This window comes from Hyla sarda, chromosome 6, assembly GCF_029499605.1.
Source record: "Hyla sarda isolate aHylSar1 chromosome 6, aHylSar1.hap1, whole genome shotgun sequence".
Lineage (NCBI taxonomy): Eukaryota > Metazoa > Chordata > Amphibia > Anura > Hylidae > Hyla > Hyla sarda.
Genome location: NC_079194.1, coordinates 159,285,532 through 159,429,710, shown reverse-complemented (window position 1 = coordinate 159,429,710; position 144,179 = coordinate 159,285,532). Strand labels below are relative to the sequence as shown.

At 41.6% G+C, this 144,179-nt stretch overlaps 1 protein-coding gene across 1 annotated transcript; it reads right to left on the bottom strand.

The window, feature by feature from the left end:
* Nucleotides 1–27,614: 27,614 nt before the first annotated feature.
* On the bottom strand, nt 27,615–111,204 carry TSHZ3 (teashirt zinc finger homeobox 3). The gene is made up of 3 exons (XM_056525656.1): nt 110,941–111,204; nt 108,226–108,403; nt 27,615–32,591 (listed from the first exon to the last, which is right to left on the bottom strand). Exons 2-3 carry the CDS (start codon nt 108,263–108,265, stop codon nt 29,410–29,412), a joined length of 3,222 nt encoding a protein of 1,073 aa, XP_056381631.1. The 5' UTR covers nt 108,266–108,403; nt 110,941–111,204; the 3' UTR covers nt 27,615–29,409.
* Between the last annotated feature and the right edge of the window lie 32,975 nt (nt 111,205–144,179).

Sequence of the window (144,179 nt, the reverse complement as noted above, 5' to 3'; positions counted from 1 at the left end):
AGCATGCCCTTCAACGATCAGTACATGCTGGGAGTTGTAGTTTTGCAACAGATGGAGGCACACTGGTTGGAAAATACTGAGTAAGGTAACACAACCTAACTGAAAGTTTTCCAATCAGTGTGCCTCCAGCTGTTGCAAAAGTACAACTCCCAGCATGCATGGTCTGTCAGTGCATGCTGGGAGTTGTAGTTTTGAAACAGCTGGAGGTTTGCCCCCCAATGTGAATGTACAGGGTGCAATCACACGGGCGGGTTTACAGTGAGTTTCCGCCGCAGCGCAAACTCCTAGCGGGAAACTCACCGTAAACCCCCGCCTGTGTGAATGTACTCTAAAAACACTACACTACACTACACTAACACAAAATAAAGGGTAAAACACTACATATACACCCCTTACACTGCCCCCCCCCCAATAAAAATGAAAAACGTTTCGTATTGCAGTGTTTCCAAAACAGAGCCTCCAGCTGTTGCAAAACAAAAACTCCCAGCATTTTCGGGCAGCCACTGACTGTCCAGGCATGCTGGAAGTTTAGCAACATCTGGAGGCACCCTGTTTGGGAATCACTGGCATAGAATACCCCTATGTCCACCCCTATGCAATCCCACATTTAGTTTTCAAATGCACATGGTGCTCTCTCACTTTGGAGCCCTGTTGCATTTAAAGGAAACAGTTTAGGGCGACATATGGGGTATTTTTGTACTCAGGAGCAATTGCACTACACATTTTGTGGGGCTTATTCTCCTTTTACCCCTTATGAAAAGGAAAAGTTGGGGTCTACAACAGCCTGTTAGTGTAAAAAAAAAGAAAATAAATTACACTAACATGCTGGTGTTGTCCCATACTTTTTATTTTTACAAGAGGTAAAAGGAAGAAAAGACCCTCAAAATTTGTAACGCAATTTCTCCTGAGTACGTAAATACCCCATATGTGGGCGTAAAATGCTCTGCGGACGCACAACAAGGCTCAGGAGTGAGAGCGCACTATGTATATTTGAGGTGTAAATTGGTGATTTGCACAGGGGTGGCTGATTTTACAGCGGTTCTGACATAAATGCAAAAAAATTAATACCCATGTGTGAACCCATTTTGGAAACTAAACCCCTCACGGAATGTAACAAGGAGTAAAGTGAGCCATAAAACCCCACAGGTGCTTGACGAAGTTGGATGAGAAAATGAAAAAAAAATTTTTTAACTAAAATACTGGTGTATCCCAACATTTTTCATTTTCACAAGGAAAAATAGGAAAAAAGCCCCCTAAAATTTGCAGCCCCATTTCTTCTGAGTAAGAACATACTCCTTTCATCATCATCAGGAGAAGAGGGTTGCATGTTCCACATGAGGTAGCAGCTGAGCCAGCAAGGTGGTAGCATGGTTGGCAGTCAGCATGGTGGCAGAAGTGGAAAGTCTGGAGCCAATTGTGCCAGGGGTAGACCACCTGCTTCGAGGCAGCCTACCTTCCTGGGAGGTAGTGGAACAGGGGTTCCTGGAGATGGTGGCAGTAGCAGTCAATCAGTGCAGACTGTTGGTGGGAGAATCAGCTACTCGGTGGTGTGGCAGTTTTTCATAAAGCATCTGGAGGATGTTAACCTGGCCACATGTAAGATGTGTCGGCAGAAGGTGAATCGTGGCCAGGGTCCCAATGTTGGCACCATGGCCCTGCGTCAACATATGCAGCGTCACCATAAAGCGGCCTGGGAGAACCGTGGCTCCGATGTGGTGGTCCAGCCTGCTGCATCACCCAGTTGCACGCCGTTCACTGTTTCAGCCAGCCAAAGCTCCACCACCTCAGCCGAAGGAAGCTGTGTGTCATACCTATCTTCTGTTGCTCCAGATGCTCCTCCTACTGCGAGTCAGTCATTCCGCCAGCAATCCATCGGCGAAGCCATTTCCAAGAGACAACAGTATGCGGACCGACTATACGAACAGAGAAAAGCCATCACCGATTTCTTGATGATCCAAGCGGATAAAAGGATTCCCCTGTGTAACTTCAATGTGAACCAGTGGCAGCTCATACGTGACACCTGCCGTTTGCTCAGGCCCTTTGAGGAAGCCACATTATTAGTCAGTCGCCAGGATTATGGGATGAACAACGTCATTCCACTGCTTCATCTACTACAACATGTGTTGGAAACAATGGCTAGTCAGGGCAATGGAGACATGGCGCCTACATCTCACGGCCACATGAGACCTGTGGGGGCTGAACTGGAGGAGGAGGGGCACAGTGGAGCACAGTTCAGGTTTCGCAAGATGGGCGGTTTTTCTAGTCATCTGATAGAAGAGGAGGAGCAGGAGCATCTAGAGGAGCAAGAGGGTTATGAAGAAGGCGAGACAGAGGACCCAGACACATTGTGGCAGTATGCAGTGGAGATGGAGGCAGGGAGTCCCTTCGAGTCACTTGCACAAATGGCACAGTGCATGCTCATTTGCTTATGTAGTGACCGCCGAATTGACACCATTCGGCAGTGGGATGACTTCTGGTTCTCCACCTTATTGGACCCTTGCTACTAGCACAAAAAGGGGGCCTATTTTAAACCAACTGAGAGGGAGGACAAACTGACCTACTACAGAGACATCCTACGTAGTCAGTTGGCCGATGCCTATCTGCACCATCGTCCATCCTCTCGCAGGTCAGACTCGGGGGGCCTGCTGCGCTCACCTTCCACTGCCATGGCTGCTGGGTAGGGGTGGGGTGGCAGGAGCAGTATCAGCTCCATCAGCAGCAGCCTGAGTCTACAGTCGCTGATGAGTAGCTTTCTTCACCTGCATAGTGAAGCAACTCATCAGCAGCAGGTAGACCTGGAGCAAGACCTGAACCAGCAGGTGGTGGCATTCTTTGACCATGCCATCACACCTTGAAGATCCGCTGGACTTTTGGGCAGCCAAACTTGATGCCGCAATTAGCAGAGTTTGCCCTGGAGAAGCTGTCCAGCCTGAGCCAGTAGTGTGCCATCAAAGCGGGGGGCCATAGTAAACCCAAGTAGAACTTGCCTTTCCATGAAAAATGTGGAGAGACTGACCTTTATGAAGATGTGAAGATGAATCAGGCATGGATCAGCCAGGATTTCCACCCACCAATGCTTGATATTTCAGAGTAGATGTACCATGTTGCCACACCAACATTTCACATAAATGGATAGTGCTAAACATATTTAATGCACTGCTCCCCAGTTACAGACATTCCTCCACATCAGACCACAAGTAACTATTGAGGAAATGCATTATGTAAGACTTAACTTTTATTAATATTCTTAGGATAAAATATATACCCAAAAGTTTTTTTTCAAAATCAAACAAAAGGAAAGGTGTGCAAAAAACAGCATGTGCCACTTACACCACCAAGTATTGATGTGATGCAAAGGTGGAAAGGAAATCATTTTTTTCATTGTAACCAGTGGGGGTACAAAACCTCACCTGTAAGGCCCTACACTCACATTAATTCCCAGGGTTTTTAGGTGGAAATAGAGAGTTTCCTGTGTGGGGCTGCCCTTTTTAGGGTCAGTAACACTTGCCAAGAAGGGAATTAATAGGGCGAGAGTGGGGCCTTACAGGGGATGTTTTTATTCCACCCGATACAATGGACCATAGGTTGTTCCCTTCCCTACCTTTTAAAGGTCTTTGCATCACATCAATACTTGGTGGTGTAGGTGGCACATGGTGTTTTTTGTACACATTTCCTTTTGTTTGCTAAAAAAAAAAAAAATTTGGGTACATATATTTTATCCTAAGAATATTATTTAAAGTTAAGTTTTATGTAATGCATAGCCTCAATACTTGTGCACACTAACACTTTTACAAAAGAGATTGTTTTCTTCTGTCTACCTGCCTTAGCTACTATTCTGATCCTGCCACCCACTTGATGCCACACATCTGATGCCAATTTCTCTTTTTTTCACCCATCTTCGTCACCGGGTACTGGTATTGCCACCCACCGCACCACTCTGTCACTGGGTCACTTTAAGGACACCTGATGCTGCTGCCACCTCCAGGCTTTCTCATTCTGCCACCATATGTTCTCCTCATACTGATGCCAGCTCCAAGCTGTCTCATACAGCCACTATATGTTCTCCTCATGCTGCTGCCAGCTCCAGGCTGTGTTATTCAGCCACTATATGTTCTTCTCATGCTGCCGCAAACTCCAGGCTGTGTCATTCAGCTACTATATGCTGCTGCCAACTCCACGCTTTGTCATTCAGCCACTATATGTTCTCCTCATGCTGCCGACAACTCCAGGCTGTGCCATTAAGCCACTATATGATCTCCTCATGCTGCCACCACCTCCACACTGGGTCATTCAGTTACTATATGGTCTCCTCATGCTGCTGCCATCTCCATGCTGTGTCATTCAGCCGCTATATGATCTCCTCATGCTGCCAACAGCTCCAGGCGGTGTCATTCAGCCACTATATGTTCACCTCATGCTGCCGCCACCTCCACGCTGTGTCATGCAGCCTCTATATGGTCTCCTCATGCTTCTGCCACCTCCAGGCTGTGTCATTCATCAGCTATATGTTCTCCTCATGTTGCCTCAAACTCCAGGCTGTGTCATTCAGCCACTATGTGGTCTCTTCATAGTGCTGCCAACTCCAGGCTGTGTCATTCAGCCACTATATGGTTTCCCCATGTTTCCGCCACCTCCACGCTGTGTCATTCAGCCATTATATGTTCTCCTCATGCTGCCGCAACTCCAGCCTGTCATTCAGCTACTATATGCTGCCGCCAACTCCAGGCTGTGTCTTTCAGCCACTATGTGGTCTCCTCATGATGTCGCTAACTCCAGGCTGTCATTCAGCCACTATATGGTCTCCTCATGCTACTGCCACCTGCATTGCCACTGGAGCCAAGGTTGGGCAAAGAAAAAAACAAAAAAAGCAAAAAGATAGGTGGCAGGATTGGAGCAGCTACACAGTGTTGGCATAATGGGGATTGTGTCATTATCCCAGGTTGTGTGATCCGTCTGTGCAGCCATTCAGTTCACTGTAAATCTGGTCACACATGCCTGTCCATAAGACATCGGTCGGTCACCGGAACCCTGCTGTGCTTCCAGTGTAGTCGCTGTTTTATTTTCGTTGAGAATAGGATTGAAACTTTTACATCAGTAATTAAGTATAATCTGTACATGACCTAAACTGTTATGGCCAGATTAAAGTGCAGCTTCAATTTTAAAGGGGTACTGTGGTGGAAAACACTTTTTTTTTAACTCAAATGGTGACAGAAAGTCAAACTAATTTGTATGTTACTTCAATTTAAAAATCTTAATGCTTCCGGTACTTATCAGCTGCTGTATACTACAGAGAAAGTTATTTTCTTTTTGAATTTCATTTCTGTCTGACCACAGTGCTCTTTGCTGACACCTCTGTTTATGTAAGGAACTGTCCAGAGCAGGAGAAGTTTGTTACAAGGATTTGCTCCTGCTCTGGTATCAAACCACACCCCTTTTGAGATCACACCACGTCCCCTTAATGAAAGTCTATAGGAAGGGGCATGGTGGCCACCACGCCCCCTCCCATAGACTTTCATTGAGGGGGCATGGCGTGACGTCACAAGGAGATAGGCAACGAGTTCACGACCCTGCCGCCTGAACCCATCATTCGGAACATAATTGTCCGAACACTGGGGGGTAGAGGTGACTTTATTCTGCGGGTCTGTATGATTACTGTGACACAGTTTACAGGGTTTTTGCTTCACAAATTGCACAATAATAACACTTAAAAATCAGAATCATTTGTCTTGCAGCATTCAGAGAACAATAGATCACATTTCTGTACCAGTGTATGTTGTAAAAAGGGGTGTTAAAAAGTTGCAAAAGATTACTCATATTTGCGTAAAAATCTGCAACTTTCTTCAGAACTTGTCAGTTCCGAAAGTGCCAAGAATAAAAGAATCATGGTGGTAACTAACCTGAGAGGGAATGTCTACAAACTATAGAAAGATTTACTGATCTAAAAGGCACAAAACTGTGGAAATCTTTTTAGCTCATGCAGACTTTAGGCCACACTTAACCCCTAAAGAACCCATGATGTAACATTACATTCCGAAACCCTGGGTCTTAAGGACCAAGGACGTACAGTTACGTCATAGGCAGTTCTGGTCCCCGCTGTGCTACGGGTGGGGATCGGACCGGGATGCCTGCTGAAATCATTCAGCAGGCATCCCGTGCAAATGCTCAGGGGGGTAATTAGACCCCCCCATGTCGGCTATCGCCGCAAATCGCATGTGAATTCACACATGCGATTTGCGGCTATTCCGGCGATGTGGGTCACACGTGACCCGCTGACCCGGAGATACAAGGTGATCGGGGCTGTATGATATACCCCCTATCACCCACTGTATCTATGGGGAGGTGGCGATTTTGCCACCCCCCCCAGGATCGCTGCTATTGGCTGGTCCAGCCAATAGCAGCCGGCAGGGGAGGAGTTAACAGCATCCTCCTGCAGCTCCCGCCGCTGGCTGAGTTCAGTCAGCGGTCAGAGCTGCTGGAGGAAACCGGGAACCCCCCCTCTGCCGAGATCGGAGCCCCCAGAGATGAAAAGAAGCCCCCCATAGATCAGGGAAAGCATACAGTCCAGGGAAAGGTAGGGTAAACAGTAAAAAATAAAGTTAAAAAAATCCCCCCCCCCTGACCCCCTAATAGGTCCCCAAGGGTCTTCTGCAGTTTTTCAGTGTGACCCGGGCCCCATTAGGGGTTCAGGGTGCTGCATTAGCCCCCCCTCCCCATTTTTTTTTTGGCTGCAGCATTTCCCCCCCCCCCCCCCCCATATAACGGTGTGTGATTTCTAATCACACACCGTTATATATAGTATACACCAAGCACACACACAGCACATAACCCCCACACAAACACACACACACACTACCCTATCCCCCCCCCCCCCCCCCGCCACCGCCCCGCCACCCTAGAAAAAAGGCGATGGCTCGCCGGGCATTTTCGGAAGCGGAGGCATACGCTTTTCTTGCCTCCGACTCCGAATCTGTCAGTGAGGACGATGAAGATCCAACATTTCTGTGTTCTTCATCATCCTCCTCATCATCTAGTAGTGATGATGAGCCCCCTGCACGGTGGTGGAGACGCCGCCAGGCGAGGCCACGCACCCCCCATGATAGTGGCCCAGTGGCCGGCACTAGTGTGAGTGGTGATGCCGCTCGTACTAGGAGTCCGAACCCCCAGACAAGATTACCGGAGCCCCCTTCCGGTGAACTTGCCTGGAAACCCCCAGAGGGTTATCATCCACGGGTTCCGGAGTTTGTTGGCGACTCCAGAATCCGGATTGACAATTCTGGATTCACTGAAATTGACTATTTCAGTTATTTTTTTCAGTGACAGTTTTGTCAATCACATGGTGGAGCAGACGAATCTGTACGCCAGGCAGTTCATCGCCCACCACCCTGATTCTTTTTTGGCCAGGTCCAATGAATGATGCGCCATTGGTCAAAAAGCCCAGTGTCAGACAGTACTGGATCCTATACCAGACCCCGCTTTACAGTATGGTCATGACACGGAAGCGGTTCGAGGCCATTTGGAAATGCCTGCATTATGCAGATAATGAGGCATGTCCACCCCGAGGTGATCCCGCCTATGACCGGCTTTACAAAGTTAGGCCGGTCATCGATCACTTAGGGGCCAAATTTTTGGAGGTCTATGTACCCCTCAGGGAGCTCTCGGTTGATGAGTTTCTTATCAGTTTTAAGGGGAGACTCTTCTTCCGCCAGTATATTCCCTCAAAGCGGGCGCGGTACGGCATGAAGCTCTATAAACTTTGTGAGAGTACCTCCGGGTACACTCTCAAGTTTAGAGTGTATGAGGGACGAGATTCCCGTATTGAACCCCCAGATTGTCCCCCCACTCTGGGTGTTAGCGGGAAAATAGTTTGGGAGCTTGTGCACCCATTGCTGGATAAAGGTTACCACGTGTACCTGGACAACTTTTATACCAGCATCCCTCTGTTCACATCCCTTGCTGCCAGATCCACGTCCGCTTGTGGGACCGTGCGGAAAAACCAGAGAGGCCTCCCTCTAAATTTTGTTAAGACACCTATTCCCAAGGGTGAGTCTCGTGCCCTTGTCCATGAAAACCTGTTGCTGGTCAAGTATAAGGATAAGAGGGATGTCCTTATGCTGACCACTATTCATGGTAACGGCAGCTCACCTGTCCCTGTGCGAGGTACCACAACACCGGTCCTCAAGCCCGATTGTATTCTGGACTACAATCGGTGCAGTAACCCCCCGTCATGCGATGGCCCCGACATATGATAAAATCGACATACGATGGCCTCTCAGAGGCCATCGCATGTCGATGTCAGCATCGACATACGATGCTTTTATATGTCGGGGCCATCGCATTAACTGCCATCCGACAGCGCAAAATGCTTAAGCTGCTGTCGGATAGCAATTTAAGCATCCCGAGCAGGTTCGCTTACCTATTCCCGCTGCTCCGGGTCCACTTCGCGATCCTCCGGCATCTTCCGCATCTTCTCCAGGGTCCGGGCTTCGCTTTCCGGCATCGTTATTACGTCACTACGCACGCCGCGTCGGAGCAGCAGCGTAATAACGTCACCAGGAAGCAAGGCCTGGACCCTGCAGAAGATGCGGAAGAAGCTGGAGGATCGCGAAGAAGACACCGGAGCAGCGGGACAGCATCGGGAGCCCCTGGGACAGCATCGGGAGCGGTGAGGACCTGGTCCGGAGCGGCGGGGACAGGTGAGTACAGCTTCCTATACTTTACATTGCACGGATCCCTCAACATACGATGGATTCGACAAACGATGGGTCGTTTGGAACGAATTACCATCGTATGTTGAGGGACCACTGTATATGGGGGGAGTTGATCTTTCTGATCAAGTCCTCAAGCCATATAACAATATAATAAGCCATGCGGAAAAACACGGGCATGGTACAAGAAAGTTGCGGTCTACATGGTACAGGTTGCCATGTACAACTCTTTTGTACTGTCCCAGTACGCTGGCAACACAGGGACATTCCTCCAGTTTCAAGAAGAAGACCTAAAGTTCCTGATCTTTGGCGACCGGGAAAGAGCAGGCCGGACTTCCCAAGGAACTGAAGTAATAGGTGCCAGGCCAACACTTTCCAGGTGAGGTCCCCCACACTGGAAAGAAGGGACGGGCCCAGAAAAGATGCAGAGTGTGTTACAAGAGGGGGATTCAGAAGGACCACCACTCGGGGACTTTTTATGTTGACTCAAATGCGCAGCGCTCTCTCTCCCCCTTAGCGGGGTGCGCATTAGAGGCAACAAGTTAGGGACGGCCACACATATCACATTCCAGAATAATGATTCAGAGCATAGGGTTTGGGGCGGGCATATTTTTTGGTTTTGGCTATGCTCTGGGTCATCATTCTGGGAACATAATCTGTTTTATAATTTTATGTCTCACTGTACCCCATTTTAGTTACTTAGTGTACCCCAGTTATTTACCCCATGTAATGCCCCTTGAGAGGGGGTCCCACTGTTCTGGCTCAATAGGAGAAAGTCAAAGCTCAAGGACCCTGACTGATCTCCGGCACCTCTGAGACCAGTGTGCACGCTGTTTACGCCCAGACTTGAGGTATGTCCTTACTCCAAAGAAATGTATTTACACATTTACAATTACATTTTCTCCTTTTACCACTTGTGAAAATGAAAAATTTGGGGTAACCCCAGCATTTTAGTGTAAAAAAAAATCTAATTTTTCATTTTCACATCCCACTTCATGAATATTTATCAAACACCTGTGGGGTGTTAAGGCTCTCTGTAACCCTGGTTATGTTCCCTGAGGCGTGCAGTTTCCAAAATAGTATGCCATGTGGTTATTTTTTTGCTGTCCTGGCACCATAGGGGCTTCCTAAATGCGAGATGTCCCCCCCCCCCCCCCCCCCCATTTCAGCAAAATTTGCAAATGTGACTCCTTCTCTTTTGAGCATTGTAGCGCTCCTGTAGTGCATTTGACGTCCACTTATGGGGTACCTCCATACTCAGAAGAGATGGGGTTTCAAATTTTGGGGGGTAATTCTGCTATTAACCCTTGCAAAAATGTGAAATTTGGGGGGAAACACACATTTTAGTGAAATTTTTTTTTTTTTTTACATATGCAAAAGTCGTGAAACCCCTGTGGGGTATTAAGGCTCACTTTATTCCTTGTTACGTTCCTCAAGGGGTCTAGTTTCCAAAATGGTATGCCATGTGTTTTTTTTTTTTTTTGCTGTTCTGGCACCATAGGGGCTTCCTAAATGCGACATGCCCCCCGAGCAAAATTTGCTCTCAAAAAGCCGAATATGACTCCTTCTCTTCTGAACATTGTAGTTCGCCCGTAGTGCACTTCAGGTCAACTTATGGGGTACATACATACTCAGAAGAGATGGGGTTACAAATTTTGGGGGGTATTTTCTGCTATTAACCCTTGCAAAAATGTGAAATTTGGGGCGAATCACACATTTTAGTGAAAAATTTTTTTTTTTACATATGCAAAAGTCGTGAAACCCCTATGGGGTATTAAGGCTCACTTTATTCCTTGTTACGTTCCTCAAGGGGTCTAGTTTCCAAAATGGTATACCAAGTGTATTTTTTTTTGCTGTTCTGGCCCCATAGGGGCTTCCTAAATGCGACATGCCTCCCAAAAACCATTTCAGAAAAACGTACTCTCCAAAATCCCCTTGTCGCTCCTTCGCTTCTGAGCCCTCTACTGCGCCCGCCGAACACTTTACATAGACATATGAGGTATGTGCTTACTCGAGAGAAATTGGGCTACAAAAACAAGTATACATTTTCTCCTTTTACCCCTTGTAAAAATTCAAAAATTGGGTCTACAAGAACATGCGAGTGTAAAAAATGAAGATTGTGAATTTTCTCCTTCACTTTACTGCTATTCCTGTGAAACACCTAAAGGGTTAAAACGCTGACTGAATGTCATTTTGAATACTTTGGGGGGTGCAGTTTTTATAATGGGGTCTTTTATGGGGTATTTTTAATATGAAGACCCTTCAAATCCACTTCAAACCTGAACTGGTCCCTGAAAAATAGTGAGTTTGAAAATGTTGTGAAAAATTGGAAAATTGCTTTGAACTTTGAAGCCCTCTGGTGTCTTCCAAAAGTAAAAACATGTCAACTTTATGATGCAAACATAAAGTAGACATATTGGAAATGTGAATAAAAAAAATTATTTGGAATATCCATTTTCCTTACAAGCAGAGAGCTTCAAAGTTAGAAAAATGCTAAATTTTCAATTTTTTCATCACATTTTGGGATTTTTCACCAAGAAAGGATGCAAGTATTGACAAAAAATTACCACCATGTTAAAGTAGAATATGTCACGAATAAACAGTCTCGGAATCAGAATCATAACTAAAAGCATTCCAGAGTTATTAATGTTTAAAGTGACAGTGGTCAGATGTTCAAAAAACGCTCTGGTCCTAAGGTGTAAAATGGCCTGGTCCTTAAGGAGTTAAAGGTAGTAAAATCTTTGCTCCTTGTGATCCACAAAGTACTGTTCATTCTAATGAACCTTTCTTTTGGACTGACATATGAAACGTATTTTATGTGAAGAATGTGAAAACAAGGGTGATTTAAATGATTATTAGGGAAGGGGCTTATTCACATTTATTAGCACGTTCTTTTTTTCCACTACATTTTGTCCATACATGAGACTATCATAGCACTGATCAGGTTTTTGGCACTTTACTTCTCTAGCCTGCAGAAGTTCGGAGGGCACGGAGGCAGGTAGGGCTGCATCATGCAGGCTGTTGAGGACCATAAAACCACATTTGTAATCAAATGGCGTCATTAACATGGCTTCATCTGAAGGGTTAATGCTGGGCATCAATGATTTTGCCTATGCCTTGCATTAGCGATAACTTACGGGTATGAAGCCTGCTTATTCACCATGACCAAGATCAGGGCATACCTATAAGTAGGGGTTAATGTTTTTTTTAATGAGGGGGGGGGTCGGGGTAATATTGAAAATAACTTCCATTGCCTTTTTTTGTTAACCATAAAACGTTCCCCATGTGTGACAAACATTATTCATAGTTCAGGTTGTTACAGTTGCATGATGCCAATTTTGTGTAACTTGTAATCCCTTAACCCTCTTTTCCTTTTTTCCACCACACCTATATGTTTTCAGCCCGAGCCATATGTTGACTTGTTTTAGTGTGATCCTTTGTATTTGGTAATGAAACCTTTCATTTAACCATAAAATATGTTTCAACCCAAAAAAAAATTATTTTGCAGCTACATTGAAAAGTAAATATAACTTTTTCGCAAATTTCTGTTCTTACGCATTGCAGGTTACAGTAAAACTGACATTTTCTCAGTTCAGTAGGCCAATACAATGAATATGATACCCATCTTTACACGTTTGTCTAATATTGTACTACTTTTAAATAGATAAAATTTTTACTTTTTTTTTTATAAAGTATGTTCAAGCATGTTTGCCCCTACCCCTATAACTTCCTAATTTTTTGAAAACGGGATGTATGAGGCTTCATTTTTTGCACTGTGATCTGTAGTTTTAATTGGTACCATGGCCAACATTTATCATTGTCTTTAGACTATTTTTTGTGTTTACCAAAGGCACAAAAAAGGTGCAAGCAGGGTTTATTTGCGCCTTTTTTGCGCCATTTGATTTACACATTTCTGCAGATTTTGAGTTACAATCCACGGATTTTGGCAATACACATGGGCCCACATTTATCATTGTCTTTAGACTGTTTTGTGTGTCTAAAAAGGGGCACAAAAAGGAGCAAGCAGGGTTTTTTGAGCCTTTTTGTTTACACATTTCTGCTGATTTTGAGTTGTAATCCACTGATTTTGGCTATACACATGATACGGAAGGGTTTTATCAACTGCGCCTTTTCGTGAAAAGGAGCAGAAAAAGTCACAAAGCCACTGAAAAGTCTCTAAAACTACACCAGCCCCGACTGAGAAGACAGAAAATGTGACTGTGCTCTGTGAATGTGCTCTGTGACCATTTAATAAATTTGGTGCTCCTACACATTATCAGCACACAAAAAAAAGTGTAAAAAAATGCTTCACTTACACTACAATGATAAATGTGGGCCATTATATGGACAGGTTTTATGGACTGCGCCTTTCTGTGAAAAGGTGCAAAAAAGGCACAAAGCCACTGAAAAGGCTCTAAAACTACACCAGCCCAGACTTAGCTTAGCTTTTTGGTGTGTGTGAAGAGAGAAATTTCAGAAAATATTTACCTGCACAAAATGTATCAAATGCTCTGTGACCATTTAATAAATCTGGTGCTCCTAAACATTACCACAACACAAAAAATAGGTGTAGAAAAATGCTTCACTTATACCTACAATGATAAATGCCGGCCACGTGCGTATATTTTGGTCACTTTTTATTTTTATTTTTTTAAAGGGATGTGTTGTGATCAAAAAGCATTAATTTTGGAATTTTTTTTTTTTACTGAGGGAGGGGCTTATTCACATTTTACAGATTCAATATTTTTTATTTCCCCAAAGGGGAGTAATTATAGCAACCACTCGATTGCTAATACTGTTCAGTGCTATACATTCAAGAAGGCAAGAGGATCAAAGTAGAGCAGCAGGAGGCAGGTGAGGATGAAACTGCGGGTGGTCCAATGAGTCTCACATAGACTCCATAATGCTTCAGATGCCATGATCAGTATTGATTACAGCATTTAAAGTGTTAATGGCAGGCATCAGCACAATTACTCATGTCCCCCTTTACCAGGATACCAGCCGGGACCCATCGTGCATAAAGCAACTGCAGCTCCTGTGCTTGCTTCAAGTATGCCATGGCACCAGGATGTTTATTGGGTCCAATGTTGTTAAGGACATGGCCAGAATTTTATATTAGCGTTTTTTTTCCTTTCCTTTATGCATACATTAACAGAACCATATGGGGATGTCTTTTTTTGTGGGAACAATTGTTATTTCTAAGCATTTTTGGTAGCCTTTATTTTATCAAAAAATTTAATACAAAGCAAAAATGACATTCACTTTACTTGGTCAGTATGTTTACAACATATCAAGTTTATATAGGCCGGCATTTATCATTGTAGGTGTAAGTGAAGCATTTATCATTGTAGGTGTAAGTGAAGCATTTATCATTGTAGGTGTAAGTGAAGCATTTATCATTGTATGTGTAAGTGAAGCATTTTTCTACACCTTTTTTTGTGTGCTGTTAATGTGTAAGAGCACCAAATTTATTAAATGGTCACAGAGCATTTGATACATTTTGTGCAGGTCACATTTTCTGAAATTTCTCTCTTCACATAAACCAAAAAGCTAAGCTAAGTCTGGGTTGGTGTATTTTTAGAGACTTTTCAGTGGCTTTGCCCCTATTTTGTGCCTTTTCACGAAAAGGCGCAGTTCATAAAACCCTTCCATATCATGTGTATTGTCAAAATCAGTGGATTGCAACTCAAAACCAGCAGAAATGTCTAGACACAAAGACACAAAAACCTGTCTAAGGCCGGGTCTCCATTGAGTAATTTTTCGCAAAAACGCTTTTAAAAACGCCCATTTTGCCGCATTGCGTTTTTTTTCGAAAAAACGTTGCGGCCAGATGTTAGCTGTAAGTCTATAGGAAACTGCAGAAACCCTTATCCACTTGGCGTTTTTGTGTTTGGCGTTTTTTTTAATCCTTTTGGCGTTTATTAGTGATTTTGGTCAAAAATGCTGGATTTCAAAAACGTCTGCTTGCTGAGGGTCTGGCGTTTTTTTTGCAAAAACGTTGCGTTTTTCCCCCATAGAAGTCTATGGGGGTGAAAAAACGCAAAGAAAAACGCTATGTGGGTTTTAACTTTGGCGTTTTTGCAGGTGGTTTTTAATCTTTTTTGGACTTTAGCGATCCAAAAAAGTGAGGGAGATACCTTTTTTATTTAAATTTCATTGGTTAACATAAAAAAAATTATAAAAAATTATAATTATAAGAAATTTTATTACATTTTGAAACAATAAGCAATTTATGTGGGGGGGGGGGGCAGTTATAAAACGGCAGTTATATCCGACAATTATAAAAAATATAGTGTATGTGAGTGTCTTAAACTTTTTATTCATTTTTAGGTAGTACTACTACTCCCAGCATGGACCACACTGTTCAATGATAGGAGTAGTAGTACTTTGATTCACTGTCAGATTGCCCCGGCTGTCACATTTGTCAGCCGCGGTGATCCTCCAGTATACTGTATAGGCTGGCCGCTCTCCTCTGGTCCCCTATACTGCCGTATATTTACAAATATTAATATTTCCCGTTGAGATGTGATTGGCCAGAGGGTTCTAGCCAATCACAAATGTCTGGGAAATATGAATATTAGGACATATACGTCTGGGACCTTAGAAGAGCGGCTGGCCGGATCTATACTTTAAACAGGATGATCGCAGCTGATGTCTAGAGTGACATCAGCTGTGATCATTTCTACTACTATCCCCAACATGGAGCACACACTGCTCCATGATGGGAGCTGTAGTACCTGCATTAATAGATCGCAACAAGTGTCACCTCTGACACCTGTTGCGATCTGTAAAAGTACTACAACTCCCATCATGGAGCACAGTGTGCAGTGTGCTCCATGTTGAGAGATGTTGCGATCATCTTGTATAAAGTAAAAGCCGGCCGCTCTTCTAAGGTCCCTGCCGTATATGTCCTAATATTCATATTTCCCAGACATTTGTGATTGGCTAGAACCCTCTGGCCAATCACATCTCAGCGGGAAATATGAATATTAGTAAATATACGGCAGTACAGGGGACCAGAAAAGAGCGGCCAGCCTATACAGTATACAGGAGGATCGCCGTGGCTGATAAATGTGACAGCCGGGCGATCTGACAGTGAGTCAAAGTACTACTACTCCTATCATGGAACAGTGTGTTCCATGATGGGAGTAGTAGTACTACCTAAAAAATGTAAAAAATAAAGGTTAAAAAGTCAAAAAAACACAAATACACTTAATTAAACTGTTACGCCTCCCCGGAGCGCTCACGGCGTCTCTCTCCCTGCAGCGCCCCGGTCAGACCCGCTGACCGGGAGCGCTGCACTGACATTGCCGGCGGGGATGCGATTCGCACAGCGGGACGCGCCCGCTCGCGAATCACATCCCAAGTCACCCGTCCCGGTCCCCGGCTGTCATGTGCTGGCGCGCGCGGCTCCGCTCTCTAGGGCGCGCGCGCGCCAGCTCTCTGAGACTTAAAGGGCCAGTGCACCAATGATTGGTGCCTGGCCCAATTAGCTTAATTGGCTTCCACCTGCTCCCTGGCTATATCACATCACTTCCCCTGCACTCCCTTGCCGGATCTTGTTGCCTTGTGCCAGTGAAAGCATTTAGTGTTGTCCAAGCCTGTGTTACCTGATCTCCTGCTATCCATATTGACTACGAACCTTGCCGCCTGCCCCGACCTTCTGCTACGTCTGACCTTGCCTCTGCCTAGTCCTTCTGTCCCACGCCTTCTCAGCAGTCAGCGAGGTTGAGCCGTTGCTAGTGGATACGACCTGGTTGCTACTGCCGCAGCAAGACCATCCCGCTTTGCGCCGGGCTCTGGTGAACACCAATAGCCTCTTAGAACCGGTCCACCAGCACGGTCCACGCCAATCCCTCGCTGACACAGTGGATCCACAACCTGTAAGCCGAATCGTGACAGTAGATCCGGCCATGGATCCCGCTGAGGTGCCGCTGCCAAGTCTCGCTGACCTTACCACGGTGGTCGCTCAGCAATCGCAGCAGATTGCCCAACAAGGACAGCAGCTGTCGCAGTTGACCGCCACGTTACAGCAACTTCTGCCTCTGCTACAGCAGCAACCATCTCCACCGTCAGCTCCTGCACCTCCTCCGCAGCGAGTGGCCGCTCCTAGCCTCCGCTTGTCCCTGCCGGACAAATTTGATGGGGACTCTAGACTCTGCCGTGGATTTTTGTCTCAATGTTCCTTGCATATGGAGATGTTGTCGGACTTGTTTCCTACAGAACGGTCTAAGGTGGCGTTCGTAGTGAGCCTTCTTTCAGGAAAGGCCTTGTCTTGGGCCACACCGCTCTGGGACCGCAATGATCCTGCCACAGCCACAGTCCAGTCCTTCTTCGCTGAAGTCCATAGTGTCTTCGAGGAACCAGCCCGAGCTTCTTCTGCCGAGACTGCCCTGCTGAACCTGGTCCAGGGTAATTCTTCTGTAGGCGAGTACGCCATCCAATTTCGTACTCTTGCTTCCGAATTATCTTGGAATAACGAGGCTCTCTGCGCGACCTTTAAAAAAGGCCTATCCAGTAACATCAAGGATGTGCTGGCCGCACGAGAGATTCCTGCCAACCTGCAAGAACTTATCCATTTGGCCACCCGCATTGACATGCGTTTTTCTGAGAGACATCAGGAGCTCCGCCAGGAAAAAGACTTAGATCTCTGGGCACCTCTCCCACAGTATCCTTTGCAATCTACGCCTGGGCCTCCCGCCGAGGAGGCCATGCAAGTGGATCGGTCTCGCCTGACCCAAGAAGAGAGGAATCGCCGTAGGGAAGAAAATCTTTGTCTGTACTGTGCCAGTACCGAGCATTTCTTGGTGGATTGCCCTATTCGTCCTCCACGTCCAAGAAACGCACGCACGCACCCAGATCACGTGGGTGTGGCGTCTCTTGGTTCAAAGTCTGCTTCTCCACGTCTCACGGTGCCCATGCGGATTTCTTCTTCTGCCAACTCCTCCCTCTCAGCCGTGGCCTGCTTGGACTCTGGTGCCTCTGGGAATTTTATTCTGGATTCTTTAGTGAATAAATTCTGCATCCCAGTCACCCGTCTCGTCAAGCCGCTCTACATTTCCGCGGTCAACGGAGTTAGATTGGATTGCACCGTGCGTTACCGCACAAAACACCTCTTAATGTGCATTGGACCCCATCACGAAATGATTGAATTTTTCGTCCTTCCCAACTGCACCTCTGAGGTCCTCCTCGGTCTGCCATGGCTCCAGCTTCATTCTCCCACCCTTGACTGGACCACCGGGGAGATCAAGAACTGGGACTCTGCTTGCCATAAGAAATGCCTCTCCCCCCTCCCAGTCCCGTCAGGCAAGCCTCAGTGCCTCCTCGTACACCTGGTCCCCCCAAGGCTTATCTGGACTGTGCCTTGCCTCCTCATGGCCCCCGTCCTGGTGACACCCTGTCCCGTGCCATGCTTCACCCCCTGCCCTCCCTCCCCATTCCCACTCCTGCTGTACGGCCTGCCTTTGAGGAAACCCTTCAATCACTCCCGGTGTCCTCATCCCATGGGAAGCAGTTGCCGGACAAAGAAAGGGGGAGACCTAAGGGGGGGGGTACTGTTACGCCGAACGCTCCGGGTCCCTGCTCCTCCCCGGAGTGCTCACGGCGTCTCTCTCCCTGCAGCGCCCCGGTCAGACCCGCTGACCGGGAGCGCTGCACTGACATTGCCGGCGGGGATGCGATTCGCACAGCGGGACGCGCCCGCTCGCGAATCACATCCCAAGTCCCTTACCCGTCCCGGTCCCCGGCTGTCATGTGCTGGCGCGCGCGGCTCCGCTCTCTAGGGCGCGCGCGCGCCAGCTCTCTGAGACTTAAAGGACCAGTGCACCAATGATTGGTGCCTGGCCCAATTAGCTTAATTGGCTTCCACCTGCTCCCTGGCTATATCACATCACTTCCCCTGCACTCCCTTGCCGGATCTTGTTGCCTTGTGCCAGTGAAAGCGTTTAGTGTTGTCCAAGCCTGTGTTACCTGATCTCCTGCTATCCATATTGACTACGAACCTTGCCGCCTGCCCCGACCTTCTGCTACATCTGACCTTGCCTCTGCCTAGTCCTTCTGTCCCACGCCTTCTCAGCAGTCAGCGAGGTTGAGCCGTTGCTAGTGGATACGACCTGGTTGCTACTGCCGCAGCAAGACCATCCCGCTTTGCGGCGGGCTCTGGTGAACACCAGTAGCCTCTTAGAACCGGTCCACCAGCATGGTCCACGCCAATCCCTCGCTGACACAGTGGATCCACAACCTGTAAGCCGAATCGTGACATAAACACATTATTAAAAACATACTTTTTTTTTTTACATCCCTACAGCATCCTTTTTTTCTTTTGGTACCCAACAAAGGCTATTACCACATAAAGCCTCAAACGCAAGAAAAACGCCAGAAAAAAGCCAAGAACGCAGGGCAGTTTTTCTGCAGTTTTTTCTGGCGTTTTTTTGGAAAAAAAAAAAAAAACACTGCAAAAAACTCAGTGGAGACCCAGCCTAAAGACAATGATCTAAATGCCAATGTCGGCCATAGTGTCTATTTAGAAAAAATACAGAGAGTGGGTGTAGACTTTTTTTGTGCAGTGATATGGTAGCATTTAGTGTAGATAGGAATTTTAGATTGCTTTTTATTCCATTTGTTTTCAGGAATATGAAGACACAAAAAAAACAGCAATTCTTGGAATTTTTTGTTTAGAGCATGTTTTTTAATAGTTTGGACATTTCTGTGATACCCATTATGTAAATTAATTTGGAGTGTATACATTTTTTTTTTAATTGGAAAAAATATATGGAAAATGGGGGGGGAGGGGGGTTTAAACTTTTAGTATAGGGATCATTTTTTTTATATATATTTAAACTCCTTAAAGGTGTGATATATTTAAACTCCACTATAATGTGATTTTAGTACTTACCTGCCAGACAGTAATGGACATACTTAGAGAGGATCCATGCTTGTCTTGGAGCTAAATGGCTATGTTATTATTACCATAAAGCTGTAGCTATCTTTCTGTTAAAGGGTACCTCTCATCAAAAAAACTTTTGATATATTATAGATTAATGTATGCAGAATAACTTCACAATTGCATGTTATTAAAAAAATATGCTTTCTATTTAATTTTCCACTTTGAAGAAATGACCACTAGGGGTCTCCCTACCAGTCCTGGCAGCAAGCATTTCAGACTCATGCTGGAGTCCTAAACACTACGAGCTGCCAGTCTGCTTTGTTCTCAAAGGAGAACACTCAGAGCTGCCAGCCTGCTTTGTTCACAGCCTGTTTGGCTGTGAACAAAGCAGGTTGGCAGCTCTGAGTGTTTAGGACTCCAGCATGAGTCAGAAATGCTTGCTGACAGGACTGATCAGGAAAAATACAATAGAAAGAAGCATATTTTTCATTAACATGCTACTGGAAAGTTATTCAACATTCATTAATCTAAAATATATCAAAAGTTTATTTGATGAGAGGTACCCTTTAACTGGTTATATCCTGTTGTAGTTCCCATCCTTAATCTACATGTCCCATACACCTATGCTCCCTTTAATGCAATACACCAGTCTTTTCAAACCAGGGTGCCTCCAGCTGTTGCAAACCTTCAATTCACTGCAAATTTTTACTATTTTATATATATATTTATTTACGTTAAAATTGTTATATTTATTCTGTGTGCCAGTACGATTATGGCAATACAAAATTTATATAGTTTTTTTATTATATATATTTTTTTCCTTTTATGTGTTTTTATATTTTGTCTGACCGCATCGTGAAAGGGCTTAGTTTTTGCAGGACAAGCCCTACTTGGTACAATTTTGGAAATACATGCTATTTTTTGATTACCATATCTCTATTCTACTTTTTGGACCAAAATTAGCAATTCTTGTATTTCTCTTTTTTTTTTTACGGTGCAGGATAAATTACATTATCCTTTGTAATTCCTTTTGTGCATAATTTTTTTTCTATTTATCTTTGTTATAATACAAGGCTTTTTTTTAGGAAAGGGGGATTTATTTATTTTTTAATCTTTATTTTTTGAAAAACATTTTATTTTTTACATGTTATACTATACTGCAGTACATCTCACAGTTCGGCTGTGAGACCCAGCCTACGGCTAGACCTCACAGGCTTCTGTATACGGCAGACAGGAGGCCACCAGCTGACTTCCTGTTGCCTTGGAAGCCATCATGACCCCTGGATGACATTGTGGGATCACTGATGGGGGACAAGGGGAGCTCCCTCCCCCTGATAATCCTATGGATAACGTGGTCAGTACTGATCATGGTATCTATAGGGTTAATACTGACAAGACCAGCACAATCTCGGTCTCGGCAGTTGCAGCAGGATCCCGGCTGTTATTGACAGCCAAGTTCCAACACTGATCTCCTGGGCAACGTCCCGGTAGAATGCAGGATGTATGCAAAGGTCCAGTTGCACGAACATGTTAGCTGCATATGGGATGTATGCATACGTCCAATAGCAGGAAGGGGTTAAAAAATTCTATTTATTTACTTGTAATCCCCTTTTTTGGACTTTTATTATTAATATAGGACTCTTTAATGGCAGCCACAGAGGCCTTCTTTGAAGGCCCCCAGCCTCCATGACAACCAAAAAAGGTTTTTGTAAACATATTTTTTAAAATGTTCATAACATTATTTTATGTTTACATTTTAGTCACACTAGACTACTTGACCATGTGACTGTTGATCACTGATATAATACACTAGGGCAGTGGTTCTTAACCTGGGTTCGATCGAACCCCAGAGGTTCGGTGAGTCAGTCCCGGGGGTTCGGCGGGGGAGGTCGCAACAGGACAGGCAAACCAAGCAATTGCTTGGGGGCCCGAGCTGGCCCGGGGATCCCGAGCAGAGCCGGTGTTTGCCCATCCTGTAGCGACAGGGCTATTCCCCCCATTCCCCCATCACTATTAACTCCCTGCGGCCCTGCGTTAAGTTTATAAACGCAGGGCCGCCGGGACATAGTGCACGCCGGGACGTCACTAACGTCAGGTGCATGCGCCTATGGAAACGAAGGCGCCAAGGACTGGAGGATAGAGAAGATGAAAGACGTGCTGGCCAGCTTGGTAATTGACCATCGGCACGTCATCTTCGGTGCTCCGACCACCGTTCCCGAGACCTATTGCTATAGCCGGAGCAGTGGTCGGAGCACTGAATTGGGCAGTAAACAGGCATACAGCCTCCAGCCATACACTGTATATGGCTGGAGGCTGTATGTCTGTGGGGGAACACTGCCGACATCAGTGGTCTTCAACCTGTGGACCTCCAAATGTTGCAAAACTACAACTCCCAGCATGCCGTTGGCTGTCCGGGCATGCTGGGAGTTGTAGTTTTGCAACTTCTAGAGGTCCACTGGCCTACATAATGTGGGGGAACACTGCCTGCCTAATGTGGGGGAACACTGACTGCCAAATGTGGGGCAACTCTGTCTACCTAATGTGGGGGAACACTACCTACCTAATGTGGGGGAACTCTGCCTAATGTGGTGGAACACTGCCTGCCTAATGTGGGGGAACTCTGCCTAATGTGGGGGTACTGTCTGCCTAATGTGGGAGAACACTGCCTGCCTAATGTGGGGGAACTCTGCCTAATGTGGGGGTACTGTCTGCCTAATGTGGGAGAACACTGCCTGCCTAATGTGGGGGAACTCTGTCTGCCTAATGTGGGGGAACTCTGTCTGCCTAATGTGGGAGAACACTGCCTGCCTAATGTGGGGGAACACTGCCATTGTTGCGAAAATGACATGAGAGTGGCACTTGCCAAGGTAAAGCCGCGCATTTCTGAACTGGTCTCTGAAAGACAACAGCAGGAGTCACACTGATTTGCAGTAAATATTCATTGTGGTTTTGTTTTTGTGTGAAAATCATGTTTTCATGGTTTTGTTCTTAATGGTTGTGTTCATTTTGTGCACCTAGGTATAAATATATACTTAAATATATACCTCCTATGTTTTGAATTTGAAAAAATCATATTTTATTTTTTCAATTAAGAGGGGTTCGGTGAATGCGCATATGAAACTGGTGGGGTTCAGTACCTCCAACAAGGTTAAGAACCACTGCACTAGGGGGTAAATCAAAAACCTGTCCAGAGGAAAGTTGCTGAGTTGCCCATAGCAACCAATCAGATCGCTTCTTTCATTTTCGAAAAGGCCTCTGAAAAATAAAAGTGGCAATTTGATTGGTTGTTATGGGCAACTCAGCAACTTTTCCTCTGGACCGGTTTTGATAAATCTCCCTCTAGAATTTTGCTTCTTTATAGTCATCCATAGGTTGGCAGACCTAGGCACCTGACTGCCATGGAAATGCACCTGTATCTTTAGGCATTGATGAGGGGACACTCCTCCCTTCAATTCTCTATATACTGTGATCACTTATGACCGCATTAACTGTAGGGTAGGGTAGATATATCTCTGACCTTTACTGTTATGGCAGCTAAAACATAATAAACCAGTTAATATAGGTGATTCTGACTGCGGATGGTATGACTCACATATGTATATACATTTAGGGGTATAGAATCAATGTATATGCGCGTGTCTGGTATTGCAGCTCAGCCCTAACTGATGTACTATAGGTAGTAGTTGATAAAAAGTACATAACCTATATAGATGAGGGGGACCATACTATATGAATTTATACAACTCGCTTTGAACTCCATCTTCTATAAACTTGTAAACATTTCATATTTGGTTATTGAAGGTAGCAGGAAACTCAGAAGTTTTTGTCTGTGTGAAAGAAAGTAGAGGATGTGGGACTTTGTATAAAGAAATGGGAGGCTGAACTCTATAAAGATATACTAAGCTGATATTATACGTAATGGGTTGAGGCACAGTACCTCGCAAGAGGCTTTGCACCCCACAACCTGTAATGTGGTTGTGCATCATAGGCCATGTGCATGAAGCCAAATAATATGGCGTCTCCTCCTAATCTTGCTGAATATGCTTGAGTGTGTGCCAGTTGCTGCTTCAGTGTGTGAATCCAGATGGGATCTCTCTTTAAACTAGGGGGTGTTTCCTGCACATCCTTATTCATCAGCCGCAAGACAAACTTCCATGTCGGAAACCATTTCATTACCCATAGACTGCTTCATTGTCTTCTAACTGGTAATCTTCATGCTGTCCTCCTCTTCCAAGCGAGATTCCACATTACAAGGTACAGCAGCTTAGTGCTGACTAGAAGAATTTTAACAGCATTACAGTAAGAAGCCACTGATATTGGCGGATGTGAGGATTAGACTTGACATTGTAGAGGGAATATTTTACTATTTTCTCAGTTTCTCCACAAAAATAAAAAATAATCCTCATGTCAGAGAGGTGAATGTTTTCATTGTCCCATGTGAGGCTAACACCATCTGATTTAGAGATTTCCCAGTGTCTGATAAAAGTTTTTCAGCCTAAGTATAACTAAATCATTTTTCCCCCCAGATTCCGTTTTTTAGGCTTTGTTTACACCTACATCATCAATTCCATTTTCTTGTTCTGTCAGAGGGCCACAAAAAATGTAAATGATAGAACAACAGACTCATCTCATTATGGACACCATTGGTGCCCAATGAACCCCAATGTCTTATAATGGGCCTCTGTCTCAATCTGCCATGCTGCCAATGATCTTGAGAAGAGTAGTGCTGCACCATAAATCCTAAAACACAGATATGAACAAAAGCTTAACAGTGTCAGGTATGCCAGCTAGGGTGGACATCACCTTTGGAGCCTATATAGAAGATATATATTGGAAGGATTTCCCAATGTAAACCAAGTAGAGGCTACAACTAATCCTACTCTTTACGTTGATAAAAGGATCCTACTGTGTAAACTGTATACCGAACTCCTAATGTGCAAACTGTATACTGAACAGGACTGCATAATCTAGTATGCCACACGTGCCATATTTTGTTGCATATTTTTCTACCTATTGGAGTAAATGGGTAGCAAAATATGCAGTTGATGTTGCTAACCAATAACTTCAACGGGTAGGAAAATACTCAGAAGCAAATATGCAACAAAACATGTCATGTGTGACCATACCCTTAAAGAATATTGATGTATACTGCTTGATAGATGTCAAGAGAACACACTTTTGGCCTCCTTTGGGTGTATGGGGTCCTAAAATTTTTACTTTTAACCCCTTCACGTTATAGGACGTAGGCATACGTTCCAGCACCCGACACATTCGCGCGCTGAGACGTATGCATACGTCCTAGTGATCTCCTGAGATCGGCCATGGGACCCGGCTGTCAATCATAGCCGGAGTCCCGCCGCAGGTGGCGGGGCCGTGATCTATCCATTCCCGGCAGCATTAACCCCATAGATGCTGTGATCAATCCTGATGACGCATCTATGGTATTGACAGGGTGCGCTCGCCAATGGCGGCGCCTCAATACGATTGCGGGTTGCCGTTGGTTGCTATGGCAGCAGGAAATCAGATCATGACCTTAATTGATTTAAAAAAAAAAAAAAAAAGTTCTTAAAGAAAAGTATGAAGTGTAAAAAATAAATAAAAAAAATGCCCCTTTCCCAATAAAAGTCCTGTATTATCACCAGAAAAGATCAAAAGCACAAATCATATACACAATAGGTATTCCCATGTCCGTAATGACGTGTACTATAAAACTATAAGGTAAATTATCCCGCACAGTGAACACCGTAAAAAAAAAAAAAACTAAAAAAAGCGCAAAATTTTACAATTTTGGTACACATAGCGGAATAAAAGGATAAAAAGGTAGCACGGATCGCAAAAATTATACCAATGAAAAGTACAACTCATCCCGCAAAAAATAATCCATTAATGGCGTCAGACGGAAAAAAAAAAAGAGTAACGGCTGTTGGAAAATGAATGGCAGAAAAAAAATTTTGCTCAGAAAAGGAAAAAGAACATAGAAAGCTATATACAATGGGTATCGCCATAATCGTACTGGCCCACAGAATAAATATAACATCACTTTTACCGCACAGTGTACACCATTAAAAAAAATAAATAAATAAACACCAGAAATGTTTCCAGTTTTTCACAATATTTTGGAGTTATTCACAAAAAATGCTGCATGGGTCAACAAAAATGCACCCCTTATATAAAGTACAATATGTCACGAAAAAATTATATCAGAATCGCTCCGCTCACAAAAAGCGTTCTAAAGTTATTACCATTTAAAGAGACACATGTCAAATAAGAAAAAAAAAAGCCTGGTCATTAAAGAGGTACTCTGCTGCTCAGTGTTTGGAAGAAACTGTTCTGAACGCTGGAGCTTTGAGCTCATGACATCATAGACCCGCCCCCTCATGGGGGTCATGCCCTCCCCCCCTCAATGCAATTCTATGGGAGGGGTTGTAACAGCCATCACGCCCCCTCCCATAGACTTGCATTGAGGGGGCGGGGCATGACATCATGAGGGGACGGGGCTATGACATCACGAGCTCCCAACGCGCCGGCTTCAGCGTTCGGAAGAGTTTGCTCCAAACCCTGAGCAGCGGAGTACACCTTTAAGGTAAAAAATGGGTCCATCCTTAAGGGGTTAATAGTGTATATGCCAAACTTCGGCTCTAAGGGGGAGATTTATTAAAACCTGTGCAGAGGAAAATGTAAGATCGCTTCTATCATTTCCAGCAAGGCCTCTGCAAAATAAAAGTGATCTTTTGGTTGCTATGGGCAACTGGGAAATTTTCCTCAGCGCAGGTTTTGATAAATCTCCCCCTTAGGCCCCATTCACATGGTGGAATATTCGCCTGGAAACATATCACAGGCAGTAGGCTAGGACCATTTAGAAATGCGACATCTCCATATGCATGCATTCCCAAGCAGATTTCGCTGAAAGAATTGCCATGTTCCTTCTTTCTGAGGAGTCCATAATTTAAACTTCTACAGAAGATGTTTCCTTTGCAAAAATTCCACAGTGTACCTGCTGCAGCAGAGTCCCATCGTAAACAATAGCCCAGATTTATCAAACTGTGTGAGAGGAAAAGTGGAGAGATTTTCCCACAGCAACCAATCACAGCTCAGCTTTCACTTTCCCTCAGCTCGTTACCTGAGCTGCGATTGGTTGCTATGGGAAAATCCCTCCACTTTTTCTCTCACACAGTTTGATAAATCTGGGCCAATGAGTCTGCTGCAACATAATTTCCAAGCAGAATTTTTCTGCTCAATTGTGCTTGGAAATTCTGTCGTGGGAATGGGGCATAAAGATAATGTGAACAGAACCTAATAAATACTGTCTATACAGTACGCTAGCAGATGTAATTCACATATTTGCCCTATACAGTTCTGTCCTCAACAGCAAAAAGTGGGAAGGAATCAAAGAGGGTACTTGTCCATAATGAAAGGTTTAGGCTAAGTTTCCACTTGGTTATTTTTCTGGCAGTTTTTGGATATCTACCACTGCAGTTTTTGAGCCAAAGCCAGACGTGTATTCAAAAGGAATAGGACATATAAAGGAAGGACTTACACTTCTCCTCCCTTATGGATCCACATCTAACTTTGGCTCAAAAACTGCAGTGGCAGATATCCAAAAACTTAGCCTTAGGAAGTTTTTACTTCTTCTCTTTGATAGAATAACATTTTCAATAGGTTTTATTTAGCTGTTAGTGTTTTCCCCTTGACTTTTTTAAATCCATGCTGTAAACATCATTACACTTTAATGGGTCATTTTGTAATTTTTCCAAAGCCCTTTTTGTTCATCGAACCCCGTGATATGTTTTTTAAAATGATTTTTTTCCATAATTAAAGCCAACTCTTATTTTTTACCTTTTAACTTCTCTTTTTTTCCTTGTGAATTCCCCCTCTTGATTTATTTTAGCCCCCAGGAAGATAAAGGGATCAACCCGTTCTGTAGCCATAAACACACAACGTGATTATTATACCCTTGTTAGCCGGAGAACATTGCAGACATAATTGTGAACGTGAGTCAAGATTATATAGCAAAGGGAAAAAAAAGACAATTTTTAATGCTGTTGTAGAAAAAAAAGGTTATATGAAGAAGATTCATATAATGATATTTCATTGTCAACAACAGAAAAAGGACACAGAGTGCATTACAGTGTCTATGCTGTTTACATGCCAATATTGTATACACATTTTCCTTGTATGGTGTCAGCTGTCAGTTATTTCTGCAAATTAACTGCCAAAAATGGAGAAGAACAGAATCACTTAGTGAGTTGGTAACCACGGGTTACCTTTCATATGCTTTAAGATAAAGCGGCAGAATGGGATCTTGGGAAGATAATTAGACAAAACAAAACAGAAAAAAAAACTTACAAAAATGAAATAAAAAGGCATTCTACAATACGGGCTAACAACCCGAGGTGCTTATAAATAAGTAAAAGAGGTTATATTACAGAATGCCTCTTCATGTTGTAAGCAAAGTTTTCTAGTACAAACAGTTTTTATTTTTTTATTTTTTTTCGTTTTCCATTTTAAAGCATTAGCAATTCTTAGGAAATACAGTACACTTTTATTTTTTTATGATCCAAATACTTTTTTGTTTAACCCTTTGAGCACTGAGAATGATTGGAATATATTTGTTTCACATTAATAAATATATAAAAAAAAAATTTAAAAAAAGTTTTGTGCAAAAAAAAAATTTAAAAATTAAATAGAATAGCAGTGCCGGTTACGTATTCCTGTGGTCCGTGACTTCAATTATTCTTGGCAGCAAATGATATTACATCACTAATAAATATGTATAATTTAAACATGAACTTTTAACAATATAGATGTATAGTAAAACAATCATAGTTTTTTTTGTTTTTAGAATAATAGTTTTTTTTTTTATATTTTATAAAGACTATGTGTCGTATGCATTGAATAATTTACACTGTTGGGGTGAATTATTTTTTATTTTATAGAAACAAACCTCTCTCATTGCCAAAAAACAGCAATCCTTTTCTGCTGGCATTTTAAAGGTTATTTTAAAAGAAATGTACACTATACATAGGCACAGCTTGTGTTAAAGGGGATACTGCATTGGCTACTTAAAAAAAAAAAAAATACTCAAAATTGTAGGGTGTTCCAGGATGGGTGAGATTAGGGCCGGTTTGGGGCTTTTGCTGACAACATTGATCACAATCTCCAAAATGCATGTCTGTACACTATATACATTTTTTTATTTAACCCTTTTCAAGCATAAGGGGTCAGTTGCGCATTGCACTGCGATGCGTTCAAGGTCCCAGGGAATTGTCATTTCAGTAAGATAAAAAATAAAAAAAGACTGCAGTTGTAGAATTAAATCATGAAGTGGATCTGAGCCAGTAGTTTTTATTTAGAAAAGAAATAAATAATGATAAAAAGAAGGCCTCCTTCCCCCAAATAACATAAAATAGTGCTCCAAAGTACTCAGAGGGCTAAAGGTCATATGCTGAAAAATACTAGCACACAGGTCAAATGAAAAATAGTGTACCAGATTTAGATATAAATGCTTCATTAAACTGTCCTGTTAATTCATGCAGTCTGGCGCACAGCTATTACGATTTACACAAGTCCCAAACACTTCCCATGGCATTATAACCTCCGTGTTACCTGTAACAACAGCTGAATATGCACCTCTATTAAACACTGTACAGTTTTACAAAAACAGTTCGCACCCCCAGAGAGATAGAGAGAGAGTGTGTCTCTCCGGAGACAAAATAGGAACGTGTGCCAAGTATTGTAGCTTTAAGGCTTTTTCCTGACAGTTTTCCTCAAAGCAAATTACAGTCATTTTAACATAAAATAAAATAAAAAAAGCAAATACTACTGCTTTTCTAGCTCTGACACATACAGAAGGTGATCTTCTGGAGACTTCCCATGTGTTTTACTCAAATGAAGTTTCACAGCGTGCTTGCTCGCAAATGTCCGGTTGCAAAGCTTACACTGATAGGAAGTTCCAGTCTCTTCTTCTGGGGAGGAGGCTACCAGCTTTTCAGATGGGGATTTTGTTTGTGCTATCTGATTGTGTATCTGTTCACTAGAAAGTTTAGACAAGTCCCTTATTCTAAAACCTAGATGTGATTCAAGGTGACTGATATACGTTGAGGGTGTCCTGATTTGCGAGGCACAGTCATTACAAAAGAACACAGGATGTCCAGTGTCCAAGTTCTTGAGGAACTTGGTCCCACCTGTCCTTCGTAGCTGGTATTTCACATTAGCTAGCCAGTGACTAATTGTGGTCATTGAAAGTCCTGTAAACCTGGAAATGTGCATTCTTTCTTGAGGGCTCAAGTCTGACATGACGTATTTGCCTTCGGACGTCTGACGTAAACTAGCTGCAAACTGGGCCTGTAGGATAAGCAAATGCTGTGGGTTCCAGTTGGACTGCCGCCCTTTCCTTTTCTGAGCTGGTGTGTTTTCTTCTGGTTCTTCTATTGTGGTACCGTCAATGTCAGATTTTTCAGATATACTGGTAGGTGTAGAAGATTTTGATGTGTGGCTTTCTGTCAGGTTCTTCAGCATATCAGATATATCTGACAAGGCATTCTCGCGTAGCGGTGAGTTTGACATGAATGACACGACTGCAGATGTCTTTGCTGTTGTCACTGTAGATGAAGAAGATGCAGAAGATGTCGATGTGGGTGACAAAAGCGCTGAAGCCAAAGAGCAGTTTTTGTCAGTCTTTCCTTTCGTCAAATCTATGGGCTGGTCATTGTTGACATGATAAAAATAACGGTCTGTTAAGTGGTCTGTTTTTTTGGATTGGATAGGTGGGGTCGCTACTGCAGCTTTTTCAGCCAAGCTGTTACTCATTTTAAATAGCATGCTCATGGGATCCAGGGCCGGGAGAGAGGGCTTAGCTGCCTTGCCAAGGTGAATGTTCATTACAGATTGCAAAGCACTTAATGGATTAACAAATGGTTGTTCTGGAGGGTGGTCCGTTATTATAGCCGTACTCCCACTTAAGCTGCCTATTATTGACTTGACGTGGTCCTTGCCATTTTCTACTGGCTCAAGACTTGAGCTTTCCTTGCCACTGTCTTTTTGTGAAACTGGACTGTTTTGCTGGCTTTTAAATACAACGTCATTCAAAACATCACCTTTTGGAGGTTCACTTATCTCACTTCCACTCGGAGATGGGGTTGCTCTTTTAACTGGAGAAAATTTCCCCTCTGGCTCCTTCATTTTCTCTTCCACTTTTGCTACTTTTTCTGTCACTTTTTTGACTAATTCTTCCATGGCATGAAAGTTAGTTTTTGGCACAGGGGAGGTCTGACTGCTTGGAGGTGACACCAGTGGCTGAGTTTTGGTAGGTGACATGACATCACTATTACCATACATTGGCTTTAATGGAGTACTTTTACCTGAGGAGCCTAGCGATAACTTCATCATGTTAGGGAGCTGGTAGGCAGCATGAATGCTTGGGTAGCCCCCCCAACTTGGAGTACCATTCTGAGCTTTATTAATGGCAGATGTTACAGTATTTTCTAAAGACTTGAGGATATCTAACCCACCTTTAGGACTTTCTTCTAAATCATTTTCTGTCAGGTAATGGTATTTTGAAGAAACGTCAAACTTTTCCTCTTCTTCAGTTGTCTTTTCCTTATCTTTAACTTTATCATCTGTGATACTTTTGTCTTTGTCCACTTCTTTTTTTACTTCAACAGTCAGTTTTGGTGAAAGGGAAGCGTTATTATTAGCAGGAGGTGTAAATGTGGTGGCAGCTAATGGTACAGACTGTATTTTTTCATCCAGTAAAGAGGTTGGTGTAGCAGGGGCTTCCATGACAGGTTTTCCTTTCTTAAGTGCTGAATTGGTCACTTTTATAAAATGTCCTGTGACCATCATGTGGGCAGTAAGTTCTTGTAATGTGTCGTGTGAGCTGCCACATTCCATGCACTTAAGTATCTGGGATTTTCTAGCTTCAAAATGCCAAGCATAACTGGCCCCGTTCTGGTGCCCATACCGGTTATTTGGTGTGATATATGGGTTTGAATTCTTTTGCAAAGCTTCATTTGCATCTGAAATAGTTGGTTTTGGTGTCCCTCCTGTTGAATCAGGAGAACTTGGAAGATCAAGTTCTAGAGAGAGCTTTTTCCTAGAAGCTGGGACAATTTTTGCTGCTACAGGGGTAACAGGTTCTTTAAGAGGCACTTTTTGGTAGTGTTTTGTTTTAATCATGTGAACACTTAGGTCCTGAAGCGATTCAAATGAATGACCACAGTACATGCACTTTAAAACTTTTTGGGCATCCTCCTTGCCTTCCATTTCAAGTAATGAACGTTTACGTGGCTTTGACCACCGTTTTGGGTTATTGTTATCGGTTTCATGGTTATCATCTCTGTAATGCCCAGTTTCATTCATGTGAACTGTCAGTTCTACAAGTGTGTCGTATGCAGCGCTACAGTCTTTGCAACGGAACTTACTGGCACCTGTGAAAATGGAACCATAGAGTTTGCTGCTCTGTCGGTACAGCTGGACAGTGCTGAAGAGGCTTGGCTCAGGTAGGACTCGGCTCTGAGATACTTGCTGTAGCGTTTTAGCCATGGCTGTCTGGTGCCAGTCAAAACTTCCACAGCTGCTACTACTGCTACTGCTGCTGCTGCTGCTACTGGCATTGTTCTTTTCTGAAGTCGACTGGTGAAGATTTAAGCTGAGGTTGGACCAGTAAGAATTTGAAAGGAAATTATTGTAGACAGCTTTCATCTGCTCTAAACTGTCTGACACATTGGAGTCCTCCAAAGGAGCCAACATCTCTTTGCTCTCCTCTTCATTTTTGATGGAGCTACTTTCAAAGTCAGCCATGCGGTCACTGGTCTCACTGACGTGAGATTCGCTGTCCATCTCATGGCTGGAGAATTCTCCGGCAGGAGAGTGCTGATAGCTTGGAGAGTTATTTTCAGGACACACATATTTTGCAGATGGCTCGCCTTCAACCACGGAATCCTCAGCTTCAGCATCATCTTCAACAAGGGCGGCTGCCTTCAACTCATCCGAGACATATGCTGCAAAATCGTAAGGAAAAAACAGATTAGAGAAGGCTTTGACCTAATAAAATATCAATAAATTCATTTCCAATTTACATTAAAAAAAAAAAGCAAGCATATTTACATCTCATAATAAATAGTTAAACTGTGGTGTTTTTTTCTAAAAGAAAAATAGCTAAAGGAAAAAAAATCTCTTCAAACATAATATTCTTCTCAAGGGGCAACAGCTTGAAATTAAAACTAAATTTGAAATTAATGAAGCACATTCTAGAGGTGGCATTCATTTCTAAAGTAATAAATTACTTGTATCAACCTTAGAGACAGCAGTTCCTGTCTGTCAATTAATATGTCTTATGCTTTTTCTACCCCTAATGCATTTCATGACAGACAGTTTCACAATTTAAATTAAGCACACATTTTTTTACCCACAACGTTTTTGATCCTCAACCTTTAATAAACATAAAGTAGAGAACTATCAATATGATTCCGACAATGAAAGAAATTTACATCAATTACAATAAATTAAAAAATAATTTAGATTTTGTATGTGTCTTCCGTGTATAAAGAAAATGGCTTAAAAGCTTATAATCACTTTTAAGTAATGTAGGTGCAGATCCTGTGCCGCTAATTCATTTTCATTAACACTTTGCTCCCCAAATAGCCCATTTCACAGGGAATTGTGGGTAAAACTTTTTTTTTTTTTATAGGGTTATTATCTTTTCTTGTGACTGTCATCATGAGGAAATATATCCTCATTTAGACTAAAGGATAGTATGAGAATTATTTCAAAACCCGCTCATTCCTGCCTACTCCACAAACCAAAAAATAATGAAAAAATATAATGTGAAAACTACTTTTTTTTTTTTTCTTTTCATCCCCCTTGTGGTTATGTTGAATATTGGATTTTGACAAGAATATTTGAATATTATTATAATCCAATCCTCTGGTTATTTGTCCTCACTCCCCCGCTTCCCCTTAACATTAAGGATCTTCCCTGTTAGTATAGTGTGAGTATTCCTGCCTGTTACATTTCTGCCTGAACAAGGTCTGATGCCCTAACCGAGGGTCATTCGATTTTTAAATTAAACAAAATAATACAATGGTAGACTAGATGGACCATGTGGTCTTTTTTCTGCTATCAATTTTCTATGTTTTTATTTTATAGCATAAGTCCAGTATGAGAGCCACAGTGTTATTCTATATGGCCTTTTGGCTGGCAGCTTTAAAACCTTTCATTTTCGTCACTTAGGCCTGGCATGTCACCGCGGGGAGTCAAGTTCATGTGCTATAGAGGATGTACTGTAATTTTATATTAATGCAGTCGACATGAGGTCAGATAGACCAATCACACATAAAAAAAAAAATGTCAGCCACTTTACATCAGAAAGCAATAGGTCAGCGATGTTCCAGGTCTCTATTCTATGAGAATGCAATCATAAAACGTTTAGTACAATGATGGGAAAAATAAAATTGTATTTTGCTGGGGAGATCTAATATCAGATTCTTATTAATAAGGAAAGGGGCAGAGTTTGTCCCAAGTCACACTATGCTCACCGTGCATTGTTCTCACCCATTACATACGTAAGACAACTGTTAACAGCACCAGGTCACATAAAGACACTAAATAGCTGGTAGGATGATTGCCGCCTTCTGAGGCCACAGATGGGTTAAGTCATCAACCTATAAATGATAAATTCCTGGGGAGTAGGAGATGGGAAGCGATAGATCAGACATGTAACCTCTCTGCAGGGCCGGCCTGGTACTTCCTGGGTGATTCTCCTTTGTGATTAAAGATGAAGCTTGTCGTTCCTCTGTGTATCGTAAGACTTTCACTACGGCCTATTACAGCACAAATTGATTCCCACCCACAAGAATCTGTCTCTCCTTTTGTCACAAAGGCTACTGACGCCTCCATGCAATCTTTTTTTTTTCCTTCGTACGAGAAACTGTATATAGTGTAAAATGCTGAATATATGGATTTTCTTTTTCTCTGAGAAAAATGGCAGATTAAATGACTTGGGTTGAGTAAAGACAAATTGCTGGATAATCTTGTATTTTTTTGAGGGGAGGGGATCAGTTATGATCAAAAAACAAAAAAACTAAATAAAAATAAAAAAAACAGGAAGGCAGTAACACTGCTTATTGGTGCACTACAAAAAAAACTCCAGATCTTTCTACCGGAAATTTGGCCTGATGTTCTGGTGAGAATCGGGAGCACTTCAAGTTATCAGAAGCTCCTCATATCAGGAAGGGTGATGTGGCAACATGTTGGTAATATCTAACTGATTACCACAAAAAAAATATGGCGGGTCATTGTGGGTCCATAGACAAGCAGATATCATCATCCTGTCTATGACCATCCTAGAGTGACCATACAACTTTGACTAAAGTCATCGGAACCCACCACCTTGAATGGTTCGGTCAATTGTCTAAGGTATATTGCAGTCCTCTCTCAACTCATAGATGATGTCAGTGGAGATAAGGATAAGGTGTGTTGGATTTGTTATGTCTCCCCCTATTGTTCTGGGAGGAATAAAATGGTGCCAGAGCTGTTTATCTGCAGCTGTTTATCCGCAACTTAAAGGGATACTCCGCTGTAAACATCTGATCTCCCATCCAAAGGATAAAGGATAAAATGTTAGATCATGGGGGTCCTGCCGCTGGGGACCCCTGCGAACTTTGCTGCGGCAGCCCAGTCAATCAGAGCACAGAGCAAACTCTGCTCTGTGCCCGATGACTGATAATGCAGGCCGCCACACCACCTCCATTCACGTCTATGGCTTTGTACTGCAAGCTTCTGTGTTCTGACCGCTGCCGTGCTCCCCTGCGATCTAACATCAGAGTACTCCTTTAATCTTCCTCTCCCCATAGAGCAAACATGAATGTTGCTGAGTTGCAGACAGTAATTGAAAACGTATGGCCACCTAAATGTAATACATTATTTCCAATATGGCTCTATACATAATAAGAAAATGAAAATGTTTGAATTTAGATTTTAAAAGTATATGGAAATTCTACAATCCCACAGAATTGTCATCTTCACATTTCTGAACTTTTAACATACAAGAAGTTAGTAACGTCTAGAAAAGTCCCCTTTAACCATGAGAGAATCTCAGCTTCACAGGAGGGGGATGGCTGTCAGGAGATTTTCCTTACAGGACCCTTACTGTGACTCTTGTTAATGAAGTTAATTGAATTCACGATCAATAATGGTTAATTATTGCAATTTGACATTCAAAGATAAATGGCTGCAGGACAGAGAAATGTCTTGGTATGTGGGTCCTCAAACACATTAGACCGTGAGAGGGATCACACGGCCGTCCATTGATCCAGGTACAAGACGATCGACCTGATAGCTCTGATGAATGCACGCATTCCTCAGCTACAAGTACATGTTCTACTAAACTGGTGTAACCCTTGTCACCGGCTGGATCTATATCAGCTATACCCTAAAAATCTATGGAGATAGATTAGAGAACTCATGCAGAAAAAAAGGAGAGGTTTCACTAAGGGTGAACTTTTATTATACAGAGCATTATTGTAACACTGCGTAATGAGACTTTATGAATCAATCTGGATTAAGGAGAATCCATCATGATCGAAAAATAAACTACCGTCCGCTGAGCTTCATTTGCTGGGACAGGGTATTAAAGGGGTACTCCACTGGAAAACATTTTTTTTTTAATCAACTGATGCCAGAATGTAATTACTTAAAAAATCTTAATCCTTCCAGTTCTTATCAGCTGCTGTTATGATCCACAGGAAGTTCTTTTGTTTTTTTAATTTCCTTTCTGCCTGACCAAAGCGCTCTCTTCTGACACCTCTGTCTATTTTAGGAACTGTCCAGAGCAGAATAGCGTTTCTATGGGGATTTGTTTCTACTTTGGACTGTTCCTAAAATAGACAGAGGTGTCAGCAGAGAGCACTGTGGTCAGGCAGAAAGGAAATTCAAAAAGAAAATAACTTCCTGTGGATCATACAAGATCTAATAAGTACTGGAAGTATTAAGCTTTTTTAATAGAAGTAACTTACAAATCTGTTTCACTTTCTGGCACCAGTTGATTAAAATTTTTTTTTTTTTCCAGTGGAGTACCCCTTTAAGATCGGGACCTTGCGATCTTTACTCATATAAGGTGTTGTCCATTTGCTTTACTGCTCCGTTGGGTGAGTTTTTGAGTACCTGACATAGTATATGAATAAAGGTCATAAGTATTAAGCCTGTAAAGGGCTGTATTTGAACGAGGGGCGTGAGTACCCATCACCCCCTCCACCTCTAGGCGGGGTTATAGAAGTTAGGGCGGGGAAGGATGGATATATAACTCCCCCTTTTCCTTAGGGCAAAGCGCATGTGATTTTTTGGGAGGAAACCCGCCCACCCCTCCCTTATTTATTCACTTATGTATCCACAGGGTATGCCCTCTATAGGCGTGCCCTCGAGCGCGGTTAATGGCACACCTCTGACCGCTTTACTAAAGATATGATATTTAATGCAGGTAGGTATGCAACGTTGCAACCCCAAGTACGAGTCTTGTAGCCCTGAGTACAAGTGCATAGCATAGGTAAAAGCCTCTGTACCATGGCCACCGTAGTATCTACATGGCCAAGAAGATGGGAGTACAGGGAGTTGGTAGAAACGTCTCCAGATTTTTTATGTCACACTATATGGGGTTATATAGATCTTTATTTCCATTGAAACTAAATGACTCAAGTGCTGCTCAGAAAGTCTTTCTGATTCATCCTTATATTTCCACCATCTGTAATCATTTTTAATAGTCAGCTGGGCCTTTAGCTCTCTTGGGGTTGTGCAATGAGTACAGTGTTATAAATAAGATGTTTGGGGGCTGACGCCTTGGGATCATTTATGAGTGACATACGCCCATCTGGAAAATCGCTTGCAACAGCTTTACAAAGGAGATCTAAAATATCCTTTATACCAGTAACCGAACACGTCATGACTGGGAGCCCACGTAATAAAAGACGAGAGCTGAATGAATGATAAAAGTATAATAATGGTAACTATAGCTGGTCTGCAAACTGTGGACCTCAAGGCACTGTTTCTCTACCAGGGTGCTTCCAGATGTTGCAAAACTGCAACTCCCAGCATGCCCGGACAGTCGCGGCTGTCCGGGCATGCTGGGAGTTGTAGTTTTGCCACATCTGGAGGTCCACAGTCTGGAGACCACTGCTTGAGTTCAATGTGTTCTCTTGGGTTCCGCATTTGTGCAGGATAAGAGAGCAAACTAAGTTTATGCAAGGTCTGTAGCCGAACTAAAACCACAGGATTTTATTAGTGTCATTCCAAATGTCCTCAGCTATCATTACTTTATAAAGTAGATCTTTCTGCAGGAAAGCAGTGAGGGTCCAAGTTTAAAGACAAAATGATGAGTAATTAAAAAGGCCACTAAATGTCATTTTTATGGGCGCGATCCGAGAACGTGATTCATTCTGCTAGGAAGGGGAGAAACTGACCACAGGCTCAGAGCGTGTTGCTTTTTTTTTTGTTTGGTTGGTCAAAAATAAACAAAAACAGAACTGTACCCTACAAACCAATAGAACAAGAAATCATCAATTAATACAGCAAACTGTGAGATTCTTAGTGACCTTGTGTTATTTCTCTGTCTGGACTGACTAGAGGGGCACTAGAGAGTCATATGGTGATAAATTAGATAAGGCTAAGTTCACACGGCCGTGGTGCTGCAGTAAAGGAAGCTCCGTAGCTCGGACAGTTGGAAGGATGGGAGTTGAGCGGAGGAAAAGACAGAAAGTTTAACAGATTTGTAAATTACTTCTATTAAAAAGTATTAATCCTTCTAGTACTTATGAGCTGCTGTATGCTCCACAGGAAGTTCTTTTCTTTTTTAATTTCTTTCCAGTATGACCACAGTGCTCTCTGCTGACACCTCTGTCCATGTCAGGAACTGTCCAGAGCAGGATAGGTTTGCTATAGGGATTTGCTCCTGCTCTGGATAGTTCCTGACAAGGACAGAGGTGTCAGCAGAGAGCACTGTGGTCAGACTGTAAAGAAATTCTAAAAGAAAAGAACTTCCTCTGGAGCATACAGCAGCTGATAAGTACTAAAAGGATTAAGATTTTTTTTTATAGAAAAATTCACAAATCTGTTTTACTTTCTGCCACCAGTTGATTAAAAAAAAAGATTGTTTACCACTAGAGTACAATTTTAATGTCCGGTGATTTTCCTCCTCTCACCTCCAGTAAAAAAATGGATATCTGACGGACCCCATTCAGGTCAATGGGATCCGTCGGGACTCAGCCGTGTCAGTTGTGCTATGTCCAATTTTGGATACCTTTGACACAAAAAATACAAGTGCCAAACAGACCCTCAAAGCCTAAATCAGCAAGACCTATCATCCAGGGTGACTTTGGCTTTCTGCCTGTCAGCTGTACAGAATGCTGGACCTTGTAGTTCTGCAACTGGAATGTGCTTCAGGTTTCCAGGTATACTGAACAGTAATATTCTGCTGCTATATAGTGAACTAGCCTTAGGCCGGGTTTACACGGCTGGAAATGTGCAGAAGGTCCGCGTTTTCACAGAAGAATGTCCGCTTTTTCAGCACGTATGAATGGTCCGGCACTGGGTCCACTCGGAAAGGCACTGTCTAATAGATGGCAATGCATTTCCAAGTGGAATCCGCAGACAAGTCTATTCTTTCTGCGGACGCCGGAATCGGGAAATTTCTGCGACAGAAATTCCGCTGTGTGCACAATGCAGCAGAATCCCATTAAAAGTAATGGGACTCTGCTGCAGTGGAATGTTCGTGCGGACTATCCCTGTGGACATTCTGCCATGTGAACATAGCCTTATACCCCCTGAGGCAACCAGGTCTTAACGGGTTAATCCTAGAGCAGTTGCAAAAAAAGCAAAGTTTACAGTAAAACGACAATGTTTTTCCAATAATCCTTTCATTCTGCTTGGTGCATACCAAACATGTTAAATGACCACTTAGGAGATTTATAATGACAAACTAAATGTTGTCAAAGAAAAAAAAAAACCTGGCTGATTGCGGCGCTCTGACAACATAAAGGCGATGTGGTGCTCTGTCAAAATGTAAGATTATGCAAAAACACCATTGAGAACGCTGCTAATCATCTGCTCGTGTCAATTACGGGAGGGGTGTCTGACAGCATATTTACATTAAACACGTTCCGGCAGCTGAAACCTTTAATGTTAGACGGCAATAAATTCCAGAACCGGGTCCGACTCCTTCCAAGCTGCAGGAGGACAAAATAGTAATCAGCCCTTGTACATGAAGATAATGTTATATAATCTACCTGTCTATTGTATTTATAGCATCAACACACGGCTATATGATGGCGCCATGTATAGAATACCCAGTGCTGTGGTGCGATCCATATTGTCTCACTTGCTTTAGAGACAGGAGAAGACAGCAGCATAAGCTAAGGAAGATAATGCTTGTTGCGGTCACTTATCAGACTGGACACTGCAGCAAGATCACACGGTCTCATCATATCACATGACGTGAGTAATGCATAGCCTTCTCTATGGCATGATGTCACTCAACTGAGTGACCTGCGTTGTGTCCTCATGATAGACAGCGCCCAGAGCACCACTGGCAGTAAGAAGCACAGGTACACATAAGCAAAAATAGAATACATTGGGAGCCTTAAAACTTCATTGTTATAATATATTTAAAAATAAATACTTGGCACCTAAAACATAGTAATGGCCGCCACCAGCTGGTGGCGGCCATTGCTATTTTTTAAGTGGCAAGAATTAAAAAAAAAAAAAATAAAATAAAAAAAAAAAAAAAATATATATATATATATATATATATATATAATAAAAGTTACGTTTTAAGGTTCTCAATGTATTCTATTTTTGGTTAATCATTTTGGGAGACCTTGTGTATATACCGTCATGGCCGTAAATGTTGGCACCCCTGAAATTTTTCTAAAAAATGAAGTATTTCTCTCAGAAAAGGATTGCAGTAACACATGTTTTGTTATACACATGTTTATTCCCTTTGTGTGAATTGGAAGTAAAGCAAAAATAAGCAAAGGAATAAAAGCAAATTGGACATAATGTCACACCAAACTCCAAAAATTGGCTGGACAAAATTATTGGCACTCTTTCAAAATTGTGGAAAAATAAGATTGTTTCAAGCGTGTGATGCTCCTTTAAACTCACCTGGGGCAAGTAACAGGTGTGGGCAATATAAAAATCACATCTGAAAGCAGATAAAAAGCAGAGAAGTTCACTTAGTCTTTGCAGTGTGTGTCTGTGTGTGCCACACTAAGCATGGACAACAGAAAGAGGAGAAGAGAACTGTCTGAGGACTTGAGAATCAAAATTGTGGAAAAATATCAACAATCTCAAGGTTACATAGTTCTTTACTGTAAGGCTATGTTACATAGTTACATAGTCTTACAGTAAAGAACGATGTAACCTTGAGATTGTTGATATTTTTCCACAATTTTCTCAAGTCTTCAGACAGTTCTCTTCTCCTCTTTCTGTTGTCCATGCTTAGTGTGGCACACACAGACACACACTGCAAAGACTAAGTGAACTTCTCTGCTTTTTATCTGCTTTCAGATGTGATTTTTATATTGCCCACACCTGTTACTTACCCCCAGGTGAGTTTAAAGGAGCATCACACGCTTGAAACAATCTTACAAGTCCATCTCCAGAGATCTAGATTTGTCTTTGTCCACAGTGGGCAACATTATCAAAAAGTTTGCAACCCATGGCACTGTAGCTAATCTCCCTGGGCGTGGACGGAAGAGAAAAATTGATGAAAGGTGTCAATGCAGGAAAGTCCGGATGGTGGATAAGCAGCCCCAAACAAGTTCCAAAGATATACAAGTTGTCCTGCAGTCTCAGGGAGCATCAGTGTCAGCGCGAACTATCCGTCGACATTTAAATGAAATGAAACGCTATGGCAGGAGACCCAGGAGGACCCCACTGCTGACACAGAGACATAAAAAAGCAAGACTACATTTTGCCAAAATGAACTTGAGTAAGCCAAAATCCTTCTGGAAAAATAGAGCTTTTGGTAAAGCACATCATTCTACTGTTTACAAAAAACAGAATGAGGTCTACAAAGAAAAGAACACAGTACCTACAGTGAAATATGGTGGAGGTTCAATTAGGTTTTGGGGTTGTTTTGCTGCCTCTAGCACTGGGTGCCTTGAATGTGTGCAAGGTATCATGAAATCTGAGGATTACCAACGGATTTTGGGTCACATTGTACAGCCCAGTGTCAGAAAGCTGGGTTTGCGGCCAAGATCTTGGGTCTTCCAGCAGGACAATGACCTGAAAAATATATCAAAAAGCACCCAGAAATGGATGACAACAAAGTGCTGGAGAGTTCTGAAGTGGCCTACAATGAGTCCAGATCTAAATCCCATTGAACACCTGTGGAGAGATCTTAAAATTGCTGTTGGGAAAAGGCGCCTTTCTAATAAGAGAGATCTGGATCAGTTTGCAAAGGAAGAGTGGTCCAACATTCCGGCTCAGAGGTGTAAGAAGCTTATTAATTGTTATAGGAAGCGACTGATTTCAGTTATTTTTTCCAAAGGGTGTGCAACCAAATATTAAGTTAAGGGTGCCAATCATTTTGTCCAGCTCATTTTTGGAGTTTGGTGTGACATTATGTCCAATTTGCTTTCTTTTTTTTGTTTAGTTCCAATACACACAAAGGGAATAAACATGTGTATAGCAAAACATGGGTTACTGCAATCCTTTTCTGTGAGAAATACTTCATTTTCTAGAAAAAATTCAGGGGTGCCAACATTTACGGCCATGACTGTAGTAGTGGAGTCACATCCTTCAGATTTCACAGGTATACATACACATCCATGGCAATGAAAACATACTGTTTTAAAAATGTAGGGTGGGAACAGAGCCTTATGTTTAGGATGCAGGGCCTGTGATGAAGGTACAGAACACAGGAATTTTCCCTTTGGTGATCATCCATGTGTCACACTCCGCAATCTGAGGCCCTGCACTAGGAATAACCCAGTATATCTATTTTGCCCTTTAAAGTGGTACTCTGGAGGAAACAAAATGTTTCAAATCAAATGGTGCCACAATGTTATACAGATTTGTAAATACTTCTATAAAAAATCTTAAGCCTTCCAGTCTTTATTGGCAGCTGTATGCTCTAGAGGAAGTTGTGTAGTTCTTTCCAGTCTGATTATAGTGCTCTCTGCTGCCACCTCTGTCCGTGTCAGAAACTGTCCAGAGTAGAAGCAAATCCCCATAGCAAACCTCTCTAGTTCCAGACAGTTCCTGACACAGACAGAGGTGTCAGCAGAGAGCACTGTGGTCAGACTGGAAAGAAATTCAAAAAGAAAATACCTTCCTGTGGAGCATACAGCAGCTGATAACTACTAGAAGGATTAATATTTTTAAATAGAAGTAATTTACAAATGTTTATAACTTTCTGGCACCAGTATATGTGAAAACATTTTGTTGTTCTTCCAGAGTACCCCTTTAAGTTCTGGTTTCAGTTTCAATAGACCAAGCCTGCTGCTAGTAATTCCATACTGTTCTACTAAAGAGATGAGTGTTCCTTATGGGATTAACTGAGTGGCTAGAAAGCTCCAGTACATGATAAAACAAGTCACCCGCAGCTCTTCTGTTCTTCTACAATAAACAGAGATTTTTGGATTTACAATCTACAGAAAAATGGGAAAAACGATTTTTTTTTTCATTTGGCTCTGATGAATTTCAGGCAATTTCTCCACCCTTTCAGCAAATAAAACACAGGAACATCCTCAGTCATATTGTAGTTTCAGCAAAACAGATTAGCATGGGGTTGACCTCTAAGCAACCGACATATGTGAGGCAGTGATATTTGTTTTAGTAAACCTTCAAAAGACCTCGGCTCAAATATTTTCTTAGTGCTTAGATAAATATCTTAGATGATCTGTTCTGATTGACAGTGGGGAGTTGGAGTAATGTTCTGTGCCCTCAGCCTGGGACTGAATTCACCTAAATCCATCTACAGCCATTCAGCAGCTGCTAACAATACCGTAATATTGTGTATGTATGTATGATCTGTATGTATAGATATACTATATAGTGTGTTAGTGTGGATAAGATGTATGGATGTGATGTATGATGTGATGTGTATGCGGACTGTGTGCGCGTATGTGTATATGCCGATATGATGAATAAGTAAATATGGGAGGAGATTACTCAAAACCTGTGCAAAGAAAGAGTGGTGCAGCTGTCCAGAACAACCAATCAGATCACTTCTTTCATTTTTAAAAGGGCTACTGAAAATTGAAAGAAGCGATCAGGTTGTTATGGGTAACTTGCCTGCACAGGTTTTGATAAATCTCCCCCATAATGATGTGTGTGTATATGTATGTGGATATGATGTGTGTGTATATATGATGTATAAGTGTAAATATGACACATGTAGTCAATATGATATAGAATGAGTATATAGATATGATGAGTATGTAGATTTGGGGGAGATTTATCAAAATCTGTGCAGAGAAAGAGTGGTGCAGTTGCCCATAGCAACCAATCAGATTGCTTCTTTCATTTTCCACAGGCCTCTTTAGAGGCCTGTGGAAAATGAAAGAAGCAATCTGATTGGATGCTATGGGCAACTGCACCACTCTTCCTCTGCACAGGTTTTGATAAATCTCCCCCATGATGTATGAGTGTAAATATGACATGTGTAGTCAATATGATATAGAATGAGTATATAGATATGATGAGTATGTAGATATGATGTATAAGTGTAAATATGACATGTGTAGTCAATATGATATAGAATGAGTATATAGATATGATGAGTATGTAGATATGATGTATAAGTGTAAATATGACATGTGTAGTCAATATGATATAGAATGAGTATATAGATATGATGAGTATGTAGATATGATGTATAAGTGTAAATATGACATGTGTAGTCAATATGATATAGAATGAGTATATAGATATGATGAGTATGTAGATATGATGTATAAGTGTAAATATGACATGTGTAGTCAATATGATATAGAATGAGTATGTAGATATGATGAGTATGTAGATATGATGTATAAGTGTAAATATGACATGTGTAGTCAATATGATATAGAATGAGTATATAGATATGATGAGTATGTAGATATGATGTATAAGTGTAAATATGACATGTGTAGTCAATATGATATAGAATGAGTATATAGATATGATGAGTATGTAGATATGATGTATAAGTGTAAATATGACATGTGTAGTCAATATGATATAAGATGAGTATATAGATATGATGTGTGTGTGTATGTATGTGGATATGATGTGCGTGCAGATATGATGATTATGTACATATGATGTATGTGTGAATATGACGTGTAGTGGATATGATATATGATGAGTATGTAGATATGATGTATGCCGGGGGTTGTAGTTTTGCAACAGCTACAGCTGGAGGCACCCTGATTGAAAAACACTGCCTTAGAAGAATACAGGCTTTTCAACAGCCACCTGCAGTTTGCAGATTCACCATCATAAAATGATAGAAGAATATGAATTGAGGAACTGCAATAATACAATTTTATAAGGGATTGCCAGTTGAGCAGTTGCTTTTAAAAAGTACTGTACTAAGAAATGGGTATCTTAGTAAGTGAAATAAAGTTATCCCCCCCCCCCACTGTAGCACTAAAGCATATTGTAATGTGCCGCAGTGACTCTACGTGGAGGGAAAAAAAAAAAAAAAAAAGCTCAGCTTCTGGAGGAAAGGGGGCAATGTTTTAGGAAATGTGCGGTTTGTGGTGAAATCATGTACATTCTGTAATTGAATGGTACTATTCGGCAGAGCTCCAACTCCTGCCGGTGAGGCATTAAACTCTTAATGGTGTTTGTTTTTACAGATGAAAATGTGTGTTTGCATTAAAAATTGTAAAATAAATGTTGTAGTAAAGGGTCTTTCTGTAAGAAAATACACACAACTTTATGCGTTCCCTGCCCGATCAGGACTCTCCCGGTGTCGCACAATTTGTAGCGATACAATGCCGGATGATCAAACAGCATCAGCAACGAAACTTTTGTGGGTAGAATTATTTTTTTTTTAGAACATATGTATAAACCATAAACTGAATGTGGAACAAGTAACAGTCAGGGATTTCTCTTCTGCTTTATTCCTCAGAACGGAATCATTGCCTTCATCTGGGCGCCGTGCGATGGAATCTTTTTACAAACTGGCCCGTCAATCATGCCTCCGGCTCACGCAATGATTGACAGCTCTGCTTCATAAGAGGTCGAGTCAGCTCTATAAAACAATACAGAGTAGGCACTTGTAGCAGATCAGGGATGTTGAGGGGGTCGGACAGATGGGAATGACAAAAAAAAAAAAACAAGGGGAAAAAAAAGAATGCTATTTATGTCTTTTCATCTTTCCGAGTTGCACACAGGTGTGGTGTGTGGTTAGAGAGGAGGTATAAAAAAAGATATATGTTACGCTGAACACAAAGATATTCAGTAAGCGTCACCGTACAGCAAATTACTGTGTTTTACCGCAAACTGATACAGTTTTGTGGTGCGCTATTTAGCCATTGACAGTAAAGACATATGGTATTGCCCTGCAGGTAGTTGGCCACAAGGCATACTACCATGGCATGTGCTCTCAGCTGTACACATGTACTCGCAACGTTATATTAGCGGACACAACATTAGCACAACTAAATGTATGTGTTGTCATGGTTGCGGATACATGCGATGCAATAAGAGTAGAAATTACCAGAATTTTTTTTTAGCTTTCTCTATAGCTACTTCATTGCCCCCACTTGTGTTTCCTGAAAAGCGTCCAATTTGGATGTGTTGAGGAACACAGTTATAGTACGTATATGCTCACATACATCGGCCATATGTTATTCCATAGAAAATAGCAGATGTGTCTATGCATACTGAATGCAATGGGACAGAATGTGTTGAATGACTGTACAGCATAACATTGTACTGAAAGCTGGCACAATGTTATTTCATGCATGGTAGCCTGAAATAAGGCGAAAAAAAGGCATCAAGTAAAAAGGGGATACAGTATTTCTTATAGACCACCAGTATCGGGGCGATTTTATGGCCAGCCTTTGTCTCAGGTCTCTGCAGGAAGCTGAAGGATATATATGTATTTATACACCTACCCTATAGCTAAAAAAACAATAACACAACCGGTTCAGTACATCGGTAAAGACAACAAAGGGGCTATAGAAAATGGCTGATACTGCTGTAAATCAGCACAGTCAGAAAACAAAAGTCAGCAGTAAGCCAAACCGTAAAAAAGTGCAATTAAATTTTTCATAATAAATTAGCTTTTAGCGCCAGGATCAGAATTTACAATACAATTTCCCAATCTCTATGTAAAGGTTTAAATATTTTATTGCATACGTGAGCTGGAAAGAAGAGACGACAAAAAGGTTTAAATATCACAGATCTGCGTGGAGACATTGACGGGGGGTTGCGCCGATGTACAACTGTATCCAAGGTAGTTTGTAAAAATTATTTATTTCCACACCAGTTAATTATGATGAGAGTCTTTGTTGAATGCACAAGCATATAAAAAGTGCTGATATTTTATGCATCTTTAACAATACCGTGCCTCCCTGCAGTGCATTGGTAGATCCTTGACATTTACCATCCACGCACAGCAACTATAATAACGGGGTTGATTGCCTCTTTTGCAGATGCAGTAATTTAATAACTGTGATCAGTTGCATAAATTTACTATACAACATCTTAAGTTAGCCACATTAAAATTAAGCAAAATTGTAATCTGTTGATAGATTGGTCGTACTGCACAGTCCTAAGTGAAAGCGATTCACTGCCTCTCGGAGAATTAAAATTACAGCAAATGATGGCGGGAAGATATTGATTTTTGGCGGCAAGCCCACCCCCTCTCTTGAAACAGGGTTAATTGGGATATCCGTAAAACTGGAGAGGCTTTCTACTCTGGTAGTGAAGGTGTTAAAGGCAGCGTTTATGCAAATACCTCCTCTCATAACGTCCAATTGAGTAAAAGATCATTCAAGCTAGAATCACAATTTCCAACCCTTTATCCAGTAATATGGTTGCCAGGAGGTGACAACTTCTCTAGGTGGCTTTTTTATGGAGTTTATAGTAGTTGATATATCATTTTAAAGGGAGATGTTTGAAAAGGACTGGATGTTGGTCCTGGCTAGGAACCAACTTGAGGGACCATAAAAAAAAACTTGTTAAAGCTACCGTTAAAGCAGTGGTTGTATGGGGTGGCGATTGTATACATGCATAAATAGGGTAGGGACCAGTCAAAGCCGCAGTAGCAGCAAAACGGTCATCGTCTCATCCTTCTCACCACCTCCTGGTGTCTGTACATAGATATGAAATAATAAAGATAAGAAGATTTGCAGCATTCTGAGTGCCGTGGTGTTTCTGCTCTTCCTTTGTATTATAAATAGTGTAGATTTGTTCTTGAGACTTGGAACTACCAGCTGTCTACTCATACGAAACCCATCTGAGCACTGGGGTTTACCATATAATGGTGAAGAACATCTGTACTACTTCTGAGCAGAAAAACAATACTTCATGGCCTAATACAAGATTCCACCCCTTCCAGGAAGTATAAGTTGTATCAGTAAAGTAAGATTCCTAAAAATCTCAGATTGATATATGACCAACTCTTAATTCTGAGAATAACAGTAAGTTACTGAGAACTTCTGAGATGACTGCAAGAGTCAAGGTCAAGTACTCTTGTATTTGTCAGGAAATTCCAAGCTGACTTGTAATACCTTATGATACTGTCCAGTGGTTTACGTTACAAACACTAATCCCACACTCTTCACTGTGCAGGTGGATACAATCTATTGCTCCTTGTTATCAGTCATTGCAGGCTAATAAGAGGCTAACTGTAGTGGTATTCATTGGAATCAAAGACAGAAAGTACAGAAACCTCCCTGCCCCCATGATCACAACTTTTTTCACGTATCACGAGTGCTGAGAACCTCCAGAAACATTATCAATATGTGTGACTGATATAGCCGCTCCTCTTCTTCACTGTTATAAGTAGGTGACTTTAAAGGAGTACTATGCGATAAGAAAACTTATCCCCTATCGTAAGGAAAGGGGATAAGTTTCAGATTGAGGGGGGTCTGACCGCTGGGGCCCCCCAAAATCCCCCTCGGCTCTTTGCCGAAATATCGCGTTTCACCTACTGCATACATTTCTATGGCGGAGGCTGCCGAGTGCAGCGGTCGGACCCCCCCGCAATCTTAAACTTATTCCCTATCCTTAGGATAGGGGATACATTTTTTATCCCGGAGTACTCCCTTAAGTCAGTGGCCCTTAAAGGGCCCCTCCAATAGACTTGCATTAAGGGGGCGTGGCTTGATGTCACAAGGGGGCGTGGCTGACCCCTGCAGCGCGCACACAGCGTTGGGAACTAAATGTTCCGAATGCTGGCCAGTGGAGTACCCCTTTAACCCCTTAAGGACCAAGGGCGTACAGGTACGCCCTTGGACCTGCTCTCCTGATATAACGCGGGGTTACACAGTAACCCCGCGTCATATCACGGCGGGCCCGGCGTCATAGTGAAGCCGGGACCCGCCTCTAATAGCGCGCAGTGCCGATCGCGGCACCGCGCGCTATTAACCCTTTAGCCGCGCGCTCAGAGCTGAGCCGCGCGGCTAAAAGTGAAACCGAAAGTGGCCGGCTAGCTCAGTCGGGCTGTTCGGGATAGCCGCGGCTAATCGCGGCATCCCGAACAGCTGACAGGACAGCGGGAGGGCCCCTACCTGCCTCCTCGCTGTCCGATCGCCGAATGACTGCTCAGTGCCTGAGATCCAGGCATGAGCAGTCATGCGGCAGAATCGTTGATCACTGGTTTCTTATGAGAAACCAGTGATCAGCATAGAAGATCAGTGTGTGCAGTGTTATAGGTCCCTATGGGACCTATAACACTGCAAAAAAAAAGTGAAAAAAAAAGTGAATAAAGATCATTTAACTCCTCCCCTATTAAAAGTTTGAATCACCCCCCTTTTCCAATAAAAAAAAAAACACTGTGTAAATAAAAAGAAAAATGAACATATATGGTATCACCGCGTGCGGAAATGTCCGAATTATAAAAATATATCATTAATTAAACCGCTCGGTCAATGGCGTGCGCGCAAAAAAATTCCAAAGTCCAAAATAGTGCATTTTTGGTCACTTTTTATATCATTTAAAAATGAATAAAAAGCGATCAATAAGTCCTATCAATGCAAAAATTGTACCGTTAAAAACTTCAGATCACGGCGCAAAAAATGAGCCCTCATACCGCCCCATACACGGAAAAATAAAAAAGTTATAGGGGTCAGAAGATGACAATTTTAAACGTATTAATTTTCCTGCATGTAGTTATGATTTTTTCCAGAAGTCCGAAAAAAATCAAATCTATATAAGTAGGGTATCATTTTAATTGTATGGACCTACAGAATAAAGATAAGGTGTCATTTTTACCGAAAAATGTACTACGTAGAAACGGAAGCCCCCAAAAGTTACAAAACTGAATTTTTTTTTCAATTTTGTCGCACAATGATTTTTTTCTCCGTTTCACCGTAGATTTTTGGGCAAAATGACTGACGTCATTACAAATTATAATTGGTGGCGCAAAAAATAAGCCATCATATGGATTTTTAGGTGCAAAATTGAAAGAGTTATGATTTTGTAAAGGCAAGGAGCAAAAAACGAAAATGCAAAAACGGAAAAAACCCCGGTCCTTAAGGGGTTAATATCAAGTTGCCCTCCCTTCAGTGGTGATGTCAGAACTAGATGCTATCACAATAACAATTTATAGGAGTAAACACATTGCTGCAGGTTATTACTAATGATATAACTTTAGCGAAAAATGTGTGCTGTGTACAGAACGTCAGTATTGACTAGACAAGCTGAGGGTGGGCTATGATACCATCAGATGGCTACAATTCTGTCATCCTACTGGACTTTTAATCCATTGACATTACCACAATGTAGACAGAGGTTCTCGGGGAAACTGAAGGCTGCCGGCTACTAATTGGTGAAGCCATTTTTGTGTGGTTAGAGAGGATGCCAGAGGGTCTCCCGTCTGACCCACCCCTAACAATCATCTGTGCTCCAGTTCACTTAAGGTGAAAATTAACCAGTAAATCTTCTCACAGTCATCAATTATTGCAATTATCCATGTGAGCCTGTCCAAAGCTGAAGCGCCCCTTAAATCTAAAAGTAATACACACAAGTGTCTGCATATCCTAAAGGAACATGAAACTATCTGCTGCATAGAAAAAAACTTTTATTTAAACTGAGTCCAGCTGCTATATCGGACACAACCCATATAGTAATAAAGCTCTGTTTCTGAAAGACAACAGCCATGTTTTAACTCTCTACAAGTTCTTTAAAGCATTTTTCCTACTTAAAACGTATCCCCTATCTGATCGCTGACACCCCTCATTATCTCAAGAACGAGGAACCATTGGGAATTAATCAGTGGGTGATGCATGTCCAAGGCCACTTTATTAATTCCCTATGGGAGTGTTGTGCTAAATACTGTGCTCAGATTTTTTGGCGCTCCTATAGATAATGGATGAAGTGGTGCAGCATATTCACACTTTCTCCATCCCTTGATGCAATTTGCATCCCCTTTCATAAGATCAAAGGTGGTCCCAGCAGTTGGACCACTTCCCTTATGATCTGAGAGTTTTCTCCTATTATGTGCATAGGTAATAAGTGTTTAAAGCTGGAATACCCCTTTAAGTCCTGCCATTCCTTAGTGATATACAGTACCTGGTGCCTACAATACATACCAGTTTCTGCCAATACCATATAAATAGGGGTCAAATAGCCCAGGGCATCTTGTTATCTAGTTCCCTGTGCACATTTGACTTCCGTGTTTGTCTCATGAGTGCAAGAAAACTTCTGAGCATATAAGTGAAGTTATTCAATGTGCAAAATATCAATTTCCTTAATGACAGTGTTATTTGAGGAACAGTGCCCAGTATTGATAATTATATGTCCAGCAGAAGGAATGAGGACGTGTAACGTGTACAGTTTGGAGCCCAGGAAAAAAAAGCACAAAACTTCTACAGCAGAGATTGATAACAAAGTGCACACAACACGGCTGTCAGTCACGTATGGTTCTATCTCCCCTCTAGTCTCATCACATCCCATTATTTCCCTGTAATTATTGTAGAAAATGACATTAACACAGGCTCATTCACACAGGACCGATTGTAAATATACCTGAAACCTTTTCTGTTTTGCAGGTTTTTGGCTAGGGTTCCGCATTGTCAAAGCAGACGCATCCTGCTAAGAATACGCTCTCTGTGTGCGTGTCCTATGCAAACAAACCCCTAACAGAAATGTTACTGGGGGAATAATAGCCATTTCCAATGATAATACACAATTTTAGCACTGTCGCTTAGCTGATTTAGGTGCTTGGCCAGTGTGTCAGGCAGACTGCCTTAGTTAGGTAAGCTTCTAATGGGTAACTGGCAGATTGCGGCAGTCCTATTTCTGCTGTAGATTTGGTTTGTCACCGAGTATCCATTACCTGCCATTCATGTTTGATCTCTTTGGACAGGTCTGATCAAAAGATGTCATTTGACCTACTCCACTTGGCAGTCACTTGCCTGACTCTCATAAAAGGGGTATCCGGGCTATAAATAAAATGACATTATTATTTTTCTGACCTATCATGTAGTAGAGACAATTATGATAATGCAGTGTCTGTCACAAGGAGCCCCAGCAAATTGCTGGATCTCACACCACTGTTTAGTTTCCTTATTTGTTTTTTTTTCGGCTGCTTTTCTCCATTTCAACTTAGAAATAAAGCAAAATTGAAGCAGCTAATGCTCTTCCTTGCACGGTGACAGATTCAGGGCTCTCTCCGTATGTTACTGACATGCAGATGTGACCATCACGCTGTGTTTGTCAGTAGTGGGAGGCTGTTAGGAGTTTCTCTTGGATTCCTGTGATGGATACAAGCTCTCCCCAACACCTCCCTTCCCTCTTTATCAAGAGAAAAAATTATTAATACCGCAAAATTCCAAACCATATACTGTATGACCGAAGTGCAGCAATGAGGACATGCAAACTTACAGGGCCATCAAGAGATTTGACAACTAAGGTTAAAAACATATATATATTAAAAGATAGAAAACTTAGATGTCATGTATTCCATAAGGAAAGTTTGTTTTGACTTAAATATAATCATTTCTGTATTAGGAAAATAAAAAATAAACAACAAAACCTTCCTTAATAATATCATAGAAGACTTACAAAGTTGGGCCCAAACTCTGCACCACCTGTTCCAACTTTACTTCTAAAAACACTATAATATGTTGCTTATAAAATTCCAATACAAACCATGCTGCGGGAAACAAAAATGACTTTCTTACATTTCTCAAGGGATGCAAATAACTTGGCTATTAATACTGTCGGCATAAAGGGGACAAAAAAACAAACAAACTAAAAATAAAATAAAAACCTTTGTACTTTAGTTTTCCAGATTTAAATAACAACTTCCCGCCACGGTGCTTGTGACCTCTGTCAACAGGGTGAACATAACTTTAGAAAGGAGAACGATTGTTAGGAATATGAAAAATAACATTTAAATGAGATAAGAAAGCATTAAAAAAAAGAAAAAAAAGGGAAAAAATATATATCTATATGGCCGTAATCAGTCTTTTTTTTAAGAATACGGCTTTCACTAATGCAGAAAACAGCAGTGCTTCGAGGCAATTTAAGACTGCAAAACACAAACCATTAAGTTTCTGCATTATCTTTTAATTTAATCTTGAATGATTTATAATCCATCACAGAGGCTTCAACCATATCCAATTATTCTCTGCTCCTTGATTGACAAGAAAGGTGATTTATTAAGCTAATAAAAAGTGATGTGAGCTGAGCTCATATAAAATATAACCAGACGGACAAAGACGTTAAAGATACACTGTCCCCCTTTTTATTTTTTATTTCCTGTTCTCCGCCAGGGATGGGGGGGCGGTGGGAGGACGGATAGGACTCTGTAATTCTCCAGTAATCAAGTGACACCCATAGCCAGTGTGGCTGGGCCATGTTAATTACTGCTCCCTGGATGGAGATGACCCTGTTTAACACGGAGGTATGCACCAATGCAAATGAGCCGAGTTTGCTTTTTGCAGCCTGATATCATGGGGAAGAAGAGATAGCGCCTCCTGTAATTTTATTCTGTTGCAGACACAAAATATTAATATCACATAGCTCCGTTTCCCAGTTACTCGGCAGATTCCCCCCTCCTTCCCCAGCACTAAAAATGCCTTCTCTCTTTCCCGTCTGTGAAAATGAGGCTGGAATCCCAGTATGTCTGTTTGCAAATCTCCATTATACATCAAGCAGTGGTAACGGCAGAATGCGTGTATGCATGAATTAAGTAGAAGGCAGAATAGTACTAAAGTCATCTTGTGTAATTGTTTACCTAATGCAGCACGAATACTCTTGGGCTGGGAGAGAGGGGGGGAAAGCAGGTTTGTAAGATGAAGTGCAGGACTATAAGTCCTTTCCTCATAAACAACAGGATACCAGTTTAATGTCCAAGATGCTCGCCTGTCTCGGTGAGCACAGCACTTCAAAACTAATGGTGCAATCAAAGTCTCTTGCAATCACACAGCCTGTGCCTTTAGAAATAGTGCGATTTGCAGCAGTCATGTAGCGCCGCTACACAGTGCCAAAACACCATCCAAATAGCACAACGCTACGGCGCAGTACAATTACAGAACCAGTCACTGCCACAGGACGTATCGTCAAAGGAGGTTCACAGTCAGGCCTAGTCGTAAAAAAAAAAAAAAAATTCTGCTGGTAATATATGGTTTTCAGGGATACATGTATTTTTTAACTTTAATTTTACCTCGGTCATGAGAATAACAGCAATTATTTAAAGGGTAAGAGGTGTTGGGGGTTTCAGAAAAGATTACTTAGAGCAGACACTTCCAGAATGCCCAGGGTCAGCAGCCGATTTGCTTCTCGTGGAATGGTTAGAGAGCACTTGAGCATTAACATACGCTACTATTACAGCCCCAGGGGTAATGAAATCAAAGAAAGGTTTTTGAAGGATGGTCTAATGATGCTAAATGCACTTATATTTTTATGTCAGAGGCATTGATTTTTTTTTCTTCCTCCTCCCTGACAATCCTCCTCCTTTAGGTTTTCTTGGGCTGCAGACATTAGGGCTGCAGGTAAAAGGGTGGCGGTGATTACAGGACAGTAAGCTACACTCTGAAATTAAAGACAAAAGGATGTAAACAGGATGCGTAATTAAGACACCACCGAGCCAGACACTATGACTGCTGTATGACATAAGACAGAGCGCCAGAGAGAGCACGACTGCAGCTCACAGGCTTGTCTGTTCAGGGCTCGCATACAGAAGCACACATATAACTGCACGTCTGAAGAACCTCATTGCATCTTGTCTATAAAGACCTGGGAACGTGCATTCTCCTTTTGATCAGAGCCTGTAAATTCGTAGAACACAACATGGTTAGTACGACACATAAGGATTATGTTTAGGAAGGTACTAGGCCTATTGGCATCTGGCCAGAATATTTATTAGCATAACCTGATCTGCACAGTAAGAAAAAACACTCAGATGAGAAGCCCATAATGGAAACCCAAATGCAACATAACCCTATTATAAATACAGTGAAACCTCTTTGAAAAGACCATCCTATATTGCATGAAAAAATGGTCTTGTATGGGGTGGTTTTCTCAATCAGGTCTGGATAAAGGGTCGTCTTCTCAAAGGGGTGGTCTTTTAGAGAGGTTTCACTATATATGACTGATACATTTATAATAGCCTTGTTAATCATGGCAATCATTCTAAACACACGAGGTATAATAGAATAATGTTGTCCACAGCAATAGGATTCTAGAGATAGTTATATAACGGGAACCTGTCAAATTGGACAGGCAGTACCGTATTTTTCGCCGCATAAGACGCACTTTTTCCTTCCCAAAACTGGGGGGGAAAAGTTGGTGCGTCTTATACGGCAAATACACATTAAAACCCTGTCCTATCGCGGCGGTCCCTGCGGCCATCAACGGCCGGGACCCGCGGCTAATACAGGACATCACCGATCGCGGTGATGCCCTGTAGTAACCCTTCAGACGCGGCGATCAAAGATGACGGTCGCGTCTGAAGCGAAAGTGACACTAACCCGGCTGCTCCGTCGGGCTGTCCGGGACCGCCGCGGTGAACCGCTTACAGGACACTGGGAGGGACCTTACCTGCCTCCTCGGTGTCTGCTCCGTGCCGGGATCCCCTGCATGGCTGGCGCTCTCCTTCGTCGTCATCACGTTGTCGCGCATACTGTCCTGTCATCCAATAGGAGCGGCGTGCGTAGCGTCGTGATGGCGGCGACGGAGAGCGAGGATACCGGGCAGCAGAGACGGTCTTTAGTGACGGGGACACCCCGGGGATGCGGCGACAGCGACTGAGGGCGACATCCAGGGCAACGGTGACAGGTCCGGAGCGGCGGGGACACGTGAGTATTACTTCCTATACCAGTGGTCTTCAACCTGCGGACCTCCAGATGTTGCAAAACTACAACTTTCTAGATTTTCATCCTTTAAAATTAGGTGCGTCTTATATGCCGGAGCGTCTTATATGGCGAAAAATACGGCATGTTATAGAGCAGGAGGAGCAGATTGATATATAGTGGGAAAAGATCCGGCATAACTTGTATTGTATTGATCTAAATCTTTGCTCATTTTGAAGTTAGGAGTCTAGTGGGCGGTCCTACTCATGATTGGCAGCGTTCCCTGTTTGAGTTTACATACAAAGATAGCTATCAATCACTGACCAGGACCATCCATTGGACTCCTAGGCCTAAAACGAACAAGAATAAAGATCAATGAATGAGAAGGTGTATTGAATCTTTACCCCCCCAAAGCTATATATATATCAATCCACTGAGCTCCTCCTTGTTTGTTACATACTGTCTGCTTTTTTTAATGCAATGGGTGCAACTTGGCATATTGGATCCTGTATTGACATGAAACACTACTTGCCACTGCTTTTATAGATATATAGACACAGGTTTTGTCTTTACACATCTTAATTCAGGACCCCAATGGTATATAGATACTACATCTTTTTAAGATTATATGAATAGTCACTACATTTAACCGCCTAAATCCCTATAATAATAATAAGGCTCGAAACTGACTTCTATTCAGGTTATAATAAAGTGCACATAGCAAAACCTCAGTATCTGGACTGGGCCATTGTTAGTGAGACACGTCTGTTGTTTCCAATCAATATTCTCAAATGAACAAAAAAAAAAAACCTTTCAGAGGGAAATCGAACTATTTTTCGAACTACAATATGAAAGTAAAAGAAATGAAGGAAGGAGGCTCTATTAGAAGCTGAAAGATGAACATACATTTAAAAGATCCATAAACACATATTTGTCTGCAAAATGTTCTTACATAAAGCAGTTATTGAAGGGGGCTCCGTTTTATCTTGGTGTTATTGTAATTTTATTGAATTGCTTATTCTGTCTTTGATATTGTGTTTTAATGGTGACATAAATCTGTTTTATGTCTGATAAAAAAAACTCCATTCTAAGCTGGTAGGACAGTTAATTTGACATTTCTCCATAAAAATAAAAAAAAAAACAGAAAAAAATAAAAAACAAAAGATAGATAAAAATCCCCAGGATAAGAGATTATCCGGACGCCACTATAAACTCGTGGTTGGAGTTTTACATTACTGTCTCTTTACATCTGCTTGTTGCCATCTGTTAAGTGTAGAATATCTGTTCTGTATAGACTTCCCTTCACGGGTCACTACGGTGTGATTTTTTTAAAGTATGTTACTCCTTGACAGACGGCACAGCCAGCCATTTTGTTGTCCCAGAACATGGCGTTAACTCACATGGAAAAAAAGTACATAGGTTTACTAAGCTGTACTGTTGCTTGTAATATAAATCTCACTGCACACAGTTGCTAGCTGTGTTGAATCTCTCAGTATCAGCAAGGAATAGCAGGAAACTGTACACAGCATATCAGCATCCAAGCTATTAGGGAGGGCAGATCACACCGGCTGAAGAAAATAGTCTACAGGTGAAGGAGGGAGGAATCCCATAAGTAAAAAGAGTGCACTGAGGACACTTTGCAAGAAGTGTGTGTGGGGGTGGGGGGATTTCACAAATCCTTGGCATCAGTATCAGTGGAGATCCTTCATCAGTTGTACAAAGAGAAATCAGTACAGGAATGAAGCTGTGCTGATACATGAGAGCAACAGCATTCTGCATCCAAAGACCTCACATCCAGAATATATAACCGAGAGGGACACCCCACTGGAGAAAAGACTGAAACTAGGAGAAGGTTGCAAACTGCAGGTTAGGGGGTCTGGTAATGATGGAAGAATGACAATTGCAGCCTGCATCTATTTCTTTGGGGGCTAAATTTTGTGTAAATATATTTTAGAAGTTAAAGATTTCAGACGACATAAACATGAAGTGTAGCAATGAAATCCAGGACACAGAGGAGCTGTTCTTGAAGTTTATAGGGACAGTAATTAGTTTGAGAGGTATAATTCCTTTAATTACCACAGTGTCTGCTGTGTCATTCTTTCATCTCTCTCTCGCACAACTCAGCCTGCTCCCTGACCCGTAATTCTAACAGTTTCACAGATATCAACATGGGAAACGTGGATCCAATCCCAGTGCCCTGACACACTGCACTGAGAGGAAGACGTTCCTGCAAACCTAATGAACCCTGTTTTATTTGGGCTCTCTGCCCACACGAGCTTCTGCCAGGAATACTTGCAGTTTCCAGAATCATCTTGTGAAGCTAGGAAGGCAAATAAAAGATTGTAGAAAGATACCCGCCACATTTCGAGGATCTCGGATGGAAGACATTGCATTGATAATAATACACTCTCCAGCAAGCACCAAGCTAAATATATGACTGATAAGTAAATAATGACCTAGGGAGCACAATTTTCATATGCAATGTGCTATAGATGCACCCCTCCCCTTTTCTTAAGCAACTGCTAGCTTTCCTAGGGCATCTTAGTGACAAATTCCCAGTTCTGCCAGTTGTCTAACAGCACTCTATGTGCTATATTCCTAAATGTGATCTTTCAGTATTGTGGTCATAGGGACAGAGATAAAGAGGCTTGGGGCTTATCACACAGTGCACACAACAGTTTGATATTTTGTCTTTGGAAAATGCTGTTTGACTGTAAGGGGAACATGTTTGTTTTGCTGGCCTCACAGTAGGACAGACTGTGTTGCAATCCTACATCTTCTGCCGTGCCAGATATTCCAAGATGAATCTCACAAGACATATGGTTTTAAAGAGCAAATAATTAGAAGCAAAAATTATTAACCATTAAGGGGGTGTTTGCCAGGCCAGTGCTGCTGGAACAAGAAACAGAGAAGGAAAATGTAGCTATCCTTCATGATGCTTCATCTATAGAAGGCTTCTCATACCATTAGGTATTGAACTTTTTTCCCTCTACAGGTGTCAAGAACACTAGGAAGGAGATCTATCGTTCTTTTCAAATGTATGGCTTTTATATGACAATTTTTTGCTTACATGCGATTATTTATCAAATAGTCTCATGACCCTGATAAATATATTGCACGTAAGTAAAACCCGGGAAACCCACGTACAAAAGCATTTTTTAAAGCAGAAAAGTTTTCCCTTATGTTAATAGCTAAAGTTCTTTAACTACCCTTTATTACCAGTAGCGTTGCTAGAGAGTGACTTGGGGTGCGTACCGCATCGGGTGACACCCTGACTGGCCTGCCTGGCACTAAATAGCTACACTCCAACTATCCCGCAACAACCCATCCACCCTCCTCAGAAATAAAAAAAATATACTATGCTGCACCATGAATATCCGTATTCTGGAGGCTTTTTTGTTTAATTTAGAGCCTGCCTTTTGTGACGTTGGTGGGCGGAGTCTTGCGTCACTGCGCTGAGGCCGGAGTTTACGTCAGGAAAGAAGACAGCGCAGCACTAACAGGCACATAAACAATAATGAAGCCACAAAAAAAAAAAAAAAAAAAAGGCTTGGTACCGTAACCACCCAAAATGTGCATGAAGCTGTATTACTATGGATGTTTCTTTTTTTTAAGGTAACATTTTAGTGCCACATATGGGTTATTTACGTAGTCTGTAAAATTTCTTACACAATTATTGTGTGCCTTATTCTATTTTAACACAACATTAATTAAACAATTTAGTGGGTACGCCAGCATGTACGTGTCCTAAAATTAACAAGGTGTGCAGTGTGTATTTTTAACCTTAAAATTTATAGAGTTATTAGTTATATAATAATTTTTTTTCCATAATTAACATTAACATTAATGTAGTAGCTTTCTTTTATGACGCAGAACAAGAACAATTGTTAAAGTGGGTGTTAAAGGGGTTGTGCGGTGCCCTGACTTTTGGAGCTCCGCTCACAGTTCATTACTCCGAACGCTGTGTGCGGGCTTCCGTGTTCGCGGCCGCCGGGTGTGACGTCACGCCCGCCCCCTCGTGACGTCACACCCGCCCCCTCTACCAAAGTCTATGGGAAGGGGGCGTGACAGCGGTCGTGCTTCCTTCCCATAGACTTACATTGAGGGGGCGGGCGAGACGTCACGAGGGGGCTGCCGAGACATCACGAGGTCGCCCGGAGGTCGCGAACACGGAAGCCCGCACACAACGTTCAGAGTAATGAACTTCTGGACACTGTGAGCGGAGCTCCAAAAGTCAGGGCAGCGCACAACCCCTTTAATGTCCTTTTCTGCAGACGTATGCACTTTCTGTAAGCCAGGTTGGACCTGGAATACATATGCGACTTTTAAATGGAGATGCAACTTTTTTCTTCATAAATAGTGACTATCGCATTTGATAAATACATGACCACTGCAAAGTAAAACAAAAATTACTATGTGAGCAGGTTTCAGAAATGTGCTTTGGAATCAGCAAAAATCTAAAAGTCACAGCATGTATAGATAAGTCACACATGCGCAAGTACGTGTGACTTTTTTACGCAAAAAAAAATCTACTACGGAGCTTGATAAATCTCCTTTTAGAGTCCATGGCTTACAAATAGTGATACTTTAAGAAAACCCCAGAGGAAAGAGGGTGACCTAAATAATGAAGATGGAAAGACATTTTTGCACTTAACACCCTACACGTTTTTTTCTGGATATAACTGAGTTCAGAAAAACCATGTCATTTTAGAGGCATTGGTCTGCTTATACTTCCCAATGTCCCATAACAATAATAACTATTAAAAACATGTCTGTAAAGTTTAGGCTGAAATGTGGGGGCCATAAGATCAGATTAAGTGACTCCTGTCCTAATGTTACAAACTACATTACCCATGAGCACCCAGTTATCCTCTGTGCAGCATCTGTCTTCCCTATCTATACACCTCCAATGAGAGTATATCAATACAATGGCAGTCTCCTACCACTCTCCTATAGGCATAATTATTGACTATATAAAAAGAATAGTGGGATATATACCTCTCATTGTTTCACTGGTTTTGGGTTAATTCAGTTAAACTGGGGTACTTTAAAAAAAATGTCATGCACTAAGGCCAATTTAAGGTCCAGACATCACCATGAGATCAAAAAGCCCGGGTCTAGGCATTCATCCCTAAACATTGGACCCATTGGGAAAGCATCCAAGTAAAGGTAACTGACCTGGGCAGGAGGAGAAGCCAGTACTAGACATGGTTAGGATGACCCTAATGTAAAGGAACAGTCCCTTATTGTCCATGTCTGAATGAATCCAGTGAGTGTGGACTCCTATGTACAGGTGAATTAGAGAGACATGTTTTTATTTTTACGAAAATGTACAGCATCTCTGACTGTAAAACAAAAATATCCCCAGCATTCTACAACTTGTGTATATGCTTAGTGAATATAATAGGAAATATAATAGGATCATTATATATATTTGAGCTCTTGTAAACCTAGATAAACAGATAGCATTGCAGCAGCGAAACTGTATCTGCACATTACAATGTAACAGAAATATTTATTTCCTGATTGTCTAAATGAACTCTGCATATCCAAAGGCAATAAAATGGCGCCACAAGGAGATACAGAGCTGCAGGGGAGCTGATGATCTTGGCAGCCATATTTAGTACTAAATTCTAGCTGTCCTCATCACATTTCTGAGAAGTGAACAGTGAATTAATTCTAAGTGTCTGACTTCACCTCCTTGCAGAGATCTACTCTAAAAAACTGTGTCTTAAAGAACACGTCTTGGGCTGAGTTCGGTTAATCTAAGGACAATTAGTTCTTGCCCTGCAGACAGCACAATCTATTCTAGTCCCCTGCACCGGGGCTATGGAGTAAATTTCATCATTCTCTCTTTTCAGTTACCGTTCTCATGCCCAAAGCACATTCACTGAGCACCAATAGACTAAGCGGATACTTCAGCAGAACAGGTCGCGTCTTACTCTTCATATCTCAGGACTTATTCTAAGCTGCTCAATGTTAACGTAAGAGCAGAAATAAGTGAATATACAAAGGCTCCTGGGCTGGCTGAAATAACTTGGGGTCTATAATCACAGAATGAAGTTGTGGTTGTTCACAAAGGTATCGATACTGCTCGCTATATACAGGTCAGGGTAGTCACTGTGACTACAAAGGATACACAAAAAGCCTTTACCTGTTGCTGCAATACATGTGATGATCCTAAACTTATTAAGCTCTGTTCACATGACTTCTGAGCCTCCAATTGAATGATCCATTGAATGCCACTGTATAACCAACCATATGTTGCCACTTATCTTCCTCCATTGAACAGAAAAAAGTATACCATGCTATTTTAGGACACCTCTTTAGAAAAATGGATTTGACTTCAGTAAAAAAAAAAAAAATATATATATATATATATATATATACACCTGAAGAGGTGTCCTCTCCCTGAGGAAAGTACTGACCCCGCTTAAAGCCTCAGGCCTCTCACCACAGCCAAGCCAGATCACCCTGCTCTGTACTGACGAGGGGCAAACACCCCGAAACAGCTGTCTGCAGATGGGTAGAAACTTCCCTTTTGGAGAGTAGCCTGGCTTGGCATAAATCCCGATCAGCTTTTTATATTCCTTAACAGGAGCTAAGCTGATACCAGGGAACACTACCTGAAAAGGTGGTGTAATGAGCTGCTTTGCATATTCCTATATATATATATATATATATATATATATATATATATATATATATTACACACTCTTTTGGCACCAGGAGGGTAAATGGTGGCATCATGGTAAGTTTAAAGTGTCCCAGTCATATAACAAAAGTTTTGATATGTCCTAGAGACATGTTAAAAGTTTTGATCCACTGGAGTCTGGGTGTTCAGACCCCCATTAGAACAAGCAGGGAGAAGTGTGTGGCTGTGTGCTTCACTCCCTGACTCGCTGCAATCTCTATCTTACTAAGACAAGCCCCATATACTCATAATAGAGTCAACACAAATTTATATTCCAGATATCGGGGTAAATAATAGTATTAATACACATGAAACCACTTGATATAGTGACAAACCCCTTACAATTATAGTGCTATGTGACTCCCAGTTACATACACTCATATAGTCAATTCAAAATATATATTAATCCAAAATACACAAATTTTATTAGTAGTTACAAAGTTACAATATAAAACAGAGGGATTCCACCCGGGGGGGGGGGGGGGGGGGGGGATTGGTTAAAAATACATAAGGTGTCACTCAGGTGCCATTGTTAGCCAAAAAATGGCTAATATCGTGCAGCAACTCCTAAATCCTGGTGGGTGGGGGTCGTGTCGTTCTAGGTCCTTTACTGTCTTGATACCCTTTGGTAATGATTTAGGAGTTGCTTAATTTTGGATTAATATACATTTTGACGTAACTCCAATTCTTTCAAACTTTATAATGGAGTCCATCTCCTTCAACTGGACGCAGAGGACACAGCAGGCCAAGAACTGAAACGCACAGCTGTGTGATTCTGCCTGCTCATTCGAGACTTTTGACATGTCTCTGTGATGTCATTTGACATGTCCATGTCAAAAGTTTTCATAAGTGACAAAGACACTTTAAAGTATATGTTAGGTGTTGTTCTAGAGTTAAGCAAAATTAGGATTCAAAACCACAGGTTTTTATAGGGGTAAAAAAATAAGATAATTGTTGGTGGGGTTCTCTAGAGAACAGACAGTTTTAAAGGGCCCCATAGACTTCACATAGCTGTCTAGGGAAGAGACTCCAGGAAGTGGCTTATACACACTTTATCTCACCAAAATATGCAGGTTTGTCCAACATTAACCAATTCTGCATGGGCACCCTTAGGCTTGGTTTAGCCTACGGAATCTCCGGGCAGAAATCTCCGAGTGTGGCCAGCGCTGACTGAATCAATCGGCGCTAGGACCGCGCGGACACTGCAGTCTCCAATAGACTGCAATGTATTCTGCGCGGATTTCCAAGGTGGAAATTTCCAAGCGGATTTTCTGTTCACAAATTCCGCTTCACAAATTCTGAAGTGTGAATTTGTGAACGGAAAACCATTCACTACACTATACATTTTAGCAAGCGGAATTTCCGCCTGCAGTTTCAAAGAGGAATTGCAGGTGGAAATTCTGTAGTCTGAACCTAGCCTTAGTCATGGTTATAATGGGTAAGAAGGCCATATATACCATCAAACCAACTAAAACAAATAGGTATTACATATTTTATCAATGCTTTATTATTTATCCTATGAACAGGTTAAAGTGCATGTGAAGTGCAACAAAGGGACCCAGATTTATTAAGTGCCACTCTTTCTTGAAGATGTTTATCCTTAAATTCATTACATGTAAAAATATATTTTAGAGGATATTGTAACAATGAGTGTGCATTATGAGTGATCATGGAGGCCACCTTTATATTACAGGACTATGAATAATATATGATGTTGCCACCACTACATTAATCCATGATACAGATATGTGTGGATGAAATTGCTTACTCTCCCAGCAATGTGTTAATGAGCCTCTCGGGCCGTCCATGATGGGAGCCCGCCGCTCGCGAAGGTAGTGTGCAAGGTAACTTAATACAAACTGAGAGCCAGTATGGCTCATCTCTTCCTAAATGAAAATATCATTTTAATCAGATGTCTCTTCCAGAAAGGTACTTCAGCGTTTCTTTGTTACATTTTTTGGCAAGGTTCCGACAAAATGATATTAGTTTACAGATGTGAATGTCTTATCATAAACACCTACCCTAAGACAGAAATAAAATAAAAGTTTTTTTTTTTTATCATTAAATTATGCGTACATTTTTAGGGTGTGTTTTTTTCTCGACGGAGAATATTCTCTGCTGGGAAAATGAATGTCTTGAGGTGAATGATAAAAGTCGGGACTGGCGGACTAGAAAATTCTGAGTGGCGTATTTTGAAGAGGACGTGGATGATTCTCAATCTCCGGCGGGGTAATTACTGCTTGGTGTCGTCATACAATCAAGGAGCCCATTATAATTTTAATAATTTGCCTTTAAGTGTATCTACAGCATAATGTATTAATGTGCTCCCAAATTCCCAGCATAGTTATTTTATCCAGAACTTTTTACTGTGGAATAAGTTGTGTTTTTTGTAGCACACAAAGGGTTTCACTAAGAGCGGAGGGTAGTTTCCGTCAGGTAGTTTTCCATGGTATTTACTATTGTATCTTGTATTTGAAGAGTTGTCCTATGTTTTTCTCTTTGTACACATGCTCTGAGTTGTTGTTTTTTTTTTTTTTTTGAGACACGCTCCTTTCCCCTGATAGCCACCCCCTTTTGTAAGGTTTTTGGACTTTTTGTCGGAAATTCTGGCGCATGACACATGCAACACAAAAAAACCTACAAAATCTACTCGGAAAAGCCATAGTAAATGAGGCCCAATGTCTGCTTAGAGCATGTTCACATGTGACAGATCTGTGTTGGATTTTCTCATTTAACATTAAGGCAAAGTTTCCACTTGTTTTTTTTTTGTTTTTTTTTTCTGGCAGTTTTTGGAATACTGCCACTGCAGTTTTTGAACCAAAGCCAGAAATGTATTCAAAAGGAATAGGGCATATAAAGTTAAAGACTTACACTTCTCCTTCCTTATGGATCCACTTCTGACTTTTGCTCAAAAATTGCAGTGGCAGTTTTCCAAAAACTGCCAGAAAAAAAAAAAAAAAAATAAGAAACTTAGCCCGATGGGGAAGTCAAAATCTGCAACAAATTTGAAGCATATCTGACACATGTGAAATTAACCTAACACTGTGGATCTGTATGTACAGTCTATAACAAGATACATGGAAATCTCTCCTGGTTACTTCACTAAGATACCTTCACTAAGATGAAGAGATTTAACCAACAATTATAAGTATAATAACATAGTATAAACTAGGGATGAGTGAAACAAATCTGACATATCCAAATTAATTACGAATTTCAGTAAAAATTTGATTCGGATTGAATGTGAATACCGCCGTGATTCGATTGCGCGAATCACTTCATTAAACTCCATTTAGTGCTGTCCAGGCTCCAGGGGAAATCTAAAATGGCGGATCCACATGTAAGGACATGGGGCAAGGAATCCTGGGAAGGCGGGAACAAGGGTCAGTGGGATGACCCTGAATCACATGCAGCATGCAGCCTATCAACAGCCAGCCATCCCCTGTGATGTCACAGCCCTATATAATGGGCAGCCATCTTGTGGCCAGTCACATCAGCGTTCTATTGCAGAGAGAGAGGGACAGAGAGCAGTATGTTGTACAGAAAAGCTTTTTTTTACAGCAGTGATTCACCTCAAGCCCAAATCCAGCCTAGAAGCACTGGCAGGAAAGGGAGAGAAATTGAGAGAAAGTTAAATTTTAGGTGTAGTACGCAGCGACTGTGTGCTGCAGCACTGGTGTGTACAACATCTGAAAAGCTAATAGTAGCCAACCAGTTAGGGTGATCAGAGCACTAAAAGCATATTGTCCTCGATTAAGTGTAACCTGTGTGTACATCTAAGTGGTGTACAATTTTGCTCCTCTTTCAAGCATAGTGGAGTGAATTGTACTCCCCTCATTAGTGTATACCACATACAAACATCTAAGTGGTGTGAAAGGCCAGCCAAAAGTATACACTTGCTGGAGTTGTAGACAAATACTGTTTTAAACCTACTGGAGCGCATTGTACTCCCCTCATAAGTGCATACCACATACGTACTTCTAAGTGGTGTACCATTTTGTTCCTGTTAAAGGGCCTAGATACTGTGAAAGGCCAGCCAAAAGAACACACCTGTTGGTGTTGTAGACAAATACTGTTTTAAGCGTACTGGAGTGCATTGTACTCCCCTCATAAGTGCATACCGTCTTATAAGTGCATACCGGTTGTCTTATTTTCCCACCATATGTTCTTCTCATGCTGCTGACAGCCCCAGGCTGTCTCATACTGCCATCATATGTTCTCCTCATGCTGATGCAACCTCCAGGCTGTCTCATTCTGCCACCATATGTTCTCCTCAAGCTCAAAGGACATATTAGCATTAGGATGTAATGGGTAACTAGAGGTCTGAGGGTTGAGCTAGTAGGTGAAATCTCATTTCTGTGATGGTGATTTTTGGTAAAGTAAATATAATAAGATGCATAATTTTTTTATGTAGTGTAACATTAATAGTTTCATGAAAAGACACAGCTCTACATTTAGCTTTAGAAATGTGATTTTTTTTTCACCTTAAAGTGTTTTAATCCACTTTTGTCCGTAATCCACTTTTAACAACCATTCTCTGTGTTTTAGATCAAATGCAATAAAACAGCACTATGCTTAAGAAGAAAACTCGCTGTCCTTTCACTGTGTGCCACTTTCATTTGCCTAAACATAAATAAATCTTAAGAAACACCAGATTAGGGATTGTCCTAGTTACAGAATTTAATCAAAAAGTTTAGTTTCTAGCATCCCTTTGATGGCGCAACAAAACTGTGAAATTCTATTTCAAAGGCCTGGCAAAGACTACAACGCACAGACTGCAAAACCAATTGTGCTTCTGACGTACTGTACATAACCAGTGAAACACAATAAGAGAGGCAAAGTGAGGAAAAAGCTTTTAAGAATATTCACAATGTAACCTCTTCTTTGGTGGTAAGATCAGAGTCTTCCTTTAATCATAAAATGCTGTCAAGCTAAAATATTAGATAGACTATTTGAGAAGATAACTTGTTCTGACCTCACACAGCCCAGTGGTCTACTGGTGACCCACTACTTGGATAAAATCAATGTCGCCCACTCTCCAACAAGGTCATTCACACCTGTAGTATATAAACTTGGACATAGGCAGAATTTATAGAAAAATGCAACATAAAGAATGATTGCTTAAAAAAATCTTCTTCTTACACTTACTAATATAACCTTCTACTAACCTGAAAAAGAAGAACTTTGTAAACCGACTAGCACATTATTTAAGTCATGTAAATTTTCCATTCCCTAGTACACCCTATGAATTCAACTGTCGAACTGCAAGCTCCTGTGCAAACGTAGCAACTCTGTACATCTGCCAAAGAACATGTGCCTATCATCTTTATGGCTTCAAGAAATTTCCACCTTTATACTCCTCTTAGTTATTCAGTAATATATACTCAACGTAAACTATTACTAAATATATGTCTTATCTTATTGCTTAAAGGGGTTGTCCAGGAACATGACATTTTTTGATATTTTTCTAGGAATTGCAATAAAAAAAATTCATACTCAGTTACCATCTGATCCAATAACTGACTGAGGCAGGTCAGCGCTGACAGTTTCTGCAAGTTGGCTCCGCTTCGGAAGCAGGCAGAAAGTGGGACAAGCAGAGGACTGGATGACATCACACCATGCGCTGTCATACTAACCAAGGTGGGTGAGTATGACCTTTTTTTATTTTTATCTTGCACCCATAAAATATAAAACATTTTATGTGGCCATACAGCCATACTGTTATATCATTACACTGGTGTTGTAATAATGGGATCTATATGTGCACACAAAACACCATTCTGGATAGAAAAATATTACTACAACTTAGTAAAGCCATGGGAAGAAATAAAGCCCTGTACATGACGATAGGTGTAAAGCAAGACCAATGAGGATAGACCAATGAGGATCAAGAACAAAAGTTTTCAAGTAATGTTAATTTGAGTACATGGCTAATGCTTATATGTAATCTATTCCAAATCTTAGAAGAAGAAAATATGAAATATAGTGGTGGAGGCAAACCATAGCAGATATACCAAGTATGTAGTACTCTGCAGACACCACACATAACATACATATAAGATAATGGGCAAATTGGAATCTGACCATTAACATCTAGTAACATCTATTGAAAATCTCACCTTCTAAAGTTTATAACAGACATCATGGAACAAAGGAACGATACAAATAAATAAATAGTGTTATGTCCTTAGTTTGCCAGTGTTGCACTACAGCATTGGGTTACTGGCATGTTGAGTAGTGGCACGGCGCTGTGATACTGTAACAGCCCCCAAATTGCACACTGTCATGTGAGCCTGTGCTGAGAATGTGTCTCGAACGGGCAAAGTCTTAAATACAGCAAATCTCTTTTATGAAGATTCCCTCAGGAGGAGACACATATTTCCTTTCAAAACGAATGCTTTTCACAGACATTACAGCCACAGAAAGAGCGGCTTTGATCCTTTTATTAGCAGAATGTTTCTCTATGATGTGCACAGAGATCCACTTCACCTCTTTTCCTGTACACAAAGTAATCCCTTGTCTTAAAAAACAGCAATTCTGACACTAAAACACAAACATGTCTCTAAAGAAAAAGAAAAAAAAATGAAAGAAAGACAGAAAGCCGGGTGGTAAGGGCATTTTCAACCCCCAGGGTCCCGCAGCTCGATATTTGTATTCTTTGGGGTTAACTTTAGTAAACACATTAGGCCTCAGTGGTAAACCTGGACATGGAGTGTGTACTCAAATATAAGCCTTTTACTCTCGTTCAGCTGAGGACAGAGGATTCCACAGGCTACCAGACAGAAAAGAACTGTGTTCAGACACAACGACTGTAGCCATGGATGCACCAACAATGAACACTCATACTGAGTGATAATCTACTTCCACCCAAGAGCAACATTTTTCCAACTTCACCTTCTATTCTGTCTTCATAGATGCAGGTTATTAATGATACAATCACTGGAAAAAAGCTTTGTTGACTACTGCAAATAATGCCTGCTAACATTAGAATGGGTTTCCAATGGAACATGATTCTGTCCACAGCATAGTATCCCATACACTGTTTAAATAGGTGATGCTTGGACTCTATTAGCTGTATGACAGAATTAGTAGCGGTCTACAGAACAGCCAAGCACAACACAAGATGTGCCGAAAGGGCAGTATTGGAAATAAATCACTAGTATCCACACATGAGCTCTTCTCACATGAGCAATGCCTTCTGAAGTAAATTTTGCCTTTAAAGGGGTACTCTGTTCCCTTGCTTTCGGAGCTCCGCTCCCCAGCATGCGGAAGTTATTGTTCCGAACGATGTGTGTGCGGGCTTCCGTGTTCAAGGCCGCCCCTCGTGACGTCACGCACACCCTCAACGAAAGTCTATGGGAAGAGGGCGCGATGGCCGTCGCGCCCCCTCCTATAGACTTTTGTTGAGGGGGCGGCATGACGTCACGAGGGGACAGGCATGACGTCACGGGGGGCGGCCCTGAACACGGAAGGCTGCACACACATTGTTCGGAACAATAACTTCTGGACGCTGGGGAGCGAAGCTCCGAAAGCAAGGGAACGGACTACCCCTTTAAGGACCTATATTCCACTTATCAGACTTTTGCCTGATCATCTACGGCCAACTTAAAATGAGTTGCCCACTTAAGATAACCCATTTTCATTCACCTGGAATTCTGAGTTTATAGAAAGAGGTCATCTGTTTAAAGTCATCACCTCTTGGCCACAGAGTTCTTTCTCTTGCTCCAGAGGTCCTGCCTATCATTACACAGACAACCCATTGATGTAATGGACATAATGTAATGTTAAACTTCTCCTGTGGCGACGCTGCACGGAAACCATAATGTTACAGCCAAATTTACCACTGATCACTGATTCCTCTGGATCCTGACATGGGGGGGTGTGAGATCAGTGTATTGTCAAAAGACCTATAAAAAAGTAGGGGTTGTTCAAAGCAGAGACTTTGAGAGTGAATATACATCGAAGTGTAAAACCTACTTAATTTGTCATCACCAAGAAACCTATACAGACAGACTGTGCAAAGTGTTCAGCTCTCCTCCTACGTCCTGCTGCGCACGGACTGGTACGGACCGTACCCAAATGAGTGCAATGAAAAAATAACTGATGTCCAGCGCTGCTCCCGTATAAAAGTAGGGCCCCTTGGTGGACTAAGGCCCCTTGGTGGGCTGAAACGCGTCACCTGTGACTACTGTGTCTACTGTACCTGTTGGAGTATATGCTTGAATAAAGAATTCTACTTTTATACGAGAGCAACGCTGGACATCAGTTCTTTTTTCATTATACAGACAGACATACAATATCAGAGCTATCTGAACTTCTTACTGTACAGAGCCATGCTTTTGACCAACAGTATGATAACGTTTTGGTCAAAATGCACGACATCCAGGGGTCAAGTCCTGGGAAAAAAAGTCAGGGAACTGACCTAAGATTTTTACTCAAACGCTGATCCTGCAGGACTCCTGCTAATGGGAACAGTGTTCCTGCTGTGGGAAAAGTGCAGGAACTCAGTTCCCACATGTTCTTCAGGACTTGAGTCCTGACTACATCCCATTCGCATAGTGTTAATAAATGTGTCATTTTCCCATAGACTACCCATGCCATCATTTTTACTCCAATCCCCCAGACTCCTTATTCTTAACCTACTTCCATATTACCAGTATACTACGCTGTAATGTACGCTTGTCACACACACCAGTCACTGACCGGTCACTCATTACCCACAAGCCCCTGTGTCTGTATCAGCCACTTTTCTCTGGATTGTACCAACACCGCTGTTTCTATTGATTTCTGTAAATGTCTCTGTATTTATTGTGCCATTTTGCTACATGATTGCATTGCTTCTGTTTTAATTCCCTTAAATGTTACTTTACAATCATAACTCTACATAGAAAATACTGCAGTTCATTCACATTACAGGCAGATAACTGCGGCGGAGTTAAATATTTTCAAAGTAATTTAATCTTGGCTGAAATATTGCTTCAAACTGTGCAATATTTACTTGGAAATGAAAATATTTTGTACCTCTCTCTTCTCAGGTGTTTCCTTTCTGTGTTTCCAGTGGGGATAAGAAGGTCATGGCATTTAGCTCTATAGATGAAGAATTTACACATGTCCTTTAAAGAGCACCTGTCATTTATGCATAGTGCCGCCATTTTGTGAGGTGATCTAATATTGATGCATCCTGTCAATTCGCGATTGCCCACTGACATTACCACAGTGGTCACATCAAATATATATGCTTCAGCTGATATCAAATATTTATGACTGGCTTTTTCCAATGGATCTGATGAGATGGCGGCCAAGACAACTGGTGCGCTCAAAACTGGGAGAAACTGTTCGAAGCGGCCAATCAGATTTCAGTTGTGGCTTTTCTAGCTGGACTAACAACTCCTTCAGTTGGTATCATGACCAATCCTCAGAGATCTGGACACACAGATTCAGTTCTAATGAATATTATAGAACAATATTCATTCTTGGTATGATTGTGCTAAAAGAATATATACATAGACATTTTACAAAAATTCTGTCATTTTACTAAATTCTGTTACAGTGAAATCAGAAAAGATTACGTGGAAATGAGATATACATGTCAGAATTACCCATCTGTCTATATAGGACGAGCCCAAGGATAGAAGACTTCTAAAACATTACCTGTAGCCTAAGCACACAATTGCCACACAGCCTATTTCCGCAGCAAAAACGCTGTGGTCAGATGTTAACAGAGTTGAAAAGGAATTATGAATGGCAAACCCACTTTGCGTTTCTTGGTTTGTTTGTTTTTTTTCTTGCTTTTGGGCATTTTTCTCCTATAAAAGTCTGTGTAAGGGAAAAAATACCAAGGAACACACCATGTTAAATGGTCGCTCTCATTAAAACAAATTTTTCCTATTGAACTCCTTATGGTAAATAAAAGAGATTTCTAATATACTTTGTTTAAAAAAATGACATTTTCTATGTTTTATTTGTGCTTAAAAAAGCTCAAGAGCACATTTTCCCCCATCTCATACACATACTTAGGACCGAAGCCCAAACACAGGAAGTGCAGCCTGGAGTGCTGAGGGGGGGGTGTCCAACCAACAGCATATGGCAGGTAAGTGTGAGAGGAGCTATGATTGGACGAGGCTGGACACCCCCCCCCCTCAGCACTCCAGGCTACACTTCCTGTGTTTGGACCTCGGTCCTAAGTCTGTGTATGAGATGGGGGAAAATGTGCTCTTGAGCTTTTTTAAGCACAAATAAAACAGAGAAAACTTCTTTTTTTTTTTTTTTAAAACAAAGTATATTAGAAATCTTTCTTATTTACCATAAGGAGTGCAATAGCAAAAATTAATTTTAATGAGAGTTACCCTTTACTTTAATGCCAAGCGGCAGCACCTACAGAGGAGTAGTGATGCTATGCTATGCATCACTGCTTGCCTCCTTACACTCAGTGGGTCGGGCACTGTGCATCTCAGCCCACAAAGTAGTACCCTGTTGGTGTTTCCACAGCTGTAAAAACATCAGGAAAAAAAAAAAGCAGTGGCAGTTTTTGTGGCAATTTTTCTGTTTTTGTGGCAATTTTTTTCTACATAAAAAAAACTAACTTAATTAAAATCATGCATATAAAATACATTGTAAAAAATAAATAAAATAAAATAACCCTCTGACCAGTTTCTGCCCCACCAGGCCTTAATCATTGTTGGGACGTGCGTAAGTCCCTTAAGTGACTCAACTTGAAAGTGATCATCACAATGTAGTTTTTTTTTTTTTTTTGCATTTATACGGGAAGAACGTTACTTCAGGCCATAGACGTTCCAGTTATAATTCTCCCAAATAAGTAACAATAACAAAAAAGAAAAAAAAAAAGGGAATATGATTTACTATGACTCTGATTGTTGCTGATTTCTGATTAAAATGCAAATGCAGGATATGAAGCTTATTCAAGTCATCGCAATATGTTTGTATGTAAAATCAATTATAATAACCTTGCTTCTTATTTTAATTAAAAATGCAACCGGCAGAGTTCATAGTGTTACTTGTGTCTTTTGTCGCTCTGATTTGGAAATGAAGAATACTAGGGTGAATTTGCAGAAAAGTATGTAACTTTTACATTACATTCACTTGCCCCTGAAACAACCCCCTTTAGATATATGGAATTGGTTTTCAGTGGCAGAAATTTCTGCAACAAATCTGTTACTTAACATTTAGGATTAGCAGGAACAGGTTGTTTATACATTGCAGTCACATTTGTACTTTGTGCTGCTATAATATCAACCCCTAAACTCTTCCATCGAGTCATAGACATAAATAATTCCCCCATTATAATAGTGGTCACTATCTAGTCCAATCTAACAGTACAGGCCAAATCAGATATCTAACCATATTTATGGACATTTATCAATGGGTTTAGTCAGGTTTTCTTTACTATAATTGTCGCAAAATTGTCGCAACTGCGACTACACGAGAGAAAAGCAAGTTTTCCAAAAATTAACTACGTAGTAATAATTTTAAAATGGACTACGGGTAGTCGGGTATTTATTAACTGCGACAGTTGCAACTGTGCAGAAAAAAGTCGCAACAGGGTTAAAAATTGACTAAATTTACTCCAGCTCAAACATGGAGCAGAAAAAGCTACAACCAAAGTAAAAAAGGAAAAATTGCTTACGTGAAAGAAAATTATCAACAGGCTGAAACCAGTTGATAAATAAGTCACACATAAGCAAAAAAAAAGTAAGGAAATAATTACTAAAAAAAGAATACATAAGCAAACATTGATAAATGTCCCTCATTGACTTGTGTATCTTATCATTATCTTGTTGTCGGATATTACAAGAATAGGAAAGTTTCGTAAAGTTCTAGATCAAGATATCAGCTTATTAACCCTTCTTTACACCTTATCCTAAAGACGTTAAATGTTACAAGATTTAGGAGGTGGAACAGAATGCGGCAAGCTCTATACTGAGGAAAGTCACCGGCTGTGATTAGAATGACAGCGGCACATCTGCATAGTCAGCAATGGTGGGTGACAGGGAGGGCTGTGTGACAACAGCAACATGCTCAGCCTGCGTACATCTGCCATTCCATGCCGAATACCTGAATACCAGCGCGTGAAGTGTATTATCCCAGATCAGGCCAGGACTGATCCAGCGGGCTGAAGCAGAACCAGGCAATGTGCTATATTTAATTTCATTATTAAAAACTCTTATTAATATTATCGGTGAAGGAACACAAAAGGTCTGGTCAGATAAACAGGACAACAGGGAAAGATCCTGAGCCACTGGGCAAAAAACCATTAAGAAGAACCATAGGTTATCGGGGTCAATGGGTTCACCAAACAATTACTGATCAATTAATTTATTATCTATAAAATTGTTTCCCAACCAGTGTGCCTCCAGCTGGTGCAAAACCGCAACTCCCAGCATGCCCGGACAGCCAAAGGCTGGGAGTTGTGGTTTTGCAACAGCTGGAGGCATACTGTTTGGAAAACACTTATCAATCCCATATAGAAGTGATTAGTCTTAAATCGTTCTTGTCATATCAGAGAAAGAAAAACAATGTTTGTATGTTACTCGCTAGGTCATGCAGATGCTTTACACATCTTTTTATGAGTCTATTTTCTGTATTGGCTCACAAATCCCTCCGTCCTGCTACTCACTAATTCTGACAACCACTGCTCATGAAGAGGCGTGTTCGAGGCAAGCACTGAGCCCGCCTTCACAAACCATGCATTCAAGGGATATTCCGGCTCTATACATCTTATTCCCTATCCAAAGCATAGGGGATAAGATTGATGATCGCAGGGGTCCCGCATCACTAGGGGGCATGAACGCCATGTCACGTCCCCGTCTCAGAGGCAGCGCCCGGCACAGAATGCCGGGGGCTGCACCAAGATTGCGGGGGTTCCCAGCAGCGGGACCCCTGCGATCATGTATCTTATGCCCTATCCTTTGTGTAGGAGACAAGATATATAAAGCTGGAATACCCCTTTCATTTCCTCACTGAGTCTGCCATGCTGTGCTGGGTCTCTTCATCCAATAACTGCAGGCTTCTCTATAACCTCCTCCTCTCTCATGCTGCAGTCTGATAGGACAGGAGTGAGCACAGAAGAGTGCTAGTTCCACCCTCACTTACTGGACTTTGTCCCAGCCTGTGCTTCCGCTTGGACAAAGATGACGTTGCAGCCAGACAGGATTATGTTCTGGATGGTATGGGGACCCCTAGTGATTTTTTTTAATAAGCCATGATTTCTATAAAAAGGAAATAACATTTTCCTATGAAGTATATTAAAAAGGTTAATAATGTATTGCCAAAATGTACAACATATAAAAAGTTTTTGTATCTGACAGTGCTCATTTAATGATTGGAATACCCTTTTTATAATAATTTTAGATGACAGATCGACCTGGTCAAAATTGTATCCACACCCCTATAGCTACTCCCCTGTTCACTAATGCATACAACATATAATAGAACAAGCTCCTGCATACAGTATACTCTTAGGGTACCATGTGCTTTTGTTTTGCTCTTAGTGTTCTTCATCCTACACCATGAGGCGTCTCTTTTCGTTAAACAGCCTGCATGAATTTTTTTTATTCCAGTGGAGAGAAAAAAAAATTGATGTCGTTTTGGTGCAAATGTCATTTAGATGCAAATGACACAATATGCCTTCGGTATAGTATTTCTGTGGTTCCTTGGGGGACAATTCTCAAAACAGCATTCAAGACTCACAGATATCGAGCTCGCATTAGTGTTATGCAGAAGTGGAAGGGAAACTTGTAGCTGCTGCTTAGAAAAGACTCTTATGTTCCAACAAGACGCTACATACTGCTCCATCTGCTATGTCACAAGGTCGCGGATTAGTTACAGCATGCACGTCTATGTAATGGCACAAATGGTGATGTTCTCATTTATTCTAAGTATAAGTGATCGACTACACCTCTACAAACGTATTATTATTACGGTAAATTGACGATTTTTACCTGCAGATTTTTAACGGTAAAAGCACAGAAGCTAACAGTACCACACATAGGTAAAAATTTACCTATTGGTATTGACCTCAATGGGGGAGTCAAATTCCACAATCCATGGATTGTTGCAGATTTTGCTGTGGATTATGTGATCTTGATTTTCTTTTTTTATTTTTTTTTTGCATAATCCACTGATTCACACTACGGAATTTCCAAGCCAAATTTCGCTTTCGAAAACCCGCTCAGAAATTCCAATAGAGCAGAGTCTCATTGCTGCACAGTACACACTTCGGAATTTCATTAATAGAGTTTCTATTGCTGAAATGTTGCCACCAAAAGAATGATCATGCTCATTCTTTCAGTGGATTTTGCATGGAGTACATTGTCATCTATAGGGACCGGCAACTTCCGCACAGTTCTAGCTCCGAATAATTTAGTGGTCGCCCTAGGATGGAGATTTCATAATGCGAACCTAGCCTTATAGCAGCTTGGTGTATAATCTATCAGTAAACTTTGTTGTAGTAACTGTGCTTTATGCTTGGTTTACATCCATCTCAGATTCTGTTGGGGGGTGGTTGGGAGTGGAGCATGACGGACACCAACGGATCCCGAGAGACCCCTTGACTTTAAAGGGGTACTCCCCTGGCCAGAGTTCCGGCTGCGTTCGGAACATTTAGTTCCGAATGCTGTGCACCTGCTGCAGGTTCGGGCACGCCCCCTTGTGACATCAGACCACGCCCCCTCGATGCAAGTCTACTGGAGGGGGCATAACAGCCGCATTCTAACAGGACAAAAAATACTGGGTGTGTTTTCTGATCCTGTTATTCATACAGAATCTGCGATGGCGGCTCCGACGCAAATGCGAACAAAGCTTTACTTTTGTTGTATCAGTTCCTGACATGTGATGTATCTGAATTACAGACTGTATTATAGTCTAGAGCAGTGGTCTTTAAACAGTGGGCGACCAGCTGTTGTAAAACTACAACCCTCAGCATGCCCGGATAGCCAACAGGCATGCTGGGGGTTGTAGTTTTACTACATTTGGAGGTCAAAAGTTTGGAGACCACTGCTCTAGAGCATGTTGACAGACATCCCCCTCAATATATCTGCTGCATTGCATTCTTGGAAAAATCCGTTTTTAATACATTACCTCTACTGTACTGGTCTGAAGACTTCTCCCAGAACAGAAGTCACATGAGAAAGCCTTGAACAGATACTGATATATGCAGTGTAGTATCTAGACGCAAGTTGTGCTGACCATATTTTACTAAATACTATAATCTTATTTAAAAGAAAACCTGAATAAAATAAGTATGGAAACTCCTGGCCAAGTATAGTTTAAGCCCCTAAAAATATAAAGCGTGAGTGATACACAGTTCTGCTCATATACATTGCACCATGTAATAAAGTTGTATTCCTGAAGCAGGGCTGTGGGGCTGCCTCCTCGGAAGGCTCCTGATACGTGATCCTGATATGTGCCCTGTTCTGACATGAAGTCTTCACTGTCAATATTGATTTATCAGTATCTGACATGTAAGAAGCCGACGCTGATGTGTGCAATGTAAAAGCCGCGTTCTGTCCCCCGTCACAGGTACTGAGAGGCCTTTGTGATCGCTATACTGTGGCTGTATCTTTCAGTCCTGGACCGCAGCTTGGAAACGGAGCAAGCCAAGCCGTTTCAGATTCACTGCCACAGACATGCAGTGACTGTACTGTGCTGGGGAGAGGCCAGGTTTGTGCAACCAGACAATTCAGGTCTTGTTCCCAATAAAAATGCATGTGTAACAGAGTCAAAAGCCTTTACAACCCATATTCACACAGTGCCTAGATTGATATGGGACTGTCTGCCTAATACACCACCATCGGCACCTATTTCAGATGGAGGGATCATTGTACTGTTCCTTATTAAATGAAACTTATACAAATTACAGTCTGCAAAATAAACTAAAAATCCCGATATGAAAGATTATAAAGCTAGAGAATAAATGCATGCTATGTTTAGTAAACAAAATCATTATGCATTGTCAACAAATATTTTAGGGAAAGGCCGAACTAGCATATTGTAACCTATTAGGGTAGGGTCACAGGTAACGGATCCACAGCATATTTTACGTTGCGGATCTGCCAATGACCAACCCCTATAGTATTCCCCCAGCTGTGCCTGTGAGCCACAGCAATCCGCCACTGCTACGAGCAGACACAAAGGGACCTGCAAGTCGCTGCATGTACGTTGCACACAGACATTGCGGTTGCTCCCCCTGCTCCCTGAGCTAGGCCAAGAGTAAGTACACTGCATATGTGCAACGACTCGCAGGTCCCTGTGTCTACTGGTAGCAGCAGTGGATTGCTGCGGCTCGCAGACACAGCAGGAGGCACACTATAGGGGTTGGTCATCAGAGGATCCGTTACGTGTGACACTACCCTTAGATGTCACAATAGATGTGATGCGTAGCTGCGGCCTATGGAATGCACGGGCAGGCCTTAAACCCGACAAGAACCCTGCAAAATGGAGGACTGGTAGAAATTTATAAGGCACTGGGAATCTTCCATATTTAATCAGTCAATTGCTTCCCCCCTCTCCAGGACACGTACTTCAATTCCTCACCGCTCCAAGGGAAAATGTTTGTGATTATCGCTCTCTTCTGTCTGTCACAGCTGCCAGCAATGTGTTTTACAGACCCAGGAACACAGCACGCATTATTGGACCCTGGTAAATCCTTGCAGCGTACGTCACACTCTGAGAGATATGTGTACAGGGAGCCGGCGAACGTTGCGCTTATTGTGAACACCTGTGATATTTTGATTCTCAATTTATTTTTATACTTTTTTTTTCTGTCCGCCTCCCGTCTCCTAAAGCCATCGTCAGACATGATGGAGGGGAGAACGTGAGTTTGATGGGGAGAAGGACTTTGGGAGCAATGAAGGAAATAGCAAATACATCACCGTAAAAGATTGACCAGCAAAGAAGGGACCTACTGAGCTTCTAGGACGTGTTTTGGCACTTCCCCCATTGTGGTCAGACAGTAAATTTGTCATTATGAAAATATAATTGGTTGGCGTGTTTTCCTGCTGTGCTCTGAGCTCTTTACCTATTTACGACCGTCAGACAGGGGAATTTCAGCCATGGCATGAAGGAAAAGTTTCCTTTAGTTGTTTACAGTCCCAGAAATTGAGAACAATTGCGGTGGAAGATGTTGACACTACGCCAGGTTTATGCAATTCTATGGAGACACTGTGATCCCTGCGTTTCCTCAATGCCTACCGATTAATCAGACCAGACTTGCTGTATGGTACTAAAATAGTGCAGTCGCGTTAACCTCTGCAATGCTGGGGATTGGAATTACAAATATTTCATGAACTGCATCTTATTTTGTGCATATTTGTCAGAACATTTTAGCTAATGACAGGTAAAATTAATAATGACATTGGTACTTGTTGAGGGGTGGGATATCGACAACAAGTGAACAGTCAGATCGTGAAGTTGAAAAATGGGCAAGCGTAGGGAAGTGAGCAACTTTGATAAAGGTCAAATGATGATGGATAGACAAATGTGTCAGAGCATTTGCAAAATGGCAGGCCTTGTGGGGCATTCCTGGTATGCAGTGGTTAGTACCTACTGCAAGTGGTCCGGAGAAGGACAAGTAATGAACTGGCAATAGTGTAGAGACAGATAAGTTACAAAAGTCTACATACAGCCCAGGCCTGATGTGCAGTCATTAAGTTTCTGAACAATAGAATAAAAAGCACAATGATTAAGTCTAAGGCGCAACATTAAAGCTATGACTCATGGGTCACCCTTACCTGATCTTAATTTCTTTCAGTTTATGGGATGTTCACCATTGGTAGTCTGAAATACTATCTTTGTAGTATCAGAGGATGCTCCGGATGCTACTCCATGCTCCATTCATGGCTAGCACACTGCACCTCTTCTTGCTAAGGCTGGCTGCTGTGTATGAGCACAAGCCCAGCAGGAAGCCCGTGCATGTTGATTGGATTTTCCCTTACACCAAGGACAAATAATTAAACTATAATCAACTCCCGGAAAGACAAGAAGATATCAAATAACTAGCACACATACTGAGCCAAGGAGGGAGCTGGAAGTTACACTTCAAATTAGGACCCAGTGATCTGGAAATCCTAGTAATCTGGCATGTATGGAGAACGGTGTTGTGCCAAATTAGCAGGACATTACCTGGCAATCCAGCCCTCAGGTCTGTGGCAGCAAAGACAAGTTTTAATGCATTGATATGGGAACCTAACAAATTGAAATTGCTATCTGAGCTGCAAGGAGTATGTTATAGAGCAATTGAAGCAAAAAGATTCAGTATGACTAATGACTAATTTATTCAATAATACCTGGGAGTCCAGTGGGCAGTTCTTCTCAGTGACTGGCAGTCTTCCTAGGCATATATATATATATATATATATATATATATATATATATATATGTATATGTTTTATGAATCTGCTCAGCTAGCTTCCTCTGCTCCATAACATGCTTCTGTCAGATTGATTGGACTGCATGTTCAACATGATAGGCTCCCTTTAATTCCTAGTGAATTCATTGGCTGAATACTGTTTGAGGTTTTACTTTTAGTTGGAAAGTCAGCTCATAGTAAGATAATGTAATAGTCAAAAAAAACAAAGTGAAAAGCAAAAGTTGGTTGTGTTGGAATATTTGGGATATAATCAGGTCGGATGAGTAACAACTGAAATAAAGTCAAATAAGACTCTGCCAATCTGCCATTACATTGTGCAAATGTCTCCACTGTTTACTCTTGTGCTTAATACATTTTCTAATATCAGACATGGCACTGAACCAGGCTGGATTAAGCAGAAAGGAACTTGGGCAGCTGCCTAAGGTCCTAAAATGTGTGGGGAGCATATAAAACAAACTCACTGAAACGAATCTTTGACCTAGGTGCAGAAACACAGGGGAGCAAGGCCAAGTGCTTTATGAGCTAGAAGCCAACGTGGTTTGTGTAGAACAGCTTGGCACGAGAACCTCTGCCCTGCACAGAGGTATGTACAAGTAGAAATAGTTTACGATTGTCCTCTTGTTACGGTCATTTCTGCTATGTTCCCGATTTACCTTCAAATGCTCTGTAATAACTTCTAGGAACTGTACATGAAATGACCTTTAGTTTATAAGAACAGTAGCAATTCCATGAATCCAGCAGTAAAAAACCAATGATAATTCAACACGTGACAGATAATTGTATGAATCAGCTAACAACAGCTACAGGTATATAATGCACATATACTACATACTTTCATAGGCCCCATGTATTGGTTGTCCCAGTAAATTCACCGAAAATCAAATTCTAACTACAGGTGACAGGCCCAATGTCTGGAAGTCCTTTACTCCTATGTACTCAGGACAACATTTCTGAGGTTACGTCTTGGCACCATAGCAGTGTCATAAAAAGTTGCTTTCCTATCAAAGTTCATATTGAATGGTGGCATTCAGAAGGTGGGCTTTATATGAATGGTGACTTGAATCCATATCATTTCCATATGACAACTATAAGCTGCCCGAGCACACTACAGTAAGTGTTGTCATGGTGAAACTGGAACTTTTTCAAATATTTCCTGGACACTCCTGGAAATTTTCCTTAAATGATGTAATGTCTCTACTACAATGAGTTACAAACCTGCCAAAAGATTGTACAATATAAGAAACAAATATGTTAAAATAATAAGTCTGCCTTTCTTCCTCTACTTCTGAAATCCTAGTCCTGGTCCAGAGTGGTCACTATAGTAATTTAACGGCTTCCAAATTCTGTATGTTGCCCAATTCTTCATCGACAACACTGGGCAATATATAAAGCAAGGTAATTGGATCATCACCAAATGTTTTCCCCATATACCAGACCACGACATCTACCCAGAACCTGCTTTTGTTACAGCCACCTGGATTATCAGATAATAGAGGACCAGATTATATTTTCTTATGTATTTATGTGTAGGTGGAGCTGATTCCAAAACAGCGAGCAAAAAATAGTGACTCCTACAGGAACTTTACACGAGAACTCCATGGGATTAAGGGAAGAAGAAAGAAAGAATGAAGGAAAGAAGGAAAGAGAGAAATAAAGCTATGTCATCAAGGTTTTCCTTGCATCCCCCTAGTTTTAGAACACACATTCAACACTGCACAATATTACAAGGAGGCTTCCCTTGCTCAGCCCTGGCTGGATATTATTTGTCACAGGGTTCAGATAACAAATGCATCCCACTGAGAAGTTTCATTTTTTTAGTGAAACGCGTTAGCAATTACTCACACAACCCACACACACAATGTGAAGATTGATGACGTGGCCCTGTGCTAACCTTGTCAATCCAAGGCTTGTGCAATGTTATCTGGAAGAGTCACTATGATTAGTCAGGTTTCTTTTTGTTTCCCTTTAACTGGCCTACTCTTGGGAGGGTACACTAAGGAATGTGTCCCGATATGTGCTACGTGGTGTAACTGTGACATCAGCCAAAGTTACAGTAAGAGACACACAGGACTTGAGTTGAAATCCAACACCACATATGTAAGTGAAACATTATACAATAGTTTTCTGTTATGTGTAAGACTATAGTCCTATTGAACCCTATAGCAGCATCTTGACATCTCCAAAATAAATTAGCGGTTCCTGATACAGCAGCTCAGTCCAATATACTTGAATAGGACAAAGTTGGACAACACTGTTATAGCAGCTCAGCTGCTCCAGAATGTACAGGGCTGTGTCTGATAAAACATTGAAGGGGTCTTCCACTGATTGAATATCAGTGGAAGACCCATCAAAAAAGAACCAAAACCCCTTTCACTGGCTTGCTATGGCACTGGTCCCAGTATATGTGAGCGATAGGGACTTTAGATTGTGATCTCCTGGGGTTGAGCTTGATGTGGGTGTACGACCTGTGTGCAGTGCTGCAGGATTTAGAGGCAGATTTATCAAAACTGAAACCAAAACTGTCCGCTTTGCCCATAGCAACCAATCACCACTCAAGTGTCATTAATCCGATTGCTCTGGTAAAGTGAAAGCTGAGCTGTGATTGGTTGCTATGGGTATATCAGGTAGTTTTAGTATGTCCCTATTTGTCTCTATATTTGATAATAAAAGGCATAAAAATATTCATAGAAAGCTAATAATGAAGTCTAACAAAGTCAGCTGTCCTGTGAGCTGAACCAAAGAGAGTCAATGACTGAACCGGTGAAGCCACCGAGGCACAGAGGGCAAAGTGCATGTATGTGAAAGAACTGCTCAAAGAATTTCTGGAAGGTTCCATATAACAAGGTTTAATATCAAATGCTGTAAGCCTCTTTTCTCCAGTACAAGAACCAGAGGTAGGAGGAATGGCAAATACCTATCTGCATTAGTTTACAATATTTTAACATCCCCTGTTATGGATGGCTCTGTGTACAATGTCTACATGTGTTGCTGGGGAGTGTAAGTAGAGCTGTATGTCAGATCAATGACCCTGAACATTTAAGTGGAAGTGTATGCATATCCTAACACATTCATGTCAGCACTAAACACACTATATGACTCTATTAACTGTTTAGCAGCTGAGATTCTTGGGAAAGTACTGACAGGCATGGGAGAAAAAAAATCAAAAAACAAAAACTGTGCATCAGTACTTGTGGTTATTCTACAGAATGTTGAGATGTTCTTAATATCCATGTACAATAAATCCAGTTCTGCTTAGGCTGAAAAGCTGTGGGTTGTGAAATATATAACCTCACAGAGACATAGGGGGAGATTTATCATTGCTTTTAGAGCATTTTTTTCATCTATGTTTTGGCGCAGTTCAGGCGCAAGCAGCATATTTAGCGACTTTTATGCATCTTTTGAGTCCATAATAAAAACGTATCAAATTTATACTAGTTTGGCAAATGTTGGTTTCCAACAGACAGTTTCACTCTTTTTGTCTACCCGTAGAACTTTTTATTTTTGACCATGCAGTGATCACGTATTTATCATTTGCGACTTTTGTCAAAAGTCGTTATTTTGTGCGCAAAGGTGCTTTTTTAGGCGTAAAGCTACACCAACTACCAGTAGGCGTGAGAATCACTTCTACCCTCCGCAATTCAACCTTTAACCTCTTCAGGACATAGGGCGTATGGATACGCCCTGAATCCCGAGTCCTTAAGGACCGAGGGCGTATCCATACGCCCGTGGGAATTCCGGCCCCCACCGCTAGCCGGTTGGGGACCGGAGCCGGATGCCTGCTGAAATCGTTCAGCAGGCATCCCGGCATATCGCCCAGGGGGGTCATTATGCCCCCCCATGTCGGCGATCGCCGCAGATCGCTGGACAATTCAGTCCAGCGATCTGCGGCGATTCCGGGTCAATCGGGTCTCCAGTGACCCGGTATTACTGGCTGTTCGGGGCCGTCTCTGACGGCCCCGAACAGCCAGAGCCTGCAGGGGTGAGGTGGCACTGGTGCCACCTCACGATCGCCCTGATTTGTCGGCCGGATTACCGGCCGACCAATCAGGGCGCCTGCTGCGGGTGTCACTCCCGCACCCGCTCCGCCCCTCTTCCGGAGGACGTGGGCGGGTGCGGGAAGACGACCCCCGGTGCTGGGGACCCCGATCCCCGGCGTCCCTGTTGGGATCGGGGCCCCAGGAGCAGCTGCGGCGGCGGAGACGACGAGGGACTGACCTGTGCGGCGAGGATCGTTGGAGGTGAGTGACAGCCTCCTGCTGTTGCTTAGCAACAGCTCCCAGCATGCAAAAAGGGCATGCTGGGAGCTGTAGTTATGCAACAGCAGGAGGCAGACCACCACAACTCCCAGCATTCCCTTATGGGCATGCTGGGACTTATGGTTTTGCAACAGCTGGAGGCACATTCTTTCTATGGAAAAGTGTACCTTCAGCTGTTGTATAACTACAACTCCCAGCTTGCACAAACAGCTAAAGTGCATGCTGGGAGTTGTAGTGGTGCATCTGCTGGTTGCATAACTACAACTCCCAGCATGCCCGTTGGCTGTCGGTGACTGCTGAGAGTTGTAGTTTTGCAACAGCTGAAGGCACACTGGTTGTGAAACTCAGAGTTTTTTTTTACCTAACTCAGTGTTTCACGACCGGTGTGCCTCCAGCTGTTGCAAACTACAACTCTCAGCAGTCACCGTACACCATGCACCGTACATGCTGGGAGTTGTAGTTTTGCAACAGCTGGAGGCACACTGGTTGTGAAACACTGAGTTAGGTCACAAACTCAGTGATACATAACCAGTGTGCCTACAGTTGTTGCAAAACTGCAACTCTCAGCAGTCACCGACAGCCAACGGGCATGTTGGGAGTTGTAGTTATGCAACAGCTGGATGTCCCCCCCCCCCCCCCCAATGTGAATGTACAGGGTACACTCACATGGGCGGAGGATTACAGTAAGTATCTGGCTGCAAATTTGAGCTGCCGCAAACTTTCTGCTGCAGCTCAAATTGCCAGCGAGAAACTACTGTGAACCCCCGCCCGTGCGACTGTACCCTAAAAACACTACACTACACTAACACAAAAAATAAAATAAAAAGTAAAAAACACTACATATACACATACCCCTATACAGCCCCCCTCCCCTCCCCAATAAAAATGAAAAACGTGTGGTACGCCACTGTTTCCAGAACGGAGCCTCCAGCTGTTGCAAAACAACTCCCAGTATTGTCGGACAGCCGTTGACTGTCCAGGCATGCTGGGAGTTTTGCAACAGCTGGAGGCACCCTGTTTGGGAATCACTGGCGTAGAATACCCCTATGTCCACCCCTATGCAATCCCTAATTTAGGCCTCAAATGCGCATGGCGCTCTCACTTTGGAGCCCTGTCGTATTTCAAGGCAACAGTTTAGGGTCACATATGGGGTATCGCCGTACTCGGGAGAAATTGTGTTACAAATTTTGGGGGGTATTTTCTGCTTTTACCCTTTTTAAAAATGTAAAATTTTTGGGAAAACAAGCATTTTAGGTAAAAAAAAAAAAATTTTTTTACATATGCAAAAGTCGTGAAACACCTGTGGGGTATAAAGGTTCACTTAACCCCTTGTTACGTTCCCCGAGGGGTCTAGTTTCCAAAATGGTATGCCATGTGTTTTTTTTTTGCTATCCTGGCACCATAGGGGCTTCCTAAATGCAGCATGCCCCCAGAGCAAAATTTGCGTTCAAAAAGCCAAATGTGACTCCTTCTCTTCTGAGACCTGTAGTGCGCCAGCAGAGCACTTTTCACCCCCATATGGGGTGTTTTCTGAATCGGGAGAAATTGGGCTTCAAATTTTTAGGGGTATTTTCTGCTATTACCCTTTTTAAAAATAAATTTTTTTGGGGAAAACAAGCATTTTAGGTAAATTTTTTTTTTTTTTTTTACATTTGCAAAAGTCGTGAAACACCTGTGGGGTATTAAGGTTCACTTTATCCCATGTTACATTCCCCGAGGGGTCTAGTTTCCAAAATGGTATGCCATGTGGTTTTTTTTTGCTGTTCTGGCACCATAAGGGCTTCCTAAAGGTAACATGCCCCCCAAAAACCATTTCAGAAAAACGTACTCTCCAAAATCCCCTTGTCGCTCCTTCCCTTCTGAGCCCTCTACTGCGCCCGCCGAACACTTTACATAGACATATGAGGTATGTGCTTACTCGAGAGAAATTGGGCTACAAATACAAGTAAAAATTTTGTCCTTTTACCCCTTGTAAAAATTCAAAAATTGGGTCTACAAGAACATGTGAGTGTAAAAAATGAAGATTGTGAATTTTCTCCTTCACTTTGCTGCTATTCGTGTGAAACACCTAAAGGGTTAAAACGCTGACTGAATGTCATTTTGAATACTTTGGGGGGTGTAGTTTTTATAATGGGGTCATTTATGGGGTATTTCTAATATGAAGACCCTTCAAATCCACTTCAAACCTGAACTGGTCCCTGAAAAATACTGAGTTTGAAAATTTTGTGAAAAATCGGAAAATTGCTGCTGACCGTTGAAGCCCTCTGGTGTCTTCCAAAAGTAAAAACTCATCAATTTTATGATGCAAACATAAAGTAGACATATTGTATATGTGAACAAAAAAAAATGTATTCGTAATATCCATTTTCCTTACAAGCAGAAAGCTTCAAAGTTAGAAAAATGCTAAATTTTCAAATTTTTCATCAAATTTACGGATTTTTCACCAAGAAAGGATGCAAGTATCGACAAAAATTTACCACTATGTTAAAGTAGAATATGTCACGAAAAAACAATCTCGGAATCAGAATGATAACTAAAAGCATTCCAGAGTTATTAATGTTTAAAGTGACAGTGGTCAGATGTGCAAAAAACGCTCCGGTCCTTAAGGCCAAAATGGGCTCCGTCCTGAAGGGGTTAAAGGGGTACTCCGGTGAAAACCTTTTTTCTTTTAAATCAACTGGTGGCAGAAAGTTAAACATATTTGTAAATTACTTCTATTAAAAAAATCTTAATCCTTCCAGTACATATTAGCTGCTGAATGCTACAGAGGAAATTCCTTTCTTTTTGGAACACTGATCACATCACGAACACAGTGCTCTCTGCTGACATCTCTGTCCATTTTAGCAACCATGCATAGCAGATGCAGAGCAGATGTATGCTAAGGGCAGCATGGTGGCTCAGTGGTTAGCACTGCTGCCTTGCAGTGCTGGGGACTTGGGTTCAAATCACACTGAGAACAACAATAAATAAAGCATTATTATTATTATTTTTATAATAACATCAGCAGAGAGAACTGTGGTCGTGAGTAGAGATGAGCGAACTTACACTAAATTTGATTCGTCACGAACTTCTCGGCTCGGCAGTTGATGACTTATCCTGCGTAAATTAGTTCAGCCTTCAAGTGCTCAGGTGGGCTGGAAAAGGTGGATACATTCCTAGGACTGTATCCACCTTTTCCAGCCCACGGGAGCACCTGAAAGCTGAACTAATTTATGCAGGAAAAGTCATCAACTGCCGAGCCGAGAAGTTTGTGACAAATCGAATTTACTGTAATTTCGCTCATCTCTAGTCGTGAGAACTGTGGTCAGAGAGCATTCCAAAAAGAAAATAATTTCCTCTGTAGTATTCAGCAGCTAATAAGTACAGGAAGGATTAAGATTTTTTAATAAAAGTAATTTACAAATTTGTTTAACTTTCTGCCACCAGTTGATTTAAAAGAAAGAAGGTTTTAACCGGAGTACCCCTTTAACCTCTTGTGGATGACAGTGTCCCACTCCCCTTCTATGACACATGCTCAGGAGCTGAGCGTGGGTCATAGCTAGGTGGTCCTGGGGGCTATCTTCCCCCAGAAACCACCTCTAATGCCAGACATCACCGTGATGCCCGGCTTTAACCCCTTAGACACCGCAATCAAATTTGATTGTAGCATCTAAAATGCAAGTAAAAATTTCCCAGCAGCTCTGTGAAATTACGTAAAAAAAAACACCTAACCTTCCAAATTCAGGACCTGGGAAATTGTCTACTTCCCTCCCTCACAAGCGTCTAGAAAAAAAGTGTATGAGGTAGAGCTTTTCCCACCCACAGCAGAGCTGCGCAAAATTCATCATCCTGCTGCACCTTCTTGATAAATAAGATGCACGCTAGTCAAACCCACCACCCAAATAAACATGGGAAAATAGCTCTACCATAGACATTCTTTGATAAATCTGGGCCATACTGTACATACTTACTGTACCACTCTGTGACATCATAAGCACATGGTTCATACACACTATTTGCATCTATGAAATGAAGAAGTATGAAGTGTTCTCCTGCAGAATTCTGCAACACAGTACCAACATGGTACCAGGCCTGTGGATTCAATGGCTTTCTCAAACTGTTCTTTCTTGTTTTAAACTAAGCAAACTGGGTCCATATAAAAAAAATGTATTCTTCTAAATATCAAAAACTATGATGGGTTTGTAGAACAGACACGAGTTCTTCCTAAGTCACCAACATTCATTAAAGGCAATGGATCTGGCAGCTGTATTTGCTGCTAGGAACTGCTGTTAGGGTATAAAAGCAAATGATACCTTTCCTGGAGCCTGTATGTCAATCAAGGAGAGGCTGGTGAGGAGGTGTGCCAGACTGTGGCACTTGAGCAGCTCAGCCTCGCCTCCTTGACATTTGGGTTAGAAATAAAAAGCCATTTTTTTTTAAGTTTGACAATCACGATCAGCACCAGGAAAGGTGAAGTTTGCTTTTATCCTTAACCTAACTCTAATACTTAATGACGCTAACATGGATTCTGTATACAAAAGTGAGAAGACATTTCTTTCAATCAGTAGGATGTTGTTACAACATCAGAATACATTTTTAGAATTTAAACTATGTGAACATCTCTTTTGTCAATGGATGCAATGAGAAAACCCAATAAGCTGGGGATTGGCTTTATTTGGCCATCTACTATATTATCCAGTGAAGGAGCCTCTGCCCTGCATATATATATATATATATATATATATATATATATACTTGGTCAATGCCCATGTCCTCGGAAAGATAATTCCGATAAAAGATTAGTTAGCGGTTGTGATATCCAACTGCCATCTAATATCAATAGCCCACATTAGAAAGCATAGACACAGGGGAATTTAACCCCAGGGACTACTTTATGAATTTCAAAAAACAAAGTGGAACAATGTTAAGAAGAAAAAAAGCAACCCACCCAGCTCAGGTTCACTCGAGGATCCTCTTCATGTTCTCCATTAAACCACAGACAACAATCTAGAACAGGAGGGTGGGGGCTCCAGAAACTCCTTTCCTCTAGATGGGAAGTCACGTACTCGGCAGACACTGCCACTTTAAGCATCTGAAAAGGAGCGCTAGCTACAAAAAAGGTTGAATCAAAGTTCTTTCAACTTTTTATTTAATGGAATTCCAGAGTGGAGATAGAAACGCTGGGGGCGACTTATTGCAAAGTATGCAGGAGATTTGTGACAGGACGTTAAAACTTCATGTCAAGCCTTTCATGCAAACAATAAATATTACTTCTGCTCATAATCAGACTTTTTCTCCAGCTTCGTCTTTGAATGTTGAACCTTTTTCAATTAATTAAAAACTATGCACTGCAGAGTGCATATTTTATCAGCTCTCAGCTGCTTAAGTGCCTAGAACAGACCAGGCAGTTTTTCTTTTTCTATTTTTTTCTAGGCAACCCAGAGTAAGTACTTGCAAGGGTCATATCTTTTTAATTATCTTTTCTCTCTTTGATTAATTATTCCGTCTGACAATAGCGGGTTTCTAATGCTATTCACCTGCCTCTGATGATTGACAACTTTTCTGTCTGATTCAAAGCAAACAGCTGCTGCCACGAGTGCCTAGCAACGGGGCTGTGATGGATGAGCCCCTAAGATGGATTGATGTAATAAATCATGTCTACGGCTATAAAACTGGGGGGATAAGAATACAAGAGGACAAAAACAAAACAAGGTTTCTTCCCATGAGTCCACCCAGCACCCTCCCAATTACACCTGAAATAGACTTTTTCTTCTCCTCTTGAATGACAAAGTTTGTTCCTTAAAGGGGAAATGGCCGAAAGCTGTTAGTACCAACTTTTCACAGGTGAAAGAGGGAACTTTATTCTATCTGCTTCTGACAGGTCACCATGAGACAGATCCTTACCAATAAATCATGAACTTCTTCTACATTTCTATATTCTAACTCATACAGCTCTTTGTTGTTTGAAGTTTACCTACCGTGCAAAAATCTTCCAAAAATATACCTTCTGAATTAAACTATGAGGAACATTGGATGCCATGCTGCTAAGGAGTATTATGTAAACCTACAAAAAGAATACCATCACCCTTATTATGGTCATGTCCATGTATCAGAAGAATGAAACAGGTTGATCTTTTCATGTCTGGTCTGTATATTGTCACCTCAACCCACCAAATCCCACCCTTCCACCATAAGGAGAAAAAGTTGGCAGCTGCCTGTTTGCATCTAGATTTAAAGGGGTATTCCAGGCCAAAACTTTTTTTTATACATCAACTGGCTCTGGAAAGTTAAACAGATTTGTAAATTACTTTGATTAAAAAATCTAAATCCTTCCAATAGTTATTAGCTCCTGAAGTTGAGTTGTTGTTTTCTGTCTAACTGCTCAATGATGACTCACGTCCCGGGAGCTGTGCAGTTCCTATGGGGATATTCTCCCACCATGCACAGCTCCTGGGACGTGACATCATCATTGAGCAGTTAGACAGAAAACTTCAGAAGCTAATAACTATTGGAAGGATTAAGATTTTTTAATAGAAGTAATTTACAAATCTGTTTAACTTTCCGGAGCCAGTTGATATATATAAAAAAAAAAGTTTTTGCCTGGAATACCCCTTTAACACACAGACATAGATTTTTTTGGGGCTGGAATGCAAAATCTGTTTCAGAAACCCAACAATTGTCATGTGCAATGACTATGTGCTATATAGATCTGAAAGTAAGCCTACGTTATGGTGTCCATTTTAGGCCATCGTCAGTCATAAGACGTAACTCCATTCTCCGTCAGGTTAAACGGCATCCCGCCTCCTCCCTCGGACCAATCGCCGTCAGTTGTCAGCCGCAACTCCGTCCTCCCTCAGGTGAAAAGACGTCCCACCACCTCCCTCGGACCAATCGCAGTCAGTCGTCAGCCGCAACTCTGTCCTCCGTCATGTGAAATGGCGTCCCGCCTCCTCCCTCACACCAATTGCCGTCCTCCTTCAGTCACAAATCCATCCTCCCTCATCCGAAACTCCGTCGTCCAAAACGCCGTCATGCCTCAGACGATTCTCCCTAAGACGCAATTTCCTGCCGCATAGCAGGCCGACGCTGCACAGCATTGTATAGCAGAGTCGAAATTGTGAAACTTGCATATGTGTACTACAGACACTACAGACTCTACACACTACTGTGCTACAGAGTCTGTATAGCAGAGCCGACATTGAATAGCGTGTACAGCAGAACCCGTATAACAGAGGGCCGACACTGACTCGGCTCTGCTACACGGCAGAAAAGTTTTTTGCCTGAAGGATGACGGAGTTTCGGATGAGAGACTTTAGGATGACAAAGGAGGGAAGAGGGAGTTGCGGCTGATGCCTGACAGAGATTGGCCCAAGGGAGGAGGCGGGACTCCATTTCAACTGACGGAGGACGGAGTCTGACGATGTCCTAAAATGGACACCGTACTACATGTACATTTTGAGAATAAGGACCTTCAAAGATCAGGACCTTATTGCACCAGTGTTCTTAGATATAGTTCTAAACATACTCAGTAGTTACTATTATAATAAAGTTTCCATTTTACAATGAGGAACATTTTTCTAAAGGATTGCCCTATGTCTACTTTATCTGTCATTTAGATAACTGTCTATTGTTCTCTGTTCTCAGACATTTGAATGCAGTCGGGGGTTCCCTTTAGTGTTCCATAACAGGGTGACTAGTAAGTCCAGAGAAATCTTTGCCATCAATGACTACTTTTTATGGCTCCAGATCTGCAAATTCCCAAAAAGAAGTATTTGTGATATGGAATCTACCACTATAAAGTTATAGAACATATTTCATGTCGTAGCCCTCCAAATATTTAGGCAATGGGAGTTAATATGTGGCTGATCACTAAGGAACCAAGAGTGAATTTTATGGCGTGACCAACAGCCCATCCTTCAGACCATTTAAAAGCATTTGCTGGAAAAAGTCAAAGACGAGTTATTTTTCTGAGATATGCAGTTGAATTTTACTAGTGTGCAAAGTGCCAGAAGATGTAATAATGTCTATTGTTATGTAATTATTTCACAGACACAGCGGAGACAGACAAGCAATGAAGTATGCGTTCTCTAGACAATATGTAAAAACAATGTTCTTTTTTATAGAAAAAAAATAATAATAATAAGACTGATAGCTTCAATTCACGTAAATTGTATTAGATCACCTCCAATTATAGAAAATGTTCTGTACTGGATGACATATGCATGATAAAAAAGACTCCTATAGATCCCTCTATAGGAATCTAAAATACACAACATAGTTCACGACCCCTAAACATAAGGATATTAAGAAGCAAAACAAAAGGGAGCTTGATGAATAAAATGAAGCTTAAAAGGCAATAGTCTTGTGGTAGCTAAACACAGGGGAATGTGATCTGGCCTTTACATGGTGAGAACCAAAAGAAATAAAATATTGAGAATCATTGAGAAAACTGACACCTAAATATATAACTCACTGTATGTCAAAAATAAAGCTAGAGTGATACACTAGCAACAAAACATAAAATGTGTGCTTCATAAAGCAGTAACACAATAGCACCACCTATGCTACAAAGACTATTAAAACAAAGAACCCATTTAAAATACAACATCAACTACAAGCATCACTGCAGAAAAGTAATACTAAGCGTATGTTCACATGTACAGGATCTGCTGCTGATTCACAGCAAAATATGCAGCAGATCCTGTACATGGGAACATACCCTTAGGATACGTTAACATGTGCATATTTTCTGCTGTAGATCTGCTGCAGATTTGCCTCAGCTGATTTTGCTGCCCATTGACTTAAATAGGTAGAAAAATCTCTACAGCAAATCTGCAGCAGAAAACACGCATGTGTGAACGTACCCTAAGGGTAGGGTCACACATGCAGTATTTTGCTGCTGCATATTTTTTACCCATTAATGTCTATGGGTATCAAAATAGCTGGTTTTGCTACCCATTGACTTCAATGGGTAGGAAAATATGCAGCAGCAAATACGCAGCAAAAAAACAGCATGTGTGACCCTACTTTAAAAGTGTATTTTGTAATTTCAGGAGCCACGGCACAACCCCCAGCAAGTGCCACAGACCTTTCTACCTGTTGATCATGTGGATCATAAGGATAAAATGCCTACGCATAGGCCATCAATGTTATCCTTCCAGGAAACCCTATAATCAGTGATTTGGCAATACCATAACAATCTCAAAATATGTAAAAACTGCACACTACAACAACAATCATCATATTCACTCTCTACTTACAACCTAAGCCACACTGCACAGTATCTATCATGTCTTCATCATCTCACTCCAGGTCAATATAAAAGTTAATTATTAACAGAAAGATACAATCTGAGTTTTAAGCCATGACAGGATGCATTGTTTCCAAGAAAAGTCGAAGTAAATAACCGACCAGGTGATGATATCCTACGGTTCCTCAAGCTTTTGGCTTACAATACACAAACTGAGAGACGATGGTTTATATAGGCTAAAGTCTCACAATTTCTCTTTGTTTTTCCTATTTGATTTAAATGTTCTGCTAAGTTCCGAAAACTGCTATGACGACACTTTATGAAGGGCTAAAGTTCTCTGCTAATGACTCCTTACAAACAATAAGGGAAGAGCAAGTCATCCATCAAAATCTACAGAGATCGAGGCCTTCATTCAACCCCTGCTCGTCCACCTCTCAAGTTACTGATGTACACAGCGAGTCTAAATAATATTCAAAATGATAAATGGCCCCGCCAGCCTGATATCCGTCATCAATCTTTCTGAAAACACATCCATCTTCCGCAATGTTTGATTCCTAAGAAGCCTGGAGTTCACAAATTCATTTATACACCCCCCACCCCCATAAGCAGATGCCAGCTGAGTGATATGTGTCAAACAGATTTGCTTTCCCACAAGTGCTTAAAACAAAGGTAAAGTAACAATAAAAGTTTGGAAAAATACAAGAAAAAGACTGAATTGTATCAAAAAGGCAGGAACAACGCAGCCTCTTCAATCACAAGGCTGAACATTGCCATCCTCCACAACTGTACACACACTCCTTCCTTCTTCCAATCTGCACTGCTGCTTCACTGTTCTAAAGGGGAACAGACAGGAGAACACGGAACGTTGCTTTCTTTTCCCTTGTTGTCTGGCAGGGCCCATTTGATAAATGACACGTGTCATTCTGTCAAGAGGAAAGGGTGGGTCAGTGATATATGGCTTAGCTGAAACGGAAATCGACTCTTTGGCATTGGTGAAGCTATTCTCCATCAGGATTCAGTTGGAAAATTAAATCTACAACATTTCAAAAGCACAGTAAGGGCAACAGGACAACATGTCCTTAATTCCCTTCTTTGCCCTTCACTTTGATACTTTAGAAGAGAAAAAAATATATACGTATGCTATTTAGGTCATATGCAGCAAGCAGGAAGTCTTAACTGTTTGGAGTCAAAGTGGTTAAAAGTAGCTGGGGGGTGGAGGTAATTATTTTTTCTAGAAAATATTAAAATTTCAGTAAACATTGCTACTTATGCTGCATACTACGCGAATGGGTTACACAAAGCTGTTATGACAAAATACAGTGGACAACAGTACAAATAATTTAGAATATTTGGATAGCACAGTGGGTAGGGATATCATTTTTGAAAGAGAACTTGTGTCTGCATGGGGATATATATATATATATATATATATATATATATATATATATATGAGCGCACCCTGAGAAATATCAAAAAATTAGCATGTTTGAAGTAATCGTCCTGCAGCTTGACATCTGCATAGTAAATTTTAAAGGAAAAAAATTGTGTAAGACAGGCTGGAGCGTCTCCCTCCCCCTCTCTTTCATTAGCTCACTGGCAGGGTGGCACTTGTGAACCTCATTACCGAAAGAGGATTTATGAAGCTGAACCCAATGGCAGAGGAAAGGCATCTGTCAATAATTGTAGAGAGCTGTAGTCACAGCTTTGAAATCTCATTAAGTATGCACTTATCAGACATAAAGATCAAAAACATTACTCAACTCCGACAGAATCTTATGGAGGAACATTAATTAGCTACAGGCCTACAGTACAAAAAAAATAAAAATGAGAGACTTCCTCTCACACCTGCCCAACCCACAAACCCAAATCAAGCAACGCTCGCCCTCCCCCTCCCTCCCCGTAGACACAAAAAATAATTCTCAGCATCTGAGACTGATCAAGTACATGAAACAAGAGAGAGAGCGAAAAAAAAAAACCCAGTTCAGACAGTCTTGGCGGTGAAAAGAGAAAAGGAAGGAGCTGTCACAATTGAGAAGGATGTCAGTACTGGCCCTGATTACAAGGGTCTATACAGTTCCCAGGCCTTTTTATCATCTCTGCCATCAAAAACAGACTCTGTGTCACAGATGGATGACTGATGGATGCCAGTCTCAGGCAGCGTCCGCCAGTCTTCCAAGGCGCCCCTGCTGTGATCCTGCCCTCCAGCAACAGCCCTGACCCAGCAGGAAAGGAACTTTCTGGGCAATGAGCCCAGACCCAAAAAAGATACTGGATATAATAACATACCTCCATCTTGTTCCTGTAGCAAAAAAAAAAAAAAAAAATGATAATAGGTTACTCTGGGATAATCTGTTCAGCTGCAGGAAGAACAGGATGTTTTTATAGACCAGACTGAAACATATGCATAAGCCTGAGCTGAATAAACCTTCTATGCATGCCCCTGACAAGTCCATTCAAGGTACCTGCCTGGAACCACACAATAGAGTGTCAGCTCTTTTGAACAGTGACCTCACGTCCGTTAGTGTTGTGCTTGGTTTAGGGGACTGTGTGTAGGGCTTATTTGTTGCATTTATCTTTCTCTCCGGCTGAATAACATGTTCTGCATAGATAATTACTGATCACATAAATATGTAGTTATTAGTATGTACAAAGCACTGTACATATGGGAGAGCAGAAGACTTCTGGAGGGACGGAGAGGCAGGGCCCTGCAGTCTACTACTGTATTAGAAAAAACATCGGAGCAATGACAATGCAGAGAAATATGTTGGGCTCTTCTAAAGACTCCGGAAGTCTGGAGATAAAACTGCACTGACCTGGGGCAAATAAAAGAATGACGCCTTAATTTGAACGGCTACTAACCAGGAGGGTCTGGAGATAAAACTGCACTGACCTGGGGCAAATAAGAGAATGACACCATCATCTGAACGGTTACTAATCAGAAGGGTCTGGAGATAAAACTGCACTGACCTGGGGCAAATAAGAGAATGACGCCATCATCTGAATGGTTACTAATCAGGAGGGTCTGGAGATAAAACTGCACTGACTTGGGGCAAATAAGAGAATGATGCTATCATCTGAACAGTTACAAATCAGGAGGGTCTGGAGATAAAACTGCACTGACCTGGGGCAAATAAGAGAATGATGCCATCAGCTGAACGGTTACTAACCAGGGGGGTCTGTAGATAAAACTGCACTGACCTGGGGCAAATAAGAGAATGACACCATCATCTGAATGGTTACTAAACAGGAGGGTCTGGAGATAAAACTGCACTGACCTGGGGCAAATAAGAGAATGACACCATCATCTGAACAGTTACAAATCAGGAGGGTCTGGAGATAAAACTGCACTGACCTGGGGCAAATAAGAGAATGATGCCATCAGCTGAACGGTTACTAACCAGGAGGGTCTGGAGATAAAACTGCACTGACTTGGGGCAAATAAGAGAATTATGCTATCATCTGAACAGTTACAAATCAGGAGGGTCTGGAGATAAAACTGCACTGACCTGGGGCAAATAAGAGAATGACGCCATCATCTGAACGGTTACAAATCAGGAGGGTCTGGAGATAAAACTGCACTTACCTGGGGCAAATAAGAGAATGACACCATCATCTGAACGGTTACTAATCAGGGGGGTCTGGAAATAAAACTGCACTGACCTGGGGCAAATAAGAGAATGATGCCATCAGCTGAACGGTTACTAACCAGGGGGGTCTGTAGATAAAACTGCACTGACCTGGGGCAAATAAGAGAATGACACCATCATCTGAATGGTTACTAAACAGGAGGGTCTGGAGATAAAACTGCACTGACCTGGGGCAAATAAGAGAATGACACCATCATCTGAACAGTTACAAATCAGGAGGGTCTGGAGATAAAACTGCACTGACCTGGGGCAAATAAGAGAATGATGCCATCAGCTGAACGGTTACTAACCAGGAGGGTCTGGAGATAAAACTGCACTGACTTGGGGCAAATAAGAGAATTATGCTATCATCTGAACAGTTACAAATCAGGAGGGTCTGGAGATAAAACTGCACTGACCTGGGGCAAATAAGAGAATGACGCCATCATCTGAACGGTTACAAATCAGGAGGGTCTGGAGATAAAACTGCACTTACCTGGGGCAAATAAGAGAATGACACCATCATCTGAACGGTTACTAATCAGGGGGGTCTGGAAATAAAACTGCACTGACCTGGGGCAAATAAGAGAATGATGCCATCAGCTGAACGGTTACTAACCAGGGGGGTCTGTAGATAAAACTGCACTGACCTGGGGCAAATAAGAGAATTATGCTATCATCTGAACAGTTACAAATCAGGAGGGTCTGGAGATAAAACTGCACTGACCTGGGGCAAATAAGAGAATTACACCATCATGTGAACGGTTACAAATCAGGGGGGTCTGGAGATAAAACTGCACTTACCTGGGGCAAATAAAAGAATGACACCATCATCTGAATGGTTACTAACCAGGGGGGTCTGGAAATAAAACTGCACTGACCTGGGGCAAATAAGAGAATGACGCCATCATCTGAACTGTTACTAACCAGGGGGGTCTGGAGATAAAACTGCACTGACCTGGGGCAAATAAGAGAATGATGCCATCATCTGAACTGTTACTAACCCCAGGAGTTGAGACGTCGCTCATCAGGTTCTAGCTTAATTCACAGAGATCAAATACATTATTAAATTCCAACCAACATTATCTTTTTATATTGTACATAATTAGAGTGCAAGCTCTTCAGTCAAGGGTTTTAGTTGATGCCACCTGATAACGATTAGATCCGCACTACCTAAAATACCCGCACTTTCTAGTCCGAACTTGTGATAATCTACAGTGAGAAAAAAAAAAATACAAAAAAAGGCGACAAAACGGAAAAAAAAAAAAAAGGCCATCAGTTTCCTAGAGTTCTGTGTGCGCTTATACAGTATACTCTCCCTTATGCAAATATGGTCTGGAACATAAGGACCGCAAATATGTTTTTTTCATGTGCCCATACGTATATCCCTAAAACAAAGCAACAACCAATGCAGAAAGTGTCAGGGACATCTGCTTCGATAGCAGGCTACCAAATAAAGCAGCAAGTTAAAAAATAAAGGCAGCTGAGCAGCATTCTGTTTCCTGAAACGGTTAACTGCGATGCCACTCTCAGCCTCAGAGGAGCCAATGGAGGGAAGAAAGCTGAACTTGTGCTTATCTGGCTGATGTATTCTGGAATGGCATAGTTTTTCTCCTTAATATGAATAAAAATGCATGGCCGATAAAGCCTGGTGTGCCTAACAGTGAAGACTATCCATAGCTCACCATTGTATAGTGTCTATGGTCTATTTACTAGGGGCACTAAATTGGCAGCCCTACAGTCTATACCTTTGCTGTACAGGAGCATCTATTGCCCCCTGTTATCAGCCCTTTCAGGCTGGGTGGCTGAAGTATCAGGTCCCTTTCGCACAGGTTGACTAGAAAGGGGGCTTGTGCCCCTGCCCTTCTGATGTTCCTCCTATAAGTGCCCTGGGCAGTCTGGCATCATTATGTGGGCATCATATAAATAATTATTAGAAAAGCCTTTTTTTTTTTTTTTTTAGTTCAGCCCCTGCCCCCTAAAATGTCTGTGCACGTTCCTGCTTTCACACATAGTATTCCATCAGTATTTTTAGGCAAAATCGGGCGTAGGTGCAAATCTCTTCATTCTAGCTTTTCTCTGTGTCAGTCCTACTCCTGCTTTTGGCTAAAACTAAAATAAAAAAATACTACATATGTAGTACATGTGAACATAGATATAGAATTATATCCTTAAACATACACAGAGGGATGTTTTTCAAACAGTGTGCCTTCAGCTGTTGCAAAACTACAATTTCCAGCATGCCTGGACAGCCAACTGGGAGTTGTAGTTTTGCAACAGCTGGAGGCACACTGTTTGGAAAACACAGACATAGAGGCTCTGTCAATCCAGAGCAATTTATTATTTATAAATATTATTATTAATACTCATTATTATTATTAATAATATCATTACTTATTATCATTATTATTATTATTTTATATATTATTGTGGCAATCAAGTAACTTTAGCTGCATTCCAAAGGTGTAAAATATAATACAAACGCAGCTCTGCTACATCACCACATGTGCTTTACTAAACAAAGAAGTCCATTCCCACTGAGGACTAACTATCTATCTGGACTGGTGAACAGTAACCTATGCCAAATGTTACAGTTCAACTCTCAGGCTTTATTCACACGCCAGAATTTCTGCATTGAATTCTGCATGAATTTATAGCCAATGTGCTTCAATGAGATTCCGCTGTCCCATTCACACAGCAGAATTTCTGCTGCAGAATTTCGGCTGCAGGAATTCCATTGAAGTGAATGGGCAATTCGTTTCGGCAGTGTTTTCATGCAGAATTCCGTGCAGAAATTCTGCCGTGTGAACATAGCCTTAGTGTATAGCCAAAAGTAATCCAAGGGGCGGTGCTAGCTGTTCAGGGTTAGAAAAATATGGCTGCCTTCTCCGCAAAACTGTGCCACATCTGTCCACAGGTTGCGTAAGGTATTGGAGCTCAACCAAATCACTTCATTGATATTGAGCTGCAATGCAACACATAACCTGTGGACAGGTGTGGCGCTGCGATCAGAAGAGAGCAGATGTGTTTTTGCAATCTTTTACAACCCCTGCAGTACAATGGAAAAAAAGGAAAAAGAAAATGATCATTGGTTCTGTAAGCGGCCGTAAAAGTTTCATTCATCCTATTCAGGGTTGACAGATTCTTCCACGGAGTCATCTTTATAAGTAACACAGGTTTCCTTGGGTGCATTCAAGATGCCAATCATCGGAGGTAGAACGCAAATGTTTCTTGCTCCAAAAAATAACTAACGGGCCATTTTGCAATTCAAACCACATAGAAAATGCTTATTTGGAGAATTACAAGTGGGTGGTTTGCAGTATATTTTTCCATATGCTTTACAGCGCTATCTGTGCCGCGTGTAACATTTATGTGATTAAAGCAATTACATCCTGGTGAATTAATTATAAAATAGCTCTTCGTTTTGTAGACTCCTCAGCCATTACCGGAGACGAAGAACAAACAAATAAAATACAACTTTATCGACTGTTTTAACAGCAGACAGCCAGGGGGAAGAGACCTCAAAAAATGTAAAAAAAAAATGTCACCTCCTCCGTCACGGACAAGAACGAGATCTATAAAGGACGTATTACCTGCCACGTCGACACCCTACAACCGCTAAGTGCTGTCAGGGCTGTATAATTAATTAGGCCTGTCTCATTAAAAGAAATGGAAAAAATGGGGGGAAAAAATGGTCTAAAAAATAAATATGTTCTTAAATAATGACCGCGCTTTATTAATGACCATAGTTAATGGAGGGAAGAGTTATACATCTTTACTTATGCAAAATAAATTCATCCCGCTTCATTAATATTCATCTATATTCAAATAACATTTAAAATGGAATCGAGCATTTTGATAAGCCAACAGCTAATTGTATTCATATTGTAATTTACAAAGGAGACTACAAGTGTTAAGAGGCTGGCGCTAGATTACGTGGGTATTACCAGCGACCTGGACGGCACAAATTCCAGGAGAGCTTTTTACCATTTGATTCCCTTCTTGCTTTTTCAGGCGTAAAAGTATTATTATATATGCTTATTGGCATGTCCTATTGACCTGGGGATCTTGTTACAAACTTACAAATGTGTCATTACCTCGTCAAAAAGAGATATTCAAATGACGCTAATGATGTGTTATTTAAAAGCTTTGTAAAATCGCGACTGTAAAAGCCAATCCACGTATCCTGTTAATGTTCTGTTTTCAATAGAATGCTGGAAATTTCCAGACGTGTTGTGATTTGCAGGGACTTTTTATTTTTATTTTATAAAATCCATCGGATACAGTTCAACCTGTTCCCTTTATTCCCAAACAGCTGCTCTAGGTGAAAAAAAAAACCTCATAATTAATAACATGTGTCCTGACAGTATGAATTAATAATTTATAATTAAAGCACAAACAAGGAAACTTACATCATTCTTCAAGGCTCACACTTTAAGCTATCCAGGCAGATAGGACTGGGGTTGTTATGGCAGGCTATTGGGCCTGTACATTGGAATATTAAATCATTTATTAATTGTTTGCTAAGCAGCACTGACTCATTTACTAAGTATCTAGTAAAAATCCTTTCAATAGGAACAGTTACATGTCGCTTAAGCAGCAAATTTACCATGTTTTCCGCGAGCTGCAAAAAATCGAAAAGAATCGCATTTACGACATGTGTTCCCAAAACAATAATAATCTTATTAAAGTGCAGTATGTTCAATTTTACAAGCTGAGTCCTGAAAATAATTCCTCTTATGTAGGAGATCATTAAAACCCTTTGAAACACATGCCAGGGAATTGTCTTATTCCTAGTGTTGAAATCAATGGGATTGGAATAAGCTATAAGTTGCGTTGCTACTGCTTAGGGAGACGTCACCGACAACAACAAAAAATGGCCATTGTTTAGAATTCGTGTCAATTCAATATATATAATAAAAGTTGGGAACTGGAGTGAATGTGTCTGTGTGAGGGATATACAGATCATTATTATATTACATAATGGGAGTTTATCACCCTACCTTACCATATGATTGTTTGGTGCATAGGTCCGGTTAGGGCTGTCTATGTGATTACAATGAAGATCACGTGACTTAATTCTGGAGTAACATTATCAGGAGAGGAATCGTACTAATAATAATCTGGTAGAAATTCTAAAAATGACAATAGGGAAGAGACAACATTCGATTTGTTGGGACGCTTCACCTGAAGTCTCCTTTCGGTATTCCAAGCCCTCATTCCGCCATGCAAGACTCCCATATTAATAACGACGATAAATTGCAACCTTTTGCAGCAGACCCTGGAAAAAGATGAAGCGCTACACTTTGGGAATTTTTAACAGCTCAAACTAGTGAAGAGGTACGGCCCAGGGTCAGGCAAAACGACGGCGTCTGTGCACGGGTTAATTGTTGCGATGTCCATGGTATTTTAGTGAAAGGTAGGCCCGTGTTCGAGGACTCTACTTCCCCTGTTTAATGCAAAAAGGTTAACAGTAAGCTAATTATAGGTGGCACTTTCCCGTGAAGCCAAAGGGGTCCTACTAACATGGCCTTCTGTAAAATAAAATAGCACTAATGTCACCGCAGAGACGGAACAATCTATTTGAAAACTAGAAGGCGCCCACATCTAGGAAGTCATCTGCCTGCAGTTACTTTTCATTCTGATCCCGAAAAAAAACACAAAAAAACAAAACCCAACTGCTCTATGGCCCAGTGCAATCATGATGCCTCCGCTACCCAACCCCTGGCTGAAGTGTATTTCTCATAATCGTATTGCAGTCACAATTCATTCTAATCACTGTACAAAACAATCTTTAGGAGAAAAAAAAGAAAATGCAGAGACTTGTGAGCCAATTTACAAAATAACTGCTGATACATCAGCTATTGACTCTTTCAGTCCTGCTCATGATAACGCTGTAGGCAAAACACAGAACAAATGACAACATCAACGACAGGCAATAAACTGAACCGGGAACGAACACTGAAGTACTAATTGACAGCTGTCAAGCTAATGGGAGAGATGGCAGCTGATTCTCAAAACGCCTCTTACTTTTTTTTCCTCCTGTCTCTGGATATCACTGGAATCTTACAGCCAAGCTCACAATTTGTCCCCAACGTCCCCCCCCCCCATCCTTTTTCGCTAAATTCCCTCTTTTTTTGTATTGTTCCTCTTTCTTTGCAATGGACAGCCATAGCTAATCATTTTGTCAGCTTGCTACTAAGGAGGAATCTCTGTCCCAATGAACAAATGTATGGCAGATAATATGCTGCAGGGGGGGGGGGGTTAACTGTAACTGAATTTATACTAGAAAATTTTGAGGGATTTCAGTGCAAGGCCTGGGAAAAAGGAGATTTTGGTGTAAGTACAAAATGGCCATCCCGTTGTGTCCTTGTGAATCGGGGAAAAATCTCCAAATGTATGGGCACAAACATTCTACGTGTAAATTGTACAACCAATACTGGTCGGCAATTGTAAGGGGCTGAAATAGGCTTAAGGTGTAACCTATAATGAGGCAAGTCTTAATCGATACAAAAGATACATTATTAGAATAATGGAATTTTGCAGATACTATACTTACATTGTGGCCTGTTGTGCCTGCTATTGAAAAATGTTGTTAGTGTTTTACAATGAAAAAGCAGATCATATATTTGCTAAAAAAAAAAAAAAGGGAACTAATGCTCAAAAGAGGCCTGGATCATCTGTAGGCATTAACAGGATTCCTGCAAAACCTATGCACACAAACACGCTGAGACCACAAGCTTATAGCTTAAGCTGCGTCTATGACACGTCCGCAAATACAGATATATAGCTACATCCATATAGCACTAAAGATCCTGTACACTATGCACAGCTGGGCAGTATTATTCCCTATAGATTATGATCCTCTGGCAAGGCTTGGGTTAAGAGGGTGAACTCTACAACTCTCAGTAAAGGTCTGCCAGGTTGGGGCTCTTCGTAGCGCCTGGTGCTGCTCTCCTCCCCGCAGACCATTAAAAAGGCCTAATCCCTATGAAATGATTAACCAGGTACCAAAATCCATTTGTCACCTGCAGCAGCAAATTGAGTTAATGCAAGTAAAGGCAAAGCAGGACTGTGTAATATCAACCTGATTACATCAAACTAGCTGCAAACCTAATTCTCCTGGATGACACTGCGTGGAGCTTGTCATTTCCAATCATTAAAGCTGTCAGGAATCCATCAGGTTTACAGCTAATTAGGTGAACACTAATGAAGCTGGCAAAACAACTTTTCTTTTTTTACGGCTGAACGGACCTTTCAGTTTGGGGAAAGAAGAAAAAAAAAATATTTCTTCCAAGTATTCTCAAGGTTGTTGGGTGAATGGGTTGAAGAGTTACCAACCAGAATTGTCCCTTCCCCACCCCAAGACCAATTTGTCATCGCTCTCTTCAAGACACAAAAGTACCCCTGGACCCTAAATCTGCAGCAGGAGAAAGAGTGATAAGGAGATAGTCTGCGTCCACATTATTACTCTTACTACTACCAGCCATCAGGTCTGTATCGACTCTTGGCAGCCATTCTCCAGAATGTCCTTGTCTTCGGTTTGGGTCTACAATATGCACATAAGTCTAAGCCTATTTCCTGTCATATTCCAATCAACAGTATAGTTGACTCGCCCCCTCCTTTTTATTTCCTGCTTAAATAAGCAACAATCTGGCCATTCCCAGCCACGTCCATTAAACAGAGACACTACCAGTCTATGAGATCCGTACAGAACTCCCTGGCAGCCTGTGATTGACCATTAGGCTATTGATGAATGTGCTTGTCAGGAGAGAGACAATTAAATCAAATATGAAACAAAGTCGTTCTGACGGGTCATTTTGATAGAGTAAAGCCATTCTCCCATCTCTTATTAATTGTGCAGCCGGGGTTTTATTCCTTAGTCCTCTTAACTAACCTGCTAAATAATTGAATAAAAAACGTAAAGCTAAATATTTACTAACAAATCTGTGTATGATATGGATTAGTAAACTCCGAGCAGGGGGACCAGAATGCATGCTTCAATACACTACAGTATTTTACCAGCAGCATGCTGAAAATGTGTGATAGACCAACGAAGCTGAGAGACAACGTCACCAATCCCATCACGCCGTACACATTTCTGTTACTTTAACGAAAATAATCAAATTATTTTTCAGAAGACGCGGTAATATTAATGCCGCATTTAAGGACGACATTACGGGCACAATATCACTGCAAAAATTATCTTTGTGTAAACTGTCATAGACTGAGTAGAATAGCCACTGAATTGGTTCCTGAAGATGACCGCAGAGGATATTATTCCTCTTATTTAAAGAGCGAAGACGCTGGCTGTAAAGTTATTTAGTCATGCCTGAAAGAGGGTTAAATGAAAACTACTATGCCATCCCATACACAGAAAAAGTACACAATTCATATAATCACGTAAAATCCTATTACCTGTGACACAGACTTGCACATCTCAATTATATGCACTATATATATATATATATATATATATATATATATATATACACACTTATATTTATATATAAACACTGCATATGGTTGCATGTATATAGTATGGATTAACGTATCATTTACAGTAACATCCTGTTTATAGGCTCAGTTGCCACCAAAAGTTTGGTGCTAGCTGTGGCTATGAGCTATATACTTTTATATTCACGTATACGTGTGTTAATGCACATGCGATATGCTGGTAAACGCACTATATATTTAGCAACATTGCAGATGCTATCAAATCATCCCAGAAATACTGATCTAACACTACAGTGCAATAGACATTTAGGATAAAATAAAAGCGAGGATTTGAGCAAGGCCCAGGCTACATGAGAGACAGTTGGTGCAGTCTGCAGCCCAGTCAGTAATACAGTGAAGTCTACACAATGCCACAGATGTGGAAGGTCACCGTCTGTAACCACATGGATCCTGTAACAAGCTCACAGTGCGGAACCTGGCAGGAAGTTGACATGGCACCGGTGACGTCACACTGCCTAGTGTTACCATGGCAAGTGATTTATTGATGTTTATTGGCATTGAATAGATCAAAGCCGAGCTGGATGACAGGCGATCTATCAGTCGTATCATGAAGGATGGCAAGAGTCCATAAAATGAAATCCTTTCCTACTACTCCACATGTCCTAACTGAGCATTATTGCAAAATAATGTTTGGCTCCGTTCCCCCCCTCGTACATTATCCACCCCTCCTTTCCCTCACCCCCTATAGCCTCAGACAGAGATTGCTAAATCCTTATAAGATTTGACATATGCAACAAGGGCTCAACATTAATAACAGACAATGTATAGAGTGCCTAGCAAAAGGCGGTTCCTAACACACACACAGGCCGGGTCAGAACCAGCCCTATTTCTATTCATGTTTGTAGTTCAGTTTCGAAAACACAAAAGCGACAATAGCCAACAGAACATGGGATTTACAAAATCCTACTATATGCAGTGTGTGGCCAGGAGAACAATGTCACACCTCTACTAGAACCTTGGGTGAACTTTCCCTGCCCCCTTGTTACCCCACTAACCTTAAAACCATCCCATCCCAGGCGCCTCCTCTAAACAAACATGCCCTGACCCCCCCCCAGGAAACAATTTCCTTTTCAGAGACTGATTCACAAAATGAATCAAATGAGTGATAAAAGTGAAAGGGGGGAAAAGACTGATACTCTAGCACAATCCCTAGAGGGGGAGGGGAGGGGGGTGCACAGTGACCCCTTGTTCCCTAAACTTTCTCAGTACATATAATGCAGAACATTCCCTCCCTTCCAGAACACCCCAGCAGTTACAAAACCTTCTGTTATGTTGTTGATGACAGGGAAAGAAAAGAAATAAATAAAGTCTAAATAAATAAACAAACAAGCAAGCAGTACAATACAATTCAAGCTGCAGTCATTCCGTGCAGGATGGGTCCAGGCTGGTGATGGCTGGGTAAAGGGGGTTAATGGGGGCAGTCAGATACAATGTAGCAATGTGGATACAATAGAGGACTTAGATGGGTACCTGCAGCTCTCCTGGGCGCTTGCTGCTTTCTCCTCGGCATGCTGCTGATCAGGGCGCCTGCCTGGGCTCTGCTGGCTCTGGGGGGGAGGCAGGAAGAGTTCTTGGGGCCCCACAAATCCTCCTGTGATGGGATCCACTTCTTGAAGGTTTCATCCACCGACACCACAGCCCCGGCTGCCTGCACAGCGCAAGTTTGCAAGAAAACAACAGAGAAAATAGATATAAAAATAGAATCTGTGCAGGGATCGTGGCCCCCAGGCTGCAGCAGAGGGAGGGTGGGGGGCACATTCAGGGCATGGGGGGCACTGGAGGCTTCCAGCCTGATCCTCAGTCCGTGGCTCCAGTCTCTGCAACAGGCACAGGCTGATAGAGGGAGAGCTGATCGCGTCACTCAAACTAGTGTGAGAGGGGAAAGCTCCTCTCTGAGAGACATCAGCACCCACAGGGGCTGTCACTTTAACTCCTTCCTGGGGGGAGCAGCGCTGCTGTCACATCCACACACTGTGCACTGACTGCCATTTAACCACGTGTGTGCACAGGCATACAGGGAGTGTGCAGCCGATCAAAGCCTGCCACTTAACTCTTCCTGAGCCTGCTGCCCCTGCAAGGAGCAGACACAATGCACATGGGCTGCCATGGAGAGTGCATGCTCTCTGAGAAGATTTACCCACTGGTATGTATATATCATGTATTCTCAGGGCACCTATGTAGTTCGAAGGGGGAGGGGTGTTACTAAAACGACTGTATACATCAGTGTTTCCCAACCAGGGGGCCTCCAGCTGTTGCAAAACTACAGCTCCCAGCATGCCCGGACAGCCAACGGCTGTCCGGGCATGCTGGGAGTTGTAGTTTTGCAACAGCTGGAGGCACCCTGGCTGGGAAACACTGGTCTACAGATATATCTATATCTATATCTACACTCCCTGGAAGATAAACGACTGTATAGATCAGTGTTTCCCAACCAGGGTGCCTCCAGCTGTTGCAAAACTACAACTCCCAGCATGTCATATCTACATCTATATCTATAGCTATATATATGAGGGCATGCAGCTATGGGGGCAGCAGCTTCTATGCCACTGTTGTTCATGTACACTATATATATATATATATATATATATATATATATATATATACACACACACACACACACATACATATATATATATATATATATATATATATATATATATATATATATATATATACACACACACACACATATATATATATATATATATATATATATATATATATATATATATATAATGCACATGGCCTGCCAATGCACTTATATACTACAGGTCAACATACCTAAATACAGATGTATACACACTGAATGGTTTTATTGTCTGTTTTCAGGACTTTGATTTAACCATGCATGCACCTAAAACCCTACCTATTTCTGACAATGAGCATGCAGTTGTGTTTGGAAGTCACTTTCACTTAGTAGCCATGACTATTGTGCATTTATGCAGTCTGCCAACTAAAGTGCACGCTACCTGGCAAGAATGGCTGTCATGCACAGTGTAGCTGTCACATTAACTCTTTCTACCCCATCCTGTAAGCAGCAGCTCCTACACAGACAGATGAACTGGTTGCTGTCACCTTAACTCTTATCTGTGCTCCTACAAAGAGGCAGTGTCTGACAAAGTATATATACACACACACACACATCCGGCTCTGTCTGTTAACTCCTTGGGTGCCAGGGCGACACAGAAGCATGTCTTTTTGTAGGCACACAAACAAGCTATAGACATAGACAAGCTATTTGGAAACACTTCTGATTTATCGACAAAACCCTGCTGACATGCATGTCCAGAGCCTGACACTTCCTAGCAGTGCTGTGCTGCCCCCTTTAATGTTGGGCCACTCTTATCATTGGAGAAGATACAGCAAAACCTCAGCAATCCACAGACACAGAATTCAAGGGTCACTGGATCCCAACTGGGAGTCACTTATTAACAGACTCTGGGGAACATGATAGATGTGCAAACCCACCTACACTGGCAAGAGACTAGGACTATGCTCATGTCTACAAGCCTCACAATATGTAGGTCGCGTAACCCTGTATAAAACAATATATGGGTATGAATAAGGTAAGCAGATCTAAACTTTGCATAGAGCAACAAGAGTAGAATGTTCCTTATATGTAGTGGTGTATCAATTGTTTCTAGGTCTTTCTATGTCACAGCTCCCAACACCCTCCCCTGTACTCTGCCTGACTCTATGCAGTGTAAAGTCACAACATCCTATGAGAGTTGCAGCAGTTTCCCATAACAGACACGCCTTACCTACTTTTCCCTTTTTTCTTTTTCCCTCTACATGGAGTTACGTTCAGGCCACTTCCAGAACACAGCATGTTGCTAGAGGCCTTATCCTAAACTATGTGTGATTGCCAAGACCCCAGACCACATGCAGACTCTTCACCCCCCTGCTATAGCTACAACACACTGACCCCTGAATACCCTCACTTTGTGGGTCTGCACATTCCAGCAAGCATAAAGCAAGCACCCACTCAGCATCAGCACACTTACAACAAAAGTTTAATAAAGAGCTACAAATTCTCTCTCTATGTAAAAGCTTCAACCTTACATGTAGAAAACTCTCTCTTTTCAAAACCTTAACAATAGTAGGAAGAATACAGTTTCTCCTGGTTCTAAAATGTTTCATGTGAGGGAAAAAAAACAATGTGGGGGGAAAAATGGATGTACTTACAAAAAATGTGCTATTGTTCTTGGGCCAGGCGTACGGTGATGTTTTTCTATGTACACAGATCAATGCATGATTGACAGCGAGCACCTTCCTGTTTCCCAGTGCAATCCCAAAATGGCTCTGTTTGGAGTTTCAAGGGAAGCCCTACAAGTTTCTTTCGGGTGTGCATCAAGATTGATCAGCAAGAAACAAAATTAATATTTTTTTTTTTGTTCTTGTTTTTTTTTTTTTTTTTCTGGTTTTGTGTCTTTTCTATTAGAATGTGTTCCTCGTATCACTCTTGGCCACAGTTATCACAGACAGCCTTGTTCAGAAGCTGGAACATCAGATCACTTTTGTCTATGAGCCGGATCTTGAAACGCCCTTTCTTTTCTCAGAGCGGATTACTTTGAAGTCCAGGATCAGATGACACTCTTGTGTGGGAGCTGTGGATTACTTGAATCCAAGTTCACAAGAAGGGAACCCCAGGCAGAAGTACAGACGATCGATGCGCAGTGAGCTCGATTACGCATTCCTGGCTGGAATCCTGTTAACATCAGAGAGGGATGGACTCTTTCCTAACACTGTCTCAATGCTTTTCTGAGCTTGGATTGCAAGCTATTGCCAAACACCTTCTTGGCTGCCAATTGCAATTTTTTCCCCCCTTTGTGTGGCTAATAGATATTTCATGACAGCAACAGCAAATCACAGGCTTCACTCCAAGTCCCATGCGCCTTGTGCACTCTCTCCAGATCTCCAGCAGATACCAGTAGCTCTGTGCCCTTTACTTTCAGTTTACAGGGAAGAGAGACGAGAGAGGAAAAAAAAAAGGAGAGAGGATGAGCTTACAAGATCAAAAAATCTCCTACTTCCCCCATCCTTCAGGACCTGGGATATTTCCAAATGCCTCCTTCTCTCTCTGCAGATGTTTCTTCTTCACATGCTGCATTCACAGGCAGAACAAGAAGACTGGTTTCCCCACCAACTTGCAGAAATGCTGCTGTTCTCAGGACTTTGAAGTTCTTGCTTTTTCTCAGATATTCTCTTGATCTTCTTAACTGGTGCAAAAAATAATGTCGCCGCTTTTTTTCTCCCGAAATGCACTGGAAAATGAGGGATTTGAAAGCAAAAACAAAAATAGCAGTCACACAAGAGGATGGTGAGTTGTTAAGATGATGCTGCTGAATGCCAAGGGTCTGGGGTGCTGGTATTAATGGGTGATCAGACGAGCCAGGGTGTGATCTGCAGAGAGGTAAATGCTTTCCACATCCAGTGTGTTGTCTGTCAGGATTAGGTGATTTTCAAGGAATCGGGATTTTTGCAGCCTAACCTCCTTCTTGCCTCCCTCCCTCTCTCTCTCCCTCTCTCTCTCTCTCTGTTGTATCTGCTGGTTTGGCATTGCATAGTCTTGGATCCGCCCTAACATCTGTCCGTCTAACCATTGGCTCATCCATCAGTGTCACACTGCTGCACTCTGAAAGCACAACACATCACACACACACAGGCTGCCATTCAATGGGGGACCCTGCACAGCCACACAGCTCAGTCAAGGGGGCTCTCTCTGCCTGCACACTGCTGCTGCTGCTGCTGCTTGCATGCTGCCAACTTAACTGGATTTATTTTCCTACTAACTTCCTATTTCCTGATACAGACAGGATACATCTAACCCCACACACCCCATAATGCTTAGAAACGCTACATTTAATGCAAAGAAATGCTATGTTGCTTCTTATAAGTATAATTGCCTTTTATTTTCTTATGCTCTGCACTTAATAAAACACAATGCAAAAACAATAGTCTATATTCTGTAAGGATTGAGTTGAAAAATGTATCTTAACTATTAGAGAAGTTGAGTATTAGAAATACCCACTTTGTTATTAGAGTCTTCACTATTTTGTCTCAGTTTTAACTATAAAGAAAAGCAGACGCTCATAGATTTCCAGAGGACCCAAAAAAGTCCTAATTATTTAGAATAAAAGTTATAGTACTAAAGAAGTGTTGGCAAGGAACAGCCAAATCCACTGGCCATCATGTTCCCAGCACTTCGCCTTATAACTTCCCAGCACTTCTTTACAAGTAACCATTGAGAGAAAACTATTTTTTAAACTTAATTGAAGCCTCAGATATATTTAGCTCCATTACATCCTTTAGAATCCACCATTACGTGTTTAGGTTTATATACTTGCAGTTTTACTTTATATATTTTGGATATGAACATAACATATTACCTGTAATTTTACCCTTTCTCCTCTATCTTATTACTCTTTGACTATTTACATTTTAGTAAATATTGAACACATATACAAGTCCTTTAAACCCCCTGCCTGCATATAGACCATGCTGACAATAGCTTAAGTAAATAAAATGCATTTTATGATGATGCTGATAATAGGGAACATATGTACATGGGGCCGAGGGGGTGGGTAGTATTGATTGGTTTCATAATCAGCCATTTTTTTGGATGATCTTTTTTATTAGTGAGGTGGGAAGGTCATCACCTGCATTAGACACACAGGGCCCTTTTCCTGTTGTAGAATGTTACATTACCCTAAGTATTGTAAAGAAAAATCAATAAACATCCACTGCTGCTTTAATCTGCTGCCTAATCTACAAGAACCTGGACACCCCCCTGATTTACTGGGATCTCACAAGCCTCTAACCTGCGTGCCCTCATTCAGGCTTTAAAGCCTAATATGTCAAGAGGTGGGTGGTAACAGCCATTAAAGAGAATTCATTTTTTATAGAAAGTAGATTCATTTTATTATATCTTTTTGTTTAAAATCTGTAAATATTTTGCAGCTGACGTTAAACATGTCCTGTGTGTTTTATTTTTATTTATTTTTGTTTATTTATTTATTTAAGTTTTTATTCAGTTACCAGAATACTACATTTCATCAGAAAATGCCAGGGTTACGGGTTTCCAATATTATACAAGAAAAGCATTAACCCTTGATTCATCTATAGGTGAACCTGTGTGTTGCGAACATTTGAAGTTGCATATACGATCCCTTTGCTACGTTAGAAAAAAAGTGCGGAAACATTTCTCTTATATTGTGTGTAATGTAATGTGTAAATTGAAGTAAAGGATAGGTTCATTTTATTTTCTAAGTGAGATAAGATGGATAGATAAATAGAGTTGAGATACGTAGATATATAAATTGATAGATAACAACGCACATTTGAGGGCTAATAATAAAAAGTTATAAATGAAATTGGTCATTTCCTACACTAATGAAAGCAATATACCTTTGAAATAGTTCAATCTGCTGACATTATGATCCAACAGCAATATCTTAGCATCTAAATGATCAGCTATGTTCCCCTTGACTTGGTAGAATTTCATTGATATACAAGTCAATGTACTAATAAAGTATACCTGATATATTAGCGGCTTATGTAAAAACAACCCAAATTTACTAGACAGATAGATATGCGATAGATAGATGTATATAGAACAAATACCAATGGCGAAGACTGCAGAAGCAAAGAGACTAATTTAAAGGTATAACATAGTGAAAAGCAGATTTGGACACAAGTCCTGGAGAGAGTGGTTCACCAAATACTCAGGAGAATGACGTGGAACAGGATGGTGGCAGCAGGTTAGATGGGGCAGGGAGGAAATAATTGTACAGAGAGGTAACTAGTAATTCCCACACTGGAGGCTTTATTATTGCAGGACCTTAAAATGCGCTTGTACTCTAGCTGTGCTTTTATATGCACCACTTGCTTTACATTAAAGGTACGGTAACCTATGGACTCTTTGCCTTTATCTGTAAGTTGTGTTTTCTTGCAGATATTAGATATAATTGTTGCAGGTGTTTTCATACTGTACAATGCTACAGAAAATGTTAACGCTATAAAGACGGTGTTATCATTATATGAGTAAAAATATATCCTTCCTGGTCTTCCCTTTTTAATAATTGGTCTTAGAAGATACCTCCCCATCTCCTGAATCTCCCAGTTTAAATAGGAGCATTGCCTGGACAATTGTCATTTTGTTTTTGCATCATTATAAGAAGAATAAAAGTCTATAACATCATGTGACCCAGAACATACACCTGATATCTTCCCTTATGATGCATTGTTCTCAGTCCAGTGAAGGTGCACAGATATCTAAAGAGCAAAACTTCTTCACTACTCAGTTCTGTAAGCTGAACCACTTTTTATAGCTAGTTAAATATCATGGCATTCTCTCGTACTATGGAATATATATATATATATATATATATATATATATATATATATATATTATTTTTTTAAAACCTCTCATATATGTAATCATAACCTAAATTGTTTCCAACAAGAAGGAGAAGTATAAATAATTTCTTTATATTCCAATATCTTTTAATTCAGCTTATAGCTTTGGCGCAATAAAATACACCAGGGACTGCAGGAGAGTTTTTCGTAAAAACGCTGTGTGTGAAACTGTTCCTAAAGCAGCAAAGTTTCCAAGAAATGATCTGAATATAATAAATTTGAGATCTGATGTTAAGCTTCACTGCAGAACCTGAGTTTTGTTTAAAATCTGTTCATATATCAATCTATAAATCATTCACCTTCCCTTATTTGCCCCTGATGTTAAAAAGATAAGACATCATCATCATTATTGGACATTTCATAAATTAGTTCTTAGGAAATGGAATCTGAAAATATAGATTATAATTTCATATTTTAGATTAATAGATTGATAGATAGATGATAGATAGATAGATAGATAGATAGATAATGGATAGAAGAGAGGAAAGATAGATAAATAGATATGAGATAGATAAAAGATGATTGATAGATATGAGATTGATAAAATATGATAGATAGATAGAAGAGAGGATAGATAGATTGATGTATAGATAATTAAAAGAGGATAGATAGATAGATAGATAAATAGATATGAGATAGATAAAAGATCATAGATAGATAGAAGAGAAGATAGATGTATAGATAATTAAAAGAGGATAGATAGATAGATAAATAGATATGAGATAGATAAAGGATCATAGATAGATAGAAGAGAAGATAGATGTATAGATAATTAAAAGAGGATAAATAGATATGAGATAGATAAAAGATGATTGATAGATAGATATGAGATAGATAAAATATGATAGATAGATAGAAGAGAGGATAGATAGATGTATAGATAATTTAAAGAGGATAGATAGATAAATAATGAGATAGATAAAAGATAATAGATAGAAAGATTGATAGATACATAGATAGAAAAGAGAATGGATACATTTATATAAGATAGAAGATGAATGATAAATATTGCATTATAATAATGCATAGATATATATTAAGTGCTATAATTCACTACAATGTAAATGACATTTTGAATTTTGCCAGGACTGTACACAGAATATATTGATCTATTTTCTTACAGGGATTGTATTAATCCTTATGGCAGGTTATACATATGTGTAAGATAACAGTACGTATGTGTATATGTATGAGGTTCTGTTACAATGTCACGTGTGTGTTTATGTGACATGTAAAATTCCAGACGGAAACGTGCCAGGAGAAGCAGCAGAAAACAACTTCCGGTTATTAGTGGCTTCTTTATTGAGCCTCCTGTAATTGTAATTTGGCTATAGACAGACAGAGCCCACATAAGTACAGTGCAAACTTCCCTCTCCCTGATTTATGGATACACTGACACTTACGAGGGGGGACGTGCTGTATAGAAGGTGGTTAGACAAAAACCGCGCGGCCTGTCATTGAAAATATTTCTGACAAAAGATCATTAAGTGACCTGGACGACCTCAGTACGATTCATTCTTATGGAAAAATGTTCCTGACTCCTATAAATAATTAAGGACATATGTCACCGGTCACATCAGTAATGTAGTCCTCAGTATTATGATGCATTTGTAAAATCCCTGGAACATGAATAGTATACAAAAGATGAAATCTCCTCCTCCCTGTCTATGGTCCTGGATCCCAGAGACGATTAGACCCAGGGGTCATCAATCTGCATGTAATGGGCAGATTAATTACTAATAGGTTGGCTCCTCCCTGTAAAGATCTATGGACTCCGATCACACGAGGAGTAGTATGCTGAATGCTGTATACACATTATCATGTGTCTTATGGAATGGGCAGCACTTTATGGCTGCTCTGAGACTAGAGTTTTGTATTTTGGCTTTTTATATGTTTACAGTCATCTACATGGGTTTAGTATTCCTTCTATTTTCTTTCAGCTAGCATTTTATCTGTGTTAGGAACAATGGTAGGTAGATGATTGATATGTTAGGTAGATGATTATATATAGATAGATAGATATTATACAAATAGAAGGTTGAAGCAGCACTGTTGGTTAAAAAAACTGAGGCTCGCAGTGCACTTTTTGAGAAGTCCTTTTTAATATTATAAATATATATATATATATATATATATATATATATATATATGTATATACATATACTCGTAATTTGGGGACCTAATTACAAAACTGATGCTCTTGTGAAATGTTCACAGTCACACACAAAAGACATTTGCAATAGAAATGTCTATATGAAAATCTGCATTATATAGATTAATTCCCGCATGCTTACTTCAAATGTATGATAATCGCATTTTTTACAAATGTGCAGCGTGTAAACATGACCCAAATTAATCTATGCAGCTGATCATTAGAACTTCTGGCAATGATCACTTAGTCCACCAGAAGAAAATAACTAAGGGCTGTTCTATGAGTGAAAACATTTAGCAGATTTTAGTCAAAGTTTTATTTTGTTATTATTATTACTATTTATGCAGTGATTTTTACATTCCTTGGCCCAGTATGTTTCATTAAGTAAGGAAAATTTACAGCCATGATGCTTTTCAGACAAATAAGTGATAGTGTCATAATATAGTAAGAGCACATATATTTACCTCTATCCTGTCTTTGTATCTGTCGTCAGATTGCATTGTGCAAAGACCCCTGCTGAATGAGATTATTATTATTTATATTATTTATTTTTATAGCACCCTTGATTCCAGGGTGCTGTACACAGTGCAAGGGGTTAAAATACATATTATTACACAAATGCAAGAAAGATAAGCGTGAAACCGTAAATGACAGACTGATATAGGGGAGAGATGGCCCTGCCCATAGGGGCTTACAATCTACAAGTAGACGTACATTAGATGTGGCCAGACAATCAATGTTTATGTCCATGTATGTGGTCCTTGTCTAGACACAGTAAGCAGGTAACATAAAACTTTATTATTTATGAATTGTTGGACCTGACACATTTCGGGCCGCAGGTCCTTAGTCTTGCAATGTCCACACATACTCAGTGCCTGTACTACGGAGCGGACAGTTTTCTCTGCTAAGTCGGTGTATAGACAAATCAGTACCATCCAGATCTTCCTACGTGTAAGTTGCTATTGTGTAAAATACATAGATCCGCTTCTGTTCTTGACATCATTGGCCTGCTATTTTAAGCAAGGTATGCCTGGCCTGTAATGTACTTTCTAAACATTTCATGTGATGTCTTAAAGGGATAAATTCTTTTTCACAACAAACATAATATTGTGATATTTTTTTTGTGTGTGTAAATAAAGATTATTTCTATGTAATTAAAACTTTGTTGTATGGTATTCACAACATGTTTACATTGGAAAGTGCCTAAACTGTCTTTATGTGTACTTGCACATTTTCTTTTGTTTGTATTACCCATAATCCAGTGTGAGTGTATATACATATATACCTATGCACACACATATGCCTGCTGCTTGTTAGAACACACAACCCTAAAATCAATTTAAAAGGAGAACAGTTTGCTCCTAAGTGTCTCCCTTCAGCCTCTTAAATTCATATTATACAAAGGGTTTAAGTCCTGGCTAAGTCTCGCTTGAATGTAAATTGTTTTGCTCAGTAAAATTTTGCACAGCAGCAAAGTTTGTTTAGTTAATTCGCTCTGGATTTTTCCCCCCTTCTTCTTTTTGTAGCAATCCAGATGCAGCCTGTAAATTCTCCAATTTTGACATATTATGAACCTTGAACAGTGTGAATGGGCGGCAGAGTCAATCCTGGCTTCAAAAACTTCTAGTAAAGTTTATCATCATTACTTCTGCTGCAAAAAAGTACCAGGGGCTGGAGACTACACCTTCTCTGAGTCTGTAGGAGTGACCGTGCCAATAGCAGGCTGCAAGCGTTTGTAGTACTACAAGTGTAAAACTAGTATATTCACACAAGCAAGAAGGTTGTACACTACTCCGCCCTGCAGCATGCCAATGTATTATGGTGTTATAGTATTACATTTAGAATTTTATTTTAAGGCCTATAGGCTCTTATAGCTAAACAGCTTCCAAAATCTGTTTCCTTATCTGGGAACATGCACTGGATTTTTTAATTTTCTCAGTTGCTGGTAGTTATAGTGACAACAAGAGCCATGGACAACAATCATCAGAGAATTTCTCACGTGGGGCGAGGCAGACAAACTATTGCATTGATCTTTCCTCTAATAAGAATGACTTTCTACGGGGGAAAATATCTCCAAATGTAGCAACATATCAGTGTTTTTATGTCAAGGCTATCGATTAAATATACTAACATATGTCCAAATGGAGGAAAATCTTCACGTATATGGCCAGCCAAGGTCATTCAAGGTCAAAGCTTTTCTAAGATGAGAAACATTTCACTATAAAAGGATTAGAGATTTTTGGGGGGCTACAAAAATGTAATAGAAAGGAATAATAAAAAATAAAAAAAACTTCAAAAAAAATAAATGCAGAATGTTGTGCATTGGAAACTATTGTTCTCCGTACGATCTCTGTTTCCTAGATGTCATTTATTATGCAGGCACCACTGCAGGCTTTGTAGGGCTTTTTAGGACTTTTGAATCTGATAAAGATAGAGGCTTATTTTATGGGGATTATACTCCATAGGAATTAATCTGTAATAACTGGTTCAGGGTATACAGAGTTTAGGACCTGGTCATAAACTGCTGCCCCAAAACTAGGATGTGATATAGCTGTTTCTTGTTTATAGCCAAATTAACACTTTTGCACGTTGATGCAAAAATGTGCAAATTTCTAGTGAATTCAGTCGTGCGTATCAGTGCGAATGGAAGGGTTAATACTTTTATCAGTCATCGCTGACTGGTTATTTTCCATTGAATAGAACTAGATCTACAGATGAAAAATCTAAATGCATTTCATACCCGGGAAGACTACGGTGACTTTATGAGTGCAGCATTCTGGGTGTTTGATGTCCATCCTCTCAAATTATCGTCCAAATGTGAGGGGGGTGGGGGAGGCAGACACCGGGCTATCTCAGTCCTGATGATGCAGAACACAGAGGCATAATTAAACGCCTTAATTGGCAGCTTTACTTTTGTGTAAACTTAGCAACTAGTCTGTAATCCGCTAATGATATCGATTGCTGATCGCTAATGGAAGCATTAGATCGCAAGAAAGCATTGCTTAATTACCTGACTGTACTGTGAATCTTCCCGATGGGTCCCTAGCACGGTGGCTGGGGAGAACGGACTACACTAAACAGAATAAGGAAAAAAAAAGATATTGTAACACTCACCTGCCTTGCGCTGAGAACATTCCTTCACACTATAGTGACTGTGGAGTGGAAATACAAGCTCCAGCATTGCTTACTAGCTCCCAGAGGTATGCTGGTGCTTGTAGTTTTATTGTGGCTAAAGAACCACAGGCTGAATAATAAAGTGGACTCTTTAAGCTAAAAATTCCCCAATTATTAGCTAATTCATTATAGGACGCAATGATAAACTGACCCACATTTTATCTGCAGTCAGCAACACAATATAGAAAAATAAAGAAGTTATAAAAGAAAAAAAAAATAGGCCGGGATATTGCCTATAATTCAAGGTTGAAGGCAAAATAATCATCCTTCAGCGTTAAAATAAAAGCAGATCCACATGGAATCCCCAGATTATTATGCAGATAAAAGATAAATGTTTTTTAAGCGTGATTTAATTGCCAGGAAGATCCACCTGACTTATGTGCTTTTTCTATTAAGAATTAATCACATTTGTTGTCTCTAATAAAATATTTAAATGATATAATTACAATCAAGCAATGCATATTGCGCCCCCCTCCCTGAAATAATAAATTGTCTATGATGCGAGATGGGTCCTCCAAGGCAGGTGTCTCCACAAACCCATAACAGCTATTTCACATATAGTCAGAAGCCAATGAGGACATGCCGTGTACATAATAAATTGCAATAAATTATTCATCCTGTGTCTTCATTTAAATAAGGTAGTGGCAGACAAGAACACATTATTCTTTATTGGTCACCTGCTACATAAGTATCTATTCCCGACACTATGGGAACGCACAGTAAAAAAAAAAAAATCATATAGAGCTGAGCTACAAAAATACAAGGTATGTTATCATGCATCGCAGCCTGTGCTTTACTGAGTTTTTTTTCTTTTTTTGTGTGTGTGTGTGTTTTTATAATTCCCAATTTCTCAGTTATTTTGCCTCCTTTTTTGGCTTCCTATTAATTCCGATCTTATTTCTAAATAGACACTGCATCACGATATTCTAGAGGCAATAATCTGGAATTACCAAGATGCACTTAACAGGAAAATAATATCTATATATTTATTTTTATTTGATTGTTTGAAGCGTATTTATCTAATTTCCTCAATTTAACCATAAAAATGTAATGACTGCTGGAAAAAAAAACTCATGTAAAAATCAGATAAAACTGAGTGATAGCCCTGCAAGTAACTGGAAGAAGGACCTCTGCAGGGTTATATATTAGCTGGGATTCATCGTTTAATGCTCCTATATTTTAGCCCTTGCTATGTATTAAAGTGTATTCAGCTTATTGATCTCTTGCATAGATGTGGAAGCATGCATGTACACTATAGCCATTCGCTTTGGAGTGGAACCCATGCCTCAATGCATATTATTACATCTAGAAAATGTTTATATTTATTATACATTCTTATTTATCTATCGCCACATTATTATCACTCCCTGTGTTCTATAGATTACTTACAACCATAGCAAATTAATAAAAATATTGAGCATTATAGCAAATATTATTCCTATAGAATAAACATAATCTATTGGGAAACCTCCTAAAATGTGAGATTTATATTAGTGAATAATAACTATTAACTAACAATTACAAAAAGGGAGAAAAAAAAAAGCTATTGATGAAGTCTACAGCTTAATTGTAATGGGCATGCAACACTGCCCGGGCCCCTTCTCTATACATGTTATGTTAATGAACATGGCCTTTAATAGGTACACAAAGGGGCCGCAATGCTCATTTAACAAGGCTTTTCAGCAGCACCCTTCTATGGCTAACCTTGTTATCCTACTTACTATTTAGGCAATAAAATTATAGAATGAGCTGAATTAGGTATCTGCTGTTTGAGGGGTTACTGTGCGTCTTCAAATTTCGGTTCATCATGATGCAAAAAAGTTTTTCTCGGCCAGGAACCAGATTTTGCATCTTCACTAGTAACATGCCGCCAGGAGGGGTATATTGCACCAGACCAGTTGCATATTTACAAAAAGTTACACATCCTTTATTTTGTGATTTTTGGGCTTCTAAGTCTAATTTACAATCACCCGGAAGTGTAGCACCATATAAAACATAAAAAGAAACACTCCGAGATATTTTTTGTATGTTTGCATCAATGATCGCTCTTTCTATCAAAAAAAATCATACAGAGAAGATGGACACGTAGCACAGATGAATGGATAGATTGTAATATAGAAATTTCTTTTCTGAACTCTGATCAGTCTGAATAAAGTTAGTTTTACACAAGCATAATGGGGGAATATTTCTGCATCAGTATTATAGCGGCGAGTCTCGGCCTGATCCAAGGTTAGATCCTTATGAGAAATGTTCACACAGCGGAATTTCCTCAATTCCACAGAAATTCTGTTCAGCACGGCTTGCTGAAGGGAATTGCGAAATTCCACCAAAATTGCAGCAGAATTTCTAGTTATCTAAACACAAAATTCCACTGAAATTCAAGTCCCATGGATTTTAATGGGATTACGCCATGGAATGGAAATTCTATCTAAATGAGACAGCAGAATCCCATTTAAATCAATTTGCAGAATTGAATGTGAACATACCCTTAGGCTAGGTTCAGACTACGGAATTTCCGCCGGAATCTTCGCTTTGAAATTTCCGGCAGAAATTCCGCTTACTATAATGCATAGTGTAGTGAATGGTTTTCCGTTCACAAATTCACACTTCGGAATTTGTGAAGTGGAAAATCCGAATGAGAAATCCGCTAGAAAATTTCCGCCTGAAGAAAGGGGTTGCTCTTTCTTCAGGCGGAAATCCTAGCGGAACACATAGCAGTCTATAGGAGACTGCAGTGTCCGCGCGGTCCTAGCGCTGACTAATTCAGTCGGCGCAGGCGGAACTCGGAATCTCCGGGCGGAAATTTTCTGCTCGAAGATTCCGTAGTCTGAACCTAGCCTTATGCTGTCAGTTCAGCTCAACAGACTTTTAGTTGAGCCGGAAAAAAGGTTGCCATCAGTTTGTAAATCTGCCAATGCAGTTTTTGAGCCAAAGCCAGAAGTGGATCAACATGATGAAAAAGTATTAGGACCCATTCACACTACAGATTTTCTGAGCGGAATTCCCGTTCAGGATTCTGCTTGGAAAATAGTGCAGTAGCCTCCCATTGTTCTCAATAGGATTTGGCTGCACTATTCACACTACGGATTTTCCGAGGCGGATGTTCTGCCGTAAAAACTCCGGACTTCAGACATCCAAAAGAATGAACATGTTCATGAGTTAAGCCCTAAGGCTAAGATTCCACTTGTTTTTTTTCTGGCAGTTTTTGGAAAGATGCCGCTGCAGTTTTTGAGCCAAAGTCAGAAGGGGATCCATAAGGGAGGAGAAGGGTAAGTCCTTCCTTTATATGTCCTATTCCTTTTGAATACACTTCTGGCTTTAGCTCAAAAACTGCAGTGGCAGTTTCCAAAAAATTAAAAAAACAAAAACAAAGGGAAACTTAGCCCAAGTCCTTCCTTTACATTTCCAATTGCTTTTGAATACACTTCTGGTTTAGGCTTAAAAACTGCAGTCCAAAAAAACAAATAAAAAACAGCTGTGTGTGTTGGCAGCCTAATACAAACATTAAAACACCGACCACTTTCAGATAGTGGAACTTCTGCATTTTGGACAATACTTTGCATCAGTATCTGCAGTCAATAATGCTAGGACTGACCACGTATCTAATGACCCAAAGTGATTACAGTGACCCCTTCGACCTACGATGGCCCCAACATACGATAATTTCAACATGTGATGGCCTCTCAGAGGCCATCGCATGTTGAAGGCAGCATCAACATACAATGCTTTTGTATGTCAGGGCCATCGCATAAACGGCTATCCGGCAGCGCAGACTGCTTCAGCTCCCGCCGGATAGCCGTTTACGGTGCCCCGTGCCCTTTGCTGACGATCACTTACCTATCCTCGGGCCTCCGGCGGGTCCTCTTCGGGATCCTCTGCATCGTCGGCGCTCTCCATCGACGTCATCACGTCGCTGCGCACGCCGTCCCGTCATCCAATAGAGCGCGGATGCCGGGGAAGAAGAGGCATTACCGGAGCGTCGGGGACACCTCGGGGACGCGGCAACAGCGATGGACAGCGACATCCAGGGCAGCGGTGACAAGCGGTGACGGTCCAGGGCGGCGGGGACAGGTGAGTACAACTTCCTCTAACAGTGGTCTACAACCTACGGACCTCCAGATGTTGCAAAACTACAACACCCAGCATGCCCGGACAGCCAATGGCTGTGGGATATCAGGGGGGGTGTTCTTGCTTCTGTCCTTCTTATCTTCTGACGACCGAGGCAAATCTTTTCTTCCTGTTTCTTCTGTGGCTCAGCGACGAATCTGCGGCCTCTTCCAGCGCATGCGCAGTTTTTTTTTTTTACCAATAAAGTTTTTTTTGTCTAATTGACAAACTGTCTGCGCATGCGCGAGTACGCAAGTGCTACGCTAACAGTGTAGCGTACGTTAGGTCTACGCTAATAGCGTAGCTTCGCGCAAGCGCAGACAGTTTGTCAATTAGACAAAAAAAAATTTATTGGTGGAAAAAAAAAAAATAACTACCTGCGCATGCGCCGGAAGAGACTGCAGATTCGTCGCTGAGCCACGGAAGAAACAGGAAGAAAAGATTTGCCTCAGACGTCAGAAACTCCCCCCCCCCTCCCCCCCCCCCCCCCCCCCCGACATTACACTTATCGAACACAACATGGCGGAGGCCGAGGTTACACAGCAAGCTGCTGGAAGAAAAAGGGGCCAGCTTCCGGATCTTCACAAAAGGTAAGAAAATACATATATACCTAATCACAACACACATAAAAAAAACACATACTTATACACACATAACACACAAACATAATAACAAAAAACAGTATAAACAAGGGAGAATCCATTTAAATCCATATAGGGTGAAAATACACTGGTGTTGTAGATGTAGAATGAACAATAAAAAGGAGTTTTAGGAATCTGCATATAACATTAGGCTGTGTTCATACGTAGATTTAGGGCACATATTTTGGCACATATTTCCTTCTGGAAAAATACACTGTGTGAACATAGACTAACACAGAAGGTTTCCCAGCACTTTATCTGTCACTGTGTCAGAGCTACATGTATACATGTGCAGATAGGACTACATGATCAGGGCTTGTCTGAGGCTAAGTCTCCAATTGTTTTTTTTTTTTTTTTTTTGTGCGTTTTTCTCAAAAAAAGCCAAAACTTCCCCATGGCGTATTTTCATTGAAAAAAACGCTGTGGCCCGATGTTAGCTGTAAATCAATGATAATTTGCAAAAATAATTTTTCAACTTTGCGTTTTTCAGTTTGGCATTTTTTTTTTATCCTTTTGGTGTTTTTTCACTCTTTTTTTGTGTTTTTCAGCTCCTTGGCAGTTTTCGCAGCATGTTGAGCCTGGCGTTTTTTTTCCCCCTGAAATCGTGGAGTTTTTCTCCCATAGAAGTCTATGGGAGTTAAAAAAAAAAAACGCCAAGAAAAACAACATGTGGGTTTTAACTTTGGCGTTTTTGCAGGCGGTTTTTATTCTTTTTTGGAAAAAGTGATGGAGATACCTTTTTTAATAAAATTTCGTAGGGTACCATTAAAAAAATAATAATTAAAAAGATACAGTAGTGATGGAAAAAAATGTATTTAACAAAATGTATCTTTTTTATAACAAAATTTTTATTAATTTTTAAACGGATCAATTTATGTGGGCGGGTAAGGCACTAAAAATGTTGCTGAAAATAATAAAAATGTGTGTGTGTTTTTCATTTTTTTTTCTTTATTTTTTACATTTTTTAGGTAGTACTACTACTCCCAGCATGGAACACATTGTTCCATGTTGGAAGTAGTAGAACCTGTACTAATGACAGATCATCCCAGGTGTCAGATCCTGCAATCCTTCTGTATAATTTATAGATGCCGTCGGCCACTTTTCTATGGTCCCCTGCACTGCCGTATATATACACCTATTCATATTTCCCACAGAGAGCTGTGATTGGCCAGATGGTTCCAGCCAATCACAACTCTCTGTGGGAAGTATGAATAGGTGTATATATGTCAGTCCAGGGGACCATAAAAGAGCGGCCGGCTGGATCTATACATTATACAGGAGGATCGCAGCGGGTTGCTGGAGTGACACTCGCTGCGATCTGTCTATTAATGCAGGTACTACAGCTCCCAGCATGGAGCAGAGTGTGCTCCATGTTGGGAGCAGTAGTTCTTGCAATTAAGGACAGATCACAGCAGGTGTCACTCCTGACACCCGCTGCAATCGTCCTTCATCCTTAATCCCTGAGATGCGGAGCGGCTTTCTCCTGCTCTCGCATCTCTGCTCTGTACTCCGGCTGGCCACTAACTTTCCCGTTGAGAGCAGGGAATGGCTTTCACCATCTGGGCCAATCCCCACTCTGGGCAGAAAATATGAATGAGTGAGTGGCCAGCCAGAGTAGAGAGCAGAGATGCGAGCGCTGTATAGAGCCGCTCCGCATCTCTGCAATATTATGGACGATCGCATCGGGTGTCAGGAGTGACACGTGGGGCAATCTCTCTATTAGTAACGGAACCACTACTCCCATCATAGAACAGTGTGTTCCATGCTGGGAGTAGTAGTACTACATAGAAAATATTTTTAAAAAAAGTGAAAAACACACACACACACTACATTTTTATTATTGTCAGCTACATTTTTAATGCCCTGCCCGCACATATAAATTGATCCCTGTTTAAAAATTAATAAAAATTTCACTATATAAAAAAAAAAAAAAATTCCCATCACTACTGCATCCTTTATTACCCATTAAAATTTTAAAAAACGTCAAAGGACCCAAAAATGCAATATCCACTCAAAGGCAAAAAATGCAAGAAAAAAATCATTTTTTTCTTGCGTTTGTTTGGGCCACAAAAAAAATAAAAAAAATTAAGTAGAAACTTAGCCTTACAATAGACATTTTTGGCTAGCTATTCAAGACAGTTGTCATTCTTGGTTTGATCATACTAAACAAATTAAAAATTGCCCAATATATGTTCTAAAGGATTTAGAATGTTACCACGTGTTACCATTCACACACATTATCAGTCGCAGCTCTGATCATTGACCATATACTGTAGCTGCAATTCTATTCTCTTTTGTTGTGAATAGGAGAACTTGACAGAGAAGGCTCCTTCCTAATCCATTTGCTGTTCTGGCTGTGGCCACTAGTGGAAGTCTGGCTGCAGAGACAAGGAAAGAAGCAAATTCCGTCTGCTCAGGAGAATGAGATTCCTCTCATCTGCAGAAGTAAACCAAGCATTCAAATGTATTCTTTCTATCCAAAATCCCCCAGACCGAGCACATGTTCTGCTATTGTAAACTGATCTGAGTGCACAGTATAAGTGTTCCAGGGAGTTCCCAAGCCCATAAATGAGGCTTACACCAAACAAAAGCTGGCACCTGCTAGAGATCTGTGAGAACTACAAGTCCCAGCAAACCACCAGACAACCAGATACAATTATCTAAGGCTGGGTACACACACACTGTAAAATGAAAATTAAAAAGAGCAGTAAAAGAGGTTAAACAATGGGTGTATTTGCGATCAATAATGTGCTATATTAAAGTCTATGCAAAAGTGTCCGTCTGTGCGCACATTGTTTTAAAAAAGCAGTAAATGTGTATTTAAATGGGAAAAAAATGGATTACATTAGCTGGGGTAAATAAGTGGATTTCCCCTCATAGTGAAGTACAAGAGTCAGATGACATTTGATGACTTTAAATTAAATTAAATTTAAAGTCAAGAAAAAATGAAACAATACACTAAGTCAAATAAATGTTGATTACTTGAAACATTTAGTCATCTTAAGCAGCTAATCTGTGTGGTGCGAGCAACATTCAGTGGCCTGTAAGTACTACAAGGTGCAGCAAGATATCTAAGGAGCATTCCCATATTCTATATTTATAGCATATCCACAGAGCCCCCATATGCAGCCTCCGTACATTTAGCAAAGAGGTTCTATCGGATACAACAGAAGCCTTGATTTGGTAAAGGGGGCTAGGGGCACAGCACTGATGTTCAGAATCCATCAGAAATTTATGGCATATTCTATTATATGGCCAATACTGGATGTATTGCTTTATGGAAGCTAATTGATGAGTGACTCCTTAGCCATGCTAGAACTACAAGTCTCAGTATGTCCAGCCAGAATGTGATGCATCTGAATAGATAACACCTGAATGTATTTCATAATGATAATACAACAGTGTTGGTTAGCGATGAGGCATTCCTGTGACATGTAGTCCCCCAGATGCAAATGAAAATAGCTGCCTTTAATGATTAAATGCCATATTAGAACACTTGGATGTTACTATAAATGGTGCTGATGAGTTTGAAAAGTATTTTCCTTTACTTTATTAGTACCGCCATTTGTCCTAATACTAGTGCACCACACAGTAGGCCAGTATGCCATTTCAGTGTAGTATAGTGAAATCTCCCTTAGTAAACACCTCCCATTAGGGGACACCTCCCAATAGTGGACAGTTTTTAATTCCCCGGCAGAGTCCCATAGGACTTAATGTATTTGCACTCCCAAATAGGGGACATTCCCAATAACGGTTGTGGACACACCCAATAGGGGACAATAATGGACAAAACACTCCCAATACGGGACAACTAGGCTTATGTGCCACCCTACCTTGTAAACAGGTCTGCCGTCAGGGGAGGTACAGCCAATACCCCAGTAAGTGGCCCGGGTTCCCCCTGCGGGACCACCCCCCCCCCCCCCTCGTAGCAGTCCCAGCACACCCCTCATGCCAAATCATCCCCCCCTGTGCCAAATCACCCCCCCCTGTGCCAAATCATCCCCCCGTGCCAAATCATTACAGTTCAAAATTACAGTGCAAAATTATTTATTTATATTTAGATTTTTATCATGTTTTGTAGGTAATTACACTCTGGAGAGAGTACAGAACAGTATTCCAGCATTTAGAAAGATGTTTAAGCCTTTTTTCCCAATAAGGGACATCTCTCAATAGTGGACACCTTTTTATTCCCTGTGAGTGTCTACGATATTGGTTGTGTACCCCAGGACTGTGCCTCCTGAATATGGTGTACAGGGCTGGATTTATTAGGAGTGTGCGACCTGTGCAGATACAGAGTGCGACAATGTGAACATAGTTTTAGTGGTGCAGTTTTCTTTTTATATTTGTTTTTTTCTGTAACACAAATAATATTAAAATAGCAGTAAGGGGGCCTAAACTAATGAAAATCTATGTGCAAATCCCCTTCAGCTTCATTGTAGCAGCAAAATCAGTTGAGAAAGTCAAAACTTTCCAGTATCTTGGAAGCTAAATTGCACCAGACAGTGGCAACAACATTGTTAGAACACACACTCCACTAGTGTCCAGCTCACCGCTCCCAGTTCCAGTGCACGGAAACGTGTGGACTTCACATGTAGAAGCAGGCTTAAATAAGAAGAAGAATCCAGCACTGCAGGTCCAACGCAAGGAAGCTGTTTATTGCATATAAACACACGGACACAAAACGTGGATCACAGGTGACGCGTTTCGGCAAACTCTCTCGCCTTAGTCGTACAAAGGAAGATTACGATCCTTCTGGTCTATATAGGGGACAGGGGCCCCACCCCCCACCAGGTGAAAACACCTGAGTGGAATGGGTGGAGTCATTCCCCTCCCACACAGACACAGATTTGCTATACAATTCACACTGAAAAAATCGCACCAATAAACTGAATACAAAGATTAATATGATACATACACAAATAATCATCGTGAAAATACAAATATATATGCGAAATATCTACTGTGAAATATACATAATAATAAGAACACAGTCAAATGAAAAACATATAAAATTATAAACATGTTAATTAATACCCCCACCATCAAAAAATAGGGTGGATATACCAACATAAATAAAAAAAATGCCATAATCAATAATATGTGTATAAAATAAAAAATGCTTTTGATAGTGGGGGTATTAATTAACACGTTTATAATTTTATATGTTTTTCACCTGTGATCCATGTTTTGTGTCCGTGTGTTTATATGCAATAAACAGCTTCCTTGCATTGGACCTGCAGTGCTGGATTCTTCTTCTTATTTAAGCCAACAATATTGATAGATCTACCAGAAACAGCTAGGCAAGGGGCACTTTTGCAGGTTTCTGAAACGTTTCGTGCAAGTATACAAAAATAGGAATCTTTTCTCAAACAAAAAATGAGTCTTGCTCTACAGGAGCCAGATGTCTGCATCAGCTAAGAAAACATAAAAGCTGCAAGTCTTCATCAACCGCTGCCAATGCTACATCATCCCAGCCTGGTAGCCTGCCAACTGGGTCTAAAATGCCAAGCTGCATTGGCGGTATTAGGGTATGTTCACACAGCGAAATGCCCGTGCCAAATTCAATTGGACTCTGCTGCACCGTTCAAATGATGGAAATCCAGATTCCGTCGTACACAAAAAGAATAGACATGTTTATTCTTTTTGTAGATTTTGTCTAAGAGACGGCGCATTTCTAAGCAGTTCTAGCACCTGCCAGATTCTTCAAATGTGTAGAATGTCTGCACATTCCATGTGGACATTCCGTACAAATTACGTGTGAACATGACCTTAGAGATTCATATCTGGAAATGGAGATAAATTGGACACACCCTGCAAAATGACACATACGGGAATTGCAGACAGGTATTCGATTGGACACTACAAGTTCAATGCACAATAAGCAGACCAAGATGCTCTTGGCAATGTGGAGCCTGCACCAAGACATCAGTGCAGTTTATATGAACCCCACCTGGCCCCTTGTAAAGGTGAAAGCCACAGCAGTGGACGTCTTTCAAGTTGGCCCTATATCCTCATGTGTAAGGGCAGGACTCTAACAACTGGGCTACCTATATATAAGGCATGTTGGTAAAAGAACTTGTAAATGGTATAGAGCCTTGATTCACAATCTTAAAAGCATAAGAACCTAAAACTTTGTCAATAAGAAAATACATGCATATTAGAGAATAAAAGAGACATTCAAAGTACAGAACCTGAATATATTACAATGAAAGTAATATATTTAGTTATACAGGGAACAACCATCAAAAACAAAGTCTGGCCATCAAAAACTATTGTCACATGGCAGTATGGCACCAAACAGCTAGTAAAGTGTTAATTTTGTCGAAGGCCAGTTCAGACGCTCTCATCTCCTGCTCATTAATACCAGTTAGTAATGTGCAACATTTTACCTCTGGCATCATATTTATCATGCAGAATCTCCGGAAAAGTTTACAAAGCGGCTGGTTTTTATGCAATTACCATAGCTAATTCGATCAGTATAAAATATCTCTGAGATATCATGGAACACGCAGATCTAAGAGCACTGGGTTTTGCCCTGCTACCTCCCTACTTATTGCCCTGAGCAGCTGAAAAATAAATATATAAACAAAATAATATTAATAATATTTCATATAATTACAGTAGCTCTACCAGTTACTTCACCCCTAACGCCAGTTTCTGTATGAAACATATAGAATTTTATCGGGACAACATAAAGACTCAATGGTATCACTGTTGCCTTGTCACCCATTAAAGGGGTACTCCGCTGCCCCAGCATTGGAGCAGGCTGCAGGGTCATGACATCACGGACATGCCCCCTCATCATGTCACAGCCGCCATGCCCCCATGATGACGTCACTGCTGCCATTACTATTACTGCTATTACGGGACCCCAGGTATAGAAATCTTATCCCCTATCCTTTGGATAGGGGATAAGATGTCTAGGGGCAGAGTACCCCTTTAAGACAACATAATGTAAATCCACAATGGCAAATCTACACCAATTCAGTTTGCTGCAGATTTGTTTGGTGCCCCATACTTTGGTGCAGATTTGTGAAAGATTTGCTGCAGTAAATATCGGTGCGGATGTGTAAATAAAAATAAAAATAAATATTTTTAAGTTGCATCCAGTCTAGGCAATGCTATATTACCTGGACCCCAGACTGATACATTGTAGTAAACTACCAGAGAGATTTGTGCTGCTGCTGATATGTTAGCTCACAGAGCATTCCCTAGTGAAAAAAAAAACAATGTCTTAGCTCATAGTGGGACTAGTTATGTACAGGTCTGCAGGCTTTATGTGTAAACAACAGTGCTTTGCGTGCACCAAGCACATAGTTGAGATGGTGAGGAATTAAAACAAAGTATATTAGAAAAATGAACAACTTTTCATTTATATAGTGATAGCTGAGTATCTGGCATTGCCCAGTTTTTCCTTCCTAATCCTTGTTGGGGAGGAAAATAAACAAAGGAGGAAGCTTTTGACTTCATATCCCGTCCTCATATATTGTTGTCATATCCCAATCCCATATCATGTCTTCATATCCCGTCCTCCTATTCCGACTTCCTATCCCGTCCTCCTATCCCGTCCTCCTATCCCAACCTCCTATCCCAACCTCTTATCCCATCCTCCGATCCCGACCTCCTATTCTGACCTCCTATCCCGTCCTCCTATCTCGTCCTCCTATGCCGACCTCCTATACCGTCCTCCTATCCCGTCCTCCTATCTTGACCTTCTATCCCGACCTTCTATCCCGTCCTCCTATCCCGACCTCCTTCCCAACCTCCGATCCCATCCTCCTATCCCGACCTCATATCCCGTCCTCCTATCCCGTCCTCCTCTCCCGACCTCCTATCCCTTCCTCATATCCCATCCTCCTATCTCGACCTCCTATCCCGACCTCCTATCCCTTCCTCATATCTCGACCTCCTCGCTGGACCTCCCGTCTCAGCATTCTGTCCTGATGAAGGGCCTGTTTCGGGTCTGAAACGCGTTGATCTGTGCTTTGAATAAATGTTCTCTTTTATCGAAACTGGTCTACATTCTTAGAATGATCACCTCAAGGGGTCTGGCGCTTGGAACAAGTTATGTTTTTTGTTTCTTCTGCTGCCAACCTCCTGTCTCGACCTCCTATCTCGACTTCCTATCCCGACCTCCTATCTGGTCCTCCTATCCTGACCTCCTATCCTGACCTCCTATCCCGTCCTCCTATCCTGTCCTCCTATCCCGTCATCCTATCCCATCCTCTTATCCCAACCTCCTATCCCGTCCTCCTATCCCTTCCTCTTATCCCGAACTCCTATCTCGACCTCATATACCAACCTCCTATCCAGTCCTCCTATCCTGTCCTCATATCCCGTCCTCCTATCTTGACCTCTTATCCTGACCTCCTATCCCGTCCTCCTATCCCATCCTCCTATCCCGACCTCCTATCCTGTCCTCCTATCTTGACCTCCTATCCCTTCCTCATATACCGTCCTCCTATCTCGACTTCCTATCCCGACCTGCTATCCCTTCCTATCCTGTCCTCATATCTCGACCTCCTATCTTGACCTCCTATCTTGACCTCCTATCCCGACCTCCTATCCCGACCCGTAATATGTGTACCAGGTATTGAAATATCTCCAGCCGTACGGAAGTTATGTGGGAACATACTTTTCCCATTGATTTGCATGGGACTTTAAACAAAAAACCCCGACCCACGCAAATGAGGGTAGTTAAGGGTTAAATTAACTATCCTATATTTTAAGTGGACATATAAGTAACATGTGACCAAGTATTATCGAAATATCTCCAGCCGTTTGGAAGTTATGCAGTAACATATATTTCCCATAGACTTGTATGGGACTTTAAACAAAAACCCTGCCCCTGGCAAATGGGGGGTGAGTAAGGGTTAAATCACCTATCCTAAGTTTCATGTTAATATCTTTAGCCATTTGGACGTGATGCTGGAACATACACACATACATACATACATACATACATACATACACACATTGAGTTATATATATATATATATATATATATATATATATATATATATATATATATATAGATTAAACCATACCTGTCATGTCAAAGGATTTTCAAGGGTTTCATTAATTCTTCAATGTTGTGGTCAAAGGGGATTGTTTAAGCTCAACTGCTGATATTGAGCTCCTCCTTTGCTTCAGAGAGCTAGGCTGTTGGCCAGGAGCACACACACAGGCACTTCCTTTTCCTTGCTTGTTGCATGTGGCCAAAACCATATACCCATGAGTTCACCAATGGCCAAAAATGTTGCCAATAATCCTAACAGCATCATTCTGCCAGATGGGCGGGCATTGTGCTGTGTATAGAGGAGGCAGGGGAGCTCGACAAGCCAGTTCTGTCTCCATTGCGCACAGCAGAGCTGTAGCAATGCAGATACTGGGAAAGATAACTTTTTATCTGTTGGACAAAATTATGTATGTAACCCTTCTTTTTAATGTTGTCCATCTGCACTATGACCCAGTGTATTGGGCTTAGTGCAGATGAGAAGGCTATCAGTTACCCTATAATCATCCCTTGCACTTTACTAAGCATACAGAGGGAAAAAAAAAAGGGAAAAAAACGTAACCCAAAACTTAATATTTTGATATGTCTAAGTAGATTTTTTTTTATCCCTCAATAGCTTTCTATCATGCTGACTGTCTCTAGCTCAGGGTTTCAGGGAAAGCCACCTCTTAACAATTTGTAAGCAATTTGTATGGATTCTCAACTCTCAACCTCACTTAGGATAGGGTCGCACATAACATATCCACTGTGTGTTTCCCGCAGCTGAAATTCCGCTTGCAAATTTTCACCTGCAGAATTCCGCATGGGGAATTTCTGCAGCAGAAAATCCACAAGCGGATAATCTTGCTGCCTACCGGAGCCAATGAGTAACAACATAATCTGCTTGCGGATTTTCTGCTGTGGAAATTCTGCTTGCAGATTTTTCACTGGGGAAATCCACAGCAGATATGTTACATGTGACCCTACCCTTAAAGGGGTACTCTACTGCCTCAGTGTTCGGAACATTCAGAATGCCCTAGTGCGGGTGCTGGGGCTTGTGATGTCACGGTCATACCCCCTCAGGATGTCACGCCACACCCCCTCAATGCAAGTCTATGGGAGGGGGCGTGGTCATGCCACGCCCCCTCCCATAGACTTGCATTGAGTGGTGTGGCATGACATAATGAGGGGTGTGGACATGACATCACGAGCCCCGATTCCCGCACTCTGCGTTCAGAACAAAATGTTCCGAACACTGAGGCAGTGGAGTACCTCTTTAAACCATTTCATATACACCAAACCAGAATTACCTCCCTGAATGTATCGAGGATGCACAAATGTCCCTTCTCATTCTCTCCACATCCAGGGCATTTGGAGCCACTCCTCAACCAAATCGTGCCTAAAAATATTCCGAGTATAAAACAGCCTTCTTCTATTAGTGCTTAATACTGTATGAAGGTCTATATACAACAGTGGCAGATTTACTACCTTAAAATGTTTATGAACTTTTTTTAATACAACAAAGAAATTTGTCACGTAAAAGATATTTCTATGACGCACAGCGTAAGTCAGTTCGTGATAGAACCAATGGATATTATAAATCTGGCAGCCATGGCCAGGAACATGTATATTAAACTTAAACTCATAAATACAGAATTACCAAACAAAATATTTACACAACTGCTCATCTGCTTATATATAAATATTTTTTCCTATAAAAGAAGGCTTTCCCGATGCAAAGAGTTCTCGGTTTCTCCTTATTACTTGGATATCTGAGTAGACTTGAGAATATTGGAAGACTTTGCAGAGAGCCAAATTACTTTTTTTTTTTATTTTTTTTTATTTTTACTCAGGATAAAAAGCTCCTTTAAGTTGTTCAGGTAAAGGAGAACTGGGAGTGAATGAGTGTTCTGTAGTGAATCACAAGTCTCTCATTTGTAACTGGATATACTGTATTTTGAATGAACTCTACTCCCCACTTGACAAACACTTAAATCAATGAACAACACTATATAATTGCCAAGTTGGCTGATTACAAAGGCCGAGGCTCGCACTGCTCTATAGCCCGTGGTGGAGTTACTAGGCTTGTTTAGTCAGAGGGAGATCGGTTCTCTGCTTTGAGTTTGCATATTTTTTTCCAGTTTCAAACGGCAACAGGCATCTTGGTTTGTTTTAAAGGGACAACAACAAAGGAAATTATTCATGCTATAATTGGTACTGACTGTATATGTTCCTGTATAATGCTTACAACAAATGATAGACTGTATAATTTTATTTCCTTCAGGGCACATACGCAGATTTGATGCGCAGGATTTGATGTACAGGATTTTCTGCAGCAGATTTCAATGTAAACTAAATGACTGAGCACAGCTTCTAATCGGCAGTTACAAATCCTGCGCATCAAATCTGTGTGGGATCCTGTATGTGTGAACATACCCTTAAAGGAGTAGTCCAGTGGTGACTCAGTGGTTAACAACTTATCCCCTATCCTAAGGATAGGGGATAAGTTGCAGATCGCGGGGGGACCGACCGCTGGGGCCCCCTGCGATCTCCTGTACGGAGCCCCGACAGCCCGCGGGAAGGGGGCGTGTCGACCTCCGCACGAAGCGGCGGTCGACACGCCCCCTCAATACAACTCTATGGCAGAGCCGAAGCGCTGCCTTCGGCAATCTCCGGCTCTGCCATAGAGATATATTGAGGGGGCGTGTCGGCCGCCGCTTCGTGCGGGGGTCGACACCCGCTATCTGGACGGAGAGCCGGGGCCCCGTACAGAGAGATTGCAGGGGGCCCCAGCGGTCGGACCCCCCGCGATCTCAAACTTATCCCCAATCCTCAGGATAGGGGATACGTTTTTCACCACTGGACTACCCCTTTAAAGAGGTACTCACGGCGGGGACCGGACAGGGGTGACTGTTGATATCGATCAGCAGGCAACCCACGCAAATGCCCAGGCGGGTCATCAGACCCCCCCCCCATGTTGGTGATGGCCGCAAATCCGGGTCATACGGGTCTATGATGACCCGGCGACCCAGAAAATAAGGGGGATCGGGGTTGTCTCCAATACAGTGGTCTAATACAGTGGTCTCTAAACTGTAGCCCTCCAGATGTTGCAAAACTACAACTCCTAGAATGCTCAGACCGCTGTTTGGGCATGCTGGGATTTGTAGTTTTGCAATAGGTGGAGGGCTACAGTTTGAGACCACTATACAGTGGTCTCTAAACAGAAGCCCTCCAGATCTTGCAAAGCTACAACTCCTAGCATGCCCACACAGGTGTTTGCTGTCTGGGCATGCTGGGATTTGCAGGTTTGCAGTAAGTTTCCTGCTTGAAGTTTGAGCTGCAGCAAATTTTTCACCCCAGCGCAAACCCCTAGCGGGAAACTCACTGTAAACCCGCAAGTGTGAATGTACCCTAAAAACACTACACTACACTAACACATAATAAAGGGTAAAACACTACATATACACCCCCCTAACACTGTCCCCCCCAATGAAAATGAAAAACATATTGTACGGCAGTGTTTGCAAAACAACAACTCCCAGCATTTCCGTACAGCCACTGACTGTCCAGGCATGCTGGGAGTTTAGCAACCGCTGGAGGCACCCTGTTTGGGAATCACTGGCGTAGAATACCCCTATGTCCACCCCTAATTTAGTCCTCAAATTTGCATGGCGCTCTCTCACTTCGGAGCCCTGTCATATTTCAAGGAAACAGTTTAGGGCCACATATACGGTATTTCCGTACTCAGGAGAAATTGCACTACAAATTTTGGGGGGCTTTTTCTCCTTTTACCCCTTATGAAAGGGAAAAGTTGGGGGCTACACCAGCCTGTTAGTGTAAAAAAATTTAAAAAATTGCACTAACATGCTGGTGTTGCCCCATACTTTTTATTTTCACAAGCGGTAAAATGAAAAAAAGACCCCCAAAATGTGTAACGCAATTTCTCCTGAGTAAGGAAATACCAATTATGTGGGCGTAAAATGCTCTGCGGGCGCAAACAAGGCACAGAAGTGAGAGTGTACCTTTGAGGCTGTCACGATGCCGGCTGGCAGGTAGTGGATCCTCTGTGCCAGAGAGGGATGGCGAGGACCGCGCTAGTGGACCGGTTCTAAGCCACTACAGGTTTTCACCAGGGCCCGCCGCAAAGCGGGATGGTCTTGCTGCGGCGGTAGTGACCAGGTCGTATCCACTAGCAACGGCTCACCTCTCTGGCTGCTGAAGATGCTGAAGATAGGCGAGGTACAAGGGAGTAGGCAGAAGCAAGGTCGGACGTAGCAGAAGGTCGAGGCAGGCAGCAAGGATCGTAGTCAGGGGCAACGGCAGGAGGTCAGGAACACGGGCTAGGAACAGACAAGGGAACGCTTTCACTAGGCACTAAGGCAACAAGATCCGGCAAGGGAGTGCAGGGGAAGTGAGGTGATATAGGGAAGTGCACAGGTGAACACACTAATTGGAACCACGGCGCCAATCAGCGGCGCAGTGGCCCTTTAAATCGCAGAGACCCGGCGCGCGCGCGCCCTAGGAAGCGGGGCCGCGCGCGCCGGGACAGGACCGAGGGAGAGCGAGTCAGGTACGGGGGCCGGGGTGCGCATCGCGAGCGGGCGCTATCCGCATCGCGAATCGCACCCCGGCTGAAGGCGGGAGCGCAGCGCACCCGGTCAGTGGATCTGACCGGGGCGCTGCAACAACGAAGATGAGGCGAGCGCTCCGGGGAGGAACGGGGACCCGGAGCGCTCGGCGTAACAGTACCCCCCCCCTTGGGTCTCCCCCTCTTCTTGGGGCCAAAGAACCTGAGGAAAAAAAAACTCAATTTTTCCGTGATGAGGTCCGATGCAAATTAGGAGGGGTTCTGTGTGGAAACGTACGAGACAGTCCAATCTTTTATTGTAAAAACAATAGATGTAGAGGGGTCTGGCGAGACTGGTCACAGGAACGTAGAACCTGTTGATGAGAGAGGCCAAAAAAAATTTTCCTGCAGATCCGGAATCCAAGAAGAGCATAGTAGAGAAGGAGAAGGTAGAGGCAGATATCCGCACAGGCACAGTAAGGCGTGGAGAAGCAGAGTTGACATCAAGAACTGTGTCACCTTTGTGCGGAGTCAGCGTACGTCTTTCCAGGCGGGGAGGACGGATAGGACAATCCTTCAGGAAGTGTTCGGTACCGGCATAGTACAGGCAAAGATTCTCCATGCGGCGTCGTGTCCTCTCTTGAGGTGTCAAGCAAGACCGGTCAACTTGCATAGCCTCCGCGGCGGGAAGCACAGGAACAGATTGCAGAGGACCAGAGGAGAGAGGAGCCGGAGAGAAAAAACGCTTCGTGCGAACAAAGTCCATATCCAGGCGGAGCTCCAGACGCCATCCGGAAGAACGCATGTCAATGCGAGTGGCTAGATGAATGAGTTCATGTAGGTCAGCAGGAGTCTCTCGTGCGGCCAGAACATCTTTAATGTTGCTGGATAGGCCTTTTTTAAAGGTCGCGCAGAGAACCTCACTATTCCAGGACAACTCGTAAGCAAGAGCACGGAACTGAATGGTGTACTCGCCAACGGAAGAAACACCCTGGGCCAGGTTCAGCAGGGCAATCTCGGCTGAAGAAGCTCGGGCAGGTTCCTCAAAGACACTTCGAATCTCCGAGAAGAAGGAGTGTACAGAGGCAGTGACGGGGTCCTTGCGGTCCCAGAGCGGTGCGGCCCATGACAGGGCTTTTCCAGACAGAAGGCAGAACACGAAAGCCACCTTAGACCTTTCAGTAGGAAACTGGTCCGACATCATCTCCAAGTGCTGGGAACATTGCGAAAGAAAGCCACGGCAATACTTAGAGTCCCCATTAAATTTGTCCGGCAAGGACAGGCGGAGGCTAGGAGTGGCCACTCGCTGCGGAGGAGGTGCAGGAGCTGGCGGAGGAGAAGATTGCTGGAGAAGTTGCGACTGAAGTTGGTGCGAAATGGTGGACATTTCCGACAGCTGACGGGTTAGAAGGGCGATCTGTCGGGCTTGCTGGGCGGCCACCGTGGTGAGGTCAGCGACAACTGGCAGAGGAACTTCAGCGGGATCCATGGCGGATCTACTGTCACGATGCCGGCTGGCAGGTAGTGGATCCTCTGTGCCAGAGAGGGATGGCGAGGACCGCGCTAGTGGACCGGTTCTAAGCCACTACAGGTTTTCACCAGGGCCCGCCGCAAAGCGGGATGGTCTTGCTGCGGCGGTAGTGACCAGGTCGTATCCACTAGCAACGGCTCACCTCTCTGGCTGCTGAAGATGCTGAAGATAGGCGAGGTACAAGGGAGTAGGCAGAAGCAAGGTCGGATGTAGCAGAAGGTCGAGGCAGGCAGCAAGGATCGTAGTCAGGGGCAACGGCAGGAGGTCAGGAACACGGGCTAGGAACAGACAAGGGAACGCTTTCACTAGGCACTAAGGCAACAAGATCCGGCAAGGGAGTGCAGGGGAAGTGAGGTGATATAGGGAAGTGCACAGGTGAACACACTAATTGGAACCACGGCGCCAATCAGCGGCGCAGTGGCCCTTTAAATCGCAGAGACCCGGCGCGCGCGCGCCCTAGGAAGCGGGGCCGCGCGCGCCGGGACAGGACCGAGGGAGAGCGAGTCAGGTACGGGGGCCGGGGTGCGCATCGCGAGCGGGCGCTATCCGCATCGCGAATCGCACCCCGGCTGAAGGCGGGAGCGCAGCGCACCCGGTCAGTGGATCTGACCGGGGCGCTGCAACAACGAAGATGAGGCGAGCGCTCCGGGGAGGAACGGGGACCCGGAGCGCTCGGCGTAACAGAGGCCTAAATTGGTAAAAGGCTCAGGAGTGAGAGTGCACCATGTACATTTGAGGCCTAAATTGGTGATTTGCACAGGGGTGGCTGATTTAACAGCGGTTCTGACATAAACGAAAAAAAATAAATACCCACATTTTGGAAACCATACCCCTCACGGAACATAACAAGGGGTATAGTGAGCTTTAACACCCCACAGGTGTTTGACAAATTTCCGTTAAAGTTGGATGGGAAAATGAAAAAAACTTTTTTTTTTTCACTAAAATGCTGGTGTTACCCTCAATTTTTCATTTTCACAAGGGAAAATAGGAAAAAAAAGCCCCCCAAAATTTGTAACCCCATTTCTTCTGCGTATATAAATACCCCAAATGTGGATGTAAAGTGCTCTGCGGGTGCATTACAATGCTCAGAAGAGAAGGAGCGACATTGGGCTTTTGAAGAGAAAACTTGTCTGGAATTGAAGGCCACGAGTTTACAAAGCCCCCATAGTGCCAGAACAATGGACCCCTCCCCCCCACATGTGACCCCATTTTGGAAACTACACCCCCTACATAATGTAATAAGGGGTACAGTGAGCATTTACGCCCCACAGGTGTCTGACAGATTTTTGGAACAGTGGTCCGTGAAAATGAAAAATAAAATTTTTCATTTGCACAGCCCACTGTTCCAAAGATCTGTCAAACGCCAGTGGGGTGTAAATACTCACTGCACCCCTTATTCTGTGAGGGGTGTAGTTTCCAAAATGGGATCACATGTGGGGGGTCCACTGTTATGGCACCACGGGGGCTTTGTAAATGCACATGGCTCCTGACTTCCATTCCAAACAAATTCACTCTCCAAAAGCTCAATGCCGCTCCTCCTTTTCTGAGCATTGTAGTGCACCAGCAGAGCACTTGACGTCCACACTGGGGTATTTCCATACTCAGAAGAAATGGGGTTACAAATTTTGGAGGTCATTTTCTTCCATTACCCCTTGTAAAATTGTAAAATTTGGGGAAAAGCCAGCATTTTAGTGACATTTTTTTTCCTTTACACATCCAACTTTCTCAAAAAGTCGTAAAACACTTGTGAGGTGTTAAAGGGGTACTCCGGTGAAAAACTTTTTTTTTTTTTTAAATCAATTGGTACCAGAAGTTAAACAGATTTGTAAATTACTTCTATTAAAAAATCTTAATCCTTCCTTTACTTATTAGCTGCTGAATACTACAGCAGAAATCATTTTCTTTTTGAAACACAGAGCTGTCTGCTGACATCATGAGCACAGTGCTCTCTGCTGACATCTCTGTCCATTTTAGGAACTATCCAGAACAGCATATGTTTGCTATGGGGATTTCCTTTTACTCTGGACAGTTCCTAAAATGGACAGAGATGTCAGCCGAGAGCACTGTGCTCATGATGTCAGCAGACAGCTCTGTGTTTCAAACGGAAAAGAATTTCCACTGTAGTATTCAGCAGCTAATAAGTACAGGAAGGATTAAGATTTTTTTTTATTTTACCGGAGTACCGCTTTAAGGCTCACTGTACCCCTTGTTACGTTCCTTGAGGGGTGTAGTTTCCAAAATAGTATGCATGTGGGTTGTTTTTTGCTTTGCTGGCACCATAGGGGCTTCCTAAATGCGACATGCCCCCCAAAAACAATTTCAGCAAAATTGCTTTCCAAAAGCCAAATGTGACTCTTTCTCTTCTGAGCATTGTAGTTTGCCCGGAGAGCATGTCTCGTCCTAACATGGGGTATTTCCATACTCAGAAGAGATGGGGTTACAGATTTTGGGGGGCATTTTCTCCCATTACCTTTTGTAAAAAAAATTAATTTGGGGAAAAAAACTGCACGTGAAAATATTTTTTTTTCATTTACACATCCGACTTTAACAAAAAGTCGTCAAACACCTGTGGGGTGTTAAGGCTGACTGGACCCCTTGTTACGTGCCTTGATGGGTGTAGTTTCCAAAATAGTATGCCATGTGGGGGGTTTTCTGCTGTTCTGGCACCATAGGGGCTTCCTAAATGTGACATGTCCCCCAAAAACCATTTAATCAAAATTCACTCTCCAAAATCCCATTGTCGCTCCTTCCCTTCTGAGCCCTCTACTGCGCCCGCCGAACACTTGACATTCACATATGAGGTATTTCCTTACTCGAGAGAAATTGGGTTACACATTTTGGGGGACTTTTCTCCTGTTACCACTTGCAAAAATTTAAAAACTGGGTCTATAAGAACATGCGACTGTAAAAAAATCAGATTTTGAAAATGTTGTGAAAAATTGCTGTAATACTTTGAAGCCCTCTGATGTCTTCCAAAAGTAAAAACATGTCAACTTTATGATGGAAACATAAAGTAGACATATTGTATATGTGAATCATTATATAATGTATTTAGATTATCTATTTGCCTTACAAGCAGAGAGCTTCAAAGTAAAAAAAAAATGCAACATTTTCAATTTTTTCATAACATTTTTGAATTTTTCACCAAGAAATGATGCAGGTATTGATGAAAATTTACGATTAACATAAAGTAGAATATGTCATGAAAAAACAATCTCGAAATCAGAATGAAAGGTAAAAGCATCCCAGAGTTATTATTGCTTAAAGTGACAGTGGTCAGATGTGCAAAAAAATGGCCTGGTCCTACACTGAAAATTGGCTGGGTTCTTAAGAGGTTAAAGGGAAAACATTTTTTTTTTTTATCAACTGGTGCCAAAAAGTTAAACAGAAAACAGAAAGTTCTTTTGTTTTTGGATTTCTTTTTTGTGTTCTCCACAGTGTTCTCTGCTGACACCTCTGTCTGTATCAGGGACTGTCCATAGCAGCATAGGTTTGCTATGGGGATTTGCTCCTGTTCTGGGCAGTTCCTGATATGGACAGAGGTGTCAGCAGAGAGCACTGTGGACAGAAAAAAAAAAGAAATCCAAAAAGAAAACAACTTTCTCTTTACTATATAGCAGTTGAAAAGTACTGGAAGGATAAAGATTTTTTAATAGAAGTAATTTACAAATCTGTTTAACTTTTTGGCTCCAGTTGATATTTTTTTTTCCCACCGGATGATGCTGTGTAAATACAATAAACTATTATTTAGTTATAGGTCACACATCTATAACAAATCCTTGCATTAGACAACAGAGCATGCAATCTATCGACGATGCAATCAAATGTAATTATATATG

Excerpts from the sequence above, each read along its gene's own strand:
- TSHZ3 (XM_056525656.1), bottom strand. The coding sequence starts at position 108,265 with ATGCCGAGGAGAAAGCAGCAAGCGCCCAGGAGAGCTGCAG. Across the intron at positions 32,592-108,225 it reads AGCGCCCAGGAGAGCTGCAG|CATATGTCTCGGATGAGTTG; the intron begins GTACCCATCTAA and ends ACGATTTTGCAG.